This window comes from Triturus cristatus, chromosome 4_1 (assembly GCF_964204655.1).
Source record: "Triturus cristatus chromosome 4_1, aTriCri1.1, whole genome shotgun sequence".
NCBI classification, from domain to species: Eukaryota; Metazoa; Chordata; class Amphibia; order Caudata; family Salamandridae; genus Triturus; species Triturus cristatus.
The window spans coordinates 130866388-131010566 of record NC_140585.1 but is presented as its reverse complement, the minus strand read 5'-3'; the positions used below and the strand labels follow the sequence as shown (position 1 = coordinate 131010566).

The following is a 144179-nucleotide window of genomic DNA, read 5'->3' as shown; positions in this document are numbered from 1 at the left end:
CCGGCAGCAAGAAAGCCCCATGGTTCACCGACGAACTCAAGAGCTCCAAGAAGAACTGCCGAGCCCTCGAGAGAACCTGGCGCAGAGACCCAACACCGGACAACATGACTGCCCTCAAGCTCGCCACCCGAAAACACCACCAACTGATCCACGCCACCAAGAAAACTGCCTTCAAGGAACGACTGGACAACAACGCCCACAACAGCAAGGAACTCTTCAACATCGTTAAAGAGCTCTCCAACCCCAACGCCGGAAACAACGACATCACCCCTTCGCAAGACCTCGCCTCCTACTTCCACAACAAGATCGCGGACATACACAACAGCTTCAGCACTCAACCGACGAACGCCACGACCGAACCACCGCCCCCCACCACCACCCTCCGCGCCTGGACTCCGATCAGCACCGAAGACACCGTCCGCACGATGAACTCCATCCACTCCGGATCTCCGACCGACCCCTGCCCTCACCACGTCTTCAACAAGGCCGACGCTGTCATCGCACCCCACCTGCGGGACATCATCAACACCTCCTTCGACACCGCCACCTTCCCGAGGAGCTGGAAGCACGCCGAACTCAGCGCCCTACTCAAGAAGCCATCGGCCGACCCAACCGACCTCAAGAACTACCGCCCCATCTCGCTGCTCCCGTTTCCTACAAAAGTCATCGAGAAGACCGTCAACAAGCAGCTGGCCGCCTTCCTCGAGACGAACGGATCCCTCTACCCCTCGAAGTCTGGCTTCCGGGCCAACCACAGCACCGAGACCGCCCTGATCGCAGCCACCGATGACATCCGAGCGCTGCTCGACAACGGAGAAACAGCGGCCCTCATCCTCCTCGACCTCTCCGCGGCCTTCGACACTGTCTGCCACCGTACCCTAGTACAACGCCTCAGCAACATCGGAGTCCAGGAGAAGGCACTGGAGTGGATCATCTCCTTCCTCGCCGGAAGGACACAGAGAGTCCGTCTCCCTCCGTTCAGATCTGAAGCCACTGAAGTCATCTGCGGCGTCCCTCAAGGCTCCTAGCTCAGTCCAACCCTCTTCAACGTCTACATGAGCCCCCTCGCAGACATTGCACACCAGCACAACCTCAACATCATCTCGTATGCCGACGACACCCAGCTGATCCTCTCCCTCACCAACGACCCCGCCACCGCCAGAGCCAACCTTCACGAAGGGATGAAAGAGGTAGCCGAATGGATGAAGAACAGCCGCCTGAAGCTGAACTCGGACAAGACGGAAGTCCTCATCCTGGGATCCTCACCCGCCGCTTGGGACGACTCCTGGTGGCCCCCCGCCCTAGGCAGCGCACCCAAACCAACAGACCACGCACGCAACCTGGGCTTCATCCTGGACTCCTCCCTCTCCATGACCAGACAAGTCAACGCCGTCTCCTCGTCGTGCTTCAACATCCTGCGCATGCTACGTAAGATCTTCCGGTGGATCCCCACCGAGACCAGGAAGACGGTCACCCAGGCCCTCGTCACCAGCCGTCTGGACTACGGCAACTCCCTCTACGCCGGAACCACCGCCAAACTCCAGAAGAGACTCCAGCGGATCCAGAACGCCTCAGCACGACTCATCCTGGACATCCCCCGTCGCAGCCACATCTCCGGACACCTGAGAGACCTGCACTGGCTCCCGGTCAACAAGAGAATCACCTTCCGCCTCCTCACCCAAGCACACAAAGCCCTACACAACCAAGGCCCAGGATACCTCAACAGCCGCCTCAACTTCTACACTCCCAAACGCCAGCTTCGATCGACCAGCCACGCCCTCGCCGCCGTCCCCCGCATCAGAAGAGCCACCACAGGGGGACGGTCCTTCTCCTACCTCGCCGCCAAGACATGGAACTCCCTCCCCACCCACCTCCGCCTGACCCAGGACCACCTCGCCTTCAGGAAGCAACTCAAGACCTGGCTGTTCGAGCAGTAGCGGACCCCCCTCTCCCAGCGCCTTGAGACCCTCTGGGTGAGTAGCGCGCTATATAAATGCGATGATTGATTGATTGATTGATTGATTGATGCGCTAAACTGCTCCCTCGTCCGATCCGACTTGGTAAAGTCACTAGGCATTACCCTGGACAAGAACTTGTAAATGAAGTACCACATCAAGAATTCTGCAAAAAGTGCTCTTTACTCTCTAAAACACCTCAAGAAAATTAAACCTTTCATTCCTCAAGATGATCTCAAGACAATTGTAAATCCCTAGTCCTTTCTAAACTGGACTATGATAACGCCATCCTAACAGGTTCACCAAAAGCTCATATAGCCCCACTAAGGTCAGTCCTTAGGCAGCTCGACTCATAACTGATGTAAAACGATTTGAACACATCTCACCAACGCTCAACGCTCTCAACTGGCTTCCCATGGAAGATAGATGTATTTACAAACGGGCCTGCATCACACACGCCCACGCCCAATCCCCCAAATACCTAAACAGCAAACTAGTAAAAGCAGAAAAATCCAGAACTCTGAGAAGCACCAACTCACTTTTTCTCATCCCACCGAAACTGAAAAAGAAAACGACCCAGTGCCGGTCTTCTCTGGTAACGTACCCAGGATGTGAAACGCACTCCCTATTGACCTCAGATGCAACCCCTCCTTCTCTTGCTTCAAAACGGACCTGAAACTCCTTCTCCTCAACCAATACTTTACTGACCAAGTCAACCAACCTAAGCATCAATAACCTAATGGTCTCCCCCCTCACTCTGACCTTCAAGGATGGTGATTATCTGACTATGTCAACCACCCGCGTCTTTCTCCCCTCACTGGGTACATAAGTATTATGTCTTTGCTTATGTCTTTATGCATCCTCATGTCCTTCTATGTTATGCAATTTTTCTTTTCCTTTGTGTATGTAAAGCTCTCTGATACCAACGGGTCTAGCTAGCGCTATATAAAACTTTATAAATAAAAAAAAAAAAAAAAAAATCGGTTGTGTATATTGATAAAGTGGGTTCTGGCCAGGAGATGTCTGTTGCATCGGCTATTTGTGAGTGCGGATGAGGGCGATGAGACTGAGAAGTCAGTGACAGCAACATTATCCTTTTAAATACTGTTCTAATATAATGATACCATTGATTCACAGTGTTGCAGTGATAAGTGAGAGATATGAGAAAACTATCAGCGATGGTGTCGGTCATGTTGAGAAAGCATGTATGAAGGTACGTGAGCGCCGAGTGATGATTGTTATGAGTGATGAGTGTTAACCCACAATGATAGAGCCTTGTGAGATCATGGTGCAATCTGGAGTAGATTGGATTCCTCCTCCATCCGAAATTCAGACCTGTTCTCTAAAAATGTTTCTAGACTGGTAGCTTCCATGAACGATTTGACCTTTGAAAACAATCTTGAATTTGGAAGGAGTCATGAAATGATTTTTGTATGAGCATTTTCCTGAGGGTCAAGAAAACCTTTTCTACGGGTGACTAACTATGTCCTGGTGAAGTCCTGCGAGATAGCGACTGCCATGTGATCAATTTAACTTTCCTCAGATAAGCTAGTATGAGTTGAAAATGTTGGGGGGTTTGACGATTAAAGGTCTTGGTGAGGTTGAGTTCTTGAGTTTAAATGTTGGCACACGGTGAGTATGTTCTAGTTCAAAGTCTTTAGTGAAATTGATTTTCAGAGTTGATGGGATCCAGGATTCTAGGAAATGAATCGATTGAGCTCCATCTTCAGAGCTCTCTGGTGGTCCAAACATTCTAAGGTTGCTCAATATGTTAAGATCTGTTAGATCAGTAATGTCATGTTTTAGGCTAGCCAGTATGGAGTCCGATTTTTGGATGTTGTATGGAGGTCATCACGGTCTTCGATTGCACTGATCATTTCCTCAGTGTTGCTAATGCTAATATAAAGAGCTTTGAAATCCTTCCTGCGACCGGCCACTTCCATTTGTTTTTATTTTTGGTGCTCTGGGCAATGTTGTGGTCGTGTGGTGTTGTGCTTGTATTTTTTTTTTTTAAATAGCTTCCAGCATAGATGTGTTATCTGCCTTATCTTTAACGGGTGAGTCTGGGGCCAGGGGTTCCACCTTTGTCCTTTTCCAGACTCTCTTCTATGTCCTTCTCCATATAATCTTTGGTTTCCAACATGTTTTATATGCTGCAAACCCATCAGGCAGCGCACTCTTTACTCAAAGATCAGTCAGTGTCACCCTAGATTATGGGTAGGATGTGAGCAGGTGGTACACTGACAGGTGATCCTGACATGGGTGAAGCTTTAAAACTGTAGAGCACAACAGATGGTACCACACTACCATGATAGGACTAGTTAGACTTCTGATCCAGTGTAGGTTAAGAAACCATAGCAAATGGTGTCAGCAAATGGTTCAGTTTCAAGCTTTTCATGAGCTTAATGCTTTAGGTCTCTGATTATATAAAGAGTTGTAGGCACCTGGGAGTGAAGAGTGTTGATGTAAAAGCAGTGGTACCCAGAGCAGTGATATTAATACGCAGCACTGCAACACCAGCTAGTGTTTCGTTTGTTGGATTGTAGGTTGCGCTGGTTTGGTAACTTGTGAGGGTATCGGTTTTGACATATATACCGTGCAGTGTGTTATGTCTCCAATGGTATCAATCATCAGTAAAGCGCTAATGAGTGAGGAAGCAAATAATGAATTCTGTAGCAGTGTCTCAACAGTTTGGATGGTGAGAACGCTTCATCTTTATAGTGGAGTGGCGATTTATTTGCCTATCATGATGGTGGCATTGTGAGTTTCTGCAATGTTCATCGTAGAAGCTTTGAGTCTTGGTTCATGGCAGGTGGGTGTATCACATGGGTTCTAGAGGGCTGCACCTTCATTGTTCAGTTAACGCTCTTGTAGATGTTTGTCTGAGGGGCTTGGACTAATTAACCATTGGTCAGGCTTACAGTTGGTAAGGGTTTCTCTGCCCTAAGTTGCTGAGAGCTTCTCGGCATAATGGGTTGCAGGCAAGGGCCTTACAAATGGACGTTATACTCACAGAGCTGGTTGCAACCATTTTGCAAGTAGCACGAGTTGGCTTATAAGATTTGTACCAGGCCGGATCCTTCTGTGTGAAGCTGCAAAAACACCAAAAAGTGGTAATCGAATAATGAGTGTTCATCCAGCAGTTTTGAATGGGATATTGAGGCACTGTTTGGCATGGATTCACTCAGGCATACAGCGGCATGCAGAGCTCAGAAGAGAGCCACCATCTCACTCAGATTCCAAGCCATGCCCCTAAGCCATACCAGTCTGTAACAAAACTAAGGGCCTGACACACACACAGGAGGAAATTTTAACAGAGTAGTAAACAAGAATCCAGATAGACACAGTGTGCGTATTACCGACAGGATGGGGATGACGCATCATATATCTTTCCCAGGAGCATAGGCCTGAGTGGTGTCTGATGCACACACCATCCTGTACAGTGATTTTCACATATTCTACGCAACATACAGTTCATTGGCAGTGTAGAAGTCTTTAGCAGCTGTACTTAAAGCCTCAACTTTACAAACAGTCAGCTTCGCTGTTCACCCAAACAGTGTTTTGTGCTCTGCTGATGATAAAGAACTAAAAGTAGAGGAAGAGCATTTTTGTAACTAACATATCCATACTCTCATCAATTATCAGTGTGTGATATCAGTAGTTGCAGGTTTCACAGTCCCGGGGCTCAGAAGATGCTGCATGAAGCTGCAGGTTATATTCACTTCACTTCGTGCTCCTGGGCTCAGACGCCGCCGCATTAAGCTGCAGGCTGCGCTCACCTCACCATGTGCTCTGGTACTCAGAAGACACCGCATGAAGCTACAGGCTGTGTTCACCTCACCTCACGCTCCGGGGCTCAGAAGGCGCAGCACAAAGCTGCAGGCCATGTTGACCTCACTTCGTGCTCCGGAGCTCAGAAGAGGCCGCATGAAGAAGCAGACTGTGTTCACCTTACCTTGTTCTCCAGGGCTCAGAAGACGCCACATGAAGCTATTTATGTATTTATTTATAAGGTTTTATATAGCGCAAACAAGATCCAGAAGGATATCAGAGCGCTTTACAATGGGATGGAAGGGAGGACATAAATGCAATAACGAACATCGAGCGGGAAAAGGAAAGTAATACAATGAACAGGCATAAACGGGCAACGCAGGGGGGTAATAATAAGCAGTAAAGATGAGCCATGCCAAATGGAGGTCCCATGGTAGCAGGAACAATGACACAGAGCAAGTGGGCCTAGCCCTCTTAAGGTAAGAATTTGCTCATTAGGAATCTTTTAGCTTCCAATTTGAACGCCATTGTCAAGGAGAGTCTGTGTACTTCCGGCGGAAGAGAGTTCCATATCCTTGGGGCAGCACCGGAGAAGGCTAGGTGATAAGTTCTCTTTTTGCTAAGGATGGGTGGTTTCAAGAGGAAAGTAGAGGCGCTTCTTGATGCTCTCTCCCCACAAGATAGTTCAAGTTTTTGCACCAGGTACCTGGGAGTATTGAAGTGAAGGGCTTTGTGCGCCAGAACGGCAATCTTTAGCTGAATTCGTGCTTCGTAGGGTAGCCATTTGAGAGATTTTAGGATTGGTGATATGTGCTCATTTCATTTGGTGCCTGTAACCAGTCTAGCCGCAGTGTTCATTGAGGCCCTTAGTGGAGCCAGGGTGTATTTGGGAAGGCCACAGAGGGTAGCGCTGCCATAGTCTAGCCTCGGCAAGACAAGTGCTTGGGCCACCTGCTTGAAATCACTTTGTGACAGAAAAGGTTTGATATTTCTGAGAGTTCTCATCAAGTGGTTTGTTCCCTTACATACATTGCTGATATGATTTTTCATATTCAGGTGCTTGTCCATGGTGACTTTGAGAGGTTTGGCTGAGTCTATGATGATCGGATTGCAGTTGAAAGTAGTGAGGTGAGTCAGTCAGAGGTCTAACTTGGGGATGTGGTTCGGAGGGGAGATGAGCGGGAATTCCGTTTTGGAGGTGTTGAGCAGGAAATGGTTCTCCGTTAACCAATTTTGAGTAGACGTTAGGATAGTGTTGAGTGAGATGGTGTTTTCCAGGGATGAGATTTTCAAATAGAGTTGTGTGTCATCAGCATACATGTGGAAGAGAATGTTCGTGGAGTTTAGTGAGTTAGCAAGAGGTTCCAAGAAGAGATTGAAGAGGATTGGAGAAAGGGTGGACCCTTGGTGGACCCCCATGAGTACTGGAGAGGGCTGGGAGAGAGAGTGGTTTGCCTTGACTCTTTGTGATCGGTGATGAAGGAAGGATGAGAACCATTGTAGCACCAGATCCGAAAACCCCATTCTGTTTTGCAGGACGGATAGGAGGTTGTCATGATTAACCGTGTCGAATGCTGAGGAAATGTCAAGGAGGATCAGGAGGCAGGATTCGTTTTGGTCAAGCATTTTTAAAATGTCATCCATAACATGAATGAAGGCCGATTCGCTGCTGTGCCCCTTTCGAAAACTGGAGTGATGCTGGTCTAGGAGTTGGTAATTCTCTATGTGAGCTCAAAGTTGGGATTGAACACATTTTTCTAGGAGTTTCGCTAGGGTGGGGTTGTTGGAGATGGGGCGGAAGTTATTGAGATCAGATTTGTCAGCATTGTTTTTTTTTTGCATAGGTGATACCTGAGCTGCTTTTAGGCAGTTGGGGATCATGCCTTGAGATATGGAAGCGTTTACAATCCTTGTCCAGGTGGGGATGAGTGCATTCTTGATTTCTTTGAAGATGGCCGGAGGCAACGGGTCAACTAAGTGGTTGGAAGGGTTGATATTCTGAAGAATCTTAAGGATGTCTTTTTCACTAAATGAGGTAAAGGTGCCCCATGACGCATTGTTTTTGGTGTTCATGATGGTCGAGTTGCACTTTTCAAAGATGTCAAGGGGTGAGTCGGCACTAGAGGAGGGCAATAGTGCCTTCTTAGAGGCGAGGTCAGTGGAGATGAGTTGTGATTTCTCAGTGAAGAAGGGTGGGTTCCCACCCGGGTCAGGGTTGTTTGGATCTATAACTGATTGCTGTTTGATCAATTCGAAAAGCTTTTTGGGGCGGTTTGCCGCTTGGTCTAGTTGGAGTCTGAAATAGTCAGCCTTAGCGCTCTTGATCTGTTTGTTGTACACGCTCCTGACATCTCTAAGGAGTTTTAGTTGGTCCGAGGAGGGATTGGATCGCCAGGAGCGTTCAACTGCCCTAAGGTTGCAGCGTTCCTTGTGTAGGTTGTCATTATACCAAGGTTTGGATATTTTTGTTGAGACATTTTTAAGTTGGAGTGTGGCAATGTCATCCATGATGTTGGCGATGGTCAAATTGTAGGCGTCTGTGAGTGATTGCACCTCGATCAAGTCAGCTTGGGAGGAGAGGACAGATTTATAGTGGGCAGCAAGGTTGTCAGGGTTTATTGATCTGAGGTCCCTTTTCCATTTCTTTGATTTCAATGGTTGAGCCTTCCTCATCACCACCTCCCTGTTAATGTAAAAGAGGATGGTGTGGTGGTTGGACCAGTCACATAGGTTATGGAATCTAAGGCGATGGTCTGCCCTTTTGAGATGATGAGGTCTAGAGTTTCTCCTTTAATATGAGTTGGTTGGTCACAATGCTGAGTCAACTCTGGATCATTTAAAAATGATTTAAGGCAAGATACCACGGGGTTGTTGGGGTTAGACTAATGCAGGTTGAAATCACCAAGGAAGATTTGGGACACGTCGACATTGCTATAGATGATTTTCATTAGTTGTTCAATGAAAGGGAGAGTATCTCCAGGGGGGTGGTAAAAGGTGTGTAGTTTGCAAACCGGTAGTTTCTTACTTGAGATGCTGAGGCAAAGGTATTCACAGGAGGAAGGGGAAGAGGACTCCAAGTGAGAAATCAACGGTGTGTTCCCGTGAATACAGGCTAGGCCCCCACCCAACTTCAGAGGTCTGTCTAGCCTGATTATATCATGAGTGGGCTGTACTAGGAGGTCTAAGATAGGAGTGGAAGCAGGATTTAGCCACGTTTCCGTAAGGATGATAATGTCTAAATCATTGTGTTGGATGAGAGGAGTTGGCCTAATGGCTAGGGTGCTCGACCTCAGACCTGGGGAACTGGGTTCGAGTCTCGGTAATGACGCTAAACATCCTGTGATTCTGGGTAAATCACTTAATCTCCCTGTGCCTAACAAAAAAATTAATGTGTGTCCTCATGTAACGTAACTGGTGCTATGTAAAGTGCTCTGATACCTGATTGGATTTGGGTCAAGTTTGCGCTATATAAAACTCTGCAAAAAATAAATAAAAATGAGGTTGAAGATATCTGAGGCGTGTTTACTGGCTGATCTGCAATTTAGTAGTACACATTTGAGATGTAGTGGAATAGGGGGGGAAGGGGTATGGGTGAGGTTCACCCTGGTGAGCTTGTCAGTGTTGCTGCTTCTCAGATTGCGGGGAGGTTCTCTGTTCGGGTTGGAAAGGATGGAATGTATGTGCCTCGGCGGGGTCATGTTAGCTTTGGACCAGGTAGAGCAGGAGATGTGACGGTCATGGAGATCAGTGGATGCCGGGTGGGTCTCACATCTTCTGTGGCAGAAGGGGGAGTTTGGAAAGGGAATAGAATTTGAAATGGGGGAGGCTAACGACTGACCCATGTGCTCACTCTCCCAAGTGGAGGCTCTGGGCCAATTTGCCCAGGTGAGGAGAGAGCTGATCATGAGGAAAAGATTATTTGAGAGGGGTTTCAGGTCATGTAGCTCTGAAGTGAAAAGGTGCAACTGTAGAGATATATCATCTAGGAGCGCTGCCAAGTCTGAGTGTTGGGCGAGGGGTGGAGGGTGTGAAGGAAAAGCTCGCGGCGACGGGGGGACTCGGTGTAAGCCTCTGGGGTCCGCGGTTGTGGTGGGTAATTCCTGGGTAGGGAGTTGGTCATTTGGAACTAGAGGACCTTTTAATGGTGAAGTTTGAGCCTTAGCCAGGGGGGTGAGATTATGGAGCTGAGGGTTGGGTATATTCAAAACCATACTGTGTGTGGTTGATCGTTCCTGCTTGGAGGATGGCAGTTTTTCATTTGGTACTAGCGAACCATTCGATAATGAGGTTAGAGCATTAGCAAGGGGGGTGAGGTCCTTGAGCTGAGGGTTGGGTGCATTCAAGTCCAGAGCGATGGTTGGTTGGGTGTGGGTGTCCTTGGGTTTCGAGCAAACCACGTTTTTGTGTAGCGGGAAGATGGTGGACATCTTTGGCAGATCAGGGGCCAAGGAGGATCGTTGCCCAGATTCTAGCCTAGCAGGGGGCAAAGTTATAGAGATGGGGGAAGGGGCATCGTCCATTAATCAACGAGACTGTAGGGCTAGCACGGCATGAAAGTCAACCTGTATCGGACTGACACTCGGCGAGGGAACTGAGCCCAAATATCCATCAACGAGCTGAGAGGGTGTTCTAGAGGGTTGACATAGACCGACCAGGGACAAGGCAGCTCTGGGATCCCCTGTCGGAGTGGGGTTTATGGAGAGTTGGGAGCTCACAAATGTTAAGGGCGGAGTACTGGTTAAACCCAACAAAGATGTAGAGGTTGAGTAGGGAAGTTGCCGTATACCGCTTTTCTGAGAGTGGGGTAAACATTGGCCATCTTAGCTAGGTTTTCATTAGAGGCTTTTATTAGGATGATACCATTATTGTAGAAGGTGATGGTGGTGGAGGCTTTAAGGGAGGGCGAGGGAGAAGTTGTTAGTTTAAGACCATGTGGGGTTTGCTTAGATCCTGTTATTCGCAGCAGGGAGTAGAGCACAGTTCGCCAGCAAGCCCGGTTTCTGGTATAGAAGATGAGGTCATTAACCAGAGTACCTTTGTTTGTGCAGAAGTAGGGGTCTGAGATTAGAGTTTCTGGTCTGGCTTTGAGTATGCAATGTTTATGTTTTTTTGCCGCATTTTTGGAGAGGTTAGTTGGGTAATTGATGATGCAGGCATTGAGACCATTTGGGTCTGGACTTATCTCCATTGTGCACAGGAATCCTAATGAGGATGGGACCTCAGAGAGGAGAAACGGAGGAGAGAGGACACAACATCAATCGTAGGTCTCTCAGTGGAAAAGGTGAGGGGGCGTAATGGCAACACGTTTGGAGGCGCAAAGATCTTGCTGTGCAGTGCCAGTGACAAGGGCCACCTATTTAAGTCATTAGAGAGGTGGAAAGCTCCTCAAGAAAAGCAGGCATAGAATCAAGACCAGTGATTATACCTAAGCATAGGGCTGAAAGCACCCCGGGGGATCCAATTGTTAAAGTCCGGCAGTCGGTTTAAGGGCTTCAGCAACCATTTTGGGCTTGACATGGAATACCCATGGTGATGGAATTATTTGTGTAATGTAGGGATTCCACATGAGACAACACTGCTGTTACAAGCCTGGATTGAAACTCTCAGAATAACTAGCGAGGAAAGGATAATCATGATGTCTTAGTAACACCGCCATTTTAAAGTTAGGCACTGCAAGGCGAACACAATGTCTGCCACCATTTTAGGGACAGGCAGTGATCAGCATGCAAGTCATATGGCAACTGTAACTGTCCCAGATTATATTGCTCATTTTCTAAGGCTGAGAAAAAACTGCCTCCCAAAAACGCTTGCAAATCACCCTGTTTGACGTATGCTGCAACACAAGAGCAGAGAAGAAGACTGTGCCCCGCATTACTTAAGGCGCCGCCATTTTGGGTCCAGGCCAACCTTCAGCCCACGCTCATATTAATAGTTGATCACTGGCGACATTTGACCTCTGGCGCCAATCCCTGTTGTGCTGCCTCTTCCTTCGGCTTCGTCCAAGTCCTGCCTGGAGTCTGGCTGCCCGTTGTGGATTCGAACGAAAAGGCCTGCATCTGCCAGTGGCGGCTGGTGGACAGGGGCGAATGGGGTGTTGCCCCACTAGCCTCGGGACGAGAATCGGGGAGGAAGACAAGCAGTGGCGGCTGGTGCATAGGGGCGAATGGGGCATTGCCCCATTAGCCTCGGGACGAGGATCGGGGAGGAAGACAAGACAGACATCACATGCAATGCAGCAGCCTCAAATGAAGTGCTCACTGCCCCGTGTGTCGATCTGTGGTAAATTTTAATTACCTAGACTTAATTTATGCGGTAAAATACAATACGAATAACTCAGTAAAAATAAGAGGCAGAATCCGTGGTATTCGAGGGTATAATAGGGACTTTATTCCTTACAAAGGAATGATGGTTCGAACCAGGCAATCGAGTTCCGTCACCACGAAGGTTCAGGAAGGGATCAGCAATACATTATTGACAGGTTATGGCATATATAGTAATGCATTACAGTAGAGACAGATGCAGGAGGCGTAACAGCTGATAAGAATACACATACGTAATAGAAAAGGCGTTACAATAGGCGTGCATAGAGGCGTATACTAAAAACGTCATTATGATGATGACACAAGTGGGTGGATCCATAAGAGAATCCTGCAAAGTCAGCAAAAATACATGGCAAAGATGCGCGCGCAGCCGCATGACGTGTGATTGACGTGTAACTAGAGGGTGAAGGGAACTTGACATTTAGCCCTACATGAGGAGACAGAAGTCTGGGGTGTCAGGACAACCTAGTCCTAAATCATATCTAATATCTTGTGTTTAAGGAACTATATTATCTGGAAGGTAAGGTCTTCTCGGACAGATCCTATTCTATACTGACTGCTAGTGCGTGTACAAGCGTCTAAGTGTCTACATGAGATGCGAGGGGGCATGGGCCTACCATGGTAACGAGAGTCATGAATTACTTGCACGGAGGCAGTAAGGCCGGGCCCTTTGCTCTGCAGCTAGAGGGATGTTTACCTAAGCTACCTAGACAGGAATGCATTTCTTGAGGAGCGGAACAGATAACCTGAAGGCTGAATACAGTTTGGCAGGCAACAGGCCGGGCTAGGCACCGTTAGCCGCGCAGGAAGTAAGACAAAGTTCATGGATACAGATGCAGGTCCAGGCTGGAGCATTCAGAGGCAGAAGCAAGGAAAAGCTCGATGGCAGAATTCAGGGCCTACCTTGCCAGAGCTGGAAAACGTGAAAAGTATACCATATAAAGACGGTGGCAAGGCATACTTAGGAACGGAATATCTGGCCCATTCATGGCAGATATGAAAGAGGGCATATTAACGTTGGACACAATTGTATTTGCGTCTTCATAGCTTGAAGTGGAGGGAACATACATGTACTTGTAGCATGTACATGGAGCCGTTGGGGTCTAGATAGGGGACACAATTGACCATAAAAATTCATATTTCCTCAGATCACAAATTAAATTCTGTTTTGTTTTCTTCAAGGGACGAGGTCACAGCAGGTCAGAGACGTCCTGCGCATGTGCTGGCCGGGGCGAGGAATATTGCTCGCCCTCGAAGCACATGCGGAAAGAGTGATGTCATCCTGAAGGGAGTGGCCAAAGAAAGTGGAAAATGCCTGGTTTCAAATGGGGCGCCTATGCTGCGGCCCAGGCAACTTCAGCAGCGCGCCACTGAAATGAATGGCAAGGGGCAGGGCAGTGGGTGGCAACAACCGGAGCACACGCCTTGCCTTCGCCCTAGTCCCAGGCCTCCTGATTGGACAATGGGAGCAGAGGGAGTGGGCTGCAGAAGAGCCCGCCGGCCGCCGCGCAGCTCTGACTCCGGCACCAGGATTGATGGCACGCAGCAGATGCGCTGCACTCCATGTGCTGCTGGCTGTGCATTGCTCGGGACGGACATTGGCACCGGCCGCAGTCACAGCACAGCACTACAGAACACTCTCGCCCTCCAGCCTCTCAGACGCCACAGGCCCGGATGCGTTTGTTGAGCACTCCGAGATGTCACTTGGTAAGTGGATCCTGCAAAATAAACAGTGGCGCTCATGAACATTCACGATGCAGGTTGTGTTGAAAAGTGATTAATCGGCAGCTAGAAAGCACAAGCAGAGAGGAGGTGCGAATGTGAAAGATCGACTGTGGTGACTGCAGTGCAGAAGTCTGCGAGTAGCGCCCGTGTACACTTTCAGATATTCCCGAATTTGGCTTGGGTGGTTTAATTTATAGATTTGTGCGCGCGCGGAGCTGAGCTTTGGCTGCAGAAAGGAGGCATTGTTTGGCAGAGGTGTGGCATAGAAGCTTTTTAGAGGTGCGCAGTGGAAAGTGCTAGGGTGTGGGGGACGGGAAGGGAGGATTCTGGGTAACACTTACCAGGGAAGGCGGTGGTTGAGCTTCATGTGTCCTCGGAGGGGAGCTGGACGACACAGACCAGGTGCCTGTTACTGCTAATGAGAAACAGCTTGGGCATACAGGGCAGGTCTGATGACCCGACCACAAAGTACACGTCTAAAACTTCCCAAGAAATACTTTACTTCGTTCTCCTCCTCTTCTTGGGGCTTGCAGTTTCCCCGCACCCTCCTTGCAGTCCGCCTTCCTCTGTTCATCCTCTCTCAACCCTCCTGCCCTCCCAAATATGCGCTTGAAACCACACCACCAACCCACTCCTTCCTTCAAAACATTTTCAGGGGAAGAACCCTCCTGAGCCCCCCTCCCACCACCGGGCACTCAACTCGGACCTCCACGCGTCACCACCTTCAAATGTCACCAGCCGCCCCTGGCATCGGCTGGAGTGAGACCTCGGGGCCAGTGGGTGACCCCCGGATACCTGCACCACTCACAGCAAACTCCTGTGAGACCAGCGTCTTTTGACGGCGATTCCCACCTGATCAGCGTCGCCTGGGATCCCATGGCACACGATTAGGCTAAAAGTGTTATATTCTTGTCTTCTCCTTCTCCCTGCTGCTCAGCCTGTGTGTGTGATATCATCAGAATGTTTGTGAATGCATGGTTTGAAGTGTGGTCAGTTGGAGTGAGATGGGCTGAGCAGCTGGATGCTGCTCCCGGTGGGGCCTTCTTTACCATCTATCTTATGACTAATAAACCTTCTAAATTATACCTACGGCTCCTGGATTACATACCTGTGAGAGTACTTTCTTCAATGTAACAAAAGGTGCGCTGAACGAGGAGTCCTGCCCCTCCGCCTGTGATATTTTGATGCGCGCCGGGCGCCAGGTATTTTTTTCTTTTTTCTTCTTCCTGCTTTTAGCCAACTATGAATATGAGCGTAAGCTGAAGGTTGCCCTGGACCCAAAATGGCGGCGCTTAAGATTCTAGATCGCCTTGAGTGGAGTAGCAGAGTGAGAGGCTGCAAAATGGGTCAAAGCCAAAATGGAACCAGAAACCAGAGCCCCCCTGTTGGCAACAGGCGAGATGTCGTTGGGGTCCAATCAGGACCTCATGGACGGGGATCGCCAGCAGAAGGCAGAAGCTCGTTGCCGACTCATTTGGGCATCTGGAGAAGCCCTGCGAAATGGCGCCAGCCTGGAGGGTCATCCCCGGCACCAGGCGACCTAGAATCTCTGAAAGGCAGGTTGAGCGTGATCGGAGGAGCCAGCAGCGGCAGAAACCAAGGGCTCGTTAAAGTACAAATCTGCCCCACAGCAGCGGAATGACCCGGGAGTAGAGGATACATCGAGCAGCACTGGAGTCCGGGCAGTGTAGGTGCTCCAGCGTGGAATGCTAAATCCCTCCCTTCGTCACAGACCAAAGATCTTCACAAAACACATTCAATCAACACATTAGCTGGTGGGGCCCATAACACCAACATTCACTCACCATTGATCTGTATTTCTCGGGAGGTGATCTTGTTCCAAACACTGACATGAGAGGAAATACTTCTCGACCCAAATGAGCAATAACCTACCTATCCTTCTTTAGCTCACCTAGCCTAACTTCCACCTTCGGTATTCCTCTCATGGATTGGCGATAGATCAATTAGTTGCTGGTTAGGCAATCTCTAATCCTCCATTCACTTTCAAATAATACATTTTATGAATAAACAGCCCAACTCACTTGGTAATTTGATCAATTCAATCTTTATCTAATAAATGCAAGTTAGACCATTCTTTTATTCAAATTACCAATCGTCATATTTACCTATTCTGGCTAATTGTCGTCCTCTAAGTCAAAATTTGGGCATCAGTTCAGTCTGTCAAAGATTCAGGAAACAGCTGTCCTGCAGTGTCACCGTCCTCTCCGTCAGCATAACGTCAGGAAATGGAATATGCGCGAAAGCATCCGGTACAACCTCTCTATTCTACCATAATGTATAGTAAAATCAATGTTAAAAGTAACAAAATCTGGGCTTCCGAGTTCGCTCATTGGACAATCAGAGATCATCCTTCTGGTTTCTGACGAAAAATGTCCCTTGGGTTACGCCCTTTGATAGTTCCGGTTCACATAACAGTCTTTGTTCAAAATAACTGGCTGGCTTCCCAGAGCGTCCTTGAAGGGTACATGTTTTTCTGGGGTCAGGAAGAGGCCACTGTTGCTGGCATTCGCGTAGGTGCACTTCACCCAGAACCTCGTGTAATGGCGTTGGTCTCGTCAGATACAGATAGCAGCCATTTTGTGGTAGGCCCAAATGGTCAACTTAAGCAAAGAAACACAAAAATCGTAATTAATACATAGAAATGACTAATAAAATGTTATTCCCACGCTAATACCCATATGTGTGTGTATTTATCTAGCAGAAAGCAACACTCAAAGCGGTTTATACTTACTTAATAAAGCACAAATCACAAATACATCACAAAAGCACCATATATCATGCCATGTTCTAATTGTCTATTATTAGTATGCGTTCATAATTAGTTTACCTATTAATTAGGCCATGCAAATGCAATCCCACGTGTATTTCAGTTAATAATAAGGTTGGTTAGTTCTTTTCACTTCAACCTATTAGCACTATTATAATTAATTAATTAATCAAATTAGTATATGAACATGCAAATGGGGAGGGTATAATTTTCGTAACCCGCTCCAGCAATCCCCCCTTTGGTGATTTTATCACCATACAACCAAAAATGTTGTTCTTTCTTTTACGGAGTTTTAAAAATGTTACCTTGCTCTTAATCATAATTCAGTTTCCTCTCTTTTTGCTGATTCATACATACTCTCCTTCCACTCTTCCAATTCTATCTCCTCCAATTCTCTTTCTTGTTTCTTGTCTTTTCTACTTAATTTTTCTCTTTTCAGTTTTTTCTTGTTTTTATTATGTCTACAACACATTATTATGAAAATCACACATGTTAGTGGAAACAATATTTTACCTATAAATGTACTACCCAGTTTAACTAAGAAGTTTTTAATACTGCTATTTTCTTTCCAATCTTCTCCCAAACACCTTCAACCTCCAGTGGTACAATTTCGTCATGCAGTTCTGTAATATTCTTAATGTAAATTTTCAGATCTTTACTTTCGTCAGCAATGTTGAACTTTCAGCAATCCACAGACTCCACCCTCTTTTGCCAATAATATATCAAGGGCAAGTCGATTTTGCATTACCATAGCACGCATGGCAACCATTTCAGTGTCAACCAATAAAAATCCTCCAGCGGTGCTTGTTGACAAGCGATCCACTACTGTTGATAATTTTCTAATTTTGTCACCTACAATTTCTGTCCAAGATTCTCTCTTACTACGTGTTAAATGATTAGCTAAATTATGTACACCATCTTCTCCTCTATCCATATGAAAAATCTTTGGAAAAACCAGGCCAACATAACATGTGCCATACCAATGGTCTGGCAAATGATAATATGCCCTGTTTCCACAAATGAAATACAGTCCTGGAAAGACTGGATCTCTTCCACCTTTAAATCCCCATCCACCCATGATTCGGTATGTATCATGGCACTCACTATTACCTAAGAAATAATTATCACACACAGTTTGATTCCTTCTAATGCATAACTTCCCTTTCTGAGACCAATCTAAAGCTATAGTTGGACTAGCTTCTCCTTTCAAATGTTTTACCATTCCCACATCCCAAACTGTTTTCTCCACTTTTCCTTCTGCTGCCTTTCTTTGCATTTTCAATCTCCTTTCTTCAACCATGTCTAAGAATGTCTTTTCCTCCTTCTTCAAACTGCAAGTCAAATTGTTTCTAAAAATATACTCTAATGTTAGTTCCTTAGTTTCTAAGAAAAATTCTCCTAATACCTTAGCAGGCTTTACTTTGTTTAGTTTGTTAATAGCAGGTACTTGCGCAAAAATGTTATCTACATCTGAAAAATAATACTCTAATTTACCTGTCTGATAAAATAAGCTAGCTACTACACTACATGTTATTCCATACGTTGCTGGAAGGTGGTGATAAGTCACTCCTTCTGAAACAGAGGCAGGTAACTGCATGCATACATAGCAGTCCCTTACATCCATTGTCTTTACATATTCATACAATAATTTTAAGAACACATTATTAGAAAAATCAGTTATAGACCTGTCTTTATGAAATGAAATGAAATGAAAAGTAAATTTATATAGCGCGGTTGCTGCCCAGAGGCGTCCAAGCGCTAGAGGCCAGAGTGAGTTGCTTGCCAGAGGAAGAAAAAAGAATAGCGGGAAGTTAATGAGGGGCATTAAACAAAAAAGTCTTCAGCTGTTTTCGAAAAGAGGAGAGGTTAGAGTTGGACCTAAGATAAAAAGGATTGAATTCCATGTCTTGGCGGCATTGTAGGCGAACGTCCTGCCGCCAGCTCTTACCTTTTTTATTCTGGGGACTATGGCCATACATGCCTGGCTAGAGCGGAAGTTTCTGCTGGGTTGGTACTGTTTTAGTAGGTCCCGAACAATCATCGGTCCTGTGTCCCAAAAGGCCTGGTGAGAAATACACATGGCCTTGAAGGTGATCCTTTGTCGCACTGGAAGCCAATGCAGCCTGCTCTGTCCAGGTTTGGCTGACTGTCTGCGCGGCAGCTGGAGCAGTGTACGAGCCGCACAGTTCTGGACTATCTGTAGTTTGCGCAAGGTGTATTCCGGGGCACCGAGATAAAGGACATTATTAAAGTCCAAACAGGACTGAATCAAGCCTTGAATGGCCACCTGCTTTGCCTCCACAGGAAGAAGAGGGAGGACTTTCTTCAACATCCTAAGAAGTCCGAAGCAGGTAGCCGAGAGTTTGGTAGCCTGGGTGTTAAATGAGAGGGTTTTATCAAGCCAGACCCCAAGGCTCTTAATATTGTCCTTGGGTATAGGGGGAGCACCTAAACAAGGGGGCCACAAGCAGATGAAAAAGGTGGGATTTGTGGGACCCAGGAGCATCAACTCAGTTTTGTCCCCATTGAGCTTAAGGGAGGAGGAAGTCATCCATCCCTTTACCTCCTCTAAGCATTTTGTTAGCCCACCTGAAGATGACAGACCAGCCTCCTGCGCCAAGGAGACCACTAGCTGGGTGTCGTCCGCGTAAGAAATTATTTTAATCCCAAACGGACGGACAATCTCGGCCAGTGGTCTCATGTAGATGTTAAAAAGCGCGGGGCTTAAGGAGGAGCCCTGTGGGACTCCGCACCTCAAAGGTCTGCTCGTGGATACTGTAACTCCATCAAAAACTTGGAAGGATCTGTCACTCAAAAAGGATTTGAGCCATAGCCATGCTCCATCAACTATTCCGACACTCAAGAGGCGGCTCAGCAGGGTGTCGTGGCTGACCGTATCGAATGCCGCACTTAGATCAAGGAGGATCACTGCCACTGCTCCCCCTTGATCCAAGATTTTTCTGGTTTCCTCAGTGACTGCCAGTAGGGAAGTCTCTGTTCCATGTCTGGGTCTAAAACCCGTCTGGGTGGCATCTAACAGCTGGTTGTTCTCGAGAAAATTCACCAGATGGAGGTTGATGTATCTCTCGAGAATTTTGCTCACCCATGGGAGTAGAGAAATCCGCCGGTAGTTACTGAAATCAGTAGGGTCCAGATTAGTTTTTTTTAGCAGAGCCCGAACCATGGCCCGCTTCCAGGCAGGAGGAACAGTACCAGAGATGATGGAGGCATTCAGAAGGTCCATGATGTTCGGTAGGATAACCTGGGAAGCCAACATCATGACTTCTGGAGGTGCTGGATCACACGGAGACCCAGATTTTACCTTGCGGGCTATAGAATCCAAAGATTCAGGATCTAGTGGTGGAAAGTGATTCAATGTTATCAGGGATTGAGATGGAGTATCCCCCAAATTTGTCTGGCCCTGAGCTATGGGAGCCATTGCTATAGAGGGGAAAGATGAATAGATTTTATTAACTTTCTGGTGGAAAAATTCTGCCAAGTCATTGCAGTGGGCTGTTGTTATGTCCTGATGCATACTGGAAGAGGGAAGTTTAGTAAGATTTTTCAATATTTGAAAAATGTCCTTAGGCTTGGACTTGGCTTGTATGATTTTATCAGAAAGTATACAGATTGAGCAACTTTAACCTCCGTTTTATAGATTTTAATTGCCTCTCTACATCGGGCTTTTTCCTCCAAGGAGTAGACTAAACGCCACCGTCTTTCTATTTTCCTGCAGTGGCGTTTCTTTTCCCTAAGCGCCTCTGAATACCAGGGGGCCATTTTATGAGAACGTTTCAACGTGATTTTGCCCAAGGGGAGAGTGGCTTCAAGGGATTGTGCGATCCAGTCTTCATATTCCTGATTGGCCAAACATGGGTCCTCATTGTAGGAGGGCTGGTCAATCGCTAATCTACTTGCCCAGGCATCGACGGGTAGCCGCGCCCACGATCTAGCATTCCTTACAGTGGGTGTAGAGGGGAGTAGCTTGAATGTGGTCCAGGTGAAAGGCACAAGTAGATGGTCAGTCCAAGGGAGGGAAATAGGCAACCCGGCTACAAGGTCTATACAGTTACTGAACACAGGGTCCAGTAAGTGGCCCTTGATGTGAGTAGGTGTTTTCACTCGTTGGACTAATTGTAGTGCAGCTAGATCGTCTACAAGAGTCATAGCAGTGCGGTCCAGAGTAGTATCAAAATGAAAATTAAGGTCCCCTAGCAGAGTATAATTAGAGGCAGTGCTAACCCGTTCAGCCACAATCGACGGAAAAAGATTGTGAAACTGTTAAGGGGTCCCGGGGGGGCGATATATGACCGTACCTGAGAAGCAGTTGTTAGGGGAAAATTCCAGACTGCATGCTAAGCTCTCGCATTCTGGGATTATTTCAGAAATTACTCGACAGTGGAATTGCTCTTTATATATAATGGCTAGGCCTCCTCCTCTCCCTTCAGGACGGTCCAGCCGAGTAATTAGAAAGCCTGGAGGGAGGGCTGTCACTAAGACAGGATCAGAGTCCGCCGCAAGCCACGTTTCAGTGAGAAAAACTGCATCTGGCATGCGTTCCTCTAACAAAAGGGCAATTTCCACCCTGTGTTTTGGCAAGGACCTGCAATTTAACAAAAACATACAGTAGTCCTGCATCACATCCCGAGCCTGAGTAGGTTTGAGGGTTTGTATGCACCTTGGACAGATCACTGGAAGCTCCGTGGCATGATAGAGGTGCGAGCGACATTCAGTTCCGAAAGACCTCATACTAAGCAGAGCTTCCGCGCTATAATGCCTGGCATATTGTGGCTGGGATGTAGGGGGCATGGCCCTCGGCCCTGTCCAGGCACGGACGGGCGCAGACGGGCTTGCCTTAGGCGCGCCTTCGGCGCGCAGACGGCGCGCCCGCTGCGCTCGTCCGCTGCACGTCCGGAAGATGCACATATTTTATAATAAGCGGGGGAGGGCGTGGCCTGACGGTAGTGGGCGTGGCCTGTGTGCTCCGGGGAAATGGCGGCAAGCAAATATAGTAGCCCGCGGCAGCGCTGGAGTCCGCTGCTCGGGGATGCCCAGGGAGAATGAATGGTGAGTTAAAAACACTATATTATGTAAATAATTACTATCTATTCTAGTTGGAACTACCTTTTGAACTTTCCCTATATTAGTGATGTTTTCATTATGTCCTTCTAATGTGTCTATAGTAACCTTAAAAGAAATTAGTAAAGCTAGTATACTCCAAAGAAGCATTAATAATCCTGTACAACAACAACACATTTTACACCATCTTTTCATAAATGTATATCTACCTTTGCTACTATCTATGTTAGCCATCTCGTTAAATTGGACCGTGTCTTTTGACTTAGCCTCTTCTACTTCACAACTAGTTTTCTATCCCAAGGCTCTAAGCACCTACTTGGCTCTACCAGTTTCTATCTTTTACTTGATTAATTGTTTCTTCACCAACAGTTTTTCCCAATCTATTCAGTTTGGCATCTCATCGTTTTTCACTTTCCTCTCGTCATCCAAGTACAGAATCTCCTGAACTTCCGTTTCTTCTTCCCCGATGTCGGACAAGATAACTCTCAGGATTTCTGATTCTTCTTCTTCTTCAACCACTTTCAGTACAGTCTCCTCTGGATTTCCTTGACTAGCTGCCCTTCTCCCTTTTCAGGCAGGGCCACGTACGTCCATTCCGGTGACTTATACTTCTGGTTAGGTTTCCTTGTTCTCTTGCTTCCTTTATTTGTACTTGTCTCCTCTTCTTTTGATTTCTCCAGACTTGTCACTTCATTCACTTGTTCAGCTCTTTGTGAATTCACTCGTGTTAATCGATATTTTAATTTCTTTATTTTCGTTGGCCAAACGTCGTCTTTTGCAACTCTTTTCAGTTTACCTCCTTTGTCATTCTTCTCATTTCTCCAAGCTCTCTTTCTCAGAACTCGACCTTCAGGTATCTCGTTTACGCTTTCTTCAGACTCTGTCTCAACTTGCTTTTTCTCTTCAACAATTTCCTTTTCCACCACTTGTTTTGTTTTCCCTACTTCTATCCCTCCTCGGGTCTCCGACACGCAATCTTCCTGCTGACTACTTGTTCCTTCACCTAACTGGATGTTGGAGTTCCCTACACCTCCTCGGGGGTCTTCTGCAGAAATCTTTCCCTCTCTCTCTGTACCTGTCCCTTGTTCACTTGAATTTGCTATTTCAGGTGGAATTTCTCTCAATCTTTCATCTTGTACTTCTTTTTCACCGATTTATTTTACTGTTCCTTCATTGTCTTTTCCTTTGTTATTTTTATGTTCTTTCCTGGAACGTCGTGTTCCTTGTTAGTTTTCAGAATCTGAACTAGTATCAGAAATCTGCAATCTTCTTCTCAGAGAGCTACTTCTGGGGACCAATGTTAGACGTGATTCTGTTTCTCCCCTTTCAGCATTTTCTTTTGTTTTTGTCTCTCCGTCATCTGACTCAGTACTTGATTCTGATTCATCAAAGTATTCTTTTTCCATGCTGTTCACTGGATTTGGAATCCTCAATGTATGGCTTGCATGGACCCAGTTTTTCAGTCCAGCACTCTTCACTGCTGTTGTTGTGGTCAGAATGACTTGTCTTGGCTTTCCCCACCTTGGAACTAAACAATTTCTTCTTCTGTGGACCTTTACCCTTACCCAGTCCCCTGGGCTCAGATCATGGTCTGGCTTCTTTTCAAGAGTGGTGGCATCTGCTCCAACCTGATGAAACACAGAATGAACTGCGTCAGCCAGGCCTTTACAGTATTCCAACAACATGTCATCAGTTATAGTCATTAACTTGTTGACTGGTACAAACACGTGTCTCATAGCGCGTCCCATGATTATTTCGTGAGGGCTTAACCCTGTAGTTCTGTCTGGAATTGATCTAATAGTCATGAGTACTAGAGGCAAGACATCAGGCCATTTCATACCCGTGGCTAAACACATTTTCCCTATTCTATTTTTGATAGTACCATTCATCTGTTCGACCACACCAGAAGCCTCTAGTCGGTAGGCACAATGCAGTTTTTGTTGTACATTCAATGCTTCACAAATCAATTTCATAATTTCATTATGAAAATGTCCTCCTCGGTCTGATTTAATTGTCACTGGGAACACAAACCTAGGGATGAACTCCCTCAACAATAGCTTTACTACCGTCATCCCATCATTTCTTCTTGTTTGGAATGCTTCCACCCATCTAGAGAATAGACAGACCATAAACAAAACATACCTCAGTCTGTTACAGGGAGGCATTTCAATGAAATCCACTTGCATTCTGGTAAAAGGTCCTCCTTCTCGGCCTATTGTTCCTAGACTCACTACTGTCTTTCTCCCAGGATTGTACTGCTGACATATCAGGCATCTCTGACAAAGACTTTCTGCTACACGTCTGAACTTTGCATTGTACCAGGTCTGCTTAAATGACCTGATCATGGCGTCTCTCCCTATGTGTCCCTGGCCATGATACATCCGTGCCATGGTAGACATCATGCTATCAGGCATAACTGGTATTCCATCTCGATAAACCCACACATGATCCTTCTCTCTTGGCGCACATCCTGCTTTTACTCACTTTCATTTCCTCATCTCCTGCCTCTTCTTGCAACTATCTTACTTCCTCCCAAGTTCCCACAATGTTAGTAAACATCAATGAGCAAGAAGACATTTCTCTTTCCTTTGCCCGATTTACCGAATTCTGATTACGTGCACAATATTGTGCCATGTCGTTTGCATACCTGTTTCCGGTGGCGATATAATCACCACCTTGACTATGAGCAGCACATTTCACAACAGCCAATTGTCTAGGCAGCTGTATCACCTCAAGCAACTTTCCAACCACTTCAGCATTCTTAACAGGAGTTCCACTCGAGGTTAGGAAACCTCTTTGTAGCCATAGCTGGCCAAAGTCGTGGACAACTCCAAAGCCATACTGGCTGTCAGTTATCACAGTCACTCTCACACTCTTCCCAATTTTACACGCTCTGGTCAAAGCCACTAGTTCTGCAACTTGGGCTGATTTTACTCCTTTCAGATAGGATGCTTCCATTACTGTTGCGACTGTACATACTGCGTATGCTGCACTCAGCACTCCTTCATCTGTGCTCAAACAAGACCCATCAACGAACATCACAAAATCACTTTCGGGCAGAGGTACATCTTTTATATCTGGTCGTGGTTTTGTGCAAAAATCAAGTACATCCAAACAATCATGATCTGCTTCATCTCTTACCTCCACATTCTCAGCATCAGGCAACAACGTTGCTGGATTCACATTCAAACACCTCGCAAGGCTCACATTTGTTGCACCTAATATGACCTTTTCATACTTAGTCAGCCGACTGTGTGTCACATACTGAGTATGACTCCTTGTTAAAAGGATTGCCACATCATGAGGTACAAACACTTTCAATGGATATCCCATCACAATTCCTTCACTTTGCTCCAAACTTCGACATGTTGCAGCTACTGCTTTCAAACATCCAGGTAAAGCTACAGCCACTGGGTCAAGCATTGATGAAAAGTATGCAATTGGTCTCCTCATCTTTCCATGCTTCTGTATCAACACAGAAAGTGCACATCCATTTCTTTCGCTGCAATACAATTCAAACTCTTTCTCATAGTCGAGCATACCTAATGCAGGTGCTTCACACAAACCATCTCTCAACCGTTTAAATGCTGCCAATTCTTCCTTGCTTAAATCAATGGGGTCTTTCACATCACTTCTCGTCAGTCGTACCAAAGGTTTTGCAATCAGAGAAAAGTTACTAATCCACTGACGACAATATCCAACCATTCCCAAAAACATTCTCACCTCTCTTTGAGTCATGGGAGCTCTCATTCCTTTTATGATTCTGATTCTGTCTATTGTTATTTTCCTTAGTCCTTTCTCAATGTTATGTCCCAAATACTGTACTTCTTTTTTACAAAATTGCAATTTCGATGGTGACACTTTAAGTCCTTCATCTGCCAAATGATTCAATAAGGCTATTGTGTCTACCTCACAAGCTTCACGTGTTTTCGACGCCACCAGTAGGTCGTCGATGTACTGGACTAGTACAGAACTTTTGGGCATTTCTAGACTCTCCAAAGACTTCTTCAATAGCTGATTAAATATTGAGGGGCTTTCTGTATACCCCTGTGGGATTCGGCGCCATGCCAAAATATGCTCACCAAAACGAAATGCAAAAATTTGGTGACTGTCATGGTGTAATGGAATGGAAAAGAAAGCACGGCACAGATCGATCACTGTGTACCATTCTGCGTCATGGGGAATCTGATACAAAATCACTGATGGATTTGGTACAATGGGACAACATGATACAACGATTTTATTTACCTTTCTCAATCTTTCACTATTCTGAATTTCCCATTAGGCTTTTTTAGTCCCATTATTGGTAAATTACATGGACTACTAATTAGTCTCTAAAAATTCCTTGCTTGATCATCTTCTCTATCACAGGAGTTACTCCTTCATTTATTTCAGGTGTCAATTTATATTGGGGGACGTTTGGATATGTTACTGCCTCCTTTACAGTTATTTTTATTGGATCTACATTTCTCATTAGCCCTACATCTTCTCCAGTGAAATCCCAAACTTCCGCTTTTACAGACTTTTTCAATTCTTTAGGTAATTCATCAGGGTTGAATACAGCAAATGTTTCAGTGATCTCCTTTTCTCTGTTAGCTAGGGTCATTTTATACAATACATCATCATCTGGTGTTTCAAATGCTATTCCATCCGGAGTACAGAGTATAGTGCAATTCATCTTGCACAACAGGCCCCCTACCTAATAAATTCACAGGACTGGTGTCACACACAACAAAGCGGTGCATCTCTGAAAATATTCCTATGCTAACTTTCACTGCTTCTATAAGGTACGTCTTAATCTGTCTGTTGGACACACCAACTACTTGGATCGTTTCATCCGAGAAAGGAAGATTCTTAACATCAGCTGATCTAACAGTTGATCGAGTAGCACCCGTATGCTAAGTAAGTAATATTTTCATTATTAACCTTCCCATCTACAAATGGTCCGGTCTAGTCTACTTCTAGAGTTGCGCCAAGTACGCACTCTTCTTCCTCCCTTCGGCACCGTCAATAGCTTTCTTCTGAATCACTTTCATCGCGTTGCAGCCAATACTGCGAAACAGCGCTAGCGCATGGCAGCTTATTTACCTGTTCTTCGTTGTAGAATCCCGATTCATTACTATACTTCTGAGAATTTCTGCTCTGTGGAAAAGGCGGTTTTGGCACCTGATTCTGTGGGGTAACAACCTGCTGCTGTTGCTGCAGTTGACCACTCACCTCATGCTGCACCTGTTGATTCAATGATGGATTTTCATTGTTAGTACTTGGGGGAAATTTACACTCGGATTTCCAATGCCCTATCCTACCGCAATTATGACATGGGAACTTCTTTTTAGCTTCTTCTATATTACCCTTTCCTTTCCCAGGACTAAATCTCTGTCTCGTTCCTGTGTCCTTCGCCTGTTCTACTAATTGGGCTTCCTGTCTTTCTGCTACCTTTACCTGTGCCCACATAGCTTTTTCTTTCAGTTTTCGCTGTTTTGCCTCAATCTCATCACTAATCTCATCACTAAAATATTTTGCATGTCTCAATACTTCATCTATTTTCTTATTTTGCCAATCAACAGTATGTTGTTTAATCATTTCACCAATTTCTGGACGTAAACCATATACAAATCTGTATACAAAGTGACTCAAATCCTTTTCACTCAGATTCTCATCTCCACTAAACTGCTTTAAAGCTAGTATTAATCTCTCATAATATGCATGCACTGACTCCTTACTTTCTTGATGTGTTCGGGCAATCTTTACCCAATCCGTCTCCTTGGGGGGTACCTTGTTCTTCAAAAATACCACAACCTGTTCATACTTCTTCATTACCTCAGGGTCTGGAGCTCCTGTTTTAGGATCCCTAGGGTATTTTTGAGTTGGCCAATTAATCATCAATTTGCACTCTGTCCATAAATCTGCTGGCACTATTATGTCAAATAGTCTATTTAAATCAATCCATAGTACTTTAGACAATTTTACAAATCTGTTTACTTGCCTATACCACTCGACAGGCTTCTCACGCAGTCGAGGGAAATCATTTGTGAAAGACAAAATATCCAGTCTTATCCAAGGTACATGTACATATCCTCCTCCAGGAATCTCTCTCATAGGGCATTCTGTCACTACCCTTTCCTTTTCTCTCACAGGGAATGCTGAAAATGTCTTGTCTGAGGCATCATCCCGTTTTCTATACCACCTGTTCCTCCATTTATCCACATCTCCCCACTTTCTCAATAAAATAATTATTTCCTTAATCTGACCTGTTCGTCCTGTGGTATTCATGTTTTCAATATCTTTTTCGGTGAAGTCTACTCGATAGGGTTTCTGTAAGGCTTTTACCTTTTCAATATCTATTCCCATCTCATTTGCCACTTCTTCTAACCTTTCATGTGGACTTTTCGCTCTCCATGTCACACTTTTGCATAAAAACAGTAATTCCTCATCCTGGTAAGTTTTCAATTTTTCTGTGGGGATAGTCTCTACTATTAATTCTTCTAATACTATTCGTAACTTGGCCACATCAATTGATTGGGATTCTTTGTCTTTTCTCTGCAAGCTTCTTAACCACTCACTTAGCTCCTCTGTAGATGGTCCTACTGGCTTTTCTACATTTCCTTGTCCAAAATCTTTTTGTGTTTCTGGCATCGTCTCTATGTTATGTTATGTTATGTTATTGAGTTTTGTATAGCGCGACAAATACCCGGAGGTGTCCTGGCGCTGTCATGAAAAATAAGAGGGCTTAGGATGGGAGCAACAATGTGGAAACGTGAGCCTATTCATTCCGGAACAGCCAGGTCTTTAGTTCCCTTCTGAATAGTAGAAGATCCGTCGTAGTCCTAAGGTACGGCGGAAGTTAATTCCAAGCTTTGGCAGCCCCATAGATGAAGCTCCTGCCTCCCCAGCGCGCTTTCCTAATGCGTGGGACATGTGCCAGGTTGGCGGATTTTGAACGAAGACATCTCCCTGGCACATACCAGTGTAGTCTGTTCTTTAGAAATTCTGGACCTAGCCCATGCAGAGCCTTGAAGGTCAAGGTCAGGGCCTTAAACCGGATTCGGCTCTTGACCGGGAGCCAGTGCAGTGTTTTTCTACCCTGGGAAGCAGAGGCAAATCTGGAGTTGCCCATGAGAAGACGGACTGCGGCATTCTGAAGGATCTGAAGTTTACTCAATGCTCTACATTGAGCATTGAGAAAGAGTCCGTTACAGTAGTCCAGTCTAGCAAGTACCAAACCCCTGACCACGATATGTCTGCTATCTTGGGGTAGCAGGGGTAGCACTTTACTCAGCATCCTAATGGTGTACATGGTTTTGGATGTAACCTCCTTAATGTGGTAATCCAAAGTCAGTCTATCATCCAGGATAATGCCGAGGTTTTTTGCTTTTGCAACCAGAATTGGGAGCTTGCCCAAAGAGTCTGGCCAGCAGGCTGGTGTCCAAAAATTAGAGATGTTGCCGAAAAGAAGGACCTCAGTTTTATCTGAGTTTATTTGAGGCAGTTCTCAGCCATCTAGCTCCCAACTGCTAACATACATTCACGCAGACGCTCTTCCGTGTTAGTCTCCCCTCCGGGAGTCAGAGAGACCACAATTTGAGTGTCGTCTGCGTATGACGTGATCCCGAATCCATAAGCGCTAATAACTGGTGCCAGCGTGCTTACATAAACGTTAAAAAGGGTGGGGCTAAGTGAAGACCCCTGAGGGACACCGCAAGGTGTGGAGAAAGGCTTAGACTGGAATTCCCCTAAGGTAACTACTTGTCTCCTATCCGCCAGAAAGGATTTAATGAGGTCCCAAGCTTTACCACCAATACCACGTGTTTTTAAACGATTCAGGAGTAAGGAATGATGGACCGTGTCGAACGCAGCCGACAGGTCGAGCAGGATCAGTGCCGCTTTTCCTCCCTGATCCACTGCCTCTCTAATTTCTTCCGTAGCCTTAATCAAGGAAGACTCCGTGCTATGACCTGGCCTGAAGCCGTATTGAGTAGGGTCAAATGCTTGGGTGTCGGCCAAAAAGGAGGCGAGTTGCTTATTCATAAATTTTTCGACCAGTTTGGCCGGGAGGGGTAGCCTGGCGATCGGGCGAAAGCTATTGGGATCGTCAGGTGGCAAATTGGCCTTTTTTAGCAGTGGTAAGATTGAAGCAAGTTTCCACTGACTTGGAAAAAGACCAGATGTAAACATAAGATTAAATATGCTCGTGAGCCTAATCCCTATCGGGCCAGAGGCCAACTTGGCTATCCTGCATGGGCAGGGATCGAAGGGAGAGCCTGAGTTAGCTTCCATCAGACCATTTTGAGTGTCTAGGATAGAGATGGTCCGAAATTGATCTAAGGTAAGGCCTCTGGCGTCCTCTGATCTAAGGCCTACCCCAAGGACTTCCCGAAAGCTAGAGCTTCCCTTGGTAAAGACCTCAAATATACGTTCTACCTTTGACAGGAAGAAATTAGCCATATCTTCGCATAGCTGCTGGCTAGGTTGGATCAGATTTGGTTTTGGGGATGCCAACGTCGTCACTGTCTTAAACAGTTCCTTAACCGAATCTTTGGATTCTAAGATCTGTGCTGCAAAATAGGTTTGTTTAGCAAATTCAATGACCTGTTTATAGGATTGTAGGCTAGATTTATAGGCTAAACGCTCAGCCTCTTTATAACCGCTCCTCCATGCACGTTCAAGTTTCTTACAGTGACTCTTATGAGTTCTGAGTTCCTCCGAATACCATGGGACGGAAGGCTGTGTTCTCTTAGGTCTTAATAGTTTAGTCGGGGCTAGATTGTCACAAGCCCGCTCCAGCCACTTGGTATATTGTTGACAAGCGCTTTCCGCATTGTCCGCCGCACAGTCTATTGGAGAGGATAGGATTTTATTAAGGGCGCCCACCTCCACCTTGTTCCAAGCTCGGATTTTTATGTTGTTCTTTCTATTCTCCCTTTCTTTAGGAAGAGGGTCAAGCCGTATCATAAATTGGACTGCTACATGATCGGACCAGGCCAATGGGAGGGGGCCCTGAACAAGGAGATTACTAAAGTTAGAAAAGATCCCATCCAGGGTGTGTCCTCCCCTATGGGTGGGCCCTTTAACCCGTTGTCTAAGGTCCGCTGACATCATGAGATCGTGCAGAGCAATAGTGTCCCCATCTTCGGTGGCATCAAGGTGGAAATTAAAATCTCCCAGAACTGTAAAGGCCTGGGAGAGCAGTCCTTCCTCCAGTAAAGTCCCTACGGATGCCAGGAACGATTTCCGAGTCCCCGGTGGTCTGTACACTAGACAACCTTTGAAAGATTGATGGTTAGTAAGTGTGAAGTTAAAAAATAATGCCTCACAAGTGTCAATGGGGACGGGTTGGAAAGATGCTTTAATAGTATGGTGATATATTATAGCCAAACCTCCTCCTCTCCTCAAAGGCCTATCCATGTTGTAGGAGAGGAAGTCTGGGGGGGTCGCTTTCACCATATCTGGCCCTGCGGAAGGATCCGTCCAGGATTCTGTTATGAAGGCTATCTTGATCTCCGAGTCTTCCAGAAGTCTAGCACATTCCAGGCTATGTTTAACTAGCGACCTAGCATTTAACAACATGCAGGCTAGAGAGCTATCCTTCTTTCTCAGTACCTCACCCATCGTCCTGTCTATACTGACTATGGGGAGGTTAAAGATCTGCGGAATATCAGTAGCACAACCTGAACAATAGTAGGGAGGGGATAAGGGTAATTCCTCTGGTGCCAGGCAGACGCAAGTTGGGGTAATGGCCTTTCGCAAAGATAGTAAAGAGTGGGCCTCATATCTGATGGTTAACTGGCACCCCCGGGCAAAACTACCAGGATTCCTGGCGCTGGGCGCTGAGCTGGCGCGGACGGGTGCAGACGGGCTTGCCTTAGGCGCGCCTTCGGCGTGCCAGCGGCGCGTCCGCTGCGCGCTCGCGCCAGGGCGTCTTTTATGCAGAGTCAGGGACTGGCCTGCTGACCTGTATACGCCTAAGATGGCGACCGTAGTTAGGAGGCCGCCTCGTTACTCAGACGTGCCCCCCAAATATGTCACACAACCCACAACAAATAAAATAGCAGCAGTAGTGAAATTAAAAGAATAAAATCACCGGGATGTGCAAGAATGCAAATGTAGCAGCAAAATTTACAGTAAAATCACGGAAGTGCAAAAATGCCAAAGTTACTCAAATTACTCACGAGTCATACATCTAAGCTCCCGGCTCAAGCCTCAGGAGTTCATGACGCTGCGCGCTCGCGCCAGGGCGTCTTTTATGCAGAGTCAGGGACTAGCCTGCTGACCTGTATACGCCTAAGATGGCGACCGTAGTTAGGAGGCCGCCTCGTTACTCAGACGTGCCCCCCAAATATGTCACACAACCCACAACAAATAAAATAGCAGCAGTAGTGAAATTAAAAGAATAAAATCACCGGGATGTGCAAGAATGCAAATGTAGCAGCAAAATTTACAGTAAAATCACGGAAGTGCAAAAATGCCAAAGTTACTCAAATTACTCACGAGTCATACATCTAAGCTCCCGGCTCAAGCCTCAGGAGTTCATGACGCTGCGCGCTTGTGCCAGGGCGTCTTTTATGCAGAGTCAGGGACTAGCCTGCTGACCTGTATACGCCTAAGATGGCGACCGTAGTTAGGAGGCCGCCTCGTTACTCAGACGTGCCCCCCAAATATGTCACACAACCCACAACAAATAAAATAGCAGCAGTAGTGAAATTAAAAGAATAAAATCACCGGGATGTGCAAGAATGCAAATGTAGCAGCAAAATTTACAGTAAAATCACGGAAGTGCAAAAATGCCAAAGTTACTCAAATTACTCACGAGTCATACATCTAAGCTCCCGGCTCAAGCCTCAGGAGTTCATGACATACGTTTCTCAGCACAGTTCTGTCCTACAAACGGGTTATTTGAAAAATTTGGTTCCATTATACTTATAGTCTGTCTCCATGGATTCTCATTCTGACTCACTCTTGGTTGTTCAACTGGTTTATTACCTGTATACGGGATTGTCAAACAATGTTCACTGTCTTTCTGCTTGTCAAATATAGGCATTACTGGACCTATCGTTACGGGAACAGTTACCACTTCTAGATTCTTAGTCAATTCTCTTATTTTCTCAGTTAATTCTAGTGTCGTTTTTGCTAATTCTGCAGAATTTTCACCATTTGTTCTATTTTCTGTGTTTCTTTCTACTTCTCTAATAGAATTACTCTTTTCTAAATCTTGTGACACTGGTTCTGTCTTAATAATTCGTAATGTTTCCTTCATTGGGACACTTGGTGATAATATTTCTGGTTCTGGTCGATACGGTGGTGGATTTTTATAAAACATGTCATCGAGAACATCATCCTCTGACTCATTCGCTCCATATCTTTTCGGTTCTATATTATGCCTCTTTTCTGCACATTTTCGTCCTTCATTCTCTCCTGCAGTTCTTACGGGAAACAAACCCTCAGTCATACTCGCTTCTCGCCATCTTCTCATTTGATCATTATGGTTTTCATGTCCGTACTGTTGACCAAACATGTACCTATATCTTCCGCCACTTCTCTGTCTCTCTCGTTCATGCATCTCATTTTCCCATTCTGTCAATGCCTCAAACTGCGTCGGTCTAGGTCTTGGTTCTAAATTCATCATTTTCTCTCTCCAATTTCTCAAAACTGCCAAATTAAATGTACCATGTTCGGGAAAAGCTAGGACTCCGTCGTCCTTTGTATATTTAACCCAATTATCTAACCAAATACAAGTATGATACCCATATTTTGCAACTATGAAGGATGCGGGCGTTTTCGATGGAGGAAGTAACTGTCCTTCCCTTGTTACAATCGGTTTGTCCTTCTTAAACCACCCTTTAATTTTGCCAAATAATGACTTTTTCTTCTTCTCTGTTGGATCGTAATACATTTTTCTGTCTTCCGTGTATCGCTAGTCTCTCTTTACAATGGTACGGTTATTCTGTCCAATTGCAGCGCGACTCACACTAACGCACCAATCCGGAGCGTCTACGTCACTATCTCAATTCTCAAATCCCAGCGCGACTCACACTAACGCACCAATCTGGAGCGTTTTACGTCACCCTGTATTTTCTCCAATCCTAGCGCGGCATACACTAACGCACCAATCCGGAGCATTTTATAGTTCTGACCGACTGTCCAATCCCAGCGCGGTCATTCTGATGTCAGCAGCCGCTGCGGCAGCTCCTGCTCCTGTCTACCCCTCCTTCACAAAACCACTCGGTAGGTTTTTTTTAAAATTTCTACAATTCTGTTAGTAACAACATAGAAACATCTCCATTGTCCGCTTCGCTAACCAAAGAATAGCAATAGACCTTTCTCACTAGAATTCCGTCTTTCAGCGCTTACCTCTGCCCTACTACGGAATCGTTACTTCCGTTGATAAAGTAGCACATCCCTCTACTTCACCCTTCTAGCAAGCATCAACTAACCGCTTCTCTAGAATTAAGACACCTAGTTGGAGACCCAATGCTCCTGAGAAATAAAACCAGAGTTTCGCAATTAATCGGAATGCCTTTTCATACACACACTTTCATACGGAAAATGTAGTACATTCACACAGAATTCTGTCTTTCCCGAGAACAGCGAACAGTCTGTCCTACTACAGAATTATGACATATGTTAACAAAGCAGCGCTTACCTCTCCTTTGTCCTTCTAACAAGCTCAGAGAGTACCAATAACCTTTCCAGTGATAAGCGCTATCGGAATGCCAGTTGGATCCCTGGTACCTAAGACCAGAATTTCACAGGTAACCTTCGCTATCAAACACACTTCTCTCAAAACAGAAATTTCTCTAATGGCAACACGTGACGATGCTACCGAACCGAACCGAACCCAGACAATGCGCCGTGCAACTTCAATCGTTACACGTTTCCCCTGTGTACCTATAGGGCAACAACAATTACGTCTTTCCCCAGAACAGCGCTTACCTCTGCTCTACTTTGGAACTGTTACAAACTTCCGACTTCCTACATCCCAGAAGCCGTGCAAACTACATAGAACTCGACGCAACTCAACATAGAGTGTTAGTACATAAATCAATACTAATCAATAACCAATAATCAATAAGCTATATACAAGCAATAATCACCAAACCAAAACAATAATAACCATCATCTTGCTACCAGAAAAACTGCTCCAGCGTGGAATGCTAAATCCCTCCCTTCGTCACAGACCAAAGACCTTCACAAAACTCATTCAATCAACACATTCGCTGGTGGGGCCCATAACACCAACATTCACTCACCATTGATCTGTATTTCTCGGGAGGTGATCTTGTTCCAAACGCTGACATGAGAGGAAATACTTCTCGGCCCAAATCAGCAATAACCTACCTATCCTTCTTTAGCTCACCTGGCCTAACTTCCACCTTCGGTATTCCTCTCATGGATTGGCGATAGATTAATTAGTTGCTGGTTAGGCAATCTCTAATTCTCCATTCACTTTCAAATAATACATTTTATGAATAAACAACCCAACTCACTTGGTAATTTGATCAATTCAATCTTTATCTAATAAATGCAAGTTAGACCATTCTTTTATTCAAATTACCAATCGTCATATTTACCTATTCTGGCTAATTGTCGTCCTCTAAGTCAAAATTTGGGCATCAGTTCAGTCTGTCAAAGATTCAGGAAACAGCTGTCCTGCAGTGTCACCGTCCTCTCCGTCAGCATAACGTCAGGAAATGGAAAATGCGCGAAAGCATCCGGTACAACCTCTCTATTCTACCATAATTTATAGTAACATCAATGTTAAAAGTAACAAAATCTGGGCTTCCGAGTTCGCTGATTGGACAATCAGAGATCTTCCTTCTGGTTTCTCATGAAAAATGTCCCTTGAGTTACGACCTTTGATAGTTCCGGTTCACATAACAGTCTTTGTTCAAAATAACTGGCTGGCTTCCCAGAGTGTCCTTGAAGGGTATATGTTCTTCTGGGGTCAGGAAGAGGCCACTGTTGCTGGCATTCGCGCAGGCGCACTTCACCCAGAACCTCGTGTAATGGTGTCGGTCTCGTCAGATACAGATAGCAGCCATTTTGTGGTAGGCCCAAATGGTCAACTTAAGCAAAGAAACACAAAAATCGTAATTAATACATAGAAATGACTAAAAAAAATTTATTCCCACGCTAATACCCATATGTGTGTGTATTTATCTAGCAGAAAGCAACACTCAAAGCGGTTTATACTTACTTAATAAAGCACAAATCACAAATACATCACAAAAGCACCATATCTCATGCCATGTTCTAATTGTCTATTATTAGTATGCGTACATAATTAGTTTACCTATCAATTAGGCCATGCAAATGCAATCCCACGTGTATTTCAGTTAATAATAAGGTTGGTTAGTTCTTTTCACTTCAAACTATTAGTACTATTATAATTAATTAATTAATCTAATTAGTATATGAACATGCAAATGGGGAGAGTATACAAAATTTTTCGGAACCCGCTCCAGCATAGGTACAGACCTGGGCCGCCACGGCGGTCGATCCAGCAGGTTAGATGGATGTCAAATGTATCTTCTGTGGTTTGCTTCGGTAGGGGTCCGATCCAAGGGGAGGCGGGTGAAAGGCCGGTGAGGCTGTTTATATGGGGAAAACTACCAAATTGGTAATCCCTAAACCGGGAGCTCCTTGGGAGGCTCCAACTCGGCGGCCATCTTCTTCATCCTTCATCCTTCATCCAGCTATAGACTGTGTTCACCTTACCTCGTGATACAGTGCTCAGAAGACGCCGCATGAAGCTACAGGCTGTGTTCACCTCACCTCACCTTGTGCTCTGGGGCCCAGAAGACGCAACATGAAGCTACAGGCTGTGTTTACCTCACCTCATGCTCCGGAGCTCATAACACGCCAAATGAACCTGCAGGCTGTGTTTACCTCACCTTGTGCTCCAGGGCTCAGAAGATGCTGCATGAAGCTACAGGCTGTGTTTACCTCACCTCATGCTCCGGAGCTCATAACACGCCAAATGAACCTGCAGGCTGTGTTCACCTCACCTTGTGCTCCAGGGCTCAGAAGATGCTGCATGAAACTGCAGGCTGTGTTCACCTTGTCTCGTGCTCCGGGGATGCCGGCTGCTGCTCCTTGGTTCCCCAGCTCCTATCACCTGTCCATCTGTACTCACCTCATCTTTTTGGTCCGGGGCTCCCGGCTGTTGCTCCTGGCTCCTCTAGTTCCACAGTGGCGATCACCTGTCCATCTGTCTGAGGGTCTGCAGCTGCCTTTTAAAGCTGCTGCTGCACAGCTCGTCCACTTCAGATTTTTGTTCTCTTTCCTTTTCCTTATCCATCATGGCTATTTCTCATTTTTCCTCCTGATTTTTCCCAATACTCTATGTTTCCTGCCATATGGTGTTGTGAAGTAATGACTTTTTCCTATAAAAAGTCTTCAGTCTTGTTTGAGGAAGTGTTGCAACAAAGCTCTGATCCTTCGGTTGTTCCATGGCTCTCTCCACTTGGTGATCCTGACTCTTCATTCCCGAAGAATTTCATTCTTGGACTCCTGATTCCTGGTTTTCGTCTATCCACTGAAGCATTTGTCCAGCAAGGAGTTTTGTACTCCACTGGCTCATGTGCACTTGCCTATAACATATTCCAGTGACACCGTGGTTAATCGGTGATATTCGGGTGACATTGTGGCTTCTGTAAACAGTCGCCCGTACCTTGGACTGGAAAGTCATGGACCGTAATTATGGGCAAGAAAAATGTCATAGGTTCAGAGTGCATTACTCTGTTGATGGCCTCAAGGAATATCAAAGTCATAGTTCTTGCTCCTCCTGCGGTCTGGTATCTTCACATTAAAAATTTCTATTTTTAGAACTTTTATTTTTTTTAAACGAAAATTACAGACACATTACTTTGCATAAAAGTCACATAACCACATTATCCATGTAGGACGGTTACTTGGGTATTCATATGTTTCAGTGATCCACATGTAATAGGTGAACCATTCCATGTGCATGAGTATTTTCAGCAATCATTTGATGCCTATAATATTAAAGTCATTATTAGAAAACCCAGTATTTACATATCGTATTGTATTTCTTTTGTTTATTGCTAGGCACACACACACCATAATCATTCCTGGGTACAAGATCTCCTTTAGCTGTATTTCCCATCATTCGGTCTCCACATTAGTTTTTTCCTCTTCATTGGCCTCTCCCTCTGTCACATGCTGTATCGTTGTTGCCCATAAGAATATATCACCCATTGCCGCCTCATCCAGCCTGTGTTCTGTGTTCTCTGCCAGAGACCGCTCTATCAGAGCCCGTTCTCTTGTTTGATCCAGAGCATGGCTATATAGATCTGATAGCACCAGCCTCAGCATGGCAAGCATACCCTGCATTCTCATTTCCCTGAGGTTTGGTATAATTATTAGCATGCAATGTGTAATGGTAGCACTATGTGGGTATTTGTCACCATATTTAACCTATGCACTTTCGGGTACCCCATACAACACTAAGTGCTCTTGAATGTCTTGAGCGGACACCGTTGAGTGTCCATCCTCACTGCCAGTAGCAGGTTGTTGATGTGAATCATTATCCCCTCCGGCAGGGGTCTTTGCTGTTCAACCACTTCAAGTCTGCTTGCTCTGTCAGTGATGGCTTCTGTCAGCTTATCTACCAGGATGTCTCCTTTAAAAGCAGTAACCTGCTGATCTGTTTACATTATATGCACCCTGTAATCTACTTGGTACACGTTCTTTGCAGCAGGAATATTAACCATCACATTTGATCCACGTTTCTTGCTGTATCAAGCACCTTTATTGTCATATCAGCAATAACAGATGGTTCTATTATGTTATATCATCAACATGAAGCATATAATAGGCAATTACTATGCAGTGCTTCAGCCAATATTTGTGACTTTATTGTAGAGTGCAGACCTTGCGCGTATGGGCACGCTCGGAAATGCTCTCAATATCCAAGTCATTAGAACGCCCTCCCCTTCTCTTTCTACCAAGCACCGCACTCAAAACACAAAGGACTATGGACAGGGTATATGGCTATGACTGCAAATTTCTCCCTGCTTAACGTGTACTAAAAGGTGGGATTTACCTAAACTGCATGGGGGCACCGCTGTGGCAGACCCACGTCTAGAGAAAGGTGGGCTGTGCAATGGGGTTCCCGGACACCAATGCCTCTCTCGCATAGAAGGGCAGCCCAAGTCCCAATCAATGTTCACGCATGAACCTTCCTCGGGTAGGCGCCTAGACGCCTGATAGGTGCTGTAAAACTCCCCATCTAGCAGCCTCGGGAACTTACCATCAGGTTGAAACTCAAACTCAAGGAACTCATGACCGAACTTTCCCTTATGGCCCACGTAATATTGCAGGTAGAAGTCGCTCCCCATAGCCAACACTCTCAGATTAGCAAGTGAAGCAGCCCCGCCAGCAAAGCACACACGGGCAGCAAAGGGCGCAGTATACTGACGTCAGAGCGTCTATCATCAACACATAAAAAAGGCCAACAAGCCTTAGAAAAACGTTCGAAAATTAGCAAACGGACAGAGTGACCACGATAGGATAGAAAAAAATTCTTGACACATTTTTTTCGTGAAATCAGTAAATGTGTTTTTTAAAACAGTAACGTGACTGCATCATGGTGTAATATGCGCATGCATCTAAACATTTAAATTTATGAGGCTAAATGAGTACGCAAACACTCGCCAGCCATGTTGGGAGTAGGTGAACAAACTTAAAGAAGTGAGATTTTGTAAAATAGTGTTGACGTGTTTTGTCTACGACGGATTTCCAACATGGCTACTGGTGGACCTCTGCGGTCTAGTTTTCAAGACGTCCCGTACTTCCAGCCACCAATGCCTTGTCATATCTCATGGAAGCAGCTGGTAGGCTGCACTATCCATGGCTTAAACTTCGCTGACCTCGCTGGTTTCTGTCAGTCATAACGACTTGTTCCCAGGGGAGAACCTCTGTTAACGACGGGGCTTCACGTCCGTCACGCGTACAGCCTAGGAACAACGGAGCATTTTCCAGGGACTTCAACAACAACTCTCTTTTAGAGCGTCCCAGCTGGACTGGCACGCATGACTGGTTTCTTATCTTTATGGGGCCATGTGTTTGGCCACATAAAGATAAGAAAACCTTTTACGCCAGCAGTAAGTCGGGGCAGCCAGTCCAACTGGGACGGCTCTAAAAGAGAAAAGTGTACGTCACAAGACGCTCCTTTCCAATGGCTGGCCACCGTTTAGCATAAACGGTGATGCCAGCCAATGGAAAGGAGGGGCGGGGCTTAAAGCCCACTAGAGAAATCTAACCAAAGCATTCAATCTCGCCAGCGAGACTGCGCATGTCTGCGCAGTCTTACGCCAGGCGAGACCTAAAAACGCTGATCTCTCTCCAGGAAGGTAATTAATCACAGGAGTTATGTTGACATTTTTGTGAGGCCTGGTACTTGCCAGAGGAAAGGTACGCTGCAGCAGGTGCTTTGAACACACAATTAACTCGGCGCCCCCCGGAGGTCGCTCAGCCCCAGAGCCGGCCCTGTTATCCGGCGTCCGACCGGCTCCTCTGACTAGCGCATCGTCTTTATACTTGCGCTGGCAGCGCGCGCACCACCTGACGTGTGCGCCCTGTATGTCTCTGACCAGCTCCACTGGCAGCACGTGCACCACCTGACGTGTGCGCCCTGTATGTCTCCGAACAGCTCCGCTGGAGCGCGTGCACCACCTGACATGTGCGCCCTGTATGTATCCGATCAGCTCCGCTGGAGTGCGTGCACCACCTGACGTGTGCGCCCTGTATGTCTCAGATCAGCTCTCTTCAATCGGCTATCGAGGCGTTCCCGAAGTGTCTGTCATCTGAGGACCGAGTCCTGCCCTCCGCAGCGCACTAATGCTGCTGTACAGCACCTCCATTCTTGCTTTATTTCAAGTGGTTCGAGCGCTGCCTTTCCCGTTGCGGTTCCACAATCGGTTCTTCGTCGTTTCCACATTAGGATTTTGTTTTCGTTGGCCCGCTCCGGTCGGAGCTCAGGCACGCCCCACGGCCATTGCCTCGGTTATATACGCCCTGAGGAAGGTGAGACCCGCATTCGGGTCGAACACCGAAACGCGCATGGGCGCTGGAATATCTTCGTGGACCACAAACATCTATGATAAATCTCCCTGACTTATCTCTAAACATGTTGTCCTGAACTTCATGAATTATACATTGTTGTCTCTTTAATTTTTCATTTACTTATTATTCTTGTTTATAATGATTTTTATCTTTTAATGTTTCCATATTGATGTCAACTCTTTATGGTGGCATTGGTCCACTTGTGCATGTGTTTTACCTATTGGCGATGTGTGTATTGAAGTGTTGGATTCCTGAATTTCAGGAGGTATGGGTGAGTGTGAGTTTGGTTGTTTGAATGGCTGAGTGTGCGGGGAGTGGGATTTGCTTTGTCTTTATTTATTGACTATGTAGTAAATAAATATGATGAACTGAATATAAATACATTTTGATATGTTTTGATATTCTAATTGTGGTATGTTTTCATCAGTAGGCCAGCTTCTTAGGTGTTAATAAAATTGGGACGCATTGCGCATTTTTGATCCTTACAGGTAGAGGACTTTTGTTTGAGTAGTTTGCTGATTTCCCCTGCTGTTCTCTACCTATATTCCACGACAGGGGCCCCCTCTGTCAGAGTGGTTGTGAACTCCATCCACCCAGCAGACGCCAGATGCCACCAAGAATGTCTCAAGAATGGCCTTGCTGTTGCGGGTCCTCACTCCGGCTGGTTCATATCCCAAAAACTTATATTCTAACAAACCTGCAATCACAGACAAAATATTTAGCGAAGCGTATAAAATATGAAAAACACACTGCACTGGACAGGTCCCAAGACTGCAAAGGAACAACAACTGAATACTGGGGTTCCATTGTAGGCTAAACAGGCAGGTGCTCACACTTTAGTTGCATCCATTAGGCTAAACGGTTTATGAACCTGCATTGTGTGTTAGACCTTCTGTGGTGCAGCCTTTGTCACGCTGCAGGATTGGTAGAGCTGCGGATTTATCCCTTTAAAAGTGTGCAAATTAGGGTGCTTAAATGGTTCTTTTATTCCCATCTATAGACTATTTAATTGCAAACAAGAATCGCTAATGCATGTTGTGTGTCTTTGCCCTAGTTTGAAGAGCTTAAGGTGTTACTGCCTCAAACCGATATTTCACCACTTAGGCATAAAGCAATGTAAAATAGCCATAGTAGTGAAGAAAATAAGGTTACTTTAGGTCACGCTTAACCAGGTCAAAGTCAAAGTTCAGCCAACCTTGCAGGAACGCAGGCCGGCTACAGGACCTACACAAGCCCCGGTAAAGTGCTTTTCCTGGTCACAAGAGATGCGTTGATCTGTCCAACGCAGTGAAGGTGGTGGTCTGGTACAAGGCAGTGGCGGCTCCTCTGCTAAGGCAGAGGGGCGCCGCCCACTGCTCTTCAAGCAGTGGAAAAAGGAAAAACAAAATGATAATAACTCTATGTTATTATCATTTTATTTTTCTGGTTTATGGGGCGGGCGGGGCTAGGCTGTTGTCACAGCCAGCAATGGGAGGTGTGGTGGGCATCTTAAGTGCGCATGATGGTTTGGGGCCGGGCGTCTTGGGCCGACCAAACCCTCATGCACACTTTACATGTTCTCTCACCCAGGTTGTATTACAGCCTGGGTGAGAGAAATGGACTTGGGGCCTGGGCATGTTCTGAGCACCAAACCACGGCGCTCAGACCAATCACAGTGCTGCTGTGAGAGGAGCCTGAGAGCCTGGATGATTCCGGGAGCCCGGAGCCAAGGGAAAATGGAGGAGGGACGGTAGCCGGCGTACCAAAGGTAAGTCTTGTTTTATCTTACCTTGTTTTTTTAACCACGCCCCCCAACACCCACTGTTCCCTTGCAGCCACAACTGGTACGAAGGCAAGTTTTGGAGCCATGAGGAGTCACTGACAAAGTGCGATGTGCTGGTTGTGTCCACTCAGTCGAAGGATGTGTCAATCTCCAAAGGCTGCTGCGGCAGTGAACGCAGGTCTGATGCGTCGGCTTCTCCAGACACTGCGCCGATGCTGAAGGCAATGGGCTGATTCTGCCCATTGCATTTGAAGCGCCAGTTCTGCTGCATGCAGTCATGAGCATCAGGAGTTGGGGTAGAGTCTTTGATATACCTGAGTCTCAAGCAACAGGAGGCAAGTGAGCAAGCCCTTGAATCACACCTGAGGCAGAAACAGAGTCCAGCCCTCCTTCAGCAGAGTCAGAGAGCAGCAGGAAGCAGGGCAACAAGCAGAAAGCGGACCGTGAAGATCAGCAGTCCAGCTGAGTCCTTTGAGCAGGACAGCAGTTCGTCTGACAGAGTCCATTTGTAGATTCAGAAGTGTCTGATTTGTGTGGGTCAGGGACCTAGTACTTATACACAAGAGTGCCTTTGAAGTGGGGAGAGGAGTTGGCCTAACGGCTTGGGCGCCCGACCTCGGACCTGGGGAACTGGGTTCGAGTCTCGGTAATGATGCTGAAGATCCTGGGATTCTGGGCAAATAACTTAATCTCCCCGTGCCTAACAAAGAATGAATGTGTGTAACATAACTGGTGCTATGTAAAGCGCTTGGATTTGGGTCAAGTTCGCGCTATATAAAATTCTGAAAAAAAAAAAAAAGTGAAGCCTCTGAAGAGCACACTATCCCCTTCAGCCTAGTCCTGTCTGCCAGGATAACCCTGGGGGGGGGGGGGGTAAATTGTTTTTATATTCACTTCCTGATGGGCCATCACCAAGCTAGTGGGTCTTCCTGAGCTGGATGAGAGGGAGGAGCTGACTCTTGCACATAAATAGGGCTGTAACTGTCCCCACACAAAAGGCCGCAACCCTTCTGTAGTGAGTTTGGAGCAGGGGCAGGGACCTTGTGCACTTCAAAGGCCTCTCTTTGAAGTCTCCCCACTTCACAGGCGCAACTGGGTATAAGCATTGGACTCTTGACTTCACCAACTCACTACAGTCTGGACCTGAGGACTCTCTGTCACCAAGAAGGACTGCTCTGCTGCAGAAAGGACTGACAATCTGCTGGACTCTGCTGGATTTGCTGGACTCCAGAGCTGATGTGCCTGCCCTCTCTGCCCCTTGCATGGTGATGAGAAGAACTGGACCTGAATCTCTACATCCCCAGAACCAAGTGACTCTAAGAGCTTGCTGGCTTTCTTCCTGTTTTGAATTCTCAGGAACATAAAAGACCCTGCTACAGCCTCTGGACTCTGCCAACTGTGAGCCCTGCCCTGTCAAGTGGTGCCAATCCAGTCCTGGGCCCTTGGAAGTGGGTTTCTTGGCTGTTTTCTTGCAGAATCAATGCATCGCCTACTGTACGCTGGTCAGAACCAACACAATCGCCTTCAAAGCCACCGCATCACCACTTCAAGGACTCTACAGCGCTGACAGGACGGCTCAACGACAACACAATGCCTTCATCTGCAGTGGTTCAACTCCAATGCATCTCCGAACTGCTTGACTCGGAACCGACCCATCACCTGCAATCCTTCAGATCGACGACAGCGCATCACCTCCTATGCTCCCCGAGTTTCTCCTTGACGTCAACTCTTTTCTCCATGAAGGTACTGTTTCAGCAGGGCCTTCGTGGCTTCTGTATCTGACCTGCACTCCATCACTTTTGGCTTGGCTTTTCAGATTTCACAAACTCCAGATAGCCCTGGTTGTGCTTTATCATTCTAAGCACTATTATCCAAGGTATTCTTAAAAAATTCATAAATCCGGTTCTAAGTATTGCATTTTTGTGTTTTTGGTAATGTTTTTGTTCCTTAAATTAAGCTCTGTTTTTCTAACCTGCTTTGGATTTTTGTGTGTGGCGTTTTCACAGTTTTACTATATTAAGTTTATCACAAATACTTTACACATTGGCTCTTAAGTTAAGCCTGACTGCTCTGTGCCAAGCTACCAGAGGGTGAGCAGCGGTTAATTTAGGATGTGCATCTGACATACCCTGACAGGGATTGTGGTCCCTAATTTGACAGGGTGCATACCTATGCCAAATAGAGACCCAGGTTCTAACATTTGTGATCAGCGCGGAGAGGATAGGACTTGTGTTTGCAGTGCCTTACAGTAACTTGGTGTACACTACCATCTACATATAAAACCAATTCAAATCATTTGTCTCTGATCCTCGTTGGCATTTTTGTTCCTACTCTCTCTGGTTGGGATTTTTATTTTTCAATTCTCCCTTATTGGCATTTTTGCTAACAATTATATCTCACATTTGGAGTTCTTGCATCTGCACCTACAACCATGGAGTGTGAGCTGGTCCAGTTGGAGAGTTACATTGCGAACCATCTCAAAACCTTCTGCCAGGGGTTTGGAGTTTCCATGAGGGGCTTCACCAAGAAGATTTTGCAGCAAAAGGCGCCGAGGCCCTGATTGGAAGCCCGGGATGCAGCTGTAACTCCAGAGGAGGAGGATGTGGTGATAGTGGAGTATGATATGGAACTGGATTCACTGGAGAATCGTGAGCTGCCTGTGGGGAAGGAAGCCAGTGGAGTAGAGGTTCCCCCCAGGGCAGGGAGCAGCCTTTAATCCAAAGGCCTGTCCCCAGAGGAGCTGGAGGACAGGAGGGAGGAGAGAAAGTTCAGATTGGAGCTGGCCAAGCTCATATTTGAGGAAAAACAAAATAAATTGGCAATAAAGGAGGAGGAGAAGAAAAAGAGATTGGCCATATTGGAGGAGGAAAAAAGAACAAGGTTGGTCATGGAGGAGAAAAGATTGGCTACTAAGGAAAAGAAAATGATGTTGGCTCAGGAACTGAGCTTGTTAGAACTGGACTCTCAAAGCCAGGAGGGTTAAGTCTAGTCTAGATGGTGGCAGTAACTCTTCAGTGCCCTCTAACAGGAGGGGCCACGTACCCAAGGGTCTGGTGTCTGACGTTTTGGTGGGAGACAACATAGACAGGTGGTTTGAAGCCTAAGAAATTGCTTTACATATGCACAAGGTCCCTGAGGAGGCTTGGGGAGCTAGTCTGTGAAGTCAATTCCGTAGTGAGGGGAGGGACTCTCTACTGGTCTTAGAAAGGAGAGCTAGGTTGAGGTATCCTCTCATGAAGGTAGTCCTAACCGGAAAGTTTGGGTTGATCCAGAAAAGCATAGACAAAAGTTCAGGGACAGTCAGAAGATATCCCTACTAGAGAACCCATTTCTAACAAGTGGTAACCAAACATTACGCTCTTTTGGGACTATCACCCCCACAGGAAAAACAATACAGATGAGATAATGGAGAAACTAACACTCTTCGACACAGGAACTAGAGGGATTCTGGGAACTATGGGCCTCATAAATGAAACTGTCATCAACCAAAGTAAACATGGCCCAGGTATCTCAAGCTGCTCCAGTTGCTCCCACACAGGGGTTTTTGTGGCTTGGGGGCGTTGACTGTGAAGGGATGGACCCCTATCGAGCTCCTCTCCTGTATCAATGAGGGAGCTCAGAGGTGGGTGGATAACTTAGACATGTAAGTGCTGGCGGGGGGGGGGGGGTCCATGTAGTTGGTTATTTGTTAGTAGACACTTTCACCTTGTTCATATCTGATGCATATGGCACCGCCAGTTAGTAGGCACTAGATGCCGTTTTCATCTTGTCTCTAACTTTCTTTTGTTAGATACCTTTTGAAATTCAGTAAAACAGAATTGATCCATAAATGTTGGTGGAGACTGAACTCCGTTGCAACGGCAGCTGAGTTCCCCTGCCAGCATTATGGTCATCCGGATTTGGACAGACCATAGGTTGACAATGGCAGTGACTACTCCATCTCTGCTGTAATCAAACCTCTCCAATGTCCCGACAGAGTATGGGTCGTGAGAGATTCAGCTACATGTCCGCCCACCTAATTTAGACATAACCCTTTTTTTAAAGCCCGTCACCGCCAGGAAAAGTTCAGTAGTAAGGGCGGCTTGAAAGTGGTCAATGTCCCCTTGCCATGAGAGGAAATTCTCATGGTAAGAGGGACATTTTTTTTTTCTTCAAAAAGAAAATCCCACTTTGAGATTTTCCTTAAAAAAATCGTAACTTTGCCGTATGGCTCTGTCATTTCTGAGCCGTCCCGCAAAGTTACTAAAGACTGAAGATCTAGCAAATATAACCGCATCGACTTCTGAAACTAAAGCCCAGCTTTACTAAGACCTTGCATCAGTGCAAAGCAAAAGGGCACATGATATTTACCATTCACCGAAAGGTATCTTGTGTTGGAAAGGTGCCCTTTGCGTAATGTCTTTCCATCAAGAAGGCATTACTAGGGTGTTATTGGGGTGATCCAGTGTAAACACCCACTGGTTCTGATGCAAAGGCCTACATGCTAAGATCGCCAGACCAGGCTTTGTGTAAAAAAACTGACACTTCCTTGCAGCTGGTGCTAACAAGCAGAAATAGCTTCATTTCTCAAAAGATGTGTGTTGTTGTGCACAGCACACATCCAGTGCCTGGCTCATTCTGTGTTGGTGTGGAGTTTGTAGTGTAACTGTGTTGATGCACAGCACAGACCTATTGCCTGGCATGTTCTGTGTGGGCGTGGAGTTTGTACTGCAAGTGTGTCGAGGTGCACAGCACACATCCACTGCCTGGCACGTTCTGTGTTGGTGCGGAGTTTGTACTGGAAGTGTGTTGAGGTGCACAGCACACATCTATTGCCTGGCACGTTCTGTGTGGGCGTGGAGTTTGTATTGGAAGTGTGTTGAGGTGCACAGCACACATCTATTGCCTGGCACGTTCTGTGTGGGCGTGGAGTTTGTATTGGAAGTGTGTTGAGGTGCACAGCACACATCTATTGCCTGGCACGTTCTGTGTGGGCGTGGAGTTTGTACTGCAAGTGTGTCGAGGTGCACAGCACACATCCACTGCCTGGCACGTTCTGTGTGGGCGTGGAGTTTGTACTGGAAGTGTGTTGAGGTGCACAGCACACATCTATTGCCTGGCACGTTCTGTGTGGGCGTGGAGTTTGTACTGCAAGTGTGTCGAGGTGCACAGCACACATCCACTGCCTGGCACGTTCTGTGTTGGTGCGGTGTTTGTACTGGAAGTGTGTTGAGGTGCACAGCACACATCTATTGCCTGGCACGTTCTTTGTGGGCGTGGAGTTTGTATTGGAAGTGTGTTGAGGTGCACAGCACACATCTATTGCCTGGCACGTTCTGTGTGGGCGTGGAGATTGTATTGGAAGTGTGTTGAGGTGCACAGCACACATCTATTGCCTGGCACGTTCTGTGTGGGCGTGGAGTTTGTACTGGAAGTGTTTTGAGGTGCACAGCACATATCCACTGCCTGGCACTTTCTGTGTTGGTGTGGAGTTTGTACTGGAAGTGTGTTGAGGTGCACAGCACACATCCACAGCCTGGCACGTTCTGTGTGGGCGTGGAGTTTGTACTGGAAGTGTGTTGAGGTGCACAGCACACATCCACAGCCTGGCACGTTCTGTGTGGGCGTGGAGTTTGTACTGGAAGTGTGTTGAGGTGCACAGCACACATCCACTGCCTGGCACGTTCTGTGTGGGCGTGGAGTTTGTACTGGAAGTGTGTCGAGGTGCACAGCACACATCCACTGCCTGGCATGTGCTGTGTTGGTGTGGAGTTTGTACTGGAAGTATGTTGAGGTGCACAGCACACATCGAGTGCCTGGCTCATTCTGTGTTGGTGTGGAGTTTGTGCTGGAATTACATGCTTCCAGTACAAATGCTGTGCTAGGCAGCACACACAACCCTCTGCCTGGCTCTGTGTCATGCAAGGCAGCCTTTTAGGGTAGTAGAGCAGAGGATGACAAACGCACCAGGGCAGTCTTCATAAATATTTCTCTACACTGTGTTTTCCCCCTTGTACAACACGGCACAGCAATGCGGTGTGTAAAAGATGACAAAATCTGGGCGTCAGTGCTAATCCTTTGTATACTCTTTGTGTTTGTGCATTATAAACAGAAGAATGCTATCTTTTGTGCTGTTCTTTATTTTAACTCCATATACGGCAATAAAGACCTTGTCATTGTCAAAGCTACGAATGGACATTGAGGTTGTTTTGGTATTGGCTTGAATTGCGCTGTGTCTGATTTTTCATCCCTCTGCCCCATCCTGAAGGAAGCCTTGGCTGCTGCATGAACTCATCTTACAGAGTTAAGTAAACAAAGGGACCAACGCAGGTATCCAGTTGGAGGGTGTTAGTTATTTTTCTCTCAATCACAACTTTAAAGGCCTCTGAAGGACCCTGAGAGGGGCTCTCCCTCTAAGGATTGTGGTGAAACTCAACCCTCAAACAACATTTCAATGCAAATTACAATGTAAATTTGACTTGAAAATGAAAACGGAAAGGGAATTAAAGTTAATAACCATGAAGGTTTATTAGAGGATTCGAATTACAGAAAGTATTTTAAATGGTGAGGAGCCAGTCAGTTAACCCTTCACTATATCATTAGAATGATGCTCAGAATAAAATGCAGGAAAAGAAGAAACAGAACCCACTATGGTTCAGCTCTAGAGAAATAAATCAAAGTTATATATCAGAGGTCAGACCGACATAGTGTCGTATCAGGAGAGAGAGACTCCAAACCCCTCAGGATTGGGGCTTCTTTTAAAATGCAAAATACAATCAAACACAAATATGAGCACACTCATGGGAGAATCCTGCGGGCACCACCAGGCAGGTTCTTAAATCACTTTACTCAGCACATCCCACAGATTCACATAATGAAGCAGCCATCCCGGGGGCCTTCCAGACACGCAACTTGTTAGTACAAATGCAGCCACTTGTTATCCATGGACAGGTTCCCATGGGGAGCTACCGTGATCTCAATAGGTGAGGCCTTGAAACAAACTCTCTCAGTGGAACAGTGAACTCTAAAGAAAGAAACATCTATCTGTACTTGGGAAAATGACATCTTGGAACCGTGTTTATAATGCTGCTTGTATATGAATCGTCTCTGTGCAGGTACCACGCATCAGGGGTTAGACTAATGCATTTTAATGCTGGTGTTCCCCCTCACTGCACTAGAATGCATTAGTCACGCATACGACAGCTCCTGGGGCAGACATGTGTGCGTTGAGGCGCTGCATTCCTATAAGCAGTCGGAGAGACTCAGGTTGCTCTGTGCTGCTGGCTGTGTGTGCAGCTGCAATGTCACCATGAGCCGCACAGACCCTACACGTCACGCCCAGACAAGGAGGCGCCATGCAACCCTCTACTGTGGTGATCATGCAATGCGTGGGCTGGGCAGGGGCAACAGGATGAGTTCCTTGATATATCCAGACATAATCATCAATCCTCTCTCCGACGAGCCATCCCATCCTTGTGATAAGCACAGGCCACCTGCCCTCAGATGCCATGAACTGCCTCTTGTGACCAGGACAAAACCGTCACAGTGAAACCTGAGATGGCTGCTGCAGGCAGAGGCTCAGTGTCCAAGGCCAAGAGCAGGATCCTAGCAGGCGCCTCAGCCTGCAGTCAGCCCTGTAGAGTCACTCTGCATCCTGGTGGCCCTCAGCCTGGCGCAAGCCAGCCTGCATCCTGCTGGCCCTCAGCCTGGCACACGCCAGCCTGCATCCTGGTGGCCCTCAGCCTGGCACACGCCAGCCTGCATCCTGGTGGCCCTCAGCCTGGCGCAAGCCAGCCTGCATCCTGGTGGCCCTCAGCACGGACCCAAGTACAAGATGCCTCTGCAGGCTCCTCTGCCCAGGCAGCCACCTCTGGTGGCGTAGATGAGTCCTGCAGCAGAGAACTGAGCACATCGCAATGTGGCAGTGCCAATAAATGTGGGGCGAGGGCAGAGTCAGTTTACAGACATGGATAAAAAGGTCAAAATATTTCTGTCACTGTTTGTGTTCAAATACAGGTAACTGCATTTAAAATAGCGACACACATATCGCAAAATGAAAGATGCATTTAAGTAACGTAAATACGAGGAAAATGCACTTTTCTTTACATTACAAAGCCTCATTGGGTAAAACAATCACTGCAGATGTCTGGCTGCACAACCAGAGAGTAACAGAATTGAATCCTGCTTGGCACATTGGTGAATTCTGACTTGTGTATTTATAGTGTTACACAGCCCCAGCCTGTGCTGTAAACACAACGTATATGCAAGTTACTTTTACAAAATTGCACTACACATTCTATTAGAGTGGCTGCCATAAAGTGTGCAAATAGATTACGTGTTTAATGTAAAACAATTAAAAAATATGAACAATATGCAAAGGTAATGCCATATAAAATAATATTGATGGAAAATGCCCTCTTTTACATTATAAAACATAAATTAGTTAATGCAATAACTGCAGGTGTGTGTGGTGTGTGTGTATGAACAGAGAGAGACACAATTGAATCCTGGATGGTGCAGTGGTGAATAGACGATTATTGTATTAATGGTGCTGTCAGGTCCCAGCCTGCACCAGAAAGCACTGTAAATATGGAAGTCATTACTTTAAGATAAGGACAGTAGTTTAGTGACCTCCCATTTCAGAGGTTGGCCACCAGTTGTAACATCTTTTTAAAGCTTCTCATTTCTCAAAAGGGTGCGATTTCTGATATTGTTCTCTTTCCATGGACTTTATTAGTTGGTGTTATTCTTGAGAAAGTGTCACTTCAGGAAGTCAGTGTGGCGGCAGCTTTGTTTTTCCCTGTTGATGCCCTAGCCACCACCAGAGCCGACAAGTGGCACCAGCCTCCTTGTCCGCGCGCGTCCCCTCTCACAGCGCTGCTCTGTGCTCGTGAGGTCGCACGCTAACACAGAGTGGCATCAGGAGGATGTTTTTCATGCCCTTGACTCAGCAGCCCACCTCCCAGGTAGGGTCTTTCATCACTAAAGTCGTATCCTGCCCTACACGTGTGTTGAGGTAGTGGGGGCTGCAGAATTCAGTGCCTGTCCTGGGCAAGTGGAACAGCCCTTAAAGGGCTGTTGTGGCCCTGCCTGACAACCGTCGTATTTACCAAAGAGCCCAAGCGACAACTAACTCACTTGAAGCAGCTGAAGCAGTGCTTATAGCCCCTGGGAGCCTTGCCTGCCACCCTATTACCAGCGTAACACTGTATGCAGCAGCAGCAGCAAAGCATTTTAAAAAAACGCCTGCTGCCCCATCACGGTGAGGCGAGCACCACACTTGCAACAGAAGCCTCTCAAGAGACCGCCTGCTGCCCCAGAACGTTACGCTAGTACCACACTTGCAACAGAAGCCTCTCAAGAGACCGCCTGTTGCCCCGCAACGTTACGCTAGCACCACACTTGCATCAGAAGCCTCTCAAGAGACCGCCTGCTGCCCCACCACGGTGAGGCTAGCACCACACTTGCAACAGAAGCCTCTCAAGAGACCGCCTGCTGCCCCAGAACGTTACGCTAGTACCACACTTGCAACAGAAGCCTCTCAAGAGACCGCCTGTTGCCCCGCAACGTTACGCTAGCACCACACTTGCATCAGAAGCCTCTCAAGAGACCGCCTGCTGCCCCACCACGGTGAGGCTAGCACCACACTTGCAACAGAAGCCTCTCAAGAGACCGCCTGCTGCCCCACCACGGTGAGGCGAGCACCACATTTGCAACAGAAGCCTCTCAAGAGACCGCCTGCTGCCCCACAATGTTACGCTAGTACCACACTTGCCATTACAAAAGTGGGGTAACCCAGTAGTAAAGGACCTGGGTGTAATCTTGGTTCAAAAAACAGTGGTCCTGAACAAATTATTGATACAACAGAGCAAAAGGCTCTCACTTACTTATATTATTTACTTATTCACGAGCTAAATAGAAAAGGATTTTTTGAGTAGCTCACAATATTAAATATAACATTCCAACATCAAAAAAAATAAAGGGGGGGGGACAACATCCAAAGTCTAAATCACCATACATTTATTTTCATTTAGGCAATTTAAATTTTAAATTTCAATAATATACAACACAAGGTTATTCCAGAGAGAACGTGCATAAAGCAAGAGTGCTAAAGGGTGAATGAGTGAAACAGAGAATGATAGAGCATAGTGAAAAAGGAATTCTTTGATTCACAAGAGGATCGGTTGTAATTCACCGTCCAAAGCAAAACCTGGCCACATTTATAAGTTACAAAGATGCATTTATGTAATTAGAGATTTGAAACCAATCAATGGTCTAGCACGAAAGGAAGTTGCGTGTCCCAGGCGGTTGAGGAGGGGGGAGGCGTCGACGTTTCGACCCGACTAGGTGGCCTTAGGGGAAGTTTGAACCTTGGCCGTGCGGGTCTTATCAGGACCAGAAGGGCAACCTGAGTGACTCCTAGACTTAATTGTATGCCTAAAAAATTAAAAACAAGGAGGGGGTGATAAGGATGTTGTCCTAAGATTCATTAATAGAAAGAAAGAAAAGGCCTGATAGACGGCTTACCTGATATACTTCAGGAGCCAATTTTATTTGGTGGAAGCGCATAGAGGATGTATGCTAATTCCAGACGTCCTTCACGATGTAAGGATTAATGTCTGAAAAATTACATCATTCAATTAAAATAAAGTCTCCCATGCCAAATTATAAGGCTAAGCGTAGGAATGACCATGTTTACCTGGGGTCATGGGCAACCGTATTTGGTGTCTCTTATGGTGATGGATTAAAGCCGTGCTGTCAATAAATGAAAGAGGGCATTAAAAGGAGGAATTAGTTTAGAAACTCGGGAGCATTCTAGACTCAGGCCCCAAATTATCTGGGAATTTACCTTGAACCGAACTAATCGGTCGCAGAAGCGTCTCACCGAGCTGGCGGCTGTGTATGCGCTCAGCCGCGAGGACGTACATTACCGGGGCAACTGTCAGCGTAATAATGACGGGGCGCGAAGGAGCAAAGAGAGTTGAAAGACTACGGCACGATGCAGCCCTCCGGTAACAATAAGTGTGTTTGAGAAGGAAAAGCACTTAGAAACGTTAAAATTAATAATCCTCCAGTGTCAACCAATATTACCAGAGATTAGGTATAATGTTGTACCAAAAATTAATATAGTATGGGACTGTGTTACCTCATTGGAGAGCAGTATATGACATCGCAATTGTGCACACACTAAATTTAATTAATTTTTGGTACAACATCTTTCATTTATTGACAGCACGGCTTTAATCCATCACCATAAGAGACACACGTGACGCTAGCACCACACTTGCAACAGAAGCCTCTCAAGAAACCGCCTGCTGCCCCGTCACCATTATTCTAGCACCACACTTGCAACAGAAGCCTCTCAAGAGACCGCCTACTGCCCCACAACATTATGCTAGCACCACACTTGCAACAGGAGCCTCTCAAGAGACTGCCTGCTGCCCCACCACGGTGAGGCGAGCACCACATTTGCAACAGGAGCCTCTCAAGAGACCGCCTGCTGCCCCACAACAGTGAGGCTAGCACCACACTTGCAACAGAAGCCTCTCAAGAGACTGCCTGCTGCCCATCAACGTTACACTAGCACTACACTTGCAACAGAAGCCTCTCCAGAGATCGCCTGCTGCCCCACCACAGTCACGCTAGTACCACACTTGCAACAGAAGCCTCTCCACAGATCGCCTGCTGCCCCACCACCGTGATGGTAGCACCACAATTGCAACAGAAACCTCTCCAGAGATCGCCTGCTGCCCCACCACCGTGACGCTAGTACCACACTTGCAACAGAAGCCTCTCAAGAGACCGCCTGCTTCCCCACCACCGTGATGCTAGCACCACACTTGCAACAGAAGGCTCTCAAGAGATCACCTGCTGCCTCACCACTGTGATGCTATCACCACACTTGCAACAGAAGCCTCTCAAGAAACCGCCTGCTGCTCCACCACCGTGACGCTAGTACCACAATTACAACAGAAGCCTCTCAGGAGACCGTCTGTTGCCTCACCAACGTTACGCTAGTACCACACTTACAACAGAAGCCTCTCAAGAGACTGCCTGTTGCCCCACCACCTTGACGCTATCACCACACTTGCAACAGGAGCCTCTCAGGAGACCGCCTGCTGCCCCACAATGTTACGCTAGCACCACCCTTGCAACAGAAGCCTCTCAAGAGACCGCCTGCTGCCCCACCACCGTAACCCTAGTACCACACTTGCAACAGAAGCCTCTCAAGAGACCGCCTGCTGCCCCACCACCGTAACCCTAGTACCACACTTGCAACAGAAGCCTCTCAAGAGACCGCCTGCTGCCCCACCACCGTAAACCTAGTACCACACTTGCAACAGAAGCCTCTCAAGAGACCGCCTGCTGCCCCACCACCGTAACCCTAGTACCATACTTGCAACAGAAGCCTCTCAAGAGACCGCCTGCTGACCCACCACTGTGACCCTAGTACCACACTTGCAACAGAAGCCTCTCAGGAGACCGCCTGCTGCCCCACCACTGTGACGCTAGTACCACACTTGCAACAGAAGCCTCTCAAGAGACCGCCTGTTGCTCCACCACTGTGATGCTAGTATCACACTTGTAACAGAAGCATCTCAAGAGACTGCCTGCTGCTCCACCAGAATTATTTTTGCACCACATTTGCAGCAGAATCCTCTCAAGAGAGAGCCTGTGACTTTATAAGCGCGACCGTGGCACCATCTGGCAGCATTGCTGAGCCAGTTTAACAGAGCAGATGGGTTGCACTGTGAGACCACTGCTGGCAGCTGTTACATTTTCCTACTTGCTAAATTAAAGAGGTCAGTCCAGGAGCTTAGCCGCTTGTTATATTACTGTGGAGAGGGTCCTGCAGGCAGGATGTTGTTTTCCCTGAAGCCTGCCTGCGTAAGGTCCTTCCAGCCCCCACGTCCTCAGCCCTCCAGGCACCTGACTAGGTATTACACCCTGGCCACTGGTCCCAGATGAGAAGCGTGCAGCCACCTACAGTCTACGACTTATCTCTCAGCTCTGTATACAGCTCACTGGGCCCACCCTTCCCAACAACTTGACTGAAAACGCTCTCTGGCTTAGCCTGACACTGCAATGAGGAGGACTTCTGGTGGCACAACAGGTGAGACCCAGCAGAGCACAAAAGTTGAGTTCTGTACAATCATGGGGATGATAATCATGTAAGTTAGAGTGTGTTCGAGGAGTCAAACACATCACATGGCTTAAAAAACAAAATACAACTATTTTGGTTTTTCATCTTCACATAACAATATATAAAACTAACCAAGAAACACTTTAAATGAATGATGATCATAAGATTATTCAAGTTAAATTGATGGACAAAAGACACTATTTTTTCTTTTACGTTTACCTTATGAAACCTTAGTTGACTCAATTGGTTAATGCAATCACCACAGATTTGTGTGTGTGTGGGTGTGTTTGTGTGTGTGTCTTTGTGGTTGCGGGGGGATGGTGACACCTGTACTCCTGTGTTCATAGTGCTACGAAGACCCAGCCTGCAATTAAAGCACTGTGAAAACGCAACAGTGGTCTCAGAAAGTGGCTGTAGATTAGCGACCTTCCATTTCAATGATTTTACAGCAGTTTCAAAATCTTTTTTTAGAGCTTCTCATTGCTCAAAGGGGAGTCATTTCTGATATTTATGCATGTCTAGCTGTGCACTTCATTGTTTGGTTTTACGTGTGCAAAAGTGTCACTCTAAGTGTCGCACATTTGGCACTTAAATGTCACTGATAAGTGCACCAAAACCATGAAAATCTTACACATAAGCAACCTGAAACCTTGACAGCTATGCAAGTTTTCACATTCCTGCCCCCAAAGATACGCAGGACACGGCGGCTTTATGACACGTCTTTATTATCTCGTACACAAGCGCGAACTGCCTTCTCCCCTCCGCTCCTCCCTTTCTCTTTCCGGCCATGCCTGACCTTGGGATACACATCCGGTCAGGCATGACGCCACAAGATCTCCCCCTTTTGTATTTTGAATGTTCAGGGTCTTTTTAAATTTTTTTTTTAGAGTTCTTCAATAAGTCGGGTGGGTTTTCGAATGGTTCTTCGTGGGCGGCTGATCCCTGGTCGGCTGGAGAGGCGCTCTCCTCACAAGTTGCAGGCCTCAGGCACTCATCCAGATTCTTCATGGCAGCTCTCTTCTTGACTCGACACGTCTGTGTCCCAGCCAGGTTTTGGAACTTGGGCGTAGGCTGTTGGATCGCACTTTTTGAAATGTGACAAGTTTCTGGTCGTCCTCTTGATTCCGGACTCAGCCATAATCATGGTCCCTTTCCTTCTTGTCACTTGTAATGGATGAGCATAATAGCGACTGTCCGCTTTGGTTTTCCTTTCTCTTCTCACCAGCACCCAGTCTCCTTCTCGGATGTCAGACGTCTTGACATGCCGACGGCGGTCTGCATATTCTTTCATTTTCACTTTCTTGGTCCGATCCAGCTCTACCAAGGTCTCATGGTCTGAGATCGTGATTCTGGATTGTGTGACAGCCTCCGCAGTCGGTATCCGGGTGCGTGGAATTCGCCCAAGCATCAGAGTGGCAGGACATTGATTTGTGGTACTGTGTGGCGTGGTCCTGTATGCCCGTAGTACTTTATTGAATGTCGCGATGAGCTAATTCAGCTTGTTGCATTGTCTTTTTTATGGTGGCCAAGAATCGTTCCACCATCCCATTGGCCTAGGGCCACAGGGGAGTGATCTTTTGGTGCTTGAAATGTAGGTGTCTTGAGAATTCTGCAAATTCTTGTCTGTTAAAAGGTGGTCCGCTGTCAGTCTTCACCACCGTGGGGATTCCCCACGCGGCGAATGTTTCGTCAATGACAGGTATGACAGTAGTTGTTTTGGTAGAGGAGATTTGGTGAGCGATAGGGAACCGGGAGTACTCGTCCATGATGACAATGATGTACTTTCCCGACTTCAGCGGGCCAAAGAAATCGACAGCTACTTGTTGCCATACACTGTCTGGGAGGTCTGACATCTGCAAAGGGGCATGTGATTCTTCTCGCCCTACCAGTTGACAATGTGGGCAATCTTGGAGCGTGGTCTCTACCATCTGGTCAAGGGAGGGGAACCAGACATGTTCTCGCAGTACTTTCTACGTGGCTACCACTCCTCGGTGTCCTTCGTGTGCCAGGTTGACGGTTCCTTGTCTCAGTTGGTGAGGGATGACAATCCTCTGGTTTCTTAATAGCAACCCGTTGGCACTGACAGAGAGTTCATCTTTGACATGTTTGAATGCCATAAGTTCCTGAGTGATGATGTTGTCACCCGCCTTTGGCTCTTCTATGATGTATAATAGTTTGGAGCGTGGCATCTTTAGCAGAAGCTTCAATGATGGCTTCTATTGGAACGGCAGGTGGGCAGGCTTGGTCAATGACAAAATGGAGGTATTCTTCAGCTACAGAGTGCCATACTCGCGTTAGAGCTTGTGGATGTCTTGATATGTAGTCTGCCGGGTTCCCCCGCCTTCCCCGGTTTGTGAATGATGGTGTACGTATAATGTTGCAGACGGATTCCCCACTGTTCGATCCGCGGAGGCATCTTAGCCCGGGGGTTTCCAAAGATGCTTATCAGAGCTTGGTGATCAGTAATAAGTGTGAAGTGCTTGCCATATACGAAGACGTGAAAATGTTCACATGCCCAAACAACTGCCAGACTCTCTTTTTGCAGTTGGGAATATGCTTTTGCGTGTCTGTGAGGCTGCGACTGGCATACGCGACGATGTGGCGTTGGTCGTCTTCGTCATCATATTGCGCCAGAATTGCACCTAGTCCAACGGGACTGGCATCTACTGTGATTTCTGTCTTCCGTTTGGGGTTGAAGTATTCGAGGTTGATGGCTGAACTCACAGCTGTCTTAATTTTGTTAAACGCTTGTTCAAACTTAGTTGACCACTGGAAGCTTTACCCTTGTCGAGTTAGTTTACGTAATGGGTAGCTGATGGTTGTGGAATCTTTGATATAGCGGGCGCAGTAACTAGCCATGCCCAAAAATGAGCGGACATCACTGACATCATGTGGTTGTGGAGTGTCCGACAGTGCTGTGATTTATTTTTGGGGTCCGGTCTCATGCCCTCTTTTGAAAAGATGTGGCCATAGAATCTGAGGGTCGATTTGTGAATCTCACATTTGTCTTGGTTGAGTGTGAGATTGGTGTTGAGAAGGGTGTGACACACCCGGTCTAGCACCTTGTCGTGATCTTTTTGGGTCTCTCCAAACACCAAGATTTCGTCACTGTAATTGAATGAGTTTGTGATGTCTTGAATTACTTGCCGAACAGCTTCCTGAATAATCTCGGTGGCTGACGAGATTCCGAAGTTGAGGCGCTTATATCTGAAAAGTCCTTGGTGTGTGGTGAATGTAGTGATGTATCTTGATTTTTCATGCAACTCAAGTTGGTGGTACCCTTTGTTGAGGTCCAGTTTCGAAAAGACTGTCGCTCCATTCAGACGTGTGATCATATCACTGATGTGAGGTCCTGGGTGTCGCTCCCTTTCACTGGCTGTGTTTGGAGCTCGCATGTCCACACACAGGCATACCTTGTTGTCTTGACCTCTCTTGGGCACAACTACTGGTGACACCCATGGAGTGGGTCCAGTTGATCTTACTATAATGTCCGACTTTAGTAAGTCTTAGAGTTCGTCATCTACCGCTTGCTGTTGGTGGAATGGCACTTTCCTGTGATGATGTGCCACTGGGTTCACTTGTTCGTTGATATGTAGTTTGACCTTGAAGTGAGCCAGCTTCCCTAAACCACTTAACAGCTTCGGGAATTTGTTGATGATGTCTGGCGAGTCGTCTACTTTGTATAAGATCTCAACAAGCTTCAGGCGTTCCGCTGTTGGTAAGCTGAGAAGGCAGTCTGCTGCCTCAGGGCCTTCAATCACGTGAATTTGCGCTTGAATTTTCCTGTCTTTGTATGTCAGGGTTGTGCGAAATTGTCTCAGGCATGGCAATGGTTCTCTGGACACCCAGGTGTAAACCTGTACTGCAGCTGGCTCCAGTTTGGGTTTTGGATTCATGCTCTGGTACTGAGTGGCACAAATGTAGCTGAGTGATGTGCCTGTGTCTAGAACAAACTTGGCTGAGTGGCTTCCTATTCGGATGTGTAGCCGCAGGTACTTCTTCAGTCTATCTGGGTCGGCCACCATGCGCACATATTCATCACTGTCTTGTGATATAGGGGAGAGAGAGGATGATTCTCTGGACGTGGACCGCTGGGATCGGTATGAGCTGTGTGATTGTGTACTGGATCTTGACGAACTTGTTGAGAGGTCTCCTCGTCCTTGTACAGCCCTCACGTGGTGACATGATCCTGTGCTTTGCTTGGTCTGTCTCATTTCCGTGCGATGGGTTTGGCGAACGGCTTCAAAATGGTTGTCTTTCCCACATCTGTGACATTGTTGACCAATGGCTGGACACTGACCGTTGTGAGTATAATCTTGGCCGTACCGGTAACACTGTGATGGTTATCTCAGGGAGTGACTGCTTCTGGTCCCACTGCGTGGTGACTTTGTACGAGATGACATTGTAAATCTTCCCAACTTGTGGTAGTCCGGACGGCGTCTCGGTTCTGTGTGAGATTGTATTCAGAGGGCTTGTTCTTTCTTCTCAGTTTTGCTGGCCTCCATCTTTTTTTAGTGTTCTTCTGCTTGGTCATTGATGCGGGTGAGTTCTTCTATCTCGTCGAGGGAGTAGTGCTTCTTTAACAGTCGATGGCGTAGTGATTTAGATTGACATCCTTCAATGATACGTAGGCGAAGTGCGGCTTCTGTGTTGAAGTTGTCAAATTCCCAGTAGCGAGCTAGGGGCTTAAGGCGGGAGATAAAATCACTCATGGGCTCATTTCACTCCTGAGACGCGAGGATGAATGTGTAGCGCTCGTAGTCTGTGTTTCGCTTGTGAAGGAACTTCTTGTTTAGAGCTTCTCTCAAGTCCTCATAAGACGTAGCATTGGCTGGGGGTAATTCTTTAATAATTTGTCCAACGTCGTTGCCTATTAAATTGCGTAGGGCTATGAGTTGCTGGTTAGAGTCACAGACTTGTGACCCCTTCATGAAGTCTTCAAAATCCTCCAGCCAGCTCTTCCACTTGGGGCCCATGCTGTTTACAGATGTCAGCGTTAAGGGCTCGGGAGGATGCTGGTATGATACCCCCATAAGTATTGGTCATGGTGGAGGTGCAGCTTGGACTGGGCCAGGCACCACCTGCTGTGAGGAGTCAGGGTCTGACATGGTGGGGTGCAGTGTGGCTCCGGCAGGCCTCAGTGGTGTCTAATGGGTCTTATTATCACTGTTGGCAGGCTCCAGGAAATTTTATGTATGCTGCCTGACTCTAAGATGGCCACCGCGCTGTGATCAGGCTCATTTAATGCAATTTTGCCTGACTCTAAAATGGCCGCCAAAAGGACACATGCATGCTTTCTTCACTCTTCACAGGGGCATCTCATTTGGCTTACAGGGGCATTTTATTTGGCTTACCCCTGCCTTTTTATGATGTCCCTTTTATTTTCAGGCTCTTGGTCCTGCCTCACGGTCACGGGCCGCACCGGTGTGCTGATTTCCTGCTTGCGCTCCTTCTGGCAGCAGAGACGCTCCGCTCATTAATTCACGGCAGCGCGCGCTTCATTTGCCGATCCTCTGAAGTATGGGAGGTGGAGGGGGTGACTTTGCATGCCACCCTCGTCGCCAGTTTTCACATTCCTGCCCCAAAGATGCGCAGGACACCGGAGGCTTTGTGGCACGTCTTTATTATCTCGTGCACAAGCGTGAACTGCCTTCTAAACCTCCGCTCCTCCCTTTCTCTTTCCAGCACCCTTACATTCCTTCAAGACTTAGCCTGAAGGCTGCTCTCCATAGCTACCACTAGGATAGCTTTCAATAAAGGTTGTCTTTAACCTATAACCAATAAGAGGTTGTTTGGACTGGTACAGGGTGCCCACTAAAACTAGTGGACAACATATACCAGGCCAACTTCTCACATTGGTGTGCAGCGTATGGGATTCCAGCTTGCTATTGTTTTACCAGATAATCTCAATTGAGTGACTAACTGAAAACCACTAAAGGTACCCTAGGTACATATAATACAAGCTTTACAATAACAGAAAGTTCTACTGAACTTAGAGTTGTTAAGGGCTTAGCACACCCTTTCTACAACTCAAGAGAGTTTAGTAGGCCACACTAGAGTAGGTACTGCAATACACCACACCACACTAGTAATATCTTCAATGCCAGGAACCAGTAGGTCCCTGCCAGAAGCCAATGGGCTTCTAAATTCCCAGTATGATAACCTCCCATTCATGGAATTGAGAGCATTATGTACAACTAGGAAATTGAAGACAGGCAAAAGTCCAACCACCCAGCATCTCATAGAGGTACTCAGGCTGGATGATCTCAGCAGATCTTTAGGATCTGAAGGGGTAGGCAGAGTGGGTGGGACAGCACCTGAGGAAAGGTCTAGGAGTGTAACTCCCCATGACCTGACCTCTGAGGCTGACCAGGCAGATGGCAATGATCTGGACCTGGAAAATCCAATTACCCTAGACAGTGATGGAGAGGACCACAATTGACCCCTCTTTGTCTCACCTGGGAGAGTTGGTGGTGGGCCTAGAAGGTCAAGATCTCCCTCAGTGGAGTCTAACCATTCTAACTCATCTATAGGGACCTCAATCTCCTCTCATAGGAGGGAAACCTCTCAGGAGAGAAGGAAGAGACTGCTCAAGTATGAGGAAGCTCAGCTTGAAATCAGAAGAAAGCAGGTAGCCTTAGATAAGGAGGCCGTAGAGCTCTACAGAGCTAGAACAAAGATGGGACTAGAGTCCCATGGTGGCAGCAACATCCCTAGAGATAGGGAGAGGTCTCATGACCATAGAAACCTGAATAAAATTGTCCATCCCTACCAGAGTGTGGATGACATCCACAAATGGATAACTGCACTGGAAAGGGCCTGTAAAGTACAAAGGGTCCCCCAGGAGCAGTGGGCAGCAATCCTATGGTGCTCCTTTGCAGACAAAGGTAGAGATAAGCTCCTCACTGTTAGAGATGAGGAGGCAGATGATTACAACAGTCTGAAGAGTGCCTTAATTGATGGGTTTGGCCTGAGCAATACAGGTTAAAGTTCAGGGATACCCAAAAGGCACAGAATCAAGACTGGGTAGACTTTGTAGATTGTGCTACTAAGACTCTGGAAGGTTTGTTACTTGGCAGCAAAGTGCATGACTTTAAAGGATTGTACAATTTAATTATGAGGGAGCAGATCCTTAATAATTGTCAGAATCAGCTGTTGCACTAGTACCTGGTAGACTCAGATCTGACCTCTCCCCAAGAATTGGGAAAGAAGGCAGACAATTGGGTCAGAACCAGGGTGAGGCAGAAGGTACAGAACCAAGGTGGTGAACCCAAGAAGCAAGATCCTAAAAACTCTGACAAGGGTGGGAAGGAGGGTAAGGACCAGAAGTCTTTGCAAGGCCCCCAAAACTCTTCTTCAGGTGGGGATTCACCGTCTAACAAGGGAAAAGGTCAAAAGAAACCATGGTGCAAAATCTGTAAGCCGAAAACTCACTGGACCAGTGACTGCACCAAGTCCAAAGAATCTACTCCAGCCACCATTTCCCCTAAGGCAACTGTTCCCCCAGTACAGCTATAATTGGTGGCGGTGGTGTCCAGAATAAAGGTGTAGTAGGGTTGACCCTGGGTTCTGAGATGGACTCTGGCCTAGTCAGAGTTCCAACTCAGGCTGTCCTAGTCTGTGATGGATGCATGGATATGTCCTCCTTTGTGAGTCCCAGTAATTTGGGAAAATACAGACAGAAGCCTTTGATAAATGGAAAAGAGGCTTTGGCATTTAGGGACATAGGAGCAAGTGTCACAATGGTGACAAAAGATCTTGTGGATCCTGGGCAGATTATACTTGGTGAAATGTACCAGGTGACCAATGCTAGCAATGTCAGAACATACCATTCTCTGGCAGTTGTTAACTTCTCCTGGGGAGAGGTAACTGGCCTTAAGAAGGTTGTGGTAAGTGCAGACCTACCAGTACAGTGCTTGCTTGGCAATGATCTTGAAACTTCAGCATGGGCTGAAGAGGAGCTCAGGACGCATGCAGAAATGTTAGGGATCCCTGCTCATGTCTTTGCTGTGACTAGGTCACAAGCCAAAATGTCTAACACTGGACAAGCCCTGGATTCTGAAATAATGGACCAGGTGCCTCCCAAGAGGAGGAGCAGTAGGGTTAAGGCAGTGCCTTCCCACCTGGTTCAGAATGCAGATCATTTTCCTCAGGGAGATGATCTTAAGCCTGAAGAAGGAACTGTCCCAGAGGAGCTTGAACCTGACCAGGTTGAGTTCTTGTGGACAGAGGGACCTTCCAGGTCTGATCTGAGCCAGGAACAGGTAATCTGCCCCTCTCCTGAACCCCTCAGAAAGCAAGCTGCTGATGAGGCTGCTGGGAATGCTAGTGGCACCCATAAGATTTATTGGGATGATGGACTCCTTTACACAGAGAGTAGAGACCCCAAGCCTGGTGCATCCAGGAGGTTGGTTGTACCTCTGAAGTTTAGGGGCTTCCTATTGACACTAGCCCATGATATTTCCCTAGCTGGACACCTGGGCCAGAACAAGACTTGGGACAGAATTGTCCCTCACTTTCACTGGTCCCACATGTCTGAAGACACTAAGGAGTTTTGTCGCTCCTGTGTTACCTGCCAAGCCAGTGGCAAGGCAGTTGGAACCACAAAGGCCCCCCCTGACACCACTACCTGTGGTGGGGGTTCCCTTTGAGAGGGTGGGGATTGACATTGTTGGTCCCATGGATCCTCAGACAGCATCTGGGCACAGGTTTATACTGGTGGTGGTAGACCATGCCACCAGGTACCCAGAAGCAATTCCCCTAAGGACCGGTACAGCACCTGTGGTGGCAAGAGCTCTCTTGGGTGTATTCTCAAGAGTAGGCTTTCCTACAGGGTTGCAAACTTCAAGTCTAGTTACTTGACTGCTATGTGGAAGGAGTGTGGTGTGAACTACAAGTTCACCACACCCTATCACCCACAATGCAATGGTTTAGTTGAAAGGTTCAACAAAACCTTAAAGGGCATGGTTAAAGGACTCCCAGAAAAGCTTAGGCGAAGATGGGACATACTCTTGCCCTGCCTTTTATTAGCATACAGGGAGGTGCCTCACAAGGGGGTTGGCTACAGCCCTTTTGAACTTTTGTTTGGTCACCCTGTCAGGGGTCCATTGTGTCTGGTTAAGGAAGGATGGGAGTTACCTCTCAAGCCCCCCAAACAGGACATAGTGGACTATGTACTTGGTCTCTGCTACAGGATGGCTGAGTACATAAAAAAAGGCAACCAAAAACCTTGAGGCTAGCCAGGAATTACAAAAAGCCTGGCATGACCAAAAGGCTGTACTGACTGTTTACCAGCAAGGACAGAAAGTGTGGGTGTTGGAGCCTGTGGCCCCAGCAGCCCTCCAGGACAAATGGAGTGGCCTCCATACCATTGTTGAACAGAAAGGGGAGGTCACCTACTTGGTAGACCTTACCACAGGGTACTTCATGTCAACAGACTAAAGCCATATGTTGACAGGGCAGACATGGGCTTGCTCATGGCTACTGATGAATGACAGGAGGAGGAGAGTGACCCACTCCCTGAACTGCTTTCTCAGAACCCTGATGATGGCTCAGTTGAAGGTGTAGCCTTGACAGGAAGCCTAACTGACCACCAGCAAACTGACTGCAGAACACTTCTCAGTCAGTACAGACATATATATTCTCTGACTCCAAAACAGACCACCTGGTGCACTCATGAAGTGGACACTGGGGACAGTCTGCCTGTGAAGAATAAGATCTACAGGCAACCTGACCTTGTCAGGGACTGTATAAGGACAGAAGTCCAAAAGATGTTGGATTTTGGAGTGATTGAACCCTCAGATAGCCCCTGGGCTAGTCCAGTAGTCCTGGTACCTAAACCTCACACCAAAGATGGCAAGAGAGAGATGAGGTTTTGTGTGGATTACAGGGGTCTCAATGCAGTCACTAGGACTGATGCCCATCCCATCCCCAGGGCAGATGAGCTAATAGATACTTTGGCCTCAGCCAAGTTTCTAATCACATTTGACCTGACAGCTGGCTACTGGCAGATCAGACTAGCTGATGATGCAAAGCCAAAGACGGCATTTTCTACCCCTAGTGGGCACTATCAATTTGTGGTAATGCCCTTTGGTTTGAAGAATGCACCTGCCACTTTCCAAAGGTTGGTGAATCAAGTCCTTATAGGCCTGGAAGACTATAGTGCAGCATATCTAGATGATATTTCTGTCTTTAGCTCCACCTGGGAGGATCACCTGGTACACCTGAGGAATTTTTTGGAGGCCCTCCCAAAAGCAGGCCTAACTATCAAAGCTACTAAGTGCCAGATAGGGCAGAGTAAGGTTGCATACCTGGGCCACCTTGTAGGTGGAGGCCAGGTTCAACCACTGCAGAGCAAAATCCAGACCATAATGGACTGGGTTGCTCCCACTACCCAGACTCAGGTGAGAGCCTTCTTAGGCCTGACTGGGTACTATAGAAGATTTGTCAAGGGGTATGGATCAACAGTGACACCCCTGAATGACTTAACCTCTAAGAAAATGCCCAAAAAGGTTCAGTGGACAGTTAGCTGTCAAAAGGTATTGTCCAAACAGATGCATCTGAGTTGGGGGTAGGGGCTGTACTGTCACAGTTGAATGATGAAGGTCAGGATCAACCAGTAGCTTTCATAAGCAGAAGGTTGACCCCCAGAGGGAAACGTTGGTCAGCCATTGAGAGGGAGGCCTTTGCTGTGGTTTGGGCTCTGAAGAAGTTGAGGCCATACTTGTTTGGTACTCACTTCATTGTTCAGACAGACCATAAGCCCCTCTTATGGCTAAAACAGATGAAGGGTGAAAATCCCAAATTGCTCAGGTGGTCCATTTCCCTACAGGGGATGGACTATACAGTGGAACATAGACCTGGGTGTAACCACGCCAATGCAGATGGACTCTCCAGATATTTCCACTTAGAACATGAAGAATTAACTGGTCAAGGTTAGTTTAATGTCCCTGTGTTTGGGAGGGGGTTGTGTAGGAGAATAGGATCTGCTTCACATATATACCCCCACTTTTTGCTAGTGTTTCACTGTTTTTCGACTTTAGTCTGTCTGGGACACTGCTATTCAGGGCCCCAGCCTAGCTGCTTCCTCACTAAATTGATTACCTTTACTTTAGGTACACCATGGATTGGATCCTGAGGCACCCTTGTAAGTCCCTAGTAGATAGTACACTATGTACCCAGGGCATAGGTACCCCAGAGGCCTACCAGGGGCTGAAGCATGTATTATGCCACCCCTGGGAAGCCACCCAAAATGACACCACAGGTCTGCTACTGCAGCCTGGGTAAGGTGGTGCATGCACCCCTTACTGTGATATAGGTTACCTATATCACTATATATATATACACACATATAAACCTATAAGTCACTCCTATGGCAGGCCTTATCAATTCTGAAGGCAGAGTGCTTGGCTCTTATGTGAGGGGGTGCCCCTGCATGAGCAGAGCCCTTCTGCAGCGTTCGGAGACCCTTCTCTGATGCTGTTGGTAATGCAGCCTGACCATATACTCTTAAGTGTATTATAACCTCGCGGTAAATGCTAACTTTGGGATGGCTGCACAGAAACATGTTGTGTTTGGTGTCAAACACTTTGGAATCCTACCCCTCCTCCCGCCAATTCTGGTGGCGGGAGTAGAATTCCGCCCTTCTAGAGGGAGAGACATGACAGTACTGGGTTACCCGGTACAAACTTGACAGAGCCGTCGCATCACAAAATGGATGCTGCAGCCACAGACACGGGTCTGGCCTCCTGCTGCTGACCGAAACTCCAGCAGAGGAGGCCTGGACAATAGGTTTCCTGTCACAGGGAGATGTAACCACCTCCCAGACAGGCTTGTGTGTATTGGGGCTGGGTGGGAGCACTCTCTGAGTGCTTTGAAGTCCTGCACTGGGGGCACATTTGGTGTCCCTGTGCATAGTCCAGCTCAAACCGGTCCAGGGGCTTCCAGCCCCTGCTCTGGCGTGAAACTGGACAAAGGAAATGGGTGTAGCCACCCCTCTTTCCAAACCCTCCCATAGGTGGGCCCCCAGAGCTAGGTATAAGTAAGGAACCTCTGTAACCAGAACTTTAGATATCCCTGGACGAAACTCTGAAGCTGAATCCTGGAACTTCGACGCTCTACTCAAGACTAGAGGACTGAAGAAATCTCACTTGGGGTCAAGGAGTGACTCCCCTGCTTGGCAGACACCAATGAAGCAATTTGCCGGTCTGCATTTCCGAAGCTCCCGCCGGACTCTGAAGTATTTGCAGCCCAGGAAGAGGTTCCAGACATCTCACAGGCCGACCCGAGTCCCCAGCAAAGCTGAGACCCACAGCCCTCGTGAGTAGCGTGGAACCGGAACTCCTGGTCATTTTGCATTTCTGGAAGTGCATTAACTTCTCGACGTCTCTTGAAGTTGTGCTTGGGCTAACTTATAGCCCCCACCTCGAACACTGAATCCACGAAGATTGTCGGCCCGGTCAGTCCGAGTGACCCGTGGTCCGTCAATTTGTGTTTCGTCTCGAGGTCCCTTCGCGATCCCTGGTCCGTTGACTGGTGGGTCCCTGAGGGGGTAACTTTGTATTTCCTTGAGCTTCCCTAGTTGATCCAGACGTGCCCTGACTCCCAACCAAGTGATGAGTCCCACAGACCTTGCTGGTCTGCACCGAAGCATCTTTCTCGTTTCTGCGTGGGTTGCTGTTGGCAAGGCTTGTTGTGTCCAATCCGGGCACCGACGCTGCAGCACTCGACATCCTTCATGGGACAGCTCGAATCCAGCTCCTGGTTGTCCTCGATGCCTCATGGCTGAAGAGTCAAGCTTCACCTTCTTCACCTGAAATCGCCCGACATTGGTGGACATCTGCCTATCGCCTTCCTGGTCACTGGCTAGTGACCCAGACTCTGTCCCCACTGCTTTCAGGTTCTTCTCATCTTCGATCCTAGCTTGGATCTCTTCGGACACTTCGCATCTTCACGGCAGCAGCACTTCTTTGCCAGCTCCAATTGAAATCGACGACACGACCCGACACCAAAAGACACCTTTGCACCCGGCTTCCCTGGGTGAGGTAGCACGAGTACTCTGGTGCTCCATGGGTGCTAGCCCTAGAACTTCCTAAGTCCAAAAGGGTTTGGTCCTGACTCAATTCTAATTGTTAATTGTTAATTGTTATTTGTAAAGCGCGTTATCACCGTCAGGTCTCTAAGCGCTGTGAGAGAGCACTGCTCTAGCCCGGGTGGAGACGGTATAAACTAAAATGTGCCCCACTCCTCCGAAAAGAGTACTGTTTTAAGCTTCTTCCTAAAGGGAAGCAGAGAATGCTCCTTACGTACATTCTCTGGCAGCTTGTTTCAGATTTGGGGGATGCAGGTAGAAAAAGCTCTTCCTCCGATGGAGGACAGGCAAAAGCGAGGGCAGACGAACAGGCTGGCCTCTGATGACCGTAGCGTTCTAATCGGATTGTATTTGACTAGGCTGTCTTTAATGTGCTCCGTCCGGCGGGCCACGGGGTGCGGGAGCCCCCCATCCTGCAAGCCAGCCGAGGGTCCAGGCGCTGGGGAAGGGTGTCCACCAGGGCCCGGGGAGGCTCTCCCCGGCCTGGCTAGGGTTCGGAAGCTGGGACAGGGCCTGGGGCCCGTGCTCCATCCGGCGGGCTCCAGGGTGCGGGAGCCCCCCCGTCCTGCAAGCCAGCCGAGGGTCCGGGCGCTGGGGAGGGGGATCCACCGGGGCCCTGGGAGACTCTCCCCGACCTGGCTGCTTTCAGAAGCAGGGACCGGGCCGGGGAGCAGGTGTGGCTGGCTTTATCCGCTACGCTAAGTTTTCTGCCCATCCCTTGGTGTAATATGAAGGAATCGGAGGTAACCTTCTCTGGTTCACTCAAATATCCTAGCAAAACATGAGACTCTAATTCACAAAGCGATTTCCACTGTTTCAATGTAAAAGCACCTACAGCCTTTGTTTTTTACAAGCATAAAAGTCACTTTTGCTTTTCATAAAACCTGACTTTACACGTGTTAAAATATTTAAATGACAATGGCTTTGTTGTGTGAATGAATCTTCTAATAGGGATAACTGGTCCGGGACGAGAGGGCCCTGGCATTCGGAAAGAACAACAAACAGATGTGTTGTTAAAAACAAAAATGTTCTCAGCCCATTACCCCCCATGAAAATATCAAAGATGTACTGCTGTCAGTGGCAGGAGTACATTTGTTTCAAGAGAGGTAATGTGAACACTATTAAGTGTTTCTGCACAGGGAAAACACATTTCCTTCATGGAGGAAATAAAAACAAGCATTTGCAATGCAATAGGTCTCGCATTTACTCGAGTTTAAGCTATTGGCATTATAAATGACAATGTGTTTTATTTATGTTCCAAAACCAAAACATAAATAAAAGGCATTGTCATTTACAATGCCAACAGCTCAAACTCACGTAAATGCGAGACCTGTTGCATTGCAATCAGAAAAATGAAAAAATGAAATTTCAAATTATAAAATAACAATACAACTGTAGAAACGTGGAGTTAAAAGTTTAATCTTCTCGCCACGTAAAAAAGTTAATTAGATTTCACATCTGGTAAGACAGATCTACAAAGGCAAGCTAATAGTGCTGTAAACCTACTGTATTTTCTTTCACGCTGTGCGGATTGTCAACATACGTGGTCATAATAGGCACTTTAAAGATGGTGGACGAAGAGCCATACCCTTGTAGTACTGAATCAACAAAAGGGATCTCATTTTGAATAAATCACACTAAACACTGTGAAGGCTTACGCCAAGTTTTTCAAAGATTTGTAAACAGGGCAGAGGAGAATCTGTACAGGGAACACTTTGGGCATGCACACCCTGCCTCCTAGGCAACAACTCCTCTCAGACGTCATCCAGTGGGATATATAGTTTTCCTGTATACAAGTGCTTTAACACGTCATCGTGCTTTCAGAGGCGTGATATACTGAGGGCACTCATGGTCACAAAAACACTGACTGATAAGACCTTACAAAAGTGCATATTGTGAAAGCTGGCCTATAACTTGTTACCTCATCTCGTCAACCAAGATTATCCCAGTTTCTCGTATAGTCCATGGGCCTAATTCGCCCTCCCTGTCAAATCATTATTTTTTGTATGCAATTTTATATAACGCAAACACGACCCAAAGGGGTTCTAGGGCTTTACATGAGCACCGGCTACATTACACAAGGTCATATTAGTCTCTTTTATACACTGAATTGTGCAGGATCACAGAATGTTAAGCCAATGCTGCTGAGACTCAAACATGGTTCACCAGTTTCAAAGTTGGTAACTCTGGCCCTAGCGCATTCCAAGTCAACAGCAATTTAAAGCCTGGATTTATCTACTACATGGGACATATTTCATTATCTTTACAAAGCATAAAGGTTTAAAACCTTTAAGATTGGCATTTCTGGGGCCCTGAAGCTCTGTGATCACCAAGGGTGAATATAAGTTTTTCAAAGACAGATCAATGTGAACGAGGGAAGGTCCCGATCCCACAGAGCCGGGACCAGTCATCCAAGTTGATCTCGTGGGAGAATTCCTTTGGGCTCATCCATTTGTGTGTGTATATTTCTTCCCCCACATGAATTAGCCACATTGACAAACTAGCAGCATCTTTCCAAAAAAGTAAACGGATCCAGGGCAGACTTCAATACGCACATTAGGCGCACCAACAACAGCTTACAACAGGAGAATGTCTAGTAATGAGGGTAAACAATTTGTGACAAACAGAAGAATTAATTAGAAATATATATGTGATGAAGGCAGCTGTAGAGAGCCCTCCATGCAATATATAAAAAGTGGGATTTCAAAAAAAAAAGTGCCAGAGCCTAATCCAATTCACATGTAGCTAATACCATTTTCCCAAAAAATGATAGGGACACGATAACTATCTGTTTGGATCCCACATTGTTTTTTTAATTTGATTATAATGATTAGTACCATTTATAGTGCACTTTAGTGTCCAGAGCATGTACTCACCTTTCGCGCAGATGAAGAGTGAAGTTATTTCTGCACTGTAAATGCATAATTTGGGAGGCTCGTACATTGTGTTTGGAGAAACTAAATGGGAAACTGATGCAAGTAGCTGTCGCCACGGATATAACTTAGCCAACATCTGTTTTCGTAGCTTGAATTATTAAGATTTGCTTTGGTGCACAGATAGCGGAATACGGGTTACTTTGATCCCATTGTAGCTAGGACGGAATTCACTTGTGTAATATGCCAAAACATGTCTTAGAAAACAGATGGTCAACTGTCGAACATTCTGAAGAAAACGTGCCATTTGGACGTGTCAGGTTCGTTCATGAAAGGTTCTCACCTCCATAAAATAGATGACATTCACTCGAGGGGAACGTCCAGGTACTGCATAAATTAGATGGTTGCATTACATTAATCCAAATTCTTCTCGTTTATGTGTCTCTCAAAAATATACAGCTGACTGTAAAACGGGACGCATTTAATTGGTTCGATTCGGCTTCAGGCTGCGTCTCAGGGGGTAATTTTTGTTGGGGCAGAGTTGCTTGTGTGTGCTGCACTGCGTGCTCAATTCATCACCTCTGCAGCCTCTGGCTAAACTTACAGTCTGAGGTAACCCTCGCCCCCCCTAACTCCAGTCCTCTCCCCTCCCGGCCCCAGGAGCCCCCGGCGCGGTCATTAATGGCTGCAGGGACAGCCTTGCCGAAGAATTCAAGCAGAGGCTGGGGCAGCTGCTGACAGGCAGCAGAGGGGGAGAGGCAAAGAGGAGACAAGTTAGGACTATTGGCTTTGTCAATCGTTGTTAGTTGCATAAGATAAATTAGCAGTAACTGTGGCTTGTATATAATATTGAAAAAGCATCCACTTGAAGCCCTAGTCACACCACGACAATGTTACTGCTCCTGAGTTTCAAAAAGAGGCACAAGAATCCAGAGCAGACATGGCGAGTAAGTTGGCTGAAGAGGTGGGGGTGGCAAATGGTGTTCACGGGCGCTTTGATGTCCTCAGTGGCCGCGCGGCTCACTGAAAACATCAAAGCGCCCGCGAAATGTAAGTGATCGCAATCGCGATCACACTTCAAAGCGCGGCTGTGTGACAGGCGAAAGTGAAAGACAACGAGTGCTTTCAGGCTGCCAAATGGTGCGCGCGCCCGGCACACATGCACAGTAGTTGGCGGCCTGAAAGCACTCGTTTGCACTTCCAAAAGTGCTTACTATAAGTCTCGCCAGAACAGCGCTAAAGCGCTGTCTCAGGCGAGACCTAAAAAAATACATGTGCCGTTGTGCTCTAGCAAGACGTTTTTCAGAAATACTCTTGGAGACGGGTGACTCTCAAAAGCTTCAGGGGAAAACTCTTGGCAGCTGCTTTGTAGGCTCAGAGAAGCTAATTTTACAGTACAGACCAATATGCAAAAGAAATGAAATAGATACAAAAACAAACATTTGCGAGGGCTAAAAATGCGTTAATTTACTCTGAATTAACTCCCCTTGATACACATCTCAGGGTAACTCAAAACTAATGATCGAAGACGTACACCGTTTGGTGTATAGTGTTTGCTTTAAAAATCCGGATGTAGAATTGTTCTGCTGCTGCTGAAGCCTAGCAGAGCATCGGGGTGACCCCGGACTTGGACTCTGCGTATTTTAAAAACATCCATGGCGGTGTCACGGCTCTCAGAGGGTTTCTCTCCATGTGCCAGCCCGCCCGAACTAGGGGGCTCCACTTGTTCCAATTAGGGGTTTGGGTAAGGGGGGGGAGAGGGGATATTAGGGGGGTGGGGGATGAATCGGCGCGACATATGCCCACGCCAAAATACCTTTGTTTTATAGGGATGGGGTACTTTGTGGAGAATGTTTCGACTTAGTTGTCTTTGCGTCTCTCTGGAAGATCACTGTAACGCTGGAAATAGCAATTTCACTGGGTTGAGGATGAGGAGTAATTACACCCTGTGTATTGTGCGTGCTTGTTATTCATTTGTTATTTGAAAATAAACGAATTTTGACCAGAAAAACATCCATGTCTCTGACATCTAACGGTCTTTTCTGACACAAAATGCTTGAATGTGCGCATTCACCCCTGGAGCCGGATGTTCTGTCAGTGGCCACTAGAGAACGCTCCACGCTAACAGATTAAATCCACCGAGCACATTGTGTGAGAAGGAAAAGGGGTTCCTCTCCGTGGCAGTGGCGACACAAGACAGTACAAGCAGCAATTGCTGACATCCTGGTGTTTCTAGCCTGCTGTGGTGTTTCTAGCCTGCTGCAGAGGAGGAAGGACCCTCTGTCTGTGCAGTTATCTTCATCTCCAGACACCCCACCCCCCAGACCCCAAATCTGCAACTGCCCCATCCCAGTACCAGGAGGAGAGAGCTTGGAAATGTCTGCACAGGTTTCTGCTAAGGTAGGGGATTGTCAGCACCTTCTGCTGTGTTTGTAGAAATAAACGGAATAATCGTGGATGAAACCTCTGCCAGAAGCCAGGCTGAGCTGTGCTCTTCTATCCTGGGGCGTCTCGAGGATTTCTGCTTCCGGTCCTGGGATGTTTGTGATCAGCATTTCTGTTATAGATGGGATTTATGTCACTGCACCGTCGAGAATCTGTGCACACTGCATCTTACTGCATTATGGGAAATCTATCACTGCACTGAATCATACTGCGCTGGGTGAAATCTGGGCACTGCACCATGAGGATTCTGTACACACTGCATTGCATCTTAGTGCACTATGAGGAATCCGTGTACCCTGCACTGTATCGTACTGCACTATGGGAAATCTGTGTACACTGCTCTGAATCTTACTGCACTATGAGGGATCTGTGCACAATACATCTTACTGCAGTGAGGAATCTGTGATCACTGTACTGAATCTTCCTGCACTATGGGAAATCTGTGCACACTGCACTACATCTTACTGCACTATGAGAAATCTGTGTGCACTGCATCTTACTGCACAGTGAGAAATGTGAGTACTTTGCACTGCTGTTTTCTACACTATGAGAATTCTGTGCACACTGCACTGCTTTTTACTAAACTATGACAAATCTGTGGACATTGCACTGCAGTTTACTGTACTATGTGTGCACACTGCACTGCTGTTTACTACACTATAGGACATCTCTGCACATTGTACTGCTTTTTCAATTGTACACACGTGCCTTTACTACGTATCTCGTAGTAAAGGAATGCGTGGTAAAAGCTGTTCATGGTAACCATGCATGCGTTGTAATGCATACGTGGTTAATGCTATGAGTGGAAACAGCTGCGTTGTAGTGGCTGTTTCCCACAAGGGGTGTCTAGAGCACATAGGAAGTATGCCCAGTGCATTACCTTTTACTACACTGCAAGGGGTGTTTAAAAAGAAAAAGTTTATGCACACTGCACTACTTTTTACTCACACTGTGAGGAGCCTGTCCATCCTGCTCTGTTTCTTGCTATACTTTGATGGGTGTTTACAGAAGACATAATTACGCTGTCACGGACGGACTTGTGTTATTGTAATGTTTTGAGTGCGTTTGTTGTGGTACTGTTGTAGTAGTTGCAGTTTGTTTAACAGAGACAGTATTCTTTATCCCAACCAAGTGCATCTTACTCAAATATACTGCACACTTTCTGCAGCAGTAATCTATTACCTATTCTTGTAGCAACAGGCAGCATGACCTGTCTACCAGGATGTATTAGTTAAGGCCAGGAATAGTACATAACTAATTAGGAATGATGGAAAACAACCTGGTGAGTAAGGCTTTGAATAAAGAAGCTGTTGTGATGAACAGACAGCGAATTATAAAAGTCTTTTACGGCCACCCCCACAGGAATCTAGAGCAAGAATCGGCCGATTTATAGTTATTCTGATTGGCTGCTAATAGCAGGCCAGCATATTTGAGGAAATGACAATGAAGGCTTTCCCAATATCGCTTAGGAAATAGGAGTTGGTCTTAGAGCAGTAGAATTCTTCATTTGTTGACAAGAATTACATTATTGCACATATTTTCTTTGGCATTTCTTAAGTTTACTTGGCCACCAGTATTGTTGCTTTGGCATTCACACTGTAGCTCTGATGCCAGCACGTGTAGAGGCTTAAACCATGTCGCAGCACCAAATGTGGTGTGTAGTCGAGCGATGCATCGATGAGCCCCATGGTTTTGAGAGGTTGCTCTGAATTTTTCTGCACAGTAGTGGCAATGTTTCGAAGTAGCAATGTGGACGAAGCGTTGATTCCGGAGTGCGGCAGTTCCAAATGTGATGTGCCAGGTTAATCCACGCTGAAGGGGCAATGTGTCGAACTCCACGCATTGGTGGCGATGTATTGGTTCCGAAGCAGTGATTCCAGCTGTTCCAAGCACGATGCGTCAGTCCCAGTCTATGCGTCAGCAGTGAAACATCGATCTCGCAGCAGGCAGTGCTTCGGTTCCAATCGCCACAGCGGCATCGATGCGCAGTGTTTTGGCAGATGCAGCACTTTAAACTCACTTCCAAGGGGCCTGGTCTGGATTGGCGCCATTTGGAAGAGCAAGACTTGCAGGAAGCAAGGTCCAGGTGCTGAGTTGAAGGAAAGAGGTGAAGTCTTTGATATCCCCGAGACTTCAGAAACAGGGGTTAAGCCAACAAACCTTTGGAAATTACTTATGTTCTGGGATATAGAGATACAGGTCCAGTCCTGCTCACTCCCAGGCAAGAAGCAATAGGCACCAGGCCAACACAGCAATGCAGTTTAGCAAAGTGGGACTACCTCCTGCAGCACAGCTGCTCTTCTTCCTGGTAGAATGTCCTTAGTTCCAGAAGTGCTCTGAGTTGGTGGTTGTCAGAGCACAGTACTTCTGCCCAGTTGGGCTTTAGGAGTAGGGAGACTTGAAAAGAGATGCTTTAAAGTGCATAAAGCACTGCCTTTCCATCCATGGTTCCAAACTCACTCCAGGAGGATATGCAATTCTTTTGTGTGGGGACAGGACACAGCCCTTTTAGGTGTAAAGTGTGAACTCCTACCTCCTGATCAAGATGGCCCATCAACATGCGGATGGCTACTCGTTCACACCTACCCTTCCTTTGTGTGTGGTTATCTAGAGGGAATACAGAAAGCTAGCTGTCACTCACCCCAGACACATGTTCCAAACACAAGCAGAAGGCTCCGAGGGACAGATGTACATAGATTTACAATTACCAAATAGCAAATGTTTGTGATTAGCCCATTTGGTAATCATAAACACCCAAGTACAAATGTGTGCATTACACATTTTGGGATTCCCAGTGGGTTGCAAATTGATCTACCTCATGAACGTTAATAATGTAGGTCTAGGTTTACAACGCATTGGGAATCGCAAAAATCACAGTCTGCAGTGGTCAGCAGGCTACCATGGCTGTGATTGCTTTTCAGTAAAGCAGTTTTTTGTAATGCAGCCTGTTTACCTTAAAGGAAAACGGGATGCGTTTCAAAAAGAAAAATGAAACATTTTATTTTTTGAGTAGGCAGTGGTCCGTGGGACCATTGCCTGCTCTCACAAAAGGTTTTTGCATACATTCACAAAGGGGAAGGGTCCCCTTCATATTTGCGAATGGGTTACCACCAACATGAAATTAGCGATAAATTTCAAATGTTTTGCGACAGCATTTTGGTCGTACAACATTCATATATGTCACTGCAATTCAATTTTAGGGAGGGTCGCCCTAAACACGCCCCTTCCTAATACCGAATCACAAACCAAAATTGTGATTCAATAACAGGTTACCAAATTGCAAGTGCGCATATGTACATTTCAAAATTCTTGTGCTCGCAAATGGCCCGATTCCATGAATCGGGCCGCGTGCGACTGAAAAAAAGCTTTGTACATCTGGCCCCAAATGGTTTGAGTAACAAAATAACTTTCTGAAAGTGGCATTTTCAGTTCTGCAATTTAAAAACCACCTTCACCATCAGTTGTTTTTTTTAAATTTTGAGTCCAGAGACACCAAATTTGGGGGTCCCATCCCGTCCCAATTGGAAACCACACTTATAAAATGCAATAAGGCAATCTCAATATTATCCTATGGGAGAAGTAGGTCTTGCCGTAGTGAAAAACGAATGTAGGAGTATTTCACTGCCAGGACATGTGAAACTTAAATTACATGTCCTACTTTTTAAATACACTGCACCCTGCCCATGAGCTGTCCAGGGCCTACCTGGGGAGGGACCTATATGTAATAAAAGGGAAGGTTTGGGCCTGGCAAGTAGATTAAATTGCCAGGCCGACATGGCAATTTAAAACTGCACAGACAGGCTCTGCAGCAGCAGACCTGAGACCTGTTTAAAGGGCTACATAAGTGGGTGGCACAATCAGTGCTGCAGGCCCACTTGTAGCATTTAATTTACCAGCCTTGGGCACATGTAGTGCACTCTACTAGGGACTTATAAGAAAATAAAATATGCCAATTGTGGATAAACCAATGTTACTCTTGAAAGCAGAATGAGCCTATCAGGAGCCGTCCTCACTGGCTCACCTTTGTCTTGCAGAAACGGCAACAACCTATCTGATGTAGCTGAGATTGAGTGGAGCATTCCACAAGGACCAACAATTTTCCCAACGCTCTTCAATCTATACATCGAACCACTCACTGAAATCCGGAAACAATCAACAATCTCGTACCCGACTCTACATCAAACCCTCCTCTCAAGAAGACAGTCGGAGACTAGATGATTCCCTGAGGAAAATGCAAGACTGGCTGTCTTGCTTTTTGTTCAGAGCTCATGAGCAATACTTCAAAATACCAGGACACAACATGAACACTCTTCAAAATAGGACTCTACACACTTTGGAGTACCAAAATACAACATAAACAAAGGTCAATACTAATTTGGCAAGTATAGGGGAATATGTATTGGAGCAATTTCCCATATATCAAATGACAATAATGTACATATAAAATAAATGCATGTAGTGAATGGATATACACAATAATTAATGTATAGAAAGATAACTGCGTGTACACAAGAATGAGTAATAAGAACTTGGAATACTTCACCAGCTGTGGGACTATGAACAGAAGAGGTCTAACATGCTAACCTGTTTAGCATCATCATCCTTGCCAGCACGACAGGGGAACCTCTTGACAGGCTCAATTAGGGAGGTCTACACCGGGCTCAAAAATCCCTGGGCAGTGCATCCACTCCCAGGAGAGTTCCTGTCACAGCACCAAGTGGTGTCCATCTTTATACTTTTTAATAACATGGAAAGAGACTTCTAGAAGCCCCCCTTCTTTCATCTGCACTGTAAGTTCTGGCTACATTCTCTGTGTTGAGGTCACTCAACAGGGCTGGCCAGGCTCCAATGAGAGCTGAGGCAGAATTCTTCACATTCTCACACTGTACGCATCCCACAACGTCTAACAGCTTATCTCTCTCGCTCTGTGAAATCAGAAACATAAACAATCCGTGTGTACGCAAGTAACCTGGACCTGCCTGCGTTCGCAGCTGAACGGCAGGGTCAGACAGTCATAAGATGAAACTGTGCTCACAAATGTAGTATGAGTAAAACGGAGTCAATGGTCAATGTACATCTTAAAATATTTCCCTTACATTACACTGGCTGGCCCACAACCATCTAAAATTAAATCAGCAGAAAACCAAAGTAATTCTTTTCTCCCCACCCTAGGCGCCAACAACCTCAACTATGTACTCAGAACCTCAACTCGCTAAATTGCACCGCTACCATTTGCCACACCTTAAAATCTCTAGGCATTACACTAGTCTCACACCTTAACATGCAAGCGCACCAACAAGCGGCATCCAAAAGTGGCAACATACATCTGTACATGCTAAGAAAACTAAAACCCTTCATACCACTAGGAGACCTCAAAACTGCAGTGAAATCTCTAGTGCTTTCAAGACTGGACTATGGGAATGTCACACTGATAGGTCTACCTAAAACCAGCCTAGCCCCAATGAAAGCGACAATAAAGGCAGCAGCAAGACCTTTAACAGGCGCACATCGTTTTGATCACTTTTTCCCATCACTCAGAGCCCTCAACTGGCTCCCTTGAAGCTAGGATCCAATTGAAGGTTGCTTGCATATCTCACAAAGGTCTACACAAATCTGGTCCTAAATACATGGCGAATAGGATCAACCTATCAGTGCAGTTCAGTTCATAAACTTTATTCGGGTAACTTAATACCCATAAAAGCACAACATCATAACAAAAAATAAATAGCAAAATGGAGGATTAACAGTACACAATAATCAAACTTTTATAATAATATAACTATAACATTTGATAAAGTTCGATGACAAATTAAACAAGCATTTGCAATGCAATAGGTCTCGCATTATAAAAGTGTGAGCAGCTGGCATTGCTAATAATAATTCCACACTAGCTATTGGCTTTGTAAATTATAACTAAATGCCATTATGTGTTTGTTTTATAAAATAGATTAAAAAAGGCATTGTCATGAACAATGCCAATAGCTTAAACTTTTGCAAATGCGAGACCTATTGCATTGCAAATGCAATAGGTCTCGCAGTTACGAGAGTTTAAGCTCTTGGTATTGTAATTAACAAATCCTTTCTATTTATGTTTTCAAAAAGTAATCTAAATTAAAATGCATTGTTATGTGCAATGCCAATAGCTCAAACTCGTGTCAATGCAAGACCTAGTGCATTGCAAAAGCCTGTTTTTAAATGCGAGACCTATTGCAGTGTAAATGCTTGTTTCAGTACTGCGTGCTTTTTAAAAGTTGTAGTCAATACGCAAAATGGAATCCATGTTATCAGCGTTTCCAGTGCTCCTTTATGTTTACTGTCCTAAACGAATCACAATCTTTAAAGCAGATTGCTAAATAGGATCTCCAGCCCCGAGGACAATGTCTCACTTCATGCTGGACAGTGTGTACCCTGTTTTCATGCAGTGCCAAGACGGGGTTAACTAATGCAGAGACTGAGGTCTGTTAGCCTCCGAGGATCAAAGCATTCCTTGCAACACTGCGCTGTGGCACGGTGTTGCCATGTGTACAGCACACACTTTGCAACAGCAAGATGGTTTGAAAGTTGGTGGGGAGTTTATAAATTTTTCCGAGTGTTCATCGGGCTTGTTGACTGTGTATTTATGCTGTCAGTCCAGAAATTGTTTGTGGTTGTGTGTGTGTGTGTGTGTGTGTAGTTGTGTCTGTGTGTGTTGTTGTGTGTGTGTGTTGTTGTGTGTGTGTGTGTGTTGTTGTGTGTGTGTGTGTGTGTGTGGTTGAGTGTGTGTGTGTGTGGTTGAGTGTGTGTGTGTTTGTGTGTGTTTGTAGGTGTGTGGTTGTATGTGTGTGGTTGTATGTGTGGTTGTGTGTGTGTGGTTTTGTTTGTGTGTGTGTGTGTGTGTTTGAGTGTGTGTGTTTGAGTGTGTGTGTGGTTGAGTGTGTGTGTGGTTGAGTGTGTGTGTGGTTGAGTGTGTGTGTGGTTGAGTGTGTGTGGTTGAGTGTGTGTGGTTGAGTGTGTGTGGTTGAGTGTGTGTGGTTGAGTGTGTGTGGTTGAGTGTGTGTGGTCGAGTGTGTATGGTTGAGAGTGTGTATGGTTGAGAGTGTGTATGGTTGAGTGTGTGTGTGGGTGTGGTTGTGTGTGTTTGGTTATGTGTGTGTGTTTGGTTATGTGTGTGGTTGAGTGTGTGTGTGGTTGTGTGTGTGTTTGTGTGTGGTTTTGTGTTTTGTTTGTGTGTGTGGTCGAGTGTGTGTGTGTGGGTTTGTGTGTGGTTGTATGTGTGTGGTTTTGTGTCTCTCTGTGTGGTTGTGTGTGGTTTTTTGTGTGTGTGTAGTTGTGTGTGTGTGTTTGAGTGTGTGTGTGGTTGAGTGTGGTTGTGTGTGTGGGGGTGTGTGTTTGTGTGTGTGGTTGTGTGTTTTGTTTGTGTGTGGTTGTGTGTGTGGTTTTGTGTTTTGTTTGTGTGAGTGTTGTTGTGTGTTTGTTTTCGAGTGTGTTGTTTTGTGAGTGTGGTTTTGTGTTTTTGTGGTTGTGTGTGTGTTTGTGTGTGTGTGTGAGTGTTTGTGTGTGCTTGTTCAGTTATTTACTCTTGTGGGAGAGACAGCAACTGTTATAACTAAGGAACCATTGTTGTAAATGGTTAACAAAAATGTTTCCCCCATTAATTTATTTGTTTGTGCTCTCAAATGTAGACGAAATGAAATGTAACTAAAGTTTATATAAAAGTTATTTTATATGTTTGAGTTGAGTACAGTCGTTTGTAGTCTTTCCCTATTAATGCAGTCCATATATATATTGTGTTGTTTCTTACGTGACTGATCTTGTGTGTGTGGCGATTAGGCCAAAAGTAAGGAAATAGATGTTCTTTATATTTATTTACATTTGAAGTTTTTTTGAGAGCGAGTTACAGAATCAGAGAGATAGTGTTAGAGAGATAAGGTTAGAGACAGAGGTGCAGAGACAGAGGTGCAGAGACAGAGGTGCAGAGACAGAGGTGCAGAGACAGAGGTGTAGAGACAGAGGTGTAGAGACAGAGGTGTAGAGACAGAGTTAGAGAGCGATAGGGATAGAAAGTGAGGTAGAAATATAGGTAAAAATAGAGGGCTAGAGAGAAAGGTGTAGAGAGAGAGTTATAGAGGTAGAGTGTTGCCCCGTGAGAGCAATAGTGAGTTACAGCCACAGAGCGTTAAATAGAGGTAGAGTGAGAGGTAGAGAGATAGTTTTAAATAGAGAGAGGTATAGAGAGAAGGATAGAGATAGAGGGGCTGTATAGAGAGGAATCGAGAGCGAGGTGTAGAGATCGAGTGTTAGCTAGGTGTAGAGAGAGAGGGGTATAGAGTGAGTGAGTTGTAGAGAGAGAGTGTTTGTAAGGTATCCTGATAGGGTGAGAGAGAGAGAGAGAGAGAGAGAGTGTGTGTGAGAAGTAAATAGAGATGTATATAGTGTGAGATGTTTCTTTCCCTCTTTACTTATGGTGGACAGTGTCCTTGGTGCAACTACAGTAACCGATGCCTGTCGCAAAAGTTGTTGGCCCCCCAAGGCGATACCTATTTTGTGATGGGCCTGCTTTTTTTTTTGTACGTAAAAGCATTCTTTTTTTGCGCCGTGTTCCGCTTACAGGTAGAGACAGAGGTGTGTAGAGAGCGAAAGAGGTGTGTAGCTAGCGAGAGAGGTGTGTAGAGAGAGAGGTGTGTAGAGCAAGGTGGTTATAGAGACCTGTGTAGAGAGGCTGTTAGCAGGGTTAAAAGAGGTGTAGAGAAAGAGGGGTTAAGAGAGAGGGATAGAGAGAGAGGTGGAGAGAGAGAGGCTTTGAGCTAGAGGTACAGAGAGGAATAGAGAGAGGGTTAGAGAGAGAGTATAGAGAGCGATGGGTAGAGAGACAGGTATACTACAAGCTAGAGTGATAATTTGAGACAGTTTGAGATAGTTAGCGAGAGGTAGATATAGGTAGAGAGGAAGAGATAGAGTTAGAGAGAGCGGTCTAGAGGATGAGTGTGATAGCTAGAGAGAAAGGTATAGAAGTATAGAGAGAACTAGAGCTATTGTTAAACCGTCTGTTAGAGATATATTTTTGTGACTTAGAGAGAGCTCTTGTTTTTAGTGTTAGATTCCGAGGGGTAGAGAGAGGGTTAGAGAGAGTGTTAGAGCGAGATGTGAAAAAAGAGAGAGTTAGAGTTTTACTGCGAGTTACAGAGAGACCAAAAGAACTTCCCTGAGCAGTAAAGAGACTCAGATTGCGTTGTTGAGATGTTCCGAGAGCCGTAGATTGTGTTAGAGATAGAGGTCTAGAGATATGGAGAGAGCTACACAAATATTTGTAATGACTGGTAAAGAGAGGTAGAGAGAGATTTTGAGCCCGAGGTATAGAAAGAGGTATGAAGGTATATAGCGAGGCCGATTGATGGAGGTTGAGAGCGAAATGGGCTTTCATATTATTGCACTTAGTATTACAATCTGCTCGGCTTACCACATTATTCGCAAAATACCGTTTTACCCCCAGAGTGATTTGCCAAGCCTCTATGTTTGTTTGACAGTTCCCCCAATCTTTTTTGTGCAATGTATTTTTTTTTTTATTGTATATGGCAGAGGCCGTGAGAGATCTATAGAGGCAGAGGCTTTTTAAGCAATCAATGTGTGTTTTTTTTTTTTTTGGGTGGGATGGTTGTGGAGGAATGGATGCAACCGCGAAAAGTCGCAAATGTTTCGCTGGCCGATAGCCTTGGTGTACTTCCTGCGCAGAGTAAAAAAACGTGCACGCAGGGATATTCCGGCAGCAGGGTGGGACGCACACATCTATATGTGCGCTTTCATCGAGGGATAATTAACTAGTGTAAACACGTGAACTGAAAGCAGGAACCACATGGTATGCAGATACATGGAAACGCAAGTGTTGTATGCTAATACATGTAAAGTTCAGCGTGATGTTCATCAACTTTCACTCTAACATGTCTGCTGCTTTCTGCCTTGCCAGTGGCACTTCTGAAATCTGTTATGTACCTAGGAGTGGGAGGAGGAGGCGTAAGAGCCTGGGCGTTCTGCTGTAGCAAAAACATGCACATTTGATGTTTTTTATGGTATCCAACTAACAACTGTTGACAAAGTCAATAGGCCTGACTTGTTGGCATGATGCACTTCTGTCTCATATATCTGGATGCAATGACAGAAACATCAAAATAAAAGTGAAGCGGCACAGTATGCGGAGCATAGTTTTTTAGCTCATGTGTTTGTAAGCCACGACCTTAAATACATTTGCCACGCCTCTTTGAGAGACCCCTCGTTTTTTCATCCGACTTAAAGTCCTGGCCACATAATTTTTAAATTGGTTTTTTTACCGCATGGAGCCACTAAGCTACCCTGGCAAAAAGAAGAATAGCTGGACGCACACTTTGCTTTAGATGTAGTGCTAGTTATTGTACGCTACTCCGGGGCATTTAAATGGGCCAAAAGCTCTATTTAAGTCTGGAAACATTTCGCATCCTGCCCGAGCTGTAGTGACGCCAGATTTTTTTTTTTTTGTGCGGGGGGGGGGTTAATTTTGCATCTTTCAATATAGCGCGCACTCGATCCGAAGGTTTTTGTGCGCTTTACATATCATCGTATTTACATTACACATTTATGCACGGGGAGATGAAGTGATTATCACAGAATCACCGGCTGTGGACGCGACCTCGAGGCTCTATCCCTGTTTTCCTGCACCAAATTCGGCATTTAAATCCGACAGACCACATCCCTGTGTGTGCTTTAGCTTTAGGGCTTAATGGGAGACGCTGTAAACTGCCTGCCCACTTCCTGTAATATTGTAATGAAGGCGCCTGTCCCCAAATGTGTTTTTTCTGAAAGCCTCCCACCAGGCGCGCAACACCCATTGGACTCGCAGGGCTTCAGCCCCCCCCCCGTCCTGTGTGGCAGCCCGGGATGAGACACCTTCCCGGGCAGACACACAGCCGCGCCCGAGCACTTCACAGGTCTTTTAAAGACCATTTGCATATTAATGAGGCCTCGCTGTTGTTTCACCCCTTCTAAGAGCCCCTGCAGCTCCACTCTGCCTATTGCTTAAAGTTCAGCCCCCCCCGAAATTTTTGCTCAGCCCCCCCCGAAATCTTTGCTCAGCCCCCCCCGAAATTTGGCTCTAGTTGCGCCTCTGCCTCCCACAAAGAAATTGGATTTATTATTGGCGTGCATTGTGCACCTCGCATTTGGCCCCCTTGAGTTATTGTCCCGGCAAACTACTGACTTTGGGGAGGAGGGGCAGGAGCGGCACTTTGTCAGTTAACGGCAGGTAGTGCTTTAGTTGCAGCCAGAGGCCCCGCTTGTATCAATTTGTGTGTGCTGCTGACACGTGACCTCTGTATTTTTTTTTCCCCTCCCCTTGTGTTGTGGCAGTGTAGTCCGCCGTGCCCTCAGTGTGTTTTGGCTCCAAGTTTCCTAGAACTCACCAGCTGGACTGTTTTGGGATGTTTGCAACCGGACTCTGTCGAATGTGTCTCCTTATTTTTTTTTTAATGTTATAAGTAGTGGTTTGTACTCACCCCTGAAATGTTCGCGTTTGAAACACGACGCAGACTGCTGAGGCAGTATTGTATTTCCCGGCGAGCATGTGTTTGTGAGCAGTTGCGAAGGAGAGGTTCGAGTGTTGTGATTTGAATCTAAGGTAAGTGTACCTTTTTCTGGTGAGGGGGTAAAATGTTATTGTTTTTCTGAGAGGGGTGGTGGGTGGTGCGTGGACAAAGACTGGTACTTCAAGTTAGCTCTGATGGTCAGATAAGACGGAGCCCTGCATAGTGTGAAAGTGCGTGCAGTGTGAAACCTTGCATTTAGATGTAAATTCCCTTCCCTTCTAAGACTTTCCTGTGGGCTTTTTTTTTTGTTTACCCGGTGTCCTGTTTGTGTGATTGAAATTTTATTTCCAGCTATCCAAATGTTGTTTTGCATAGCATAAAGTATGTAATGTTGTTTTTTAGAATTTATGTAGTTAATTTGAATGTTTCCACTTCTTTAGGGTATTGTTTCGTGTTCCCAAACTGTCCAAAAAGTAGCGGTGCTCGATAATATAATGGGTATTTGAAATGAATTGTGTTACATACATGTTCTACACATACCGAGTAACCCCACATCCTTGTCTGCCTAGCCTCTAAGCATCATTTCAAACTTTGCAAAGGCTTTGGCCTACAGGTTGCACACACATCTCTGCAGCAGACTCTTGACCTTCTGAGCTGCTTAAGTGGGATTGAACACATAGCCTCAATGTGCCTACCGATAGTGTTACGAACAGTTTGGGTGATGCGGCGGGCCCTGCTAACAATCCTGTTTCAGACAGTATCCTTTTTGTGTGTAAAAAAAATGTTTTTTGATATAAAAGCAAAAAGGTTGGAGTTAAGCGGCAAGTAATTGCTCTCAGAGAGGAAACAGCAATTACGGAGGATGTCTCTGTGTTGCTTCTGCTCTCCTGGCGCCTGGGGTCTGTTTACTGTCCACACGTGGAATTTCGAATCCATTCATCAAGGAAGTGGTCTCTGTCTGCCGTGTGGCACAGTGGCGCCTGTTGTCTGTTCCCAGCAGAGAGGAAGGAGCTGTAGAATCCGGCTTCATGCGCTTGTGGAGGAGGAATAATTATTCTGAAAAGTTTGCCTTGTCTCCAGGTTACCCAGAGTTTCGTCCAGACTAAAACCTCCCATGCTTGTTCTTTGTAAATATATAGAGCGCGTGCATGTTTACATTGAGGCAGAGAGCAATGGGGTTTTGGGGGTGGTGGGGGGGGGGGGTGGTTGTGGAGGAGGGAAGGCAGCTGAGAAAAGTATCACGGGGCAGCTGGCCGATCGCCTTGGCACTGATGTATGTCTGTGTATATCTACCTACTCATGGCTAAACTTTCTTTGCAGTACAAATAAAAGTAGAAATGAATGCGTGTGTGTGAATGTGTGAGTGCGTGTGTGTGTGTGCAGTTGAGTGAAGTTTGCATCAAGTTGGAAACTGATGCCTGCCAAAGCATTAAGCATGCAGGATGGCTCTGTCTGCTGTCTCTGCGTCTTTTGACACGCCTCTATGTTCCTTGGACAGTTTACCCAAATGTTCTTGTAACTAAATATTTTTTTATTGTAAATGGCAGACTCCGTGAGAGATCTATCCAGACAGAGGCTTCATAAAGAAGCAATGGGGTTTGGGGGGTGGGGGGTGGTTGTGGAGGAAGGGAGGCAGCGGTGAAAATTAGCAAAGGTCAGCTTGCCGATTGCCTTGGCACTTATTTATGGCTGTGTATATGTCACTGGTCACGGCTAAAGTTTCTTAGCAGGGCCTGCATGTTGGCCTTGCTTCAATGCGATCTCTTATCAGCACAGGGGTCCGTCAGCTGTGGCCAGTGTGCCCTGCAGCACTCACGTCTTTCACCCCTGTCAAGAGCCTCTTTCCAGTTACCCTGCAGAACCTGGGTACATTCATGCGTGTCTACTCACCCCATTACATACCCCTCCTGGCAAATAATAAATAATATTTGAGACACGTCCCCTAGATAAATTTTTTTAGCGTATTTCCATTGAATAACTCCTGCTGATACAGATAGATGTGGATACCCTTTTGGCTGACCTAGAGGAGGGGTGCTGTTTTACAGGATGTTTTATCTAACTGCAGCTGGCAGGAGAGAAGGGAGGGGGAGTCAATCCGAGGAACAGGCTCTGTGTTCTCCGTCTCACCCCTGGCAAGAGCCTCTTCCCAGTTACCCGGCAGAACATGGGTACATTCTTGCGTGTCCACTTCCCCCTATGACATACCCCTCCTGGCATATAATAAACAATCTTTGAGACACGTCCCCTAGATAAAATATTCTAACGTATTTCCATTGATTAACTCCTGCTGATACATAGAGATGTAGACACCCTTTTGGCTGACCTAGAGGAGGTGTGATGTTTTACAGGATGTTTTCTATAACTGCAGCTGGCATGATGACAGGGTTAAGAGGTGTAGAGAAAGAGGGTTTAAGAGAGGGATAGAGAGAAAGCTGGAGAGCGAGGTTTAGAGCTAGAGGTACAGAGAGGAATAGAGTGTGAGTATAGAGAGCGATGGGTAGAGAGACAGGTATACTGTGAGCAGAGAAAGAGGGTTTAAGTGAGGGATAGAGAGAAAGCTGGAGAGTAGAAATACGTGGTGTCAAGTAGTGTGGAAATATGCAGAGTGAAATTTTGTTGTGTGGGGTGAAATTATGTGGCATTAAAGTATGTTGAGTGGTTTGGAACTGTGTGGCATGGAGCTGAATTGTGAGTTGTGGAATTGTTTGGCGTGGTGTGGCATAGACTGCAATTGTATGCAAATGAATTATGTTCCCTGGATTTAAAATATGTGGCATGGTGTTGAATTAAGGGATGTGGTGTGGAATTAGTTGGCATGGCGTGGAGTAGGATTATATGGTGTGGAGTGTAATTGTGTGGCATTGAATTGTGTGGCATGGAATTGTGTTGAGAGGAATGGAAGTATGTGTCCTGGAATGGAGTGGAAATATGTGGCATGGAATGAAATTATGTGGTGGACTTTAATTATGTCCCGCTAAGTGGTAGTATGTTATTGAGTGGATTCATTAATAGTGGAGTGGAATTATGTGGCATGGAATGACGTTCCATGGAGTCTAATTATGTGTTATGGCATGGAATTATTTGGTGTGGATTTGTGTGGTGTGTCCTCGAATTGTGGGGTGTTGAGGGAAATTGTGACACATGGAATTGTGTGGCGTGGTATGCAATTGTGTGACATGGAGTGCAAATCTGCGGAGAGGAAGTATGGGGGTGGAGTGGGATTATGTGATGTGGTGTGGAATTATGGGGTGTGGTATGGAATTACGTGGCATGCAATTGTGTGCCATGGAATGGAATTATGTGGTGTGGATTTATGAGAAGTGGAGAGCACTTTATGTGGCATGGAATTATGTGTAGTGGAATTATTTTGCATTCACTGAGATAGAAATGTTAGTCTGTGGCGTGAACTACAATTATGTGACGTGGTGTGCAATTGTGTGGAGAGGAATTCAGTGCCGTGCAGTGGAATTATGTGACATGGTGTGAAATCAAGTGGTGTGGCATAGAATTAAGGGGCAAGGAGTGGAATTATGCTCTGTGGAGTAGAATTATGAGATGTGACATGGAATGTTTTGGCATGGAATTGTCTGCTGTGGAATTGTGTGGTGTGAAATTATGTTGTTTTGGGTAGCTTAAATTTAGGTGGTACACTGTGGTATAATGTGAAATTATGTGGTATGGAGTGGAATTATGTGTCATGGAGTGGAATTATGTTGCATGATGTGGAGTCGTGATGTTGCATGGAGTGAAATTGTGTGGGATGGAGTTGAATTGTGTGGCATGGTATTGTGGGGTGTTGACTAGTGGAATTATGTGGTGTAGAGTAGAATTAGGTGGCGTGAAAGTATGTGGAGAAGAGTTGTGTTGCATGGTATTGAGCGGCATTGAGAGGATTGGAATTGTGCGACATGGAGTGGAATTATGTGGCTTGGATTGGAAATATGAGGGTGGAGTGCCCTTCGGTGGCATGGAGTTGAATTGTGTGGTGCCGAATTGTGTTGCATGGAGTGTAATTTTGTTGCCTGGAGTGGAATTGTGCACCGTGGAATTGTGTGTCTTGAAATGCAATTGTGTGATGTGGAGTGCAATTGGGTGACATGGAGTGTCACTGAGTGGAGTGGAAACCATATAGCATGGAGTGGAATTATGTGACATGGGAATGAATTGTGTGGTGTTGACTGGAATTACGTGCCGTGGAATTATGTGGCATGGAACCGAATCATGTCAATTTGAATTGTGTGGCATGGCATTACATGCCATGGATTGGCTTCAAGTGGTGCAAATTTTTTTTGCATGGAATTGTGTGGTGTTAAATTGTATGGCGTGCAATTGTGTGCCATGGACTGAAACTTTGAGACATGGTATTGTGAGGAGTGCCACTGCGTGACATGGAGTGCAATTGTGTTGAGTGGGATTAAGTGTTGTGGAGTGGAATTATGTGACGTGGTGTGGAATTATGTGGTGTTGAGTGAAAGTGTGTGGCATATAGTAGAATTCTGTCGCATAATTATGTGGTGTAGAGTAGAATTAGGTGGCGTGAAATTGTGGAGAAGAATTGTGTTGCATGGAATTGTTTGACATGGTATTGTGCGGCATTGAGAGGATTGGAATTATGCGACATGGAGTGGAATTATGTTGCTTGGATTGGAAATATGAGGGTGGAGTGCACTTAGGTGGCATGGAGTTGAATTGTGTGGTGCAGAATTGTGTTGCATGGAGTGGAATTGTGCAACGTGGAATTGTGTGGCGTGAAATGCAATTGTGTGATGTGGAGTGCAATTGGGTGACATGGAGTGTCACTGAGTGGAGTGCTAATTATAGCATGGAGTGGAATTATGTGACATGGTAATGAATTGTGTGGTGTTGAGTGGAATTACGTGCCGTGGAATTATGTGGCATGGAGCCGAATTATGTTGATTTGAATTGTGTGGCATGGCATTACATGCCATGGATTGGCTTTAAGTGGTGCTGTTTTTTTTGGCATGGAATTGTGTGGTGTGAAATTGTATGGCGTGCAATTGTGTGCCATGGAGTGTAATTTTGAGACATGGAATTGTGATGAATGCCACAGTGTGACATGGAGTGCAATTGTGTGAAGTGGGATTAACTGATGTGGAGTGGAATTATGTGTGGTGGTGTGGCATTATGTGGTTTGGACTGTAAGTGTTGTTGAGAGGAATGGAAGTATGTGTCCTGGAATGGAGTGGAAATATGTGGCATGGAATGAAATTATGTGGTGGACTTTAATTATGTCCCGCTAAGTGGTAGTATGTTATTGAGTGGATTCATTAATAGTGGAGTGGAATTATGTGGCATGGAATGACGTTCCATGGAGTCTAATTATGTGTTATGGCATGGAATTATTTGGTGTGGATTTGTGTGATGTGTCCTCGAATTGTGGGGTGTTGAGGGAAATTGTGAGACATGGAATTGTGTGGCGTGGTATGCAATTGTGTGACATGGAGTGCAATTCTGCGGAGAGGAAGTATGGGGGTGGAGTGGGATTATGTGATGTGGTGTGGAATTATGGGGTGTGGTATGGAATTACGTGGCATGCAATTGTGTGCCATGGAATGGAATTATGTGGTGTGGATTTATGAGAAGTGGAGAGCACTTTATGTGGCATTGAATTATGTGTAGTGGAATTATTTTGCATTCACTGAGATAGAAATGTTAGTCTTTGGCGTGAACTACAATTATGTGACGTGGTGTGCAATTGTGTGGAGAGGAATTCAGTGCCGTGCAGTGGAATTATGTGACATGGTGTGAAATCAAGTGGTGTGGCATAGAATTAAGGGGCAAGGAGTGGAATTATGCTCTGTGGAGTAGATTATGAGATGTGACATGGAATGTTTTGGCATGGAATTGTCTGCTGTGGAATTGTGTGGTGTGAAATTATGTTGTTTTGGGGAGCTTAAATTTAGGTGGTACAGTGTGGTATAATGTGAAATTATGTGGTATGGAGTGGAATTATGTGTCATGGAGTGGAATTATGTTGCATGATGTGGAGTCGTGATGTTGCATGGAGTGAAATTGTGTGGGATGGAGTTGAATTGTGTGGCATGGTATTGTGGGGTGTTGACTAGTGGAATTATGTGGTGTAGAGTAGAATTAGGTGGCGTGAAAGTATGTGGAGAAGAGTTGTGTTGCATGGTATTGAGCGGCATTGAGAGGATTGGAATTGTGCGACATGGAGTGGAATTATGTGGTTTGGATTGGAAATATGAGGGTGGAGTGCCCTTCGGTGGCATGGAGTTGAATTGTGTGGTGCCGAATTGTGTTGCATGGAGTGTAATTTTGTTGCCTGGAGTGGAATTGTGCACCGTGGAATTGTGTGTCTTGAAATGCAATTGTGTGATGTGGAGTGCAATTGGGTGACATGGAGTGTCACTGAGTGGAGTGGAAACCATATAGCATGGAGTGGAATTATGTGACATGGTAATGAATTGTGTGGTGTTGACTGGAATTACGTGCCGTGGAATTATGTGGCATGGAACCGAATCATGTCAATTTGAATTGTGTGGCATGGCATTACATGCCATGGATTGGCTTCAAGTGGTGCAAATTTTTTTTGCATGGAATTGTGTGGTGTTAAATTGTATGGCGTGCAATTGTGTGCCATGGAGTGAAATTTTGAGACATGGTATTGCGAGGAGTGCCACTGCGTGACATGGAGTGCAATTGTGTTGAGTGGGATTAAGTGTTGTGGAGTGGAATTATGTGACGTGGTGTGGAATTATGTGGTGTTGAGTGAAAGTGTGTGGCATATAGTAGAATTCTGTCGCATAATTATGTGGTGTAGAGTAGAATTAGGTGGCGTGAAAAATTGTGGAGAAGAATTGTGTTGCATGGAATTGTTTGACATGGTATTGTGCGGCATTGAGAGGATTGGAATTATGCGACATGGAGTGGAATTATGTTGCTTGGATTGGAAATATGAGGGTGGAGTGCACTTAGGTGGCATGGAGTTGAATTGTGTGGTGCAGAATTGTGTTGCATGAAGTGGAATTGTGCAACGTGGAATTGTGTGGCGTGAAATGCAATTGTGTGATGTGGAGTGCAATTGGGTGACATGGAGTGTCACTGAGTGGAGTGCTAATTATAGCATGGAGTGGAATTATGTGACATGGTAATGAATTGTGTGGTGTTGAGTGGAATTACGTGCCGTGGAATTATGTGGCATGGAGCCGAATTATGTTGATTTGAATTGTGTGGCATGGCATTACATGCCATGGATTGGCTTTAAGTGGTGCTGTTTTTTTTGGCATGGAATTGTGTAGTGTGAAATTGTATGGCGTGCAATTGTGTGCCATGGAGTGTAATTTTGAGACATGGAATTGTGATGAGTGCCACAGTGTGACATGGAGTGCAATTGTGTGAAGTGGGATTAACTGATGTGGAGTGGAATTATGTGTGGTGGTGTGGCATTATGTGGTTTGGACTGTAAGTGTGTGGCATATAGTAGAATAATGTGGCATGGATGTACGTGATGTGCAATTGTGTCGCATGGCAAGGAATTGAGTTGAGGGGAAATATGTTGATCAGAATTATGTGGCACGAAAGGGAAGAGGCATAATGTGACACAGATAGCCATTATGTTGTAGGGGGTGAAATTATGTGGCATAGTATGTGTCATGATGTGGATTTATATGTTGTGCACTGTAGTGGAATTATGTGTTATGGAGTAGAATTATGTGGCATGGAATTGTGTGAGTGGAAATTTGTGGCCTGAGCGGTATTCTGAGATGTGGAATTGTGTTGCATGGAAATTATGTTGCATGGGGTGAAATGATGTGGTATGGAGTGGATTGAAAAGAGGTGGAGTGGAATTATGTGACTTGGAGGGGTAATATATGGCATGAAATTATGTGGTGTGGAGTTGAACTACGTAGCGTGGAACTTGGTTGCGTGGGATTCTGTGATGTGGAGTCGAATTGTGAGACATGGAATTGTGCAGCAGGGAGAGCAATTGTGTGGCATGAAGGGCAGATGTGTAACTTGGAGTGCAATTGTGTGATGTGGAATGCCATTGTGTGGAGTGGAGTCATGTAGGGAGGAGTGGAATTATGTTACACACATGGCATGTGACTCGTGTTGGTTTGTACAGATTTCTATCTGATTTTCGGTTTGTACAGATTTCTATCTGATTTTCGTAGTATTTAGCATTATTGGGGCCCCATAGGTCATTTAAGTGCCTGCTGCTTGTTTCCTCTGACAGACGGTCACTTGAGAGCAATGTATCGGAGTTCAGAGTTGATCAACAGGACCCGATGTGTTCTCGGGCTCAGAGGGGAAACAGCAATTAAGGAGGATGTCTCTGTCTCCCTTCAGGCCCAGGGAGGAGGGAGATGCGAGCAGAGCATCAAAGGGCTGGGTGAGAAGGGAGGGGGGAATGCAAAGGTCAAAGCGCGAAAGTGAAAGTAATTGAGCAGAGCATCAAAGGACTGGGTGAGAAGGGAGGGGGGAATGCAATTAGCAGAGGAGCAGCTGTGCACGTGCATGTGTTCTCGTGCACTCAAGGTTTAGGCCAGCCAAAAGTGTGGGTAGCACTTTGAAAATCCCACATATAAAATGTCTCTTCGAGCCTTTGGCTCGCGAGACCTAAAAAGGATTTCATTGGTAATAAATAAATAATTTTCTGTTAATAAAACATTATATCAGCTAGCAATTACACAGAGATAGTCAATCGGGTAAAAACTCAGGGATCAGCCATAGTCTTACGTGCTCTGATGGCAATTCTCAAAAAGGTGCTTATGCAAAGGATCAGCTCTTCATCAGCCAAGGAAACTAAGCATTATCCAAACTAATAGGTCTTCTCTTTTTGAAAAATGGATTTAAAAACCACTTAGTATATTTGTGTAATACTTACGAAAAAATAAAAAATGTAAAATTGATTGGCCACTTACCCCGTCACAAGGGCATGGTACATGATCAAGATTATGGTGATAGCCGAGAGGAAAACACAATGCAAATCTGACAGTTCCTGCTCTAAGGCGGAATAATAGACTCCTTTCCCAGTAGCTCATGCGTAGGGTGAGATATATAGGTAGAGAATGATAATGTTCTATTGACATGTAACTAAGAACGAAAGATTTCTTGGATTCCAGGCCAATCCTCTCTGTGTTATATAAAAAGTAAAGGGCATCTCTAAGCTCCTTTTTTGGGACGGTATCTGCTATATTTGGATTTTGGAAGATACTTTCTTTATTAACACTACACAGGCTTTCAGGAGGCGGAAGGATTTCTAGAAATGCTAAATCTTTCACACTAGAACCAGCCAGATTAAAAAAAGGAAACACCTTGGCCGCACTTTTGCAGGATCTCCAACGTACTGCCCTCAATGAGAGAAATTACCTCCTTCAGGCTTTTCAAGAACAAAGTTAAAGCCTAACTTTTAGAAAAACCTATATCTTGAGAGAACTCTTCTGAATCTGCCGTGCACTTTATTCAACATTGGAGTCTATTTGTCTTGCTGTTTTGAAATCTACATATAAGAATACTTTTGAAACTGTCATTCAACCTATTTGATATTGTATATGATTGTTTTATACCGTGCCCTACGAAATCTATGTATAGTGTATCTCAATGTCAGGTGTTATTACTGTACTGCAACCCTCTTAAGCTCTTTGTACAGCGCTCTGATACCATGGTGGTAATGTTTGTGCTTTATAAAATACTATAAATAAATACCATGTTTTAAGCACAGAGCACGTGCACTTTAGCCCTGGTTAGCAGTGGTAAAGTTCTTAGACTCCTAAAACCAGCAAAAACAAAGTCAACAAAACAGTCAAAAATAGGAGGTCAGACGGCAAAAAGTCAGGAGAAACCACACCCAGGATGCCAGGTCCAACAGTAAGTAATCCAGGATTGCATTTAGAACAGTCTTTGCCTCTGGCTTTAATGGAAATTGAACTTGAATCCGTGGCTCATTGCATAGAGGAATGACATGTGATTCAAAGTCTTTATTAATATGTAATACGTCAGGCGGTCATGCTGCCAAAAAAAGTAAAGAAAAACAAACCCTGCCTCCTATATCAGCATACAGTTTACGTTGATGTCTCTTTATTCTGTTGAAGTTTTGTGTCCCTTACCGGGTATACTTGGTCCATCTCCTAATGGCATCTTTTCATGTCCAGGATCCTTAGTCCTTTAACCCCTTTGGGCATGTTAGACCTCTTCTGTTCATGGCCGAGAGAAGTAAGCCCCACATTTTATTGAGTTTGGGCAAATCATTTTTCACATCATACGCAACATTTTAAGTGGCTAGCGGCAGCCACAGCATCTGAAAACAAAGATCCTCATTGGGGGCCATGGCTCTTCCCCATAAACCCAAAACGGTTTGTTTGTCAGCCAATAGTAATTGGGTGAATCTCTTCCCCTTAGTGGAATGGAGTGCGTATGTGCCCTCTATCGGAATCCCCAGGGTGACAGAAGCCGCCAAAGTCCATGCCATCAGCTTCTGTTAGAATGGATAGTATTGATGTCCAAAAATCTTCAAATTTGGGATATCACCAAAGAATATGCTGTATAGTGCCTCAGCTTCTGCGGTGTCTCCAGTATGACCACAAGCATGTTTTGTCTGTAGTATGTAATCCAGGTGAGGCATAATGCAATCTGTATACAAATTCATAAAGTGTTTCTCTGCTCTATCTATGGAGTGCAAACTTATAGGTACGGCGGATTATAGCATCCCACTGTTTCAGGACTTGAATATCTAGGTCTCTCTCCCAGCCTGCTTTGTAAGCATTTACAATATCTGGGGGTTTCAAGTAAAGTAAGGTATAGACCCTAGAAACTAGAGCTTGAAGGAACCTTTCAAAGGCTGACGGTGGGCGTACGGCCACCTCTTTGACTTGCAGACTACATGTCTAAGTTGTGAGTAATGATATCTGTCTATATCGGGGGATCCAGCTTTAATGTCCTCAAATGATGGGATTACTCCATTGTGATAGAAGTCACAGAGCCAAAAGCATTGGCATTGGTTAACGGTGGCCGGTAAATCCCTTATTCTAGTCAAACAGTCCCAGGTTCTTCAAGTAACTCTAGTAATTCACGAAATGCGTAAGTTACGGCATCGCTGTTGATTTTGTATCCATACGAGGTGTGCCAGGGGGCTTGCTGTGAGATTTTGGTCTAATGTACACCAGGCCCTATCCTTCTCCCCGCTGAGCTATTCTATGATATATCGTATTTGTGCTGCTTCACGTCTGAAATTATTCCAGGTGGTTTATGTTGACTATCCTGTATGAAAACAGCAAACAAGCACTGGCGTGCCACCTGTTAATGCCACTTCCCCCTGAATGTTACTAAGAAGTGTTGAAGAGACGGTGTCAAAATTACCAATTAACTGCATGCTCAAATCATCGCAGGCGCACCTCCTTATCTGTCTCGTATTTATTTGAATGCCTTTGATACTACCACCAAAGAGGGTGCTCTATGCGTATGCTAACAACCACTGTTCCCCGTGTAGTAGAATTCTCTACAGGTAGTATCGCACCAAGAACAACAGACCTCAGATCCTGTGCCTGTCCTGGGTGTTGTGTGCAGATAAATCACCTCCAGTTGGTTAGTTTTGTGAATGATCCAAAATTGAATTTCACATATTTTGGTGGGTGCTTTGCTGATTGCTGGGCTAATCATCGCTGCCGGTGTCTACACAACAGCAGCATGGGCTCACATACCAGTTCCTATCATCCGTGGTATGGATTGTCTATGTCACCCATAGATGGCCTCTAGTTCTGTTAACAAATATCTTCTTTCTTGAGCAGCTTACTGCGATTGTTATGATAAGGGATGTCACCACATAATTCCTGCCAAGTAGACCCTGGAAGGCCTAATGGAACCATTCTAACTGGTTTTACTACATGTGGTAACTCCCCCTTAAACAATGCTTGATGTTCTTTGAAACCTACAGGGGTTTCTAATGTTGTATCTGGTTCATAATTCGCAGATCTATCAGAATATCAGGAGCTTTGCATGTTATGAAATGTCAAGTTCTAGGATCTACCAGTTCAATATTCTCCCCACGAATTAAATATGTGAAAGGGGTTTGTTGCATCTGCAGAAACTGCTGGAGTTAATTGCCCCCTGCCTGAGGGTACACCTCTCCCATGGGTTACTGTGTCAATGAACCCATCAAATTAATTCAAACTGATGACACTGAATGGGGATCTTTTGTTATAAGTGAGCATTTAGCAAATCCTAAAGCTACTAGGGAGCACCCTAACTGAGGAGGATGTAATCAATAATATAAAAGGTACCTCCCTATTAGTCATAATTGGTTGGGTCTTGTGGGTGAGTCCCAGGGGTACTCAGACTCTAGATCATTTATATGTGAGTTTCAGATACCTTTCCTCACAATCGTGACCACACAGATGAAATCCACACTTTAATGAAACTTAATGCCACATCGAAGTCCAGATATTATGACTCCGCGTAATCAATATAAACAGAATAACACGAAGATATGAGCAATAGCACAGTAGATTAGAAGAAATGGCAATGTGGTGATGGTTTATGTATAATCACTCGATGATGGAACCCCTTCCTTCCAAGGCTGTAGCTCAGTTAAAGCTACTCGGCATGAAAAAGGCCTCCACAAGTTATTCAGAAGGTCCTGCCATGCACGGTGTACAAGATGCTTTCCCGGCTGCTACTGTGCACTGGTCTGTGGTACTTTTTGGCATTCCATACTCCGAGAGTAGAGAGATAGAGTCCTACTGAGCTAGAAGCCCATGGACTTCAAGGCTGAGATGTTTGCATCGCCTATGCATTGAGATTAAATACACTTTGCACATTATCTTGGAGTTAGAACTCATGTTTTATGATGTCAGCTGCAATCAAATTGGCATATGAATTCAGTTGCACCAAAACAAAACCTATGTTTATAATGAATGAATCTATGACTGGGCGCATGCTTGAATAAAATACGGAGCATGCCACCGGTCAATGCAACACGGAGGACTGGGAAGTATCAGCAAGTGTTTGTTTATTGCTCTGGTCCGTTGCTACGATCTACAAAACGGCAGGGGGTTCCGAACTCCATCTCGGGTGGCATCTTTTCCTTTTCCTTCTGTTCTCTCGTCGGTCGTTCGGTACCTCTTCGGACCCTTTCCTGGCGTCGGTCTTCCCCTCGGGACAAAGGGAACAAGCATTTGCAATGCAATAGGTCTCGCATTAGTAAAAGTTTGAGCTATTAGCGTTGCTGATAATAATGCAACGCCAATAACTGAAACATTTAGTAATGCGAGACCTATTGCATTGCAAATGCTTGTCTATTACAGACATTTTGCAGAGAAATGTTGTGTTTATGTTTCATGCAACATCCATAAATAATGTTTCTATTAGATAAAAACAGAACCTCGTATTTGAGAAGTAGGAGGGTGTCACAGAGATTATTTGTAGTAATATTAGGGAGCTGCTGCTGTATTACAATATTAAATACACACCTCACTATTCCTGAATATATAATGTAACAGCTTTCGAATTTGAACAAGTGTGCCTGTACACTGATAGTGACATGGCCAAAGAGGGCATGAGAGAACTGAATTTGGACATGCTACTTGACCTCTGGATGTCAACATGAAACAGCTCGCTTCTGCGCATCGTGGTGTTTGTGTTAAGGTGCAAGGCTTGTTTCCAGATACAACACTTACTGCCACAATTGAAAGGACCCATGATTCACACATTCACAAGCTGCATGCAACTCTAGCGTTCTGGTGGAAAGCGCTGTCCACGTCACCATCATCTGAACTGCCTACTCTGCGCTCAACACAAATATGGATACAGCTTCCTGAATTCACCACTTCCTGTTACTGTCCTGGAACGGAAATCTCATCATCTGCCTCAGCTCCTGCCTGCACACTTGAGATGTCCTGGGCGTGATTTTACCTTGTGTACACTGCTGTCCTGTTGCTTTGGTGTTGTTTGCTGCTGTATCCAGGGATGCACACAGACTTCTTTACAAACCCTCCTGATACCCTGTAGGTTAGGGTGTGATTTATATAAATCACAAAATAAATACATGTAACCACAACTCTCCAACCAGAAACAACACTAAACTGCAGCAGAGGAGCTGTGTTGCTCAATCTTATTGGCTTCAGTACAAGCCTCAGCACAGCAAACTATGTCAGGGCACGAGCATCACCATGAACAACCAAACAAAATAACCACAATGCTACCCATATAGCACAGGCCACATTGTAAGACGGCACCTTCCAACAAAGCATTCCCCTATTTAGTGGCGCGCCACCTGTCCACGAATGCGCTATTTACATGCATGTAGATTACAAAAGAATACAATATTGACCAGCGGTCTTGTAACTCGGCACACAGTCGCTAGTTATCAGGCCTTGCTAAGCAGGCCATGAGTCCCTAGCATGGATGCCTCTGCCCATAACGTACACCTCTCATTAGGCAAGGCAGCAAGCTGCCGGATCTTCGGACTTAGGAGCAGGCAGTAGCATTTCACAGCTCTCACTAAAAAAGCCAGCAGCCCCTGGATGAACCACTTACGGCCCTTTCTAAGTAGGCCAGCCGTCCCGCGCCGTTGGTGAGCTCATCTATTCGGCCAATAGAAACAACAGGCTTGGAGCTCCGGGGGACGTAGCACGGACCGTCTGACTCCGCTCAGCCTCCGATGAAGAGGACGCCAGCTGAGCAGACTTGTGGCACTGGGCAATGGTCAAAGCTGGACAGTGTCAGCCCTAGGCAACCGGACAGCAAGTAGCCTATGGCGGACGTGTGCACTCACACCTACACACCCTGCCATTTACAAACACTATATTATCGTTTCCGGCACATGAACCGGATTCACACCGCCTGAGGAAGGGCCTACGTGTACAGAACAATCCGCTGAGAATCTGAGGGATCCTGTGAAGGCATTTCACGAAGCAATCTAACAAGCAAAACAGAAAGCAGCTCCACATCGGGCCGGGGAGGAGACCTGGGAGGGCGAGGGCTGCACAGTACCTGTCACTTTCGCGTGCATAGAGGCAGCGCGTGCAGCCGGTGCAGACATTGCCTGCCCCCTGCCGGGGCTCCCGTGGTGAAGAGGGAGCCCCGGCGCCAGAGAGGAAGTGCGGGAGCTGAAGTCCCGGGTCCCAGGAGGGGGCCCGGGTGAAGAGCGGCAGATAGCTGTGCGGGGCTCTCATGCCTATGGAGAGAGACCCACGTCGCGCTGGCAGTAGTGGAGCTGGAGTGCTCCAGGAGTGCCGCAACTAGCCGCCGTTCAGGAGGATCCCCCCGCAGACCGGGTGAGTGAGGGATTCTCCATTTGTCCAGTGGTTGTGCCGATGAAGGCACAATGTTTGTTTCCTGAGCGGACCCGCCATTGCGGGCCGCACCAACGAAAGGGCGAGTTTAAAAAAAAAAACGAAAGTGAAACTTCATGCTGTCTAGCGAGGGAAGTAGGACAGGAGATGTGCACGCCGCGTGGCTGTAAGCGCGTACACAGGCTCCAATCCGCAAAAAGCCTACGCGTGCCCATCTCCTGTCCCACTTCCGATGCAAGTCAGCAACAATAGATCTCGCTGGCGACAGCAGCGCTTTGCGCTGCGTTTACCAGGCGAGACCTAAAAAGGAGAGGCGATCAGTCCCCTGCTTGCATCCCTGTGTTGGCCAGCCCTATAACGTTCCTTCCCCGGAAGACAGGGTGCTAGCTAGAGATAGGCTCACAGTGTTCCTTCACACTACGTGAGAATCGTAGGGGTTGCGAGGCGGTCGATAAAGGGGGTGATAAGGAGGAATAGCTGGGCGTGGATATTGTGGGAACCCTTACTCTTCAGGTGACCCTGTGCCGTTAGATACACCAAGCCCTGGGTTTCTATTTTTACCCCTCCCAGAGTAGTGTACTGGTCCTGGCTGGACCCTGAGTATCTGTGCCAAAGCAAAAGAGGGATTCCTCTCCCTCCCTTTGATGTCCTGCAGCCCTTCTTTACAGTCCCGTGAAATATGCGTTGGTGGAAACTCACTCTCCCAACACCCTCCTGGTCATGCGAACCACTTTCCTGTAGCCGTGACCCTCTGACAGGATCACGGCAGCCTCATCCTCAGTGCCTTCCTCCGGAGAGGCCTCCGCTTTTGCTTTGCCGTTCACGTCCTTGCCCTCCGACCGTGCTATGTCCTTCATCTCTCTGTCCTCTTTGTTTGTCCGGCCCCTGTTTTCTGACTTCGCTTCCGCTGGCTCTCGCTGTCAAACACCTTCTCCTGCTCCGTCTCTTGCTTCGCTCCACTCCTTCTTCTCCGTCTCTTCCCTCGCTCTCTCACTTGAGGTCTCTTCCGGGTTTGTGAGAAAGTGGGTTTCTGTTGCAGTAAACCCCCCCTTTTTTTTGTTTTGATGTGCTCTGGGGCCCTGCCAATCAGGACCCCAGAGCCTGTTCTCTTTCCCCAAAACAAAACCCAATTGGCAACTCTGGCCACAAGTAGGTCCCTGGTAAATGGTACCCCATGTACCCAGGACACTGTGACCAGAGAAGGTTCCTAAGGGCTGCAGCGCCAATTGTGCCACCCTTAGGGGCCCTGTACCTTTTCACAAACACACTGCCTTGCAGGCTGCGTGTTTTGGTGCAGATCAAAAGTGAAGAGTCGACATGGCACACATTCCTGTGTGCCATGCCTACCAACCACTGCCCTGGCGTAGGTCAGTCACCCCTCTAGCCGGGTGCACTATGCCAGTGGTGAGGGCACAGAGGCATGAGCCCTGTGCCTGTACAGTGTCTGAGTCCATTCTCAGACATTGTAAGTGCAGTGTACCATTAAAGAGTATATGGTGCTCGGAGGTTGTCATTACGAACTCCACAGTACCATGATGGATACACTGAAGTCTGGGAAGTTTGGTATCAAACTTCTCAGCACATTGTACCCACACTAATGCCAGTGTGGGTTTCAATGTAAAATGCACGACAGAGGGCATTTTAGAAATGCCCCCTGAACTCGACCTACAACCAGTGTCCCGACTGAGTGGCTGCTTAGGCTGCCACCCACCAGACATGTTGCTGGACCCCTGGGTCGAGAGCCATCTGCTCTCGAGGGCCTGCAACAATGCACATCCTGGGACGAGGTGCTAGGTCCCTCCCCCAGGAAGGGCAGGGGAAGCTTCAAAGGCCTGCCGCCTGTGTGAGCTTCTCCAGACCACTTGCTGTACTCAGGAACTGGTCCCCACTGGTTCTACCCCCCACTTTGGGCGGGAGAACCGGGGTGAAAAACAAGTGAGGAGAGAGGTGTGCCCACCTCTGCCAACTCCAGCCCTAAGGTGGAGGAGGCGAGGTGAAGCACAACCTTGAGTCCCCGCCATCTTGAGGATGGGGGGACCCAGCCAACCAGGGACAGGCTCCTGCCCCCCTCCCACTGGAGAGTGGCAGAATAGGAGGTGTACCCACCCCAGGTAAGTGACCCATTGGTCCCTGCCCTTTACCTACCTGTAACATCCCTAAATTTAGCATTTAGGGGCACCCTGATCCTTCCTTCCTCAGATCTAGCAACCACAAGAAAAAGAAGAGAAAAAGAAGGACGAAAAGCCGTGCAGAGCTAACAAGAGGACGACGCCCACTGACTTGGCCCCCGCCCTACAGGCCTGTCTCCCACTTAAACCTGCTCCTGCAAAACCCCGGCATGTCCAACGGACAGCAACCTCAAAAACCCCGGAGGACCTGCCTGCCTTCACTTTCCAAGCTGTTTCTCCCGTGAACACCGGACGTGTTTGAACTGCAGCTTCTGGTGCCAGCCAGGACCTGCAAATCCAGCCCACTCTGTACCCGCCAAACCCCGCCCGAGCGGAAAAATACCACGAGGAGGTCCCCGCGGCGATACTGACCCGAGATCCGGCGACCCCTGACCTGCCTCAAGCCTCCTGATGCCACCTGCAGTCTCAATCCCGAGGACCCCCCCACCGCGACCAGAGCGGGTAAGAAAATCTGATGTCCCAAGGCACCCCTGCACCCGACGCCCCACGGCCTTGAGTGCCCAACCCAGCGGTGCCTAACCAACCCTCAACATCCCAACTTACCCCTCGAAGTGGAGGTCACTCCTGGGAGATCTTCGTCCCGAGCCTGTAGTGTTTCTCTGTTCTGGAGAATCTCCATTGAAATCAACAGGGCACCCGACCTCAAAACAGCACCCTGCACCCGGCCGCCCTAGTGCCGCTGAGGGTGCCCCTTTGGTGCTAACTTGGTCCCCAACTTTCCCTGAGCTTAACCCTAGGAGCTTTGCTCCCACAACCCCGTGGCCTGCTTGCCAGCATTCACCATCCGGAGTCCCCCTATCCTCCACATTGGGCCTCAACACTATGCCCCCGGCCGCCCTAGTGCCACTGGGGGTGCAACAACAGTGCATCACTGACCATGGGAGACCCCTGAGTCTTGCCCCAGAACCCTAAGTTCAAAGACCGAATACTTACCTCGAAACCGATAACCTGTTTTTCCACATAGGATAACATTGACACTTTTTCTCCCAAAAAGTGTTGACTTTTAAAAAATAAGAATATTCCTTAAAAATCGCACAAATAACCTAACCGAGTTTTATCACCTGTTTGCATGAAAGGTCCCAATGCTGAACCCAGGTGTCCAGCACTGAGTAAGAAAAGTAACTAAAAAGCAACTTACCAGTGAATTGAATTTCCTTCCATTGGATAACATTGTGTGTTCTAGGTGAAATGGTTTTTGTCAACTTTTGAAATACAAGAATATTCTTTCAAAATCGTACAAACTACAAAAACGTAATTACTTACCTGTTTTAAGTAGATGTCCCAGTGCTGAATCTAGGAGTCCAGCAATGGATTACAAAAGTAACTTACCTGCTAAGTGAATTTCCTCCCATAGGATAACATTGGTGATTCTATGTAAAAAAGTTTTGAAGTGTCAACTTTTGAAATGCAATAATATTCTTTAAAAATCGTACCTCTAACTAAAACGCATTTACTCAACTGTTTTCAGGAAATGTCCCAGGGTTGAATCTAGGATCCAACCTTGTGTTAGCAAAAGTAATCTGAAAAGTAATTAACTGCATTTTTCTTAAAAAGCCCATTCATTTGAATGTACTATACCTGCAACGTGTTGCAAATTGCTTACTTAAAACTGTAACCAAAACCAGTACAAGTCATACTGCAATTTGGAACTGTGTTCATACAAGTAATTTACTACTGCCGAGTATTTATATGCTTACCTGTACCAGGCTTGCTTGGTTCTAGAAATAAAACATTATCAGCCTCATGCATCAACCCAAAATCCAGTCGGTAAAATACCGATTCGGTAATAGCTCCCGGTATTAAGTAAAAAATACCCAATCCCAATGCATCAACCCAAAAGCAGAAATCGCTATTTAAGGAATCCTTAAATAGCGATTCTTTAAATAGGGATTCCTTAAATACCGATTCCCTAAATAGCGATTGCATTTAAGGAATCCCAAAGTGAGATTCCTTAAATGCAATGCATCAAAGTTAAAAAATTAGCGATTTCGCTAATAGGGGGAGCAAATTACCATGAAGATGAACTGCATGGTAATTTGCAAAAACTTTGAAAAATGCACTTTTGTGCATTTTTCAAAGTTTCATGTTGCGCACACACATGCCCTTAGAGCATGTGTGTGTGCAACATATGTGCACATATCATTTTCAGGGGTGCAACAGGGTGTCCTTTTGACACCCTGGCACCCTTGAAAGTGCTCCCGCTATTAGCGATTCGGTAATACCGAATCGCTAATACAGACTGGCTTTACATTCATTCCTATGGGCCTCCAAGCCCATAGGAATGAATGGGTAGGTATTCCTTATTACCGATTCGGTATTACCGATTCGGTAATAAGGAATATTAAGGAATCGCTATTTGAATAGCGATTCCTACATGCATAGCCTTTTGCTATTCCTTATTAGCGATTCCTTATTTTTCGCTAATAAGGAATCGCAAATGGCATTGTTGATGCATAGGCCCCTATATTTTTTATACAAAACAATTGACCTAGAGTTCAGTTCTTGAGTGTGTGAATTCATTTGCTGACTGAGTGTGTACATCAAATGCTTTACACTGTCCTCTGATAGTGCCTTACTGCTCGACCAAGCTACCACTTTAGAGAGTAAGGTTCTATCTAACTTTAACCTCTGCCAAACCTCTGGAGACCCTTGGACTCTATACACACTGTACCTCACTTTGGTGCAGTATATATTGTTACAGGGTTTAACTGGGGGTCGAGACTCCGCCCTTCCATTGATGCCTGGTAAGTCTCTGTGGTACCCCCGGGGCACCCGTTATTATCCTCCGAGGGCGCCCTGTCACAGTGCATCCCCACCAGGCATGGCTGATCGGGCCATGAGACAGTCGCGGAATGGGAGAGAAAGTCCACGTTGGCCTGCTGCAAACCGGGCCGATGGGACACCTGAAACGAGAAAGGTTGCAGTACCAGAAACCAACATAGGACGCAGGGATTAGAGTCTATGTCTCGAGCCAACCACTCCAGTGGGGCATGGTCGGTGAAGAGATGAAGAGGGCGACCCAGCAAATAGTACTGGAGTGATTGGACAGCCTATTTAATCGTAAAACACTCTTTCTCCACTGTGGAATACCGGGTCTCCCTGGGCATCAGCTTATGGCTCAGGAAAACCACAGGGTGTAGTTCCCTGGAATGGTTGGGCTGGAACAAAACCGCTCCCAGTCCTCTGTCTGAGGGATTGGTCTGCAGGGTGAAGGTTTTGGTGAAGTCTGGACGGGTGAGGACCGGGTTATGACACAAAAGTTCTCTCAATGTCCCAAAACTCTATAGTTGACAGGGCGACCATCCCTTCGGTCGGTGAAGAGATGAAGGGGCGACCCAGCAAATAGTACTGGAGTGATTGGACAGTCCATTTAATCGTAAAACACTCTTTCGCCACTGTGGAATACCGGGTCTCCCTGGGCATCAGCTTACGGCTCAGGAAAACCACTGGGTGTAGTTCCCCGGAATGGTTGGGCTGGAACAAAACCGCTCCCAGTCCTCTGTTCGAGGGATTGGTCTGCAGGGTGAAGGTTTTGGTGAAGTCTGGACAGGTTAGGACCGGGTTATGACACAAAGGTTCTCTCAATGTCCCACAACTCTTTAGCTGACAGGGCGCCCATCCCTTGATGGTATTCGGAGATGTTTTCATTAGCATGTCTGTGAGTGGATCTGCCACCTCTGAAAACCGGGATATGAACCGCCGGTAGTAGCCTACCAGACCTAGGAAGGCCGTTATACCCTTCTTGGTGGAGGTTGGTTCCAGAGACCTGATGGCTTCGACTTTGTCCACTTGAGGATGTATCTGTCCCTCTTGAATGTGGTATCCGAGGCAACGTATGGCATTCTTGGCTAGCATGCATTTCTCTGGGTTCACCGTAAGACTGTTCAATACTGCCTGGATGTCGGTGACATGTTGCTCCCACGTTTGGCTGAAGATCACAATATCATCCAAATAGGCGGCTGCGTAGGTGTGGTGTGCCCTCAGCACCACATACATCAGTCGTTGGAAGGTGGCAGAGGCTCCATGTAGGCCAAAGTGTAGAACCTTGAAGTGATACAAGCACGAGGGGGTGGAGAAAGCAGGCTTCTCCTGGGTTGATGGTGTCAAGGATATCTGCCAGTAGCCGTCGTCAGGTCTTGTGTGGTCAGATACCTGGCTGTGCCCAGCTTGTCAATCATCTCATCTACGCGTGGCATGGGGTATGAATCAAGTCAGGAGACTGCATTCAATTGTTTGAAATCGACACAGAACCTCAGAGAACCGTTGGGTTTAGGTACCAGTACAATTGGGGAGCACCACGGACTGTGGAATGGTTCGATGATGTCGTCAAGTAGCATATCCTCGACTTCCTCTTCCACCACCCTCCGTCTGGCTTCCAGTATTCTGTATGGCCTTAGTCTCACTGGCCTGGGCCTGTTGGTTCTGATATTGTGGCCTACAAGGGGAGTTCTACCTGGTCTGGATGAGAAGACGTCTTGGAAGCTATCCACAACCAAGAGGAGTGTATTCGCCTGTCCCGGCAGTAACTGGGAACCCATGGGGACCGTGTGGGGATTGGTGCCCTTGTCCTTTTGAGGAAAAGCAATAGCCAAAGGTTGGCTGTCTGTTATCAGCAGGTTGGTGGAGGGTCTCTTCACCACGTTCGGGTTGTCCACCCATTTCTTCAGCAGGTTAACATGGTATATCTGGCCCGCCCTCCCTGTGTGTGGGACAGCCACCCTATAGGTGACCGGTGTAACCTGGGTTAGTACTACGAAGGGGCTCTGCCACTTAGCCAACAGTTTATTGTCGGTGGAGGGAAGAAGGAGAAGAACCTTATCCCGACCTGGAAGTTTCTCAACACTGTTCGCGGTCATACCCTTTCTTTTGTCTCTCCTGGGCGGTTTCCAGGTTCTGATGGACCTCCTCCCACAGGGTGGACAGTTTGTCCGTGAGATGGGCTGCATAGTCGAGGAGACCCTTCCCTTCTTCTTCCTCGCACCGCTCTGCTGCCATGTCTAACAGGGTTCTGGGCTTCCTCCCAAACACCAGCTCAAAGGGACTGTAACCGGTTGAGGACTGTGTATGAGTCCGGATCGCAAACAGGGTTAGGGGTAGCTGTTTGTCCCAATGCCACCCTGTCACTGACACTTTTTTTTACTTTGGATGCTCTTAATGGTGTGGTTATATCGCTCCACTAGGTCGTCCGTCTAGGGGTGGTAAACTGAGTTACGTATTTGCCGCATCCCCAATATTTTGCATAGCTGGGTCATAAGCCCAGACATAAAGGGTGTGCCTTGGTCTGTCAGCAGTTCCCGAGGGAACCCTTCCCGACTGAAGAAACCTATCATGGCCTGTGCTACGCTACAGGTCGTCATGCTGGTGAGTGGTATGGCCTCTGGGTACCTCGTTGCGTAGTCTACCAGCACCAGAATATGCTGGTACCCCCTGGCAGAGGTAACCAGAGGACCCATAAGGTCCATACCCACTCTAGAAAAGGGTACTTTGAATATTTGAAGGGGACACAAGGGCACCCTAGGGACATGGGAGGGGTTGAAGTGTTGACAGAGGGGACAGGCCGCACAAAAGCACCTGATGTCGAAGAAGACGCCAGGCCGATAAAAGCAGTGTAAGAGGTATTTCTCGGTCTTTTCACGACCGTACTGGCCTCCACCCGCCTGTTTATGTGCTAGGTGAAGGACCTGGTCACAGAAGGGAAGGGGAACCAGGAGTTGCTTTATTGTTTTGATAGGTTTCTTGACCCTCCCGTATAACAAACCCCTTGAAACATAAAAACAAGGGCCTACCTGGTCATCTTCCTTGGTCACCGTCTGGGCCCAGGCGTTTCCCAAGGTGGGATCCTCCTTCTGCACTGCCCTGAAACTAGTCTGGGATCCCTACTCTCCATCTGCAACCTAGGAAGTAGAAGGGTTGATAATCAGCCTGTTCAATACCATTGCATGGTTGTGTTCTCTCTTTTCTTTACGGGTCATTTTGGCCTTATATCTACCCCCATTTATGTCCTCTGAGTAAAAGGGAGCCCCCTTCAGCCATGTGTGTTCCTCCTTAGTCTTGATAGCCCTGGATAACAATGAAGGGAATTCTATGAAATCGGTGCCAATTATCATCTCCTCCACCAGCTGCGGGATTCCTCCAGCTCAGATTGGTCTTTCCACACCCTTTTCCCCTATGTCTTCCAAGGCTACGGGATAGATTTTCTGGTCCCCATGTACGCAGGTTTTCGCTACCTTCTCTCCCTCTTGCCACTGATGTCCTTGTATCCGTTCTTGGGTGAGCACGGAATTACGACATCCTGAGTAAATGAGGGCTTTTGTTACGACACTGTTCACAGGGAGATATAGATGATAGGCCTCCTTCCCATCACCAGCCCATAGTTCAAGGCCTCTCGTATACTCCACCTTCATTGGCTCAGTGGGGTTGTTTCTCTGGGGGCAGTTGCGTGCAATATGACCCCACTCAGCACACTGATAGCATTGAGGTCCTTGGCCAACCTCCCGCACACCGGGACGTGCATGCAATCTTGGACCCAAAAGCGGCTGATGAAGGGGCATAGAGGGGCCGGGAGCGGAAAACCTCCATTTCAAGGCCACTGGGGTTGGCATCCGTGGTGTAAAACCCCGCACCTCTGGTGCTCTCTGGTGAGCTCAAGCCAGTTCTATCACACTGGAGACTGTGATGTTCAGGTGTTGTTTTACCCATGCTCTGGTAGCACTCGGGAGGCCCTCCAGAAACAGTTCAAGCTGAACCCTATCCATCTCCTCATCCATTGTTGAGGTCTGGGGCAGCAGCCAGTGGGTACCCAGGTCCTGAATCCGATAGAAAAGAGCACAGGGTTGTCCTGGGGTAGCCACTTCTCCTTCCTGAACTTGACGGGGTAGTGTTCCTGGTCATAGCCCAGCCTTTCCAACATGGCTTTCTTTGTCGCCCCATATGGGGAGATTCCTGCCAGGTTGGCTACCTGGTAGGTGGTCTGTAGCTCGCATGACAATAGGGATGCTATATATTGACCCCAACGCTCGACTGCCCACTGGGCTGTGCTGGCTACCCGCTCAAAATTTGTTAAAAAAAAAGTCCGGGTCTTCTCCCGGCTGATATTTTTGTAGCAGCGAGCTAGGTACATTGGGGTGCACCTTGCTGCTGGCTATTGTGTCCGTCAAGTGTTGGATGGCGGAATCCTGGACCACCTAGTTTTGGGCGATGAGACCGACTTGCGCTTGTAGGGCCTCCTGCAGATGTTCACGGTCCTTTTGTGCCTCGGTGGTTTGTTCCTACACCACCAGGTGGAGGTGACATTGTACTTCGACCAGCTGCTTTATCATGTCGTCTAGGCTGATTGTTTGTGTCATGGTGGTAATCGGTAATGAGTACGAGTGGGTCTTGGCAAGATCCCACTTCTGGCACCACTTGTCACCGATCAATGCACCACGGAATAAGCAAGTGTTTGTTTATTGCTCTGGGTCTGTTGCTACGATCTACAAAACAGCAGGGGGTTCGGAACTCCGTCTCGGGTAGTATACTTCTTTTCCTACTGTTCTCTCGTCGGTTGTTCAGTACCTCTTCAGACCCTTTCCTGGCATCGGTCTTCCCCTCGGGAAAAAGGTAAGGTGATCAGTCCCCGGCTTGCGTCCCTGTATTGGCCAGCCCTATATCGTTCCTTCCCCGGAAGACAGGGTGCTAGCTAGAGGTAAGCTCACAGTGTTCCTTCACACTATGTGAGAATCGTAGGGGTTGCGAGGCAGTCGATAAAGGGGGTGACTAGGAGGAATAGCTGGGCGTGGATATTGTGGGAACCCTTACTCTTCAGGTGACCCCGTGCCAATAGAAATACCAAGCCCTGGGTTTCTATTTTCACCCCTTCCGGAGTAGTGTACTGGTCCTGACTGGACCCCTGAGTATCTGTGCCAAAACAAAACAAAAGAGGGATTCCTCTCCCTCCCTTCGATGTCCTGCGGCCCTTCTTTTCAGGCCCGTGAAATATGTGTGGGTGGAAACCCACCCTCCCAACACCTGCCCGGTCATGCGAACCACTTGCCGGTAGCCGTGACCCTCTGACAGAGTCACGGCTGCCTCATACTCAGTGCCTTCCTCCAGGGAAGCCTCTGCCTTTGGTTTGCCATTCACGTCCTCGCCCTCCGACCGTGCTATGTCCTTCATCCCTCGGTCCTCGTTGTTCATCCGGCTGCTGCCTTCTGACGTCACTTCCGCTGGCTCCTGCTGTCGAACACCTCCTCCTGTTCCGTTCCTTGCTTCGCTCCACTCTGTCTGCTCCGTCTCTTCCGTCACTCTCCCAGGTCTCCGGGTTTAACTGCAGGTCGAGACTCCAGCCTTCTGTAGACGCCAGGCATGCCTCTGTGGTACCCCAGGGCATCCGTAGTCATCCTCTGAGGGTGCCCTGTCACAGAGCACAAAAATGAAACAACTGCAAAGTACATGATAGTGCGCTGAAAATGCATTCTGGGTTTGAATGTTTGGCATTGGATTGCTCAGTGTAGGTTGTTGCTTGGAATCTAACGAGTCACCTTCTTAACACAGGTGATGGATGCCTTGTTCAATGTAAGTGATCAGCACATTCTCTACCCCACTGACTGTCTAAATAAAGTCATTGCCATCCTGTTAGAAATTGGGTTGTTGATTGACTGGGGTGTAAACCTTAGTCAAACAACAACCACAATCCTGGTCCGGGTAAATGTCAGGCAAACTCTCATTTAACCTTTGCTCACCCTCTGGTAGCTTGGCACAGAGCAGTCAGGCTTACATAGAGGCAATGTGTAAAGTATTTTTGCAACACTTCAAATAGTAAAACAGATAAAACACCACACAAAATAATTCCACACCAGTTTAGAAAATAAATCTGAATTTAATAAATAAAAAATACCAAAATGAAAAAAATCCAATAAGTAGACCTTGAGTTATGTATTTTTAGAGAATAACTGTAAAATAGTGCTTAAAGGCAAGAAGCGCCAACCTGGTATATCTGGCCACACCAAACTGGGACAAATTCAACATTTCAGGTGACCACTATGGAGCGTGGGCCAGCTACAGGGACCTAGTTAGGTCCGCGGTACCAAAGTACCTTTTAAATCCAGGCTGCGGAGCATTGTGTGGTCCAAAACTTAGATGTGTCATGCAGCCAAAGAAATGCGTTATTTCCGAGTTGCATCGAGGTTGTGGTGCGAGGTCATGCTATGTTGTCATGGAGAAACCCATCGACAGAGCTTGCAATGCGAAGGCCGGTGTCTGGGATGCATTGTACAGCTGAGGCGATGTGTCAGTTTTGATGAGCTTGAGGCTGCGATGGGGAGTTGTAGCACTGTCGTTGAGGCTGCCGTCGATGAGGGATGCAAGGTGCTGGTGCCAGGAAAAGCATTGCACAGTGGTGGTTCCGAAGGCGGCACACTGGTCCCGAGATGCAGCAATGCCAGTCTGTTATGTTGGTTCTGACATACGCAGTAGTGGTAATGCACCGGTTCTGTTCCACGCAACAGCAGAGATGCGTCAGTTCTGCTCCCGAAGCAGAAGATGCATCAGTCCTACTGGAATAAACATCTTAGGCCCACTTCCAAAAGTCCAGGACTGGGGTGGCACCACTTGGCAGGGCAGGCTCGCAGATGCCAGAGTCCAGGTGCAGGAGCAGTGTGGTTGGAATTCTTTTATGTCCCTAAGTCTTCAGATCAGGAGGCCAGTCGTCAATCCTTGGAGTCACTCTGGGTTCATGTGATGCAGGCCCAGTCCTTCACACCTAGGCAGGGGAACAGCAGGTAGCAGAGCAGCACAGCAAGGCAGGAGTCCAGCAAAGCAGCAGTCCAGCAGAATTGCAGTCCTTCACCAGCGCAGCAGTGCTTCTTTATATCATTGTCTTATCGGATACACATTTGTAGCGTCCCCAGTGCATTTCGGGTAGCACCCTTCTTCAGGGGAATGACCTGTGAAAATAAATCTTCAGTAGCCTCCTGCCAGAACACAAAAGAACAGACTAAGTGTCTTATATTAAAATTCATACTCCACATTACACATATTATTTGTCATTTATCAATGCCCGCAGACATTAAGAACTGACCCAACACCGATGTGTGTGAGAAAGATAAAGTACCGTCATGTCAATGAATGCCATATTGGTCATGCAGTTTGTGAACAAACAAAAAGTATCCTGTGTTTCAGAAACACTCCTATATCCAACATAACGTCATCGTTACTGTTGCCATGCTTAATGAAAAAATGCGATGTGTGTGAACTGCGCTGTCGACGCTCGTAGAGCTCTGATCCACAGAAATGCTATCAACACTACCCATGCATACGCTGGTGTGAGCGACCCTTGACCTCTGGGTAGGTCGCCCCCCCATCCGCACAGCGCCACCTGTGTGTCCAGCTCCCTGCTGCTGCTGAATCTGAGGCCCTCCTCCACCTGCAGGCTACCACCTGCGCCTCATCCCTGGTGGTCAGTGGTAGGCCGTAGGTAGGTTCTTGTTGTTGTGAGCATCACTGTTACTGTCTTGCCCCTCTGTATTTGTGCCCCCACTGTTCTCTACTGTTTTGCCCTTCCGTTCTGTGCCCCCACTGATGTTTACTGTTTTCGCCCTTACGTTCTGTGCCCCCACTGCGGCTTAGTGTTCTCTTTCTGTGCCCCCACTGTTTTCCACAGTTTTTGCCCTTCCATTCTGTTTCCCCACTGCTGCTTACTGTTTTCGTTCCATGTCCCCACTGTTTTCCACTGTTTTTGCCCTTCCGTTCTGTGCCCCCACTGCTGTGCACTGTTTTCGTTCTGTGCCCCCACTGCTTTTCCACTGTTTTTGCCCTTCCATTCTGTGCCCCCACTGCTGTGCACTGTTTTTTGTTCTGTGCCCCTTCTGATTTCTGTACCCCTTTGCCCTCCTGTTTCCCACCGCTGTGTGTCCTGCAGCCCCGCCTCTCTCGCTAACCATTCGCTGCCCCTGCCTCCCGCTTCCCAGCTGCTCCTCCCTCCCACCTCCCCATATATGGTGGCCGCTGTGCTGCTACGCCGAATGCGCGCCAAAGGCGCACCTAAGGCAAGCCCATCTGCGCCCGTCCGCGCCTGGACCGCGCCTAGCGCCAGAACCCCCGGCCCCCACATCCGCCACGAAGACCGCCTCCGATACGACGCCAGCACCCTCATCACTCTCAACCCAGGACAGACCTCCACCTGCTTCAAAGCCACCCCGAAACGCACCCATGGTCCCTTCACCCGCCGGAACTGCAGGTTCACCTGCCTCGGAGACCCCGAGCCTCCCACCAAGAAGGACCTCAACCATCTCCGGTGCATCCTATTAAACACCCGCTCCGCACGTAAACACGCCGTTGAGCTCTGGGACCTACTCGACACCTCATCACCGGACGTCGCCTTTCTGACAGAGACCTGGATGAACGAATGCTCCGCACTTGACACCGTCATAGCCATGCCTGACGGCTACAAGATCACCCGCAGAGACCGCACCAATGGAATCGAAGGAGGAATCGCCATCGTCCACCATAGGGTCTCGACCAGCACTGACGACACTCTCAGCACCGCTGAACACATGCACTTCCAGATCCACACGGATCCCAACACCACCGTAAGAGGCACCCCCATCTACAGATCCCCCAGACCCCGACCCCAGTTCAGCGACTCCATCGCCGACTTTATCGGCACGTACACCCTGACCTCCACCGACTACATCCTCCTCGGAGACCTGAACTTTCACTGGGAGAACAACAACGACACCAACTCCTCCACCCTGATCGACAACCTCGGACTGAAACAGCTCGTCACGACGCCGACCAACATCGCCGGACACACTCTCGACGCCATCTTCTCCTCAAGCTCCCACGTCTCCTTCAGCCACACCTCCGAACTCACCGTTAGTGACTGCATCCATTTCACCTTCCGGAAACCCGCCACACACCACCGCACCCTACAGATCCCCCGTAGATGCTGGAGCAAAGTCACCGTAGACCAACTCTATACAAACTTCACACTCAGCCCACCCACTGACCCCTCCAACCCCGACGACACCGCCCGCAATCTCAGAAGATGGATGGACGACTGCGCCAACACTTTAGCCCCGCTGAAAAAAAACAACCTACAAAAACACCAGCAAGAGAGCCAGCTGGTTCACCCCGGAACTCCTAGCATCCAAGCGCACCTGCCGGAAACTGGAGAACACATGGCACAGCGAGAAGACGCCGGACAGCCGCACAGCCCACAAAGACGCCATCCGCAACCACCATCACCTCATCAGGTCTGCCAAGAGGACCTCCTTCAAAGACCGCCTCGACAACAGCGCACACAACAGCAAGGAGCTCTTCAGCATCGTGAAGGAACTCTCCAACCCCAGCTCCAACGCCAACGACATCCCGCCGACGCAAGCCCTGTGTGATTCCCTCGCCACCTTCTCCCACTGCAAGATCGCCGACATCCGCGACAGCTTCGACTCCCGGACGAACCCAACAGGCCCCGACACATCAGACCCGCCACACCCCATCGACCACGACCCCCTGACAGCCTGGGTCAATGTGAACACCAAGGACACAATCAAGACCACGGGCACAATCCACTCCGGCTCCCCATTAGACCCTTTTCCACACCACATCTTCAATAAAGCCGGCAGCTACATCGCACCCCACCTGCGCAACGCCATCAACCTCTCCTTCGAGACCGCGACCTTCCCAGAGAGCTGGAAACACGCCGAGATCAACGCCCTACTAAAAAACCCAAGGCGGACCCGAGCGACCTCAAGAACTTCCGGCCCATCTCCCTGCTTCCATTCCCAGCTAAGGTCATTGAGAACATCGTCAACAGACAGCTCACCCGCTACCTTGAAGATAACAGCATCCTGGACCACTCCCTGTCAGGATTCTGCAGCAACCATAGCACCGAGACCGCCCTCATCGCCACCACAGACGCCATCAGGATCCTGCTGGACAACGGCAAGACGGTGGCCCTCATCCTCCTGGACCTCTCCGCCGCCTTCGACACTGTCAGCCACTGCACACTACGCACATGCCTCCACGGCGCAGGGATCCGAGACAAGGCCCTGGATTTGACCACCTCCTTCCCCTCCGGCAGAACCCAGAGCGTCCGCCTCCCCCCATTCTGATCTGAAGCCTCCGAGATCATCTGCGGCGTACCCCAGGGATCTTCCTTCAGCCCGACACTGTTCAACATCTACATGGCTCCACTCGCATGCATCGCCCGACAGCACGACCTATACATAATCTCCTATGCCGACGACACTCAACTGATCCTCTCCCTCACCAAGGACCCCCTCACCACCAAATCCAACCTCCACGAAGGAATGAAAGCCGTCGCCGACTGGATGAAGTGCAGCCAACTTAAGCTGAACACAGACAAGACGGAGATCCTCATCCTCGGCTCCAACCCATCAGCCTGGGACGACTCCTGGTGGCCCTCGTTACTTGGGGCACCCCGAAACCAACCGACCATGCACGCAACCTGGGAGTCATCCTCCACTCAACGCTCACCATGACCAAGCAAGTCAACGCAGTCTCCTCCTCATGCTTCAACACCCTCCGCATGCTCCGCAAGATCTACAGGTGGATCCCGATAGACACGAGAAGAACTGTCACCCAGGCCCTCGTCAGCAGCAGACTTGACTACGGAAACGCCCTCTACCCAAGAGCCCTGACCAAGCTCATTAAACGACTGCAAAGAATCCAAATCGCCTCTGCACGCCTGATCCTCGACATTCCACGCCACAGCCACATCACCCCCACCTGAAAAACCTGCACTGACTCCCCGTCGACAAGAGAATCTCCTTCAAACTCCTGATCCACGCACACAAGGCACTCCACAAGACCGGCCCAGCCTACCTCAACAGTCGACTCTCCTTCTACGTTCCCAACCGTCACCTCCGCTCCGCCGACCTCTCCCTGGCCACCATCCCGCGCATCCGGAGAACCACCACCGGAGGCAGATCCTTCTCCCACCGCGCCGCCAAGATCTGGAACACCCTTCCCCTCAACCTACGACAGACCGAAGACCTGCTGACCTTCAGGAGACGACTCATGACCTGGCTATTCGACCAGTAGCGGCAATCCCCCCTCCTCTCCCTCAGCGCCTTGAGACTCTCGCGGGCAAATCTTGTAATTGATTGATTGTAAACAGTCTCATACCTCCATAATATGGTGGCAATGATAAGCGACCACACCTTGAAACTGCCGAGTCTCCCGAGCATCTAGAATCCCTGTGGTTCAAAAAGCCCACTGTTATTAACAACAGTACCACGGATGAGTTCCTTGCACCAAGTATAATCGGCAGAGTGCCTTACCTCTGCCTTGTTTTCTGAAATGAGGATGATCAAATTCTAGTTAGAGAAACGAGAAGAAACGATGGATTGCCAATCCGCCTTCACTGTCCCCTAATGTCGACGAGCTATCGTCAATATCTGCAAGTTAATTCACCCGCGTGCAACACGTCTTCCATCGTCTACGTGATCCAGACGTCACGACGATGTCGTAACTGCATTATCTTATCAACCCTAAGTCACGCCCATAAACGTGTGACAAATTCAATAAGCTTTATTGTTCAGTGAAGTGTAACACGTTATGTTGCCACAAAATGAAATTTCAATGTGGCGGATGCTGATTAAATTAAAAAATGTATCCGAATATGAAATTAAAAAACAATCAGCTCTGAAAAAATATAATAGAAATGTGATGCTGCCCTGCAACACATAATGATGCGGATGTCCATTATTTAAAAAACGTCCCAAAGTGTCTGAAAAAAACTGAAAAATTGTGAAGAAAACAGTGATAACTTTATGAAGGTGCTTCCCGAGTGCGATGTCAACTCCAAGACGCGTGTGATGACATGCTAGTTTGAATGTAGCATACTGGTATGCTTCCAAATGTGACCCTTGTGATCTGCAAATAAGTGTGATGTGATCATGTACAAATTTAAAAATGTGTGTGTCAGGTATTATCTGAAAAGCCCATACCGCGTTCGAATAAACTATAGGGGTGTGTAGTCGTCATGTGTGCAAACACTGATTCACAATCCAGTACATAGATGAAATGGAGTTGAATAACCATGATTACCTATGCAGCAAAATCACATCTTACATATTTACTTAAGAAAGCAAACCATTTCGCATTTATCATTTAATCCTTTGGGAATCAAAGTATCAAGGTACTTGATCCAGAAGGTTTCCCTATGTGCTAACTGAATGTGTATGTCTGTGTCAGTCTGAGGAGTGATTTTCTCTAATATTGTGAAGCGCAATTAAATGTTGCGAATTTACCCAGTGCGCTGCAAGACATGAGTTTGTGTTTTTGGTTCTAATCATAACTTTTATATTCAGTAATCCTGATGCACACCTTTCGCAATGTGCATCCCAAATAGGTGAATCCACAGGGACATTTTATTGCATAGATGACTGTGTCCATATTACAATCAGAAGAGTGTTTGAGGGTGATTTTTTTGCCAGTGTGTGGGTGTAAAAATGTGTTTCCCAGTATTACATTCCCATAGTGACTGCATATCCAGCATTTTTTCATGCCCGTGTAATTGCATTAATTCCCGTGTAGTTCTTGTCTTCAGAATCTCTCTGATATTTTTAGACCTTGTGTGTGCGAATAGAGGTTTGTTGGTAAAAACCATTTTGAAATCTGCTTCTTCTTCCAAGACTTCCCATCTTTTTTAGATGATCTTTGAGGTTCTAGCAGCCTGATGAGAGAACTTTAGCACAAACACTTCTCTCTTGCTTGCGGATCGTGACGTCGGTGCTAATAAATCTTCGCAAGCTTTCTGTTCCACGCATTCCTTAGCGGAATCCAATATTTCCAGTGGATACCCACGTCTTCTGTATCTCCCGTACTGTTCATGAATCAGTCGATCTGTTTGTTGTTGAGTGGACGTAATTCTTTTAATGCGAATGAACTGAAATACCGGTAGATGTTTTTACAGAGATGGTGGGTGGAAACTTAAGAAATGTAACGCGTTTTTTCTATCTGTTGGCTTTTTATGAACAGACCTATGTAGGCCCGTATCCGTGTTACTGATGAAAATGTCCACAAAGTTGATGGTGTTTTTATGCATTTGATAAGTAAATTGAATGCACAAGTTTTGTTGGTTTAATGTGTGGATGTTATCCTCTAGTAACTGACGGTCTCCATTCCAGATGACCAGAATGTCATCTATATATCTCATATGAATGAGAAGGTGCCTCGTGCAGTTTGCTTGGTTGATGCTGTGTGTGTGTTCAGAATGAGCCATGAACATATTTGCGTACAAGGGTGCCCCGAATAACCCATTGATGTTCCTGTTCTTTGTAAAAATAAGTTTACTTTCCATGTAAAATAGCTATGGTACAAACAAAGTTGTAGTAGTTCCAATAAGCATACTTTATCTGTGCATTCTTGTTCAGAATTGAGAAGCATCCATTCTACTGCCTCAATGCCTTTACCGTGGGGGATGGAAGTATACAGCGCCACTACATCTATGGTGAAAGAGCAACGTATCTTTTGTGACGTGTTTGCGAACATTTTCAAATTTCATGAGACAATCCATCAGATCCTTCACCTACGTACTCCATGCCTGTATTAAAGGTTGAAAGTGAAAATCCCAAAATTTGCCAATGGGCTTATGTAATGAACCACATCCTGACAAGATGGGTCAGAACGGAGGATCTATACCGTCCTTATGCATCTTTTGGAGAATGTATATATGCAGCTGTTGAAGAGATGTTCTAAATAAGAATTGTCGTGTATTGTCATTGATCCATCCCATTTCAACTGCTTTGTCTAATAGTGTAGACAGAATGGATTGAAATTGCTTCGTTGGTTCTGATTCCAAATGTATGTAAGTGTCTTCGTTGAAGACGTGTTGGTCAACCTTTCTTTCATAGAACGCTCTGTCCATTACCACGATGGCTCCTCCCTTAGCAGGTTGAAAGGTAAGATTTTTGTCCAAACTCAGACTACGTAGAATCTTGCGTTCCTTTGAAGTGAGATTCAAGTGTCGTGGTGGTTGATATTTGATTGTTTGCAAGTTCTTCTTCACCAATAATTCAAAGTTGTCAAGCATCTTATGCGAAAATGGTGCCATAAATGTGCTTTTTGGTTTGAATCTCTCAGATGTATTCTTGTCTGGAACCCATTCTGATGGTGATATTGTGTGAAAAAAACAGCGTAGTCTCCATTTCCTCATAAATTTAAAGAGTGCGATTTAGGTTTCAAGTGTATGAGATGTATAAGTTGGAACAAACGCCATACCTTTATTAAGTACTTCCAGTTTAGGAACGCTAAGAGTCTTATGTGAGATGTTCATCACTAGGTTTTCTTGAGTAATCAGTCGTATCTTCTCATTTCTCTAACTAGATTTTGATCATCCTCATTTCGGAAAACAAGGCAGAGGTAAGGCACTCTGCCGATTGTACTTGGTGCAAGGCACTCATCCGTTGTACTGTTAATAACAGTGGGCTTTTTGAACCACAGGGATCCTTTAGATACTCGGGAGGCTCGGCAGTTTCAAGGTGTGGTCGCTTATCATTGCCACCATATTACGGAGGTATGACACTGTTTGCACAACAGCGTATGCATGGGTAGTATTGATAGCATGTCTGTGGATCAGAGCTCTACGAGTGTCGACAGCGCAGTTCACACACAACGCATTTTTTCATTATGCATGGCAACAGTAACGATGACTTTATGTTTGATATGGTAGTGTTTCTGAGACACAGGATACTTTTTGTTTGTTCACAAACTACATGGCCAATATGGCATTCATTGACATGACGGTTACTTTATCTTTCTCACACACATCGGTATTGGGTCTGTTCTTAATGTCTGCAGACATTGATACATGACAAATAATATGTGTCATGTGGAGTATGAATTTTAATATAAGACACTCAGGGCCCGATTCACAGAACTAACTTAAGACAAAATCCTAAACTTACTACCATTTTGGTATTCACAGAAGTCACTTACTCATTTTGGCATTCACAGAAGGCACTTCTCATTTCGGTATTCACAGAAGTTAGGAGTCCTAACTTTAGGACTCCTAAATGCCTTCTGTGAATACCGAAAGTCTTAAAATTAGGATTTTTCTCAGTTTAGGGGTAGTAAAGTTAGGACTCCTAACTTTACTACTCCTAAACTGAGAAAAATCCTATCTTTATGACTTTAGGTATTCACAGAAGGCATGTAGGAGTCCTAAAGTTAGGACTCCTAACTTCTGTGAATACCAAAATGAGTAAGTGCCTTCTGTGAATACCAAAACTGTAGTAAGTTTAGGATTTTGTCTTAAGTTCTTTCTGTGAATCGGGCCCTCAGTCTGTTCTTTTGTGTTCCGGCAGGAGGCTATTGAAGATGTATTTTCACATGTTAACCCCCTGAAGAAGAGTGCTACCCCAAATGCATTGGGGACGCTACAAATGTGTATCCGATAAGACAATGATATATTGTACAATTTGATTTGATTTGTCAATCATGCATTGTATTACTTTGTGTAATTCTTACTAAGATTCATTGAGACTACAATTGAGAAATTCAATTACCTATTTGATTCCTTTTATATATTTTGCATTAATACGGATGTTTATGTGATTGTCCAGAATTGCAATTTAAAATCCGACTTCACCATGAGATGTGATTTTAAATTGTGGTCTCAGAGACACCAAACTCTAAAAGTGTATATCTTTGAGATTGTGAATGACACTTATAAAGTAATCCCAGTGTTGTCCTATGAGAGAGATTGGCATTGCAGTAGTGAAAAACGACTTTGGGTGTTTTTCACTGCCAGGAGCTGTAAAACCTAAGAGTACATGCTCTGCCGTTTAAATATATGCACCCTGCCATCTGGGTTGCCTAGGCCTACCTTAGGGGTGATGTATGTGTATGAAAGGTGAAGGTTTGGCCTGCCAAGAGGTTTATTTTACCAGGTCGATATGGCAGTGTAAACTGCACACACAGGCTCTGCAGTAGCAGGCCTGAGACATGGTTAAGGGGCTATTTATGTGGGTGGCACAATCAGTGCTGCAGGCCCAGTAGTAGCATTTAATTTACAGGACTTGGGCTCATGTAGTGCACTTTAATGATTTGATTTATTATTTTATATAGCGCATTGAATCACCCCCGGGAGGGTATCTCAGCGCTCGGAGGCGGCAGTGAAGCAAAGGTCGAGGTTATCAGGCTAGGAACAGGGCGGTTTTGAGAGCTTTCCTAAATTTCCAGTGGTCGGGGCATTGTCTTAAGGCCAGCGGTAGCTGGTTCCAAATGCGAGGGGCCTGGTAGGAGAAGCATTTTCCTCCTGTTCTTGCTTTCCTAAACTTGGGGACTTGTAAGAGCGATTTGGATTTGGAGCATAGGGATCGGAGGGGAGTGTAGAGGTGGAGTCTCTCCGCCAGGTAGGGAGGGCTGTTTCCCCAAATCGCTTTGTGGGTGAGGCAGCAGATCTTGAATTTTACGCATAGTCGTATGGGCAGCCAATGGAGTTGATGGAGGAGGGGGAGAGAGGCAGATCTGTAGGGTGCATTTAAGATCAGACGAGCAGCGGTGTTCTGTATCACCTGCAAGCGGTCAAGTGAAGACTCGTTGGCGGCGATCAGGAGAGCATTGCAGTAATTTAACTTACTCAGCACTAATGTCTGGGTTAGGGTCTTTCTGATGGAGTCGGGGAGATAGGGGAAGGCTTTCCTTAGAAGGCTCAGTATGTGGAAGCATGAGCCCACTGTGTGGGATAAGTGTTTTTTCATAGTGAGGGACTGTTCGAGGAGCACCCCGAGGTTTTTTACTGAAGTTGCCGGGGTGAGATGGGTGCCCAGTTCTGGAGGCCACCACTGCGGGGTCCACAGGAGAGGGGCATCACCGAAGAGCATGACTTCCGTCTTTCCAGCATTCAGCTGGAGGAAGTTATTTTCCATCCAGCGAGATATGGCCATCATGCCGGAAAAGAATGTGCATTGAGCTGTCTGGGAGGTTTTGTTGAAGGAGAATGTGAGCTTTACTAGGGCCTTATAAGTAAATTAAATATGCCTATTGGATATGACCCAATATTACCATGTTTAGAGGAGGGAGCACATGCAGTGTAGTGCTGGTTTGCACTAGTGAGGTGCTCAGAATACTAAAGCTAACAAAAACAAGGTCAGAAAAAGTCAAGGAGGAAGGTAAAAGATTTTGGGGCGACCCTACAGAGAGGGCCATTTTCCAACAACTGCAGTTCCCAGAAGGCATTGAAATTCGTAACTACAGAAGATTAAACCAGATGGGTCTCTTCATGCAGCCTGTCCACTTCTCTGACTATGCACATTGGAAACAAAATGGAGAAAAATCAGTGAGATAAAGATAATTGATCACTGGAAACATCAGAGTAAACCAATAGTAAAATCGACTCTGAACAAATCATGGCCATGGGTGGCACGAGCTGGAAAAAGAAGAGAAAATAATCATGGCAAGGGTGGCATATAATACAAAAAAGAAAGATATGGCATAATCACCCTGCACTTAAATCCAAATCTGGCTACTGAGTATTATGGAGCTCACTTCTTGGGTGTCCAACTGCGACTAAACCCACAATTTACACAGAGGTATTGCTCAGTTCCAAATTTCAAGCATAATTCCAAATTTACTATAGAGCAAACATTACCCCTATAAAAGTCCCAGTGCTTATAAATATCTCTTGCATTGAGTCCATCAACATTGAGCAGTACAATTCCCAAGTGCTCCTTGTTTGTTATTGACATGCAGATTGCACAGGAGAGGCAAACATCGGATTAGAATTTTCAGGACAGAAGATTTCACGGCCCGTCCACCAGTGATTTTAAAAGACTTCTTCATTATTAGTCTAGTTTAAAAAAGACAGCCAACGCTTTTGCAAGCTCACCCCCCAAACTTTGGACTGATGCTGCTGATTTTTCGACTATGAAGGTGCTGCCAATCAGACCTCAGTACCAGTTCTCTGGCCCTTAAAACATGTAGGTCTAATTGGTTTACCCACAATTAGCATAAGTTAACTTACTCATATGTCCCTAGTATATGTTACCAGGGGTACCTAGTGCCACTTATTGGGCCAAACATGTCTCTTAGTCCACCATTGCTGGCAGGCAGAGCATTTTTAAATTGCTAAGTTGATTGTGCCATTTAAGCCAATGGAAAAGCCCAACACCATCCTTTTACTAAAGGTAGTATGCATTTTATTAAAAAGAAGGACACATGTTTTATTGACTTTACATGTCCTAATAGTAAAAACCCCACATTGTTGTTTTGCTATGAAACGGATAGTAGCCTCATTGGTGACTATGGAGTTACACTCTTAACAACTCATCAGTGCTACTTTCCAAAATTGGACTACTAAATATGATACTTTAAGGTACCAACCAAATCTTTGCATGAAGCTGACTTGTTGCTCACGTAGAATTAAATGTAACTCTTGCACAAACGTTTCAACTTTGTTGCCCAAAGTTTTGCAATAGCCGTGCACGGTTGCACAAAAGCTGCTGTCCTTGATACAGCCTCCTGCTCTACTGGGGAGATGATAGAACCACTCTTACGAAGAGGAACTAAGGACCTGCTGAGGGAAGAGGGGTGACATCCACATGGCAGGATGGCCAGGGTAGGGGTGCACCCTAAAGGTGAGCTTCAAAGAGGAAGACGCCTGTGAAGGGCAAGTGCTAGTCACACTTGGAAGGGACTACTCTCTTGTTTCAGCACAAACAGATCATGTGAAAAGCATGACGAAAATTTCCAGATGACTTGATCGCAAATCAAATTTTAATTTGATTACTTTACTATGAATTTATGATCTCAATTTATGCACCCACATAATTGTTACAACCCATGTCTCTCTGTACAATCTCTTGTGCTTATTTGTTATTGATTTATTTTTATCATCAAATAAATAACAATGCAAACCATATACAAAAGACACAAACATGACATAAATTATAAACAGAATTACATGTACATGAATACACAATGTCAAAGCAACATCTAATGCTTTTGTTATTTGTGCTTTCTTACTTATACCACCATTCCTTGTCTTTCCAAACATTCATTGTTTTTAGAGAAGGTGGTACATCAAATATATTTCGAGTCCAAGATCCACTTGGAGGTAGCACAAAAAATAAGGGAAGGGGAAACCAATAGCGAAGTCCATTAAATGGTTCAGACCCTTCCGCGTGAAATCTGCATCATCATTCATCTTACAGTAACTCCTCCGTTACAAAAGATATGTTGACGTGTTTCATCCTTAACAATTCAAGGCCTCTTCAGGACCAAAGGAAGACAAGACATCAAATTCCTGTTCGCTAATATAGCCTCTACAAGTATTAAGGCGGCTAGACTTCATTGCAGAATCAATCAGACCATCTACCACAAAATGATGCCTCTGTCACACAGTTAAAACAACCAAAAACGAGGTCACCCGCACATCAACCTACAGTCCATCCTCGAGCTGTGTTTAAAAGCCCCTGAAAGCACACCTAGAACTAATCCAGAGTGCAGGCTTTCTGCCATGTATGTGAAATGTGGGTTATTTGCCTCACACGGACCGACTGGAGCCAATCCGAAATCGTCACCATCGGTCCATTGGTTCTTTTGTTTTAGCAGACAGGCTAGCATCTCGGGCAGAGATGGAGAAGCCCTTGTCAAAACGTTGTTTGAAGGAGAGTGTACCCCATGTAACTGGTGCAGATCGAAGCTTCCGAATCCCCTCTACTTCCACGGACGGAGTGATTTCACAGTCACACGCACACACACACATCACACGCTGGTGGGGCCCATTACACCAACATTCATCCTACCACTCTATCCGTGCCATGTATAAGGGGAAACACTTTTCGATACCTAACCAATCTGCATGTACCCTGAAGTCAATGGCATCAACTAGTTGCTATAGATCTGGTGAAAACTCTTAGCACTCTATAAATTCAATAAACATGACAATAAAATAACCACCCGACACAGTAATTCAAACAGAATATTGTTTATCTAAAATTGTAAGAAAAGCCAATTAAATGCAAGATCATTTCTTTCATATTTACCTATTCTGGCTAAAAGTCGTTTTCTAAGTCAGAACTGGTCCTCAGCAAAATAGATAAAGTTTCTAGCCGTCATGTAGAGTCACCGTCCTCTCCGTCAGCATCGGGACCTCTGATCATTGGTTCTGGAAGAAGTGGCGCTAGACCCCTCTAGTCTACTAATATTTATACCAATTTTACATTCCAAATGTTGCAATCATATCTTACAAAACAGTCGAATGGCGGAAATGATGTCGTCTTGGTACATTGGGATACAACGATAGTTTTTCTCACACATTGATAGTCTCAAATAATGAATAGAAATTAGGAGTTCGTAACTAATTCGTTACTTCTACGGATGTCTCTTTAGGGTAAAATGTATCTCATTCGTGGGACCATTATAAGTTCATCAGGTCGGTATTTGGATTTGGCAACAATCTTCACGTTCAGGGGCATTTGGCATCTCTCCCAGATTTGTCGTCATGATCATGGCTTTTCAGTTCAATAGGAGGGCAAGGTCGCAGTCAGCGCGAAGCCTCCTGTCAAATTTTCCATCTACTCGAATGCAGGCTGCGGGTGGTAGCCATGTTATAGCAGGCCACAATGGTCAACTTAAGTAAAAGGAAACACAAAACATAATTACTGCACGGAAATGATTATACAGTGTTATTCCCCTGCTAATTCCCTTATGTGTATGTATTTATCTAGCCATTTGCGACATCAAAAGCCATTAATGCATATTAATTATAAGCGCAAAACACAATAACATCACATAAGCAACATCTATTCTGTCAATTTGCTCACCAACTTAGTTCACTTATTATTGTAGCCATGCAATAGCATTCCCACATGTAATTCTTCTGTTAATAAGGTTGGTTAGACAAGACTCGACAAATCTTTAGTAATTATTAATTAATCAGTAGTACTTTTAATAATAACATACGAAAATGAAACAGATATTTGGATTTAAAGTAAAAACCCTGCTCCATCATAACCACACCCCCAGGCTGTGCCAGGATGCTCAACACACTGAGAGAAGGGTTCTGTCATGTTGGGAGTGAGCATCATCAGGTGAGAGGGGACTTGGTAGCCCATTGGCTAGTTAGTTGCCACATCCTCCTAAGCTTGTAGTGGGCAATAAAGTGGCACTCGGCACCCAGACCTCACATCTGTACTGAAGAGAGAACCGAAAAAAGAGTACCCTGCTATTCTCTAGATCCAGCAAAAGACTTGACTGTGTCTTGGACCTTGGACTTGCAAATAAAGGACTGCGCCTGTGGTGGCACACTTGTGGAAAAGTTGTCTACAAGCCCCAGGCAGAGAAGGGGACTCCTAGGGTCAGATGGCTGACTCCCTGTTACAGCCGCAGGGTAGTAAAAACTGAGAAGCCTGCACCATTGATAGTCCAGCGCCAAAAAGCCTGAACGCTGAGGTGCAGCCTGGGAGACTGAGTTCAGCCCCTCAAACGTTGTGCCTGAGTCTTCTGGACAAGGAAGAGATGGCAGTGTATTTTGGTCCCTCAGCATGGAAGTTACTGCCAGTTAAATAGATCTGCTGGTTTTGCTGTAAAAAGGGACCAATAGACCACTAGCAACTGGTTTTGTGCTGTTCTCCAACTGGACATCACAGGACATCGACCCCTCAGGTCAAAGGCTCTCCCCCGTGCTTGTAGACCAAGGGGTCACCACCGGAAGATCCCATGATACTGGCTCAGCAGTCTCAGAATCCTTGAGTATCCTCAGCGTTCTGCATCTCTTGCAACGCGAACACTCACTTGATTCCAATGGCAGTTCGCCCACAGGACCTGGAACTGAAGTCTGCTTAAACTAAGAGGTATCTATTCAACAACACCTGACTGGTCTCTGTGACTGGTTCCCTATTGGAGTCGGACCACACAAGAGTGCCCTTGTACCCATATTCAAGTTACCTGTTGTGGCTAACCTTAAACAATGACTCGCAGTATATAAAAAATATTTATTGCATTAGTAAAAGGAAGTGATTTATTCATTCATATCTCCGGAATACTCCGGTGGATGTTTGTCATTGAGGTGTCTATTCAAAGATAAAAATGGTATTTATTTTTATAAATTGGTATTGGGTTTTATTGGGTTTTCTTTTTATTCAGCTGTTTTGGTACTTGTTAATGCTTTACACTTGTTTCTTTGATAAAGCCTGACTACTACAATCTCCAGTTGTGCCTTTATTGCACGTTGAAGTTGCACAATCACACCACATAACAAACTACTTTCCTCACAGAATTTCATCCCAATCTGTGTCTTCATCAGGGCTCATTCTTTACTAGTAAAAGACGAAGGCATCAGCCCGCGATAGGCAAATCACATTGTGCATCACCTCCAATTGGGGTAGTGTTTTTAGTGATACCATTACCAGGCCCCTGCTATATCAGAAGTTTTTATTGCCCATATAGTATTCACAAGCAGTGTGGACCAAAGTAGTTCCTGAAATCTGTTCACTTCTGTAACAAAGGTTCATGCGTCCCCCCAACGTGGGTAATGGCATTTTGACTGCAAGTCACAGCAGTGGTGAGATAATAAAGTGCCTTTACCGAAACTTTCCAACACTGAAAAGACAATGTACATCAAGGGCCTGATTTATATTTCAGCAGATGTGTTACTCCATCACAAAAACATTAATAATAATTCCACATTTGTAAAGCGCGACTTATCGACCCAGTATCCAGGCGCCGGGGGGGACAATCGGGGAGATCAAGTGAGCTATTGCCCAAAGTCACAGGATGCTGAGCTGAGCTGCCACCGGCGATCGAACCATGAGCCTCGTGCTCCGGAGTCAGCCGCTCTGGCCTCTGCGCCACACCTCTCCCTCAAATGTGGCAGATATTCTGTCCGCGCTATTGAAAGTGCATTATATCTGTGTAATAAGGCGAATGGGGATATCTGTCATGTTTTGAGGCAATAATCTATCCAAAAAACTCTAATTTAGGCCCGAACTGCAACAAGCGTTGTAGAAAGAGCAAGTACCAGCATTGTAGGATGGAGGCCTAGAAGCAGTTGTAGTCCCAGAGGTGCTGAAATAGGATCTGAGTTCAAGAGAATGGGCTTATAGTGAATGAACCTTCCAATCTCTTCTTGGAACACCTGAGAGTATTTCATCGGATGCTTTTGTCTCCATATTGTTCGATACCTGAACCCTCACCTGGATCTCCCCCTCGAGGCAGCCAACCTCCAGGTGTTGTGTTTCCTGAGGCTCTGCTCCCCTCAAGTAAAGGGTTAAAGTGGTAACACTCACACAGCAAGCGCCCTTGTGAGGCATCAGGAATAGGATACAGCGTACACCAATACCCCACCTAGTGCAGATGGAGGCAGACCCAAAGAGGAACACACCTGTTCACCTCTTCTGTTTATACCGCACAAGTGCCTACCTGTGCACCTCCTCTGTTTGTCCCTCTCAAGCACCTACCTCTGCCCCTCCACTGTTTGTACCTCACAAGAACTTACCTCTGCTCCTCTTCTGTTTGTACCTCATAAGAACCTACCTCTGCTCCTCCTCTGTTTACCTCATACACACCTACCTCTGCACTTCCTTTGTTTGTACCTCATAAGCACTTATCTGTGCACCTCCTCTGTTTGTTCCTCCCGGATGAGCTTTTGAAATTAAACTTTTAATCCCTGCACTGACAACCATGGCCCCTTGACTATCAGGCCGATATCTGACTTCTGCTTAACCCTCCAGAATGAGTGCGCCGACATAGGGTAGTAGGGGAGCTGAGGTCAGGAAATAAGTTAAACTTGAATATAAGAAATATGGAAAGGTAGAAATACTGCATCACTTGTGGAAAACTGACACTTCCTCCCACGTTACCAAATGCCCATTCAGTCACAAAATAGCATCCTGGGCCCCAAATGGACTACATTAAGTCAGATACCATGTAAAAGTAGAAAAAGGGGAAAAATATTAATATGTACACATCCGTTGTGGGGATATGTCCGTTAAATTATTGGTTGTGATGGATTCTCTATAAGGACTAAATGACTGATGTCTTTGAATATTAAATTATACGCATCAATGTTTGCTTTATCTGTGTGTATAATGTAAAGGATGGGCATTACATTGAACCCTTTGTTCTGTTTTCCAAAAAAGCCCTGGAAGGAATTGCATCTTACAGAAATGTATCTACTTTAGGAAGAACTAACTACGTGCTTTTTAGTACTCGCCTGAGCCAGCGCGTTAGCGCTGCTCTGGCGAGAGTTTTAGTAAGCAGGATTTGGAAGTGCAGACTAGTGGCTTTTCAGGCCTCCAACTACAGTGCATGTGCGCCGGGCGCGCGCACCATTTGTCAGCCTGCGTGATCAGTTTCGCGGCCGCTTTGATGTTCTCAGTGAGCCGTGCGGCCACTGAGAACATCAAAGCGGCCGCGAAAGTGATCACCATTTGCCACCCCCTCCCTTATCCCACTTCCTGCTTGTATGACTCCCACCAGCTGCCTCCTCCAGGGTCTGTGTCCAACCCGGAGTCGCGCTCCCCCTCCCGCCGCGCGCACACACCCATCACGAGCTCTCCAACAATAACTCCTCCCAGTAAACTTCGACTCCCGCTTGCTTTCCCCGAAGATGGGACATTATTATTTTGCATTTATATTCGGACGAGATCATGTCAAGTATGAGCTCCTGGGCTGGCGTGATGTTATTGTCAGCGCACGTTCACTTTTGCCAGTCTCTGCCCTCGTGCCGCTGCTTGAGCGGTCCCATTTCCTGCCAACGCCTTACACAAAGCTCACAAAGTTTACACCGAAATAACTCCCCCACCAAGTCGACATAAAACTTTAATAAGAATAAGTTTCTTGCTTGCCTGCGGCATCTCGCTGCATCTGCGGGTCTTTGTGATCCGCTCCTGTCTCCAACCGCTGCCCATGTTGCCTATGCTCCCGCCCCTCCCATTGTCTCTGCTCGCAACCTACATTTTGTTTTTTTCGGTGCTTGGTAAAGCGCGCGTGCCGGTATGACGGCTCGTTGGACACGCACTGCTTGCATGCGAGCTCTTGAATAGGTTGTTCCCTCCCCGCACGCATGTGGTGTGTTGCCTTTGCTCCCGCAACCTCCCGTTGTCTGCGCTGCCTATGTTGCTAACAGACAAGCGGAGGCGGTGGGGAAGCGGAAGGAAGCGCCAGCTCTTCTTCTCTCCTAAGCTTCCACAGTCTCCATGTCCGGCATGTAAATCAGCCCCTCCGGAGCTCCCCCCAGCAAAGAGCAACCCACCACTTTAAACATGGTCTGTACGTTTTCTGTCACATATTTGTGGTTTATTCTTCTGATCTTTCTCTCTTTATTCTCAGCTCCCCTCTCTCTCCGTCTCTCACTATCTCTCTCTTTGCCTAGACCGTCCAGAACTCAATTACGAGCGCTTCTAATAGTGCTCCAGAGCCTCCTCGCAGATAAGGCGCTAGGTTAAAAAAAGTCCTACAAATCTCAGCCGTGCTTTGAAAACTCCTTTTTAGTTGTGTCTGCCTCCAGAAAGAGTCACATCAGCAAAGTTGAAAACATTTTCTTTACTGACTGCCAGCCAAACGGCCTGTCAGAGCTCTGCTCTTGGTGGAGGCCAGAAAGGTTCACATTTCTTCATGCATCAATGAGTGGGCTTGCATGTATTTTTCTCCCATGTCTTCTCATAAGCTCCTAAAAAGACACCCCAAGCATTGTGTTAATTGCAGATACGGTGACCCGGACATGCTGCCCACTGCGACCTGGAAGGTATTCCGTATCCAGGGACATGGCACAATGCATGCTTCCCACGGCTCAGACCACCATGCCTGCCTGACTCCCGGCCCCTTCTCCCCAGCTCCTTTTGGCACGCTCTCCTGCTGTTTTCCATCTGTCCACTGACCCAATTTCCATATAAAAGTATTCCTTTGAGGAGATAATGCTGCCCTTACGAGCCCTTTGATTCCAAAGGCTTCAATGAGGCCCGGAGTCATTGCATTGGGACGGCATGAATATGCGAAAACAAGCATTGGCATAGCCAATAGATCTCGCTTTTGGAACCTTATAAGTATTTAGTTATGCAGTACAATATCCTTGGTGCAACAACATCAACTGTTGCATGTCTAAACACTTATAAGGTCCCAAAGGCGAGACCTATATGCCAATGCTTGTTTAAGATATCTTTCAGAGCCGGAACCAGGGCCTGTAAACTGCACTAGTTTTAGGGAGATGGACTTATGTTATAACTATAGGAAATCTAGTGTAGAGACTTAAGGCAACAATGATACCAACATCATAAAAATTCACAGATCAGCTAAACAAAATATATAAGCCAAAGGAGAACCAATAATATCTGTTTGTTTTATATAAAGTAGAGCATATTTTATTGATAATCAATTAAATACTGAAGAAACCATTTAATACTAAAACAATACCCCATTTGTTATCATTATTCTTGTAAAAAAAAAAGTGATTTTTATGGTATGTTGTGTACATATTGCATGAATGAACGTATGAATGAATTAGTATAAATGGGGTATTGTTTTAGTATTAAATGGTTTTTTCAGTATTTAATTGAATATTAATAAAATATTTTCTACTTTATATAAAACAATCTGATATTATTGGTTCGCCTTTGGCTTATATATTTTGTTTAGCTGATCAGTGAATTTTTTGATGTTTGTATCATTGTTGCCTTTAAGTCTCTACACTAGATTTATTAACCCTGCCTTAAGGAACTGCACCCTATTAGCAGGGGGCCTCTGTCTTTACACTATAACTATAGGAAACACACCTCAACTCACAACAATGCTCCAATCTTCCAGGTTAGAAGAAACCAGAAATGCTTGAACCGTTCAAGGGGTTCGCACGGCACTGGAGGTGAAAATCGATACCGTGACCACGGAGATTACCCTAATTCGCGCTGATTTGAGAAACTTGGGGGACAGGATTAAGACAAATGAAGATTCCATCTCCACCCTTCAACAATCTAATAAAACGTTAGAAACTACGGTCAAGCGCCTTCAAGCGCAGACTTCGGATCTAGCGACTAAGCTGGAGGACTACGAAGGAAGAGCTCACAGGAATAACGTGCACATTTTGGGGGTGCTGGAAAGGGCGGAGGGGCAGGCGGCAGATCTGTTTGTAGAGGACCTAATTCAGAAGCATTTGCAGCCTCGTTCCCTTTCGCAATTTTTCTCAGTGGAACGTGCTCATATGGTTCCTTGGGGTCCCCCCAAGCCAGGGGCTCTTCCACGCCCTTCCTTGCTAGAATTTTCCATTTTCATGACAGGGATGCTATCCTGCAGACGGCGAGGGCTGCTCCGCTGCTCAAGTTTGAAAATTCCACCATCACCTTCTTCCCAGACTTCACTTACAAAGTGCAACTGCAACGTAGGTCTTTTTTGGAAGTAAAGCGCGCACTCAGAAGTCATAACTTGAAGTATGCTATGCTTTTCCCAACAAAACTCTGGGTACAGGTCGACGGAAAGACATGGTTCTTTCAAACTCCTGAAGACACCTGGGACTGGTTGGTGGCGATCAGCGGAAGTGCAGCAACGCTCTACCCCGTCTGGCGAACCTCGAACGGAGGAAGAGTAACACCAGCAAGGTCACGTTGGAGGATACAGCACCTTGGAGAAGGGTATGATGCTGCTGGGCTGTGTCGCTGAGAGACAATGAGGACTTTTGAGCAGCTCTGGACTGATACGGGCTGATGGTAGATTTATGCATTTCAGGGAGTCTAATAATGGACTAGCCACTCTGTTCCTCATTTGGGGCGTTTCTTCACATCTCAGGATGGCCGGTAGGGTTGTGTGAAGGGGGGAGGTGGGACTGTTTTTGAATGTTGATATGTGTTAGACAATTATTGTGAGAAGCTCTTTATGATGTTTATTATTGGGCATGTCTATTGGTCCTGAAGGGGGGAACTGGTAAATAATGGTCTACGTTCTTGGGATGTCTAGGCTGAGTAGCGTTCCCCTATATATAGTCTGTTTGTTTTTGGGTATACAGGCGCTCTACAATTTTGGGGGCTGGGCAGTTTTAAGTCCACGTTGCAGGGAGGTAGGGAGGGGGGTAGTGTTTAGCAGTTCCTGGGGTATTGTTGGTGCGTTTTTATTATGGTTTTTTTCGCAGTCTCTCTCAAGTGGTCATTTTTAGCAGTCTAAATTGTGTGGGCATCCTTGTAGTCATGCAGACAATCATTGGAGGAGCTTCTGATTATTTTGTATCTAATTGCATATTATCTTTGCTGTGGTTTTTACCTTGGGGAATTCCCAAGAAGTCAGTGATATCCCTCTTGTGTATGGGGGGTCAGGGGGCCCCACCTTATTTTAATGGATGAGTGTGGTTGATCATACTGGCCCGTCATTGGGCCGTCTCAAACTTCTCTCCTGGAATGTCAATGGTCTAGGCGATCGGATCAAGAGGGCTATAGTGCTGCAATACCTTAAGCGACAAACTCCTGACCTGGTACTTCTTCAGGAGACTCACATTCAGGGTCCTTCTTACTGTGCACTTAACAGGTGGGAATATAAACTTATAGCCCATGCAGGTTATACGCGTGGTTCCAGGGGGGTTTGCATCCTGGTGCGCAGTTCCCTCCCTTTTCAAATTCAGAAAATTATACCTGACCCTTCGGGTCGGTTTGCTTCAGTCTCGGGGAAATGGGAGGGTAGGTCTCTCAATGTCACATCCTTGTATATCCCCCTAAGCTTCACTCCACCACCTTGAATGACTTGGGTACGCATCTGTTGGGATTGCCTGAAGGAGATATGCTTTTGGGAGGCGACTGTAACACAGCTGTGGATGTGTCGTTGGATCGTCTGTCCCCTCGGTTGGGTGATTCATCTGGGAAGATATTGTCTGACTTTCTGAGGGCTCTTGGTATCATAGACGTTTGGCGAGTCTGTAATCCCGCTGAGAAGCAATATACCTTTCATTCTGGCGTGCATGGTAGTCTGTGTTCTCCTGGCTACACAGCGGTTGGCCAGTATAGTCGTCATCCATAAACAAGGAAAACCTCCCGAACAATGTTCTTCCTACCAGCACATCTCTCTTCTTGACCCTGAGGTCAAAATCTTGGCTAAGATCCTGGCTCTTTGCCTCTCACCCCTCCTTCACAAATTGATCCATCCGGATCAGAATAGCTTTATGCCGACCAACAACACAGCACTTAATTTGCGCTGTCTGTTTGGGGTGCTGGGGCGAGCTACCACCTTACAGGAGGACTCGGCTATTATGTCCTTGGACGCCAAAATGGCATTTGACATAATTGAATGGCCTTTCCTCTTTGCTACGCTGGAGAGGTACGGTTTTGGTGACCGATTTCTGTCTTGGGTGCGTCTCCTTTACTCGAAACCCCTGGCGAGAATTGCGGTGAATGGGAGTAGATCGGCAGTCTTTGGGTTGGGACGGGGCACGAGACAGGGATGTCCATTATCTCCTTAGTTTTCTGCCTTAGCGCTTGAGCCTCTAGCTATATGGCTTAGGGGGGATCGATCCCACAATTCGGGGGCTGAGCTGGTCGCCGGAGTGGATGGACAAAGTGTCCCTCTACGCTGATGAAATTTTGCTTTATTTGGCCAGGCCCATATTTTCGATCAATAATGTACTCCATATATTCACCCTTTTTCAAAAATACTCCGGCTATACTATTAACTGGGATAAGTCCCTGATATATATCCTAAGTGGAACGCCCCCCTTTACTCTATATATTCACCCTTTTTAAAAATACTCCGGCTATACTATTAACTGGGATAAGTCCCTGATATATATCCTGAGTGGACACCCCCCCCTGCTCCCGTCGGGTTGTGGGGACAAAATTGTGACTGATGACTTCCAATACCTTGGTATATATATTACGACAGATACGGCGGTCTTCTATCAACGTAATTTGCTACCCCCCCTTCAGCGTCTTAAGGCGGATGTACAGCATTGGAGGACTCTTCCTCTTACACTCTTGGGGAGGGCAGCTCTTTATAAAATGATGGCGCTCCCCCGCTTCCTGTATGTGTTGCAGAACACAGCACACGTAGTCCCGCCTCAGTATTTTGCCTCTATAGAGTCCGAAGTTCGCAACCTGTTGTGGAACAACGGAACACCCCGAATCTCATTCGCCAAACTAACCAGAAGCTTGGATGATGGCGGCATTGCGTTGCCGGCCATCAGATCATACTATTGGGCTTCACAACTTATTGTCCTTAATCATTGGACGCATTGACCCATTACCGACCCTGCATATAGAATGTACAGGCACAATATGCTACCTGGTACTTATTTGAGGGCACTGTATGGAGGATCAAAACTAGAACCCAAATTTACCCCGACCTCCATGACTGTCTCCATCTGGCTCTCAACAAATTCGGCCCTCGGCTGGAGGAGTAGACTTACACAAGCGACTCCATTGTTCGATTCTTGTCGCTTGGGTCTGCTTTGGCGGCAGTCCGAGTTTGATAAATGGGATTTGATTGGCTTGTCCAAGGTGCGCGACCTATGGGTCGGGGTGGAATAGTGGCTTTCAGTGACCTGCAGCAGAAATATCAATTGCACGAGAGGGACACATTCCGCTACCTTCAGGTATGAAGTGCACTGACTAAGGTGCTTGTTAAAGGTGATGAACTGCCGGTGTCTTCCCATTTGGAGGACAGGCTATTGGATGAATATCTTCCAGATAAGGCCATATCTCTAACTTACCGCAAAATCCTTAATAACTCACCTGACCCCCTTGACAAAGTCTGCATAAAATGGTGCGCGGATGTGGGTGAGATTAACGACGAGGATTGGAGGGTGGCTCTTGCATCACCTTGTGAGGTTGCGATTCGCTCCTGGTTCAAATTAATTCAGCTTAAACTACTGCATAGGGCCTCCTACATTAGCTCCGTATTGGTTAAAATGGGTCTTCTGAATTCTCCATTATGTCCCCGTGGCTGCGGCCATGTAGGTACTTATTTGCATCAATGGTGGGAATGCCCAACTCTTCAGCGGTATTGGGGGGAGATCATCTCTGCTTTATCCATGACGTGCTGTAAAGATGTCGAGACTACTCCGAGGCTATGTCTCTTGAATATTTGGGATGCCATTGACCTGTCTAGACCTGAGCGACTGTGGGTCTCCCTGGGGTGCATGGTGGCTATACATAACATCGCTAGAACGTGGAAGGGTGGGGTTGAATTGAAATGCTCGGATTGGGAGTCTGAAATGGACTGGTGCATGCAGGCCGAGAGAGTAGTGTATGAAAGCAGAGGTTGCCTGGGTAAATGGACGAAAATTTGGGCCCCCTGGAACGAGAGTAGAGGTTGGCTGTGCACCCCCTTTAGTGACACCTCTCCGTTTGCTGTTGATAACGAATCATTGTAGTCTTGTGTTCCTTGAAATCAGTTACAAATAGGAAACTTTGATTTATGCTCCAGTATAATGTGCCCCTTAGGGATGTTTATGACTATTTATTGGCCACTTTTGATTTCATCTTTATTGTATATTCGACTGCTTTTTAGTATTTGTGTTGATGTGTGTGATATTATTTGATTTGTCTTTCTTTAATAAAAAGATTTTCAAAAAACAAAAGTGTCAAAGGTGACTTAATAAACAGCAAGGTAAATACAGGAGTTTGCATTTGAGCCGGCACAATGTGACCAGGAAAGCATTGAGAATAAGTGTGTGAATGGATTTACTTTTTTATATTCTTCCTGAAGAGTTACCTTTGTTATGAATGCCCTGACGAGTTACTGAAATAACAGCAGCCCAGCTTGACCCCTCTCTTTTTTAAACAATCTGTTGTTTAAATATTGTCATTGTGCATCTACCGTAAGCTGAACCTTTAGCACGTGGGTCCTCAATGAGCACCCTTTCTTTACTAAGTTACTCTGTGAACAATGGTTAATCACTTCCTTTTCAAAAGTTCATAAGATGTGGCATATTCAATAGAACATTTAGTTAAATATCTGTGAAATATTCCTTGTTAAGTTTCAAGACGTTAAAGCAGAGATGTTTTTTACAACCAGTTAAATGTTGCATAATCACATTCCATTATGTTTCCTTTTAATACTTTTAAATCTCTTCTCATCCAGCAGAAAGCAAGCCTTGAATGCTTAAAATTATTATGAATAATGAAGATAAAACTGCAAATCTGCAAAAATCGGTCACAAACAATGAGCTCCGGTATTCAGGAAAACATCAACATAGTCTGCGACAGAGGAACCTGCACATAAACTGACAGATCCTGGATGAAGCAATCAAGGGCAGTTCAGTGGATGTAAGAGTCTGAGCTGTGCACCTTCATATCACAAGACCAAGAAATTACCTCTAGAAAATTAAGGCAACAACAATAAATAACCTCCTGTATAAACAGGTGTCCAATTCCAGCTTTGATCATGGAACTGGTATGATGTGGTTACAGCCGTGCTTTGTTTTCTAAAGCAATAACAGACCATCATTCAGTGCTCTAGGCATATTGTAAACTCTTTCTGGCCAAACCACAGTAACCAGAGAAAAGCATAATGGAGTGGAGCCAGACAACTGACGGGTAAAGAAGAGTTCAGTTATCTGCAATACAACAGACTGTCCCAAATTGCACCGGCCAGAAGGAAGATCAATCTTTACCCTCAAGCATGCATAACCATATTCCAATCTGAATGCACAAATGCCTACAAAGAAACCGTATACATATTATGAGTGGGGAAAGTATTTAATGGCTACTGCAGGTTGTTAAATCGGAAATCAAACGTGCAAAATACCACACACATAGAGGTCATGCTAGAATAACATAAGTGCTTTATCAGCAATGTTGGCCCTTGAGGTAGCACAGTCTTGGGATGTAGATAAATATATACCCGAACCACAGACACTAGCCCGAAAAAACAAATCCTACACATTTGTTGAGAGCTTTAGTTTCTCATCTCTATTAATGTGCCATCAACAAACTCACACAGGAGAAAAAACATTCAAGTGCAGTGAATGTGGGAAGAGCTTTAGTCAATCAGCACATCTAAAAGAGCATCAACGAGCACACACAGGGGAAAAACCATTCAAGTGCAGTGAATGTACAAAGTGCTTTAGTCGCTCAGCAAACCTCCAAACACATATGCGAACACACACTGGGGAAAAACCATACCATTGCAATGAATGTGGAAGTAGTTTTAGTCATTCTTCAAATCTCAGGATTCACCAGCGAACACACACAGGGGAAAAACCATATCATTGTAGTGAATGTGGCAGTGGTTTTATTAAGTCTTCAGCATTAAGGAATCATCAGCGAACTCACACTGGGGAAAAGCCATTCAAGTGCAGTGAATGTGTGAAGAGCTTTAGCCGATTATCAACCCTACAAAAACATCAACGAACACACACTGGAGAAAAACCATATGAGTGCAATGAATGTGGAAGCAGTTTTAGTGATTCCTCAAATCTCAGGATTCATCAGCACAAACACACAGGAGAAAAACCATTCAAGTGCAGTGAATGTGCAAAGTGCTTTATTTGGTTATCACGGCTACAAAGTCATCAGAGAACACACTCAGGGGAAAAGCCCTTTAAGTGCAGTGAATGTGTGAAGAGATTTAGTCAGTTATCATCTCTTCTAAGACATCAACGAACACACACAGGGTTGAAACCATACCACTGCAATGAATGTGCAAAGGGCTTTAGTTGGTTAGCACAGCTACAAAGACATCTGCAAACACATAATGGGGAAAAACATATCATTGCAGTGAATGTAGCAGTGGTTTTAGTGACTCTTCAGCATTAAGGATTCATCAGCGGAAACACACTGGGGAAAAGCCATTCAGTTGTGGTGAATGTATGAAGAGCTTTATTCAATCAGCACACCTAAAAGAGCATAAGCGTACACACACAGGGGAAAAACTATTTAGGTGCAGTGAATGTGGGAAGAGCTTTCGTCACTTATCAACCTTACATAGACATCAGCAAACACACACTGGGGAAAAGTCATTCAGTTGCAATGAATGTATGAAGAGCTTTATTCAATCAGCACTCCTTAAACAGCATCAGCGAACACACACAGGGGAAAAATCATATGAGTGCAGTGAATGTGGAAGTAGTTTTCGTCGTTACTCAACATTAAGGGATCATCAGCGAACACACACAGGGGAAAAGCCATTCAAGTGCAGTGAATGTGTGCAGAGCTTTAGTCAGAAAGAATATCTAAAAAGTCATCAGCGAACACATACAGGGGAAAAACCATACCCTTGCTGTGAATGTGGCAGTAGTTTTAGTCACTCTTCAGCATTAAGGAATCATCAGCGAACACACACTGGGGAAAAACCATTCAAGTGCAGTGAATGTGTGAAGTGCTTTAGTCAATTAAGAAATCTCCAAACACATCTGCGAACACACACTGGGGAAAAACCATACCATTGCAATGAATGTGGAAGTAGTTTTAGTGAATCCTCAAAGCTTAGGATTCATCAGCGAACACACACAGGGGGCAGTCATTCAATTACACTGAAAGTATGAAGAGCTTTACTCACTTATCTGGCCTACAAATACATCAATAAACACACACTGGGAAACATTCAGTTGCAGAGAATGCGTGAAGAGCTTTAGTCAATTATCAGACCTACAAAGACATCAACAAACACACACTGGGAAAAAAAACCTACCATTGCAATGAATGTGGAAGTAGTTTTAGTGAATTTTCAGAGGCTCGAGGAAGTTGTACACAGCGCCCCCTCTCCTATAAAATAGAAAACAGCCCGGGGTTCCCTAAATAAATGAGTACGGCTCTGGAGATGTGGTCCCTGGGGCCTTTAAAGACTCAGGGACTGGAGCTGCACAGAACAGCCAAAATAAAAAGAACAAAAAAATGAGAAGCAGAAGCTGCACATTTATTAATCACTGCTCCTTAAAAGAGTGCCCCATAATGCCCTGCAAGGGCTTGTTAAGGATATTTTTTACAGCTAGGTGATGCGCCTAGAAAACACAGGGATACTGACAAGTATTTTTAAAATATGGGGCGGAGCTGCATGAAGTGCCTTTCATCAACAATAAAAAAAACAGTAAGTTCCGGGGGTCTTTGAATCCATGACCCCAGGAGAGCTTACCATATTTTTCAAAAACACTCCTAGCTACAGCTCTATGGTCTTCAGCTGGAGTGCAAGACCCTCTTGTGTTTTTTTCTTATTTCCTTTTGTGAGCTAAAAAAATATTAAGAGAAAGTCTCAGAGACATGTTGGTTTTATTTTAAAAATATATATATTTATATATTTGCAAAACAATCCTTTACAGGAAAAACGTAGCGCACTCTGAAGTATAATTGCAAAAGATATTTTATTCCACCACCATGGGCTGACAAACACATTTTGACCTTACCTGCCTTTGTCAATATATATGTATATATGTCTCTGGGTTTTTCTTTTAACATTTTGCAGATCACAAACTGCTTTGATAATAAAAGCTATGTTAAACACACAGACTTGATTCTTTTTGTAAATTAAGGGCCAGATGTACGACGTGAATTTGCATGCGCAAACGGGTTTGTGAACCTGTTTGCGCATGCAAAATCTCTGCTGGCATGTACAAATCCTAAATAGCAAGTCGCAATTTATTTGCGACTCGCTATTTAGGAATTGCAAGTCGCAATTAGGAAGGGGCGTTCCCTTCCTAATTGCGTCCGCAATTCAATGTACGAATGTTTTGTGACCGTCATTGCGGTCGCAAAACACTTGCAAATTACCACCCTCTTGAAGAGGGTGGTAATGGGTTCGCAAAAGGGAAGGGAACCCCAGGAGACCCCTTCCCCTTTGCAAACGCAGTGGAAAATATTTCTTAAGGGCAGGCAGTGGTCACAGGGACCACTGCCTGCCCTTTAAAAATGAAACGAAAAAGTTTCATTTTTTTTCTTTTTTAAATGCATCCCGTTTTCCTTTAAGGAAAAAGGGCTGCATTGAAAAAAAAATGCTTTATTTAAAAGCAGTCCCAGACATGGTGGTCTGCTGAGCCCAGCAGGCCACCATACCTGGGAGGGCCTGCCATTCCCAATGGGGTCGCAAATTGCAAGAGGCTCATTAATATTCATGAGCCTCTCTATTTGCGACCCCATTGGGAATCGCAAAACAGTGTATTAACATTGTTATAGATGCATAATAGCACTTCGCAAATTGTGAGTCGCAAAAGACTCGCAATTTGCGAAGCGCTATTTTGCTCATCGAACATCTGGCCCTAAAACTTTATTAAACATTTTTGTAATCACTTACATTAAACATTGCATTGTGTGAATTACTGAAATACACATTTGATAAAAAACATTAGTGATTTTTGGAGAAAGCTGATCTATATATATTATGCTTAATCTATATGGATATACTCAGCCCTTGATGAAAGCAGTAGGCCCACTTGCTATGTTTTGGTGTTGTGACTCTTCAACAAAATCATTAGTCTGCCTGAGTGCTGCCAGGACCTGCAAGTCCAAACGCACCCAGCGCATGCCAGAAGGGCGTGTGTGGCGTGGGGTTGGCTGCTCACAAGGGGTTCGATGTTCGATGGGTTGACGTGCACGACCAAAAGCCATGTGGGTTGACGTGAACTTCCAAAGGTGGGGGGTTGAATGTTTGAGAAGTGTTGGACCCAGTGCCTGGCTGCAAAACCTATAACGCAATGACCGTACATGGCGAGGGTTGGCTGCCCAATGGAAGTTGGAGGCAAGGCCTGGCAGTAGGCCAGGCCCTGCGGCTAACTCAACACCATGCATGGTCAATAGCTGTGTGCAGTGGGGGTTGGCTTTATGTATGGCAATAAAAGATAAGCCTTTAGAAATTCTCTGAAAAAAACAACGGTTATATACTTATGAGTTGTAATAATATCTTGCCTTACATTAAAAATGCCTTAGAAATTCACTGCAAAAAACAAAGGTTAAAGTGACGCTATAGTTAGGTGAAAGGTTCAGTGATGATGTAACGTTTTAAACTCAAAACCCACTGAAATTCAATTCAAGATAAATACAAAATGTAAAGGCACCGTTATTTATTACTCTTTCGTAACCCACCAGAAATTGATTGATCGATTTAATGGAATATACATTAATTCTAAAATAAATGTTAATTGACACATTCACTCGCATTCTTTCAACTCTTCTGTGATTTTATTTATAGACAAAGAATGCCTGAAATGTATGTCTCGGTGTCTAGGGTCTTCTTCATCAGGGAGGTGTGAGGGGTCCAATGTAACACTGTTGGTCCATCAAAGCTTAAAGTGGAGGGCACAGTGACTCACAGCTGTAGGATTTAAGTCTCAAATCTGTTGATCAATACTTACTCATCCTCACTGATCGAAATAAGTGACTGGATCTGGTAACCTCCTTCCTTGTCCAGATGTACCACTAGCTGGGTAAGTTCAGCGTACATTGGAAAATCATGATTTCAAGAATGCAGGCAAGACAATCACGTAAGCATTGAAAAGGAGAGGAGGCAACACCAAGTTCTGTGTGACTCTCCATCATCAAGTAATGCAAACAGGAGTGCAAACGTGTATTCTAACAGTGCTCACTTATGAAAGAGGCTAGCTGTGCCTTGAGTATCTGTATCTCTGCCTGTTAAACCCACCCTATCCAGTGCCCTTTCCAGCAGCACCAATAGGTGAACACTAGACACTCTCTCAGTCAAACAGAACCTATTCTACAACCTTCCCTGCAGCACCTGTATGAGACTGCTGGCTGAGCCTGAGGCACTCTCTAATAAACCCAACCCCTGTTACACACACTTCTGCAGCACCTGTATGAGACTGCTGGCTGAGCGTTAGACACTCTCCAATAAACCCAATTCCTTTTTTACACTCCGCTGCAGCGCCTGTAGCAGATAAGCCCAGAGTGTCTTGTCCTAGAGATCTGATAGGGCTAGTTTGGTACCATGTGTGGGTAACACTTCTTCTTTGGTTTCTGTCCAGAAATGCTTGGTGTTTACAGGGAACAGGCTGACTTTGTTCTGGAAGGGCGTGGCCATGGAGTGCTTATGACCGACAGTGACTAGGCCCCCGCTAAGGAATTTATTGACAATCTACAGATCACTAGTATATTGGCTGGATTCAGACTCTTCAAGGTGGAAGAGTAATCGTCCCCAGACGGCTACAGTCAGAACTGACCCTGGGAAACCCACCAAACTTCAAACAACTTCGTTTCTACTGGTTCTTTTGGTAGGTCATTCTCAGGATGTCCTTTGGAAGAATCAACAACTATTTTTCCAATATGCAAGATCTTTTTGCAGAACTATTTCAGTCACTTATCTGAGAAGTGAATGC

General features: G+C 46.1%; 1 protein-coding gene and 1 pseudogene across 1 annotated transcript; both read left to right on the top strand.

Annotated features, from left to right (window-relative positions):
• Nucleotides 1-59832: 59832 nt before the first annotated feature.
• LOC146847643 (uncharacterized) lies at nt 59833-138132 on the top strand. Its single transcript, XM_085650841.1, has 5 exons — nt 59833-59913; nt 73757-73972; nt 120338-120373; nt 120455-120527; nt 138002-138132. Exons 1-5 carry the CDS (start codon nt 59833-59835, stop codon nt 138016-138018), a joined length of 423 nt encoding a protein of 140 aa, XP_085506967.1. The 3' UTR covers nt 138019-138132.
• Nucleotides 138133-138714: 582 nt separating this feature from the next.
• LOC146847642 (uncharacterized) lies at nt 138715-140562 on the top strand (annotated as a pseudogene).
• Nucleotides 140563-144179: the final 3617 nt, after the last annotated feature.

Coding starts and splice junctions, on each gene's coding strand:
- LOC146847643 (XM_085650841.1), top strand. CDS start 59,833: ATGGGTTTGGCGAACGGCTTCAAAATGGTTGTCTTTCCCACATCTGTG. Junction 59,914..73,756: donor ATGGCTGGACACTGACCGTT/GTGAGTATAATC, acceptor TCTCCGTGGCAG/TGGCGACACAAGACAGTACA. Junction 120,374..120,454: donor TTTCGGAAAACAAGGCAGAG/GTAAGGCACTCT, acceptor TTTGAACCACAG/GGATCCTTTAGATACTCGGG.